Source organism: Thunnus albacares, chromosome 6 (genome assembly GCF_914725855.1).
Source record: "Thunnus albacares chromosome 6, fThuAlb1.1, whole genome shotgun sequence".
Taxonomy (NCBI): domain Eukaryota; kingdom Metazoa; phylum Chordata; class Actinopteri; order Scombriformes; family Scombridae; genus Thunnus; species Thunnus albacares.
In genome coordinates this window covers 16,499,868-16,644,046 of record NC_058111.1, presented here as the reverse complement: position 1 = coordinate 16,644,046, position 144,179 = coordinate 16,499,868, and the positions used below count along the sequence as shown (strand labels likewise).

Below are 144,179 nucleotides of genomic sequence, written 5' to 3'. Positions count from 1 at the left end.
TGTCAAATACTGTTTATATACAGTAAATCTCATACATTAATTGGAAAAGTCTGTAGATATATTGTATAGTTGCTTGTAATTACTTTCAAATAAAGTTTATATAAAGTAATGATTATCAAAATTATGTTTTTGTAAGCCATTTTCACATGATCCTATTTTTTGTACAGTGTAAAACCAATATTTACCAGGAATTTACCGTAAATAGATGAAATAATCACATACAATTAAAGCCTAAAACTCTCAAGACACCATTAATGGGTGTTAAAGGAGGGTAATTTGAATATAATTTTACAGAACTTTTTTGTGTTTTCCATCCAGAAATCTGTGCTTTGATGTGACATTCTTAAGGATAAATTGGATAATTCTATGAATTTACAAAAGAATACTGTATAAAACAAGCCTTCATTTAAATTAAGAAATTTTAAGGTATTTCTCCAATGTTTTTCTTTTTTTGTGCAGATTTATACATTTTTTTAACATTCTAGCAATATTTTATGATAAATTTTTATTTTTATTTTACAATAGTTGGACTGTAAAAATGCAGATAATGTCTACAGTAAATATCTGTATTTAAAAAAAAAATTCTCTGTAGAATAACGAAAGGATTTTTTACTGTTATTTGACGCTAACTGTTTGGCAACTTTTGCTGCCAGACTTTCTACCGTTTCTTTACTATTTATTTTTTCACATTTTTTTTTACATTAAATTTAAAGTTTTGCTGTAAAAAAACAGAAAGTTGCCTTAATTTTACATTCAGTAATAAGATGTGTATTTTTTTGCATTTTTTACATAGGATTCGATGTAATTTAACATTCAAGACCATTAAGTAATTGAATAATCCTGTTAAAAAAACTATAATATTCCATTATTTTAATTTACAGATTACAGCCTTTGTTTTATGGTGAATATTTTTAATAAAAATAATTTACTTACTCACTTAATGTAGCAAAAAAAAAAAAAAAACTGTAAAATAATACAGTAAATTTCTTTGAAATAACTTTTTTTACAGTGTACACAGATTGCAGCTCTTGAATTGATCAAATGTCATCTTTTTTTATCTTTAAATATTTATTTAACATGTGATTTATGTGAATAATACTTTACAATATGATACGCAATAACAAAAAAATGTTACAAAGAAGGAGTAAATTAGCAACTAATTTGAACTGCAGTTTCAAGTTTCTGAATTACTCAGAACCAAGATAGTATGATAAATAGTGAAAGACTACTTAAAAAAAGACTGCTAGATACCATGTTGATTACACAGTGAATAGTAATTAGTTTCCCAATATATGTGAAGGTGAATACTGAACACTTTCTTTATGAGTCCTACCTGATTAACTTACAAAATATGTAATTGATTCAGCTAAATACATAAAGAATAAATTAAGTATCCATTATTTAATTGCTATTAAATTAATCCACCATTAGTTCATATATGACAAAAGCCAAAGATATACAGATCAAAATTACATTAATATTCAAATCCATATCATCTTTCATATTACCAAGTGTAATTCACACTAAATGCTATCCAAACAGGAAACTTAGATATTTTGTGGCCAGCTATACTGTTAGGACTATCATTCTCAAACATAAATTCCTTCTTGCTGTGACCAAAGTCATTTGTAACCTAATAATATTGATATTCCAGCTTTTAAACAATGAGGTGACAACTGGAAAGTAGCCAAACTAAGCAAAATCTAAAGAGTGTGCACTCTAAGCTGTGAAGTATTAAAACTAGTCTACTGATCTGAGGAGAGGTCATTACATCAGCATATAATGTTCAGCATGGATCAGGTTTAATTGTAGTGAAAAGCAAAATGAAACAGAGAGGAGAGTCTTGCTTCAGTGAAGCATTTCAGTAAAATAAAAGCCAGGATGAACTGGCCTTCTCTGTACTTTCCACAATGAGCAGTTCCCTGAGACAGCAGGCTACAACATATTCTCATCTATTGTAAGTGGGACAACATAGGTTTTTTACATTTGCAGATACATGTGGCATTAGGTCAAAGAAAATTGCAGATTATTTACATATGACATGTTAACAGTTTGAAAAGTGTTTCAACTCAGCTGAATATGCTGTAGACATTTGACTGTGCTATGCTGCCTTTTGTATGCCAGTAATGTTTGTGTTATGGATTTTAATAACAGGTTTCCAGTCAACTCTCCACTCTATTAGTGATGTGGCTTACCAGAGAAGATAAAGTAATTTAAAACAAAGAAGAGACACTCAGCGGGATTCAACATGTCAGTCAAGCTTTCAAAGAGGCTGAGCAGCAAAAAGAAAAGTATGTTTCTTTTTTGTTTTATTTTTCAGGGTTATGGCATCATTGAAACATGTTTCATTTAGTGTGAATATGCTGTCAATATTATATTGATATTTTGAAAGTGAGTGAGGGAAGAAATGTCTTAAAGCTCTACACAAAGATTAGTTCTTGTGCTTTATCAACATTATATTACATTTAATATATCGCACTTGATCCAAAGGATGCACTGTATTAATGACTAATGATTTCTGCAAAACAAATAAAAACATTCACACAGGAACACATGGCAAAAAGTACATTCATTCTTACACTTGTGGCAGTAGTATACCATTTGGAAACCTTATACAAGCTAAAAATGGTGTGGTGAATCTGACCTTGCATAGAGAAGAATAACTACCTGGTGACAATTAATGCATCTATTTTTGCCCTGTAGTTTTGATTATGAGGTGGGTAGTGCACAGACAAAACAGTGACACTCTTAGAGCTGCAGCAGCAAACAAAGCCAACACAAGCTCTATAGCCCTAAAAATGTTTCCCCTAAACTTCAGCTGATCCAGGTATAAGTTTACATTTTATTAAAAAGTGAATAGTTTGGCAAACAAAACAAAATATGTGCATCACTACCATGACACCAAATAATGCGGGAATATGTCAAGTTTTGTTGTTGTTGTTGTTGTTGTTGTTGTTGTTGTTGTTGTTGTTGTTGTTGTTGTTTTTATTGCCCCCCCCCCCCCCCCAATAAGCAAGGCAGAAACTAAATGGCTGACCACTACAGAGGTCCTTGTGGATGCTCTGGCATTGGAAACAAATTAGATCCTACAGGCCAGGAGGGATATGCTTGGATAAAATGACAACATTACAGAATTTGTTTAGTCATTGATAATAATTGGGTTAGTGGCAGCAAGTGTAAATTCTTATGTTACTGCCACTACAGGCTGGTCTGTCTAGTTTTAGTAGTCTTACAGGTGTAGCTGAGCTCTGAGCTCAAATGCAATGGCCTGTTAGCAAAGAGGATAATGTGCCTTTTCTGTTATATAAAAGATTAATAACAGCACTTACTGTGAAGTAATGTTCTCTGTTATATACAACAGCTTATATATAACATAAGCAAAAGTAATAATATTATTATATGATACTGCTTTTTTCAAAGACAAAGCCACTTGTTACTTACTAGTCTGGGCAACAGCTGAAAACTACATGGAGTTCAATTTAAAAGTTGATGAGAACTCAATCTAAGTTTTATTTTCACAGAGATACAATGCACATAATGTGCTTTGCAAGTCAAGTTTAATTTTTTTTCTCATTATCAACAAAAACAAAAACAACTTGGATCACTTCATCACTTTGAGTCAAATTGAAGAAATTATTTATGATCATACAAAATGTAGATTTATGCTTAATAGGACAAAACTGTATTATTATGTAAGGTTAAAAATGTTGCTACTTCACAGCCTAAATGATGGCATTTTTGTTTTTTCAAACCAGAACCCCTTAAAGACAATGCCCAGTCAGAGGTTCTACTTAAACTGGGTCTGGAGGAGTTCTGGACCACACCGCTGGACCCAGCATCTATGTTGGACATCAGCACCTGGACTCTGGAGAACCAAGCTCCTCTTGAACCCAAGGATCTACCCAACACTTTCCTCCAACGCCTTTGGCTGCTTAGCCCAGATGCTCGGAGTCCTTGCTGCCAACTTCCATCTGAGGCTCTGGACAGTGCCAACAAATCAGCTGAGGAGATGATCAATGGTTTTGGAGGAGAGAGCCAGTGTGCCATCAACCCCCTTGACCTAGTTACGGCTGTCTTTATGTCTTCCAACACCTTCCTTCAGCAGGAGATGACAGTGCGCATGCTGCAGTGCCAGTTTGCTGTGCCCCTGGTACTTCCAAACATAGATCCAGAAAAACCTAGCCGCTTCCTCCTTTGGCCTTTGAGAGGTGCTGTGAGCCAATGGACGTCTCACTTTCCGTGTACAAACAGGAAGGTCCAAAAGGGGGTTTTGGCAAGCACATGCATGCCCGTGGTTTCCTGTGTGAAGCTTGGTCACTGTGGTGTCTCCAAGTCACAGGTTCTAAACAATGTTATAAGTGGACTCAGATCTCATAGTGAAACATTTCTCCACAGAGGGATGGATGGAGGACAACTTCCCCGGAGACTCTCCAATGGCCTGATAGAGATTGGTTGGTGTCTCCCCACTGGAGAAACTGACAGAGATATATTCCCTGTCCCTGTGGCCATCTGTAACCTACGTGGAGATGCCAGTGTGCATGAGAAATGCCTTAGTCTTCTATGTCAGGCATCTTCAGCTGTGGTTATTTTCTGTGGAAATCTGAGGGAGAAAGAAAAACAACTTCTTGCTTACTGTAAAGATATGGCAAGCAAGGTCATAGTGATTGATGTCTCTGACATGGAGAAAAATGAGAACAGAGTTGTGGGGTTTGTTGATCAGAGCCTTGAAGAGGACATGGGGCTTCCAGAAGGATCAGTCCTGCCAGGAAGAGATCTGAATGAAGAGGAACTCGCTGATAGGCTGTGTGACACCCTAAAATATTTGTTACCAGACAAACTGAAACATGTTACACTTGAAGCAGCAGCAAAATTAGCAGTGGAGCTAGAGCTTAATGTGGATGAAGAGGTGGTCTGTAAAAAGGCAATGGCCACAGTGGAGGAAATGTTGAAAGGTTTAGATGAGGGATCTGCTCTGTTTAGGCAGAAACAGCTGCCTTTGCAGGGGGCTTCATGGAGCAAACTGGCAGAAATAGAGAAAGAGGAGTGTAAACAGAAAAAAGAAGGAAAAGAAATTGACTCTCAACTGCAAAAAGAAAAGAAAGACATCTTGGTCGAGTTGAGCAGCTACAAAATGACCCCAACAATGAAGATTTTCACAGATGCCCTTTTCACAACAGATATAGTGGAGAGGACTTATTTCCTTAGCTGGATGAAACTAAGGCTTTGGATGTTGCAAATGGAAAAACAAAACAGTCCACAAGATCTAGTCACAAATCAGCAGACCAAAGGGAATAATGGCATGCCTGAACAGTCAGATGAGCTTGAAAATGGAGTTCATGACAACTCAGAGTACAGTGATAGTTTCTGCACAGATACGTCATTTGAAGAGGAAGACATTGAAGACCAACCTGTAAACACTGAACTGGAAGTTTCTGAGCAACAGTCTGAGATAGGGCAAGAGTCAAGGCACATTTTGCAGATGTCTACAGAAGAGACCATAGAACCAGAGTCACAACTAAAAGAGCATCTTGAGTCCACACAAGATGCAGTCATAGAACAGCAGTTATCTGAAGAGAAAGAGATTCAGGGTGAAGAGATTCTTGAAAACAACGGAGAACAAATTTCAGATCCAATCTCTGAGGACCAAAACCTTCGTTTAGAGTCTAGAGAAAATGGAACCTTGAGCCCTGAAGGGAAACAGCTGGATGGACCAGAGCTAACACTAGATATGTCACATGTGGCTTCTTCTGCCGAGCAACATATGAGCATAGACGCTTCTTTTGAAGATCAGGTACCCTCATGTTCAGAGCCTTTTGAACTTCATCCGTTCACGCTGGGGCTCGAGCATTTTTTGCGTGAGATGGGGCTCATTTTCGAGCTCACACACATCAGCCCTGGTAGTGGGAGCCACAATGTTCTGCGTCTCCCCAGTTTAGCTGCAGACCTTATTCTCTATGGGATTCCACTTGAACTAATGGATGGAGATGCCTCTAACATCCCCATCCGCTGGTTGGGCTGTGTCTTTGCGGAGCTCAAACGCCGCCTTCCTCAAGAACAGTTCAGGACCCGCATACTAACAAGCCTTGGAGGGCATCATGCAAGAAATGCTGAGGTTCTTTCTGCATTATTTGGGGTGAAATTTCCTGAAGGAGGGAGAAGATCCACCAGAGGGGTGTACATGGTCACTCTCTGCCTACCTGATAACCTCAGAAAGGACATGGAGTGCGATTTTTTGATGTTAATTGATGTAGAAGGTCTCTGCTCAATGCCTCTAGACAACAGAATAAATACCCAGACCTGTGACAATGAGATGGCCACTGTAGCAGCAGGACTTAGTGATGTTTTAATGCAAAACATCTCTTCTCATGCGGGTTCTGAGTTTGAGACTAACTTCACTGTCATAGTCAATGCTCTACTGCGCATCAAAGAATGTGGCTCCATGCCCACTTGCCATGTCTTGGTCCAGGATGAAGGAATAAACAGCATATTACAAGCCTCACAGTTAAGGCGTGTATCTGACATGCTTCAGACTGAGACTGGCGACAGAGGAATTAGCAATGCTGATAACCATTATGCAAAGACCACAAGCTGTATCACCTCTGTCAAAGGGCCTTGGTACAATGCATCCCTAACTGAACCAGTTGATGCACAGTATAATAAGGCTGTGTTGAAGCTTAAGCAAAACCTGTTTGGGGCATTGAAGAAGTGTGCAGCAAAGTCTGAAGCCTCAGGTCTGCCTGAATTTGCAGGCCGTCTGTTTGCTGTTTGGGATGCGGTGAAAGCAAAATCATTCTCCATTGGTCTGCAAAATACTGACATAGCTTTAGCATTCTCCGTATTGTGCACAGAGCTTTCCCAGTGGGAGGATAAATTCCTGGAACACATGGAAAGTTGGCTCATGGGGCCAACAAAGAGAATAATTGACACAAAGGCAAAAGCTTTAGACATTACGATAGAAAATGATCTTCTGAGTGAGTTGAAGGATGAAGCCAGAGAAGAGGTCAAAACAGAGATGGATAAACTCAGGTCAAAAGTAGAGGCCAATTTGATGAAAGATGACCATCTCAAAATGTACATCGAAACATTCAAGCCAATCCTAATGAGCAATATGGATGATCTCCAGGAGCGAGTAACTGAAGAGATAGTACAAAGGTTGGAGACAGTCAACGAGAGCCACTGTTCTTCCACACAGCTGAAAAAATTTGAAACCTCACTGGAAAAGGTGCAGGAGTCGAAGCTACATGCACTACTAGAGAACAGCAAGTCAACCAAACATCTCCTTCAAGATACAGAACTGGAAGAGGAATTTGAGGATGTCTGGAGTAACACACTGTCCAACTTTGACTTCAGGCCTTCTGAAACAGATGACATTACTGCAAGGGTGACAGATATTCTGAGAGAGAATCTCATCAGTCGTGGTCTCCAGAAACACATAAAGAAGCTTGAAGTCACTGGCCAAAATCAGCCCACTAACTTTCAGGTTTATGATGAGCACTTTGGATACCGCAGCAGATTAAAGCACATGTTTGAAGACAACAACAGATTACAGAGGATAGAAGCTCAACAACTAGCATGCAATATCATAGACGAATACAATCAGTTTGTAGCAGATAAATCAAGTTCACCAGCAGATTTCTCTGACAGCTTCATTACAGAAATGCTAGAAAATGTTGAGAAAGCTTTGAAGGAAAAATCTATGGAAATCAGATCAGCTTTTGAAGTGGATCTGAAAATTTATCTCTGTAGCGCTGCATGCCGAGACTTCCAAAAACAACATGACCGCTACGCCAAGGACAGAGATCTTTTGACATGTATCAATACAACCAAGGGTAAGTACTTGGCAGAGTTTATTTACCAGTTGAGGAAGAGAGACCAGTGTCAGAGGTTGGCCCAGGCATTCACTACCATGGTCATCAAACCCACAGTGTTAGATTACATCTATCGACCACTTGGGAAGCGTATCGTGGAGGAGATACAAGGTAAATCCCCACAGTATCTGTCCCAACAGGCATTCCACAAAAGCTTGCTGGAAGAGCTGATAAGGGAAGACAGGTTTGAAAGCTTCATCGAGTACTTGTTTTCCTATGACAGCTTCAGACTGAGGAAGATCCAGGAGACAGTGGTGGCTCACCTGTCTGAATCAACCAATTTAGATAAATGGAGACAACACAGACTTGGAGAAATTGTAGGAAAATTTGCAGCAGCAGTGAGCCAAACGGCAGAAGGCACCAATGGTGTGCTAACTGATACAAAGCCCCTGCTGGAGAGAGTGTGCCTCACTCTGGAGAGAGATGGAGACATAGATGTCACCAGGGCCTCTCTGAATGGACCACTCTTCAGTATCACCACAGAATGGGATCGCTTCATCACATGTTTAATGGAGTTACTGGCTGCAATGCGGTTGGACCTAGCCCAGGAGTTCTCCCAAAATGTGACTATTAACCAACTTCTTCAGTGCCTTCCCATTCAACCTCAAGACTCCATTTTCAACAGAGTAAGAGGATGTGGCAAGCAATGTCCTTTTTGCAAAGCCCCCTGTGAGGTGGAAGAGATTGAGCATGAGGTTCACAGGGTCTTGCTCCACCGGCCCAAGGGTATGTTTCCTTTTGAATCCTCCTCTTTGTTCTGTATCAGCTGCCCTGAAAGCATGACCCAGGCCAATCTGCCTGAGAACATGGACACACAGCATATGTCTGTGGCATGCAGGGACCTCCATGCCCTCGACCCAGACTGGAGCATCTCCCCTGAGGACCCAAGCAACCAGACACCCAATGCTTACTGGAGGTACTGTGTGTTTTGTTTGGATTGAAATATCATCATCTAAGTTTCTCTCACTTAATTTATGCTACATACCAGTATATATATTTTTGCACTCAAATGTTCCTGTATAAAATGAGCTAAATTCTCTTTAATTTGCAGGTATGTGTTGACGCGGTTCAATGAAAGATTTGCAAAGGAATATGAGCAGGAGCCAGCAAAGATTCCTGAGGAGTGGAAGAGGATCACTCAGGAGGAGGCCCTTGACAGTCTGAAAGAGGCCTTCCTCACTTGACAGTGCTGATATAAGGACTGCTCTGTACTATTGTACTATTCTACATGTGATATTTTATTAATCAAATTCAGGTTTTATTTTGGTTTATAAGTCTTTTTACAGGTAATGTTGACATTGTGATGATGATGATGATGATGATGATGATGATGATGATGATGATGGACCGAAAACTAATACTGATATCTGTTTTTTTAATATTTTCACTTTCCTTTTACCATTTTATCTTATTAATACAATTTTCTGTTAAATATGCTCTTAAAATACTATACGTGTTGACTCTTTATTATTTCACTTTCCTCCACTGCTACTCAACATTATTCCAGTATGTATTCATGCATCAAAACCAACACAATGATAATACCTGTGAAAACAGGATAAAAATATTAAATCTGTCATTTAGAAGGGTATGTGAATGTACTGGTATTCAAAGAAGAGCAGAAATATAAAATACTTCAGAATCAATATATCAACTGTCTTGTCTCATTTTTTCCCCACCTTTTATCCAGAAGTTATTTATGTCAACTTCACTTCTGTTTTTGAAATGATTGTCTATATCTGCAACTGGTTTTGGTAGTATTACAGATATACAGCCAACAACGTCACATGTTAACATGAAACAAAGGTGGCAAAATGTGTAAGTGAAAACAAATTTGAGTTAAACATAAACTATAGAAATGTCAAATAACAGAGAGCTACTTAGCAATTCTATAAGTATTTGACCTGAGACTGTCACACCTGTTGAAAGTTTCTCCACATATCATATAAAGGTTTGATAGGGTTTAGGTGTTCTCAAGATTTTCATTTTGAATCTTAATTTTTTTATGTATTTATTCCTTTCTTTATAACAAAGATAAGATCAATTTGCATCACATCTCAAAGGTATGCAGGGGTAAAATGTGGACTCTAAACCACCATCAGACTACAGGTAGGAATAATTCAAAATTTTACAAATGTTTTGTGTGTGTTTCCATAATAAATGTTATACATCATAAAAAAAAATAAAAAAAAAACTTTTCCTCTTAGCAAAGAGAGTCCTGTCCTGTGGAGTTATGCACTGAGATTCTTTCCTTTCCTATGGTATGGTTAAATCCACAAGAGGGCATTGTAAGCTGGAGGAATCCCTCGTAGCTCAACACTGAGTTGTAAGAACAAAGTTCATTGGTTTTAAATATCTATCTACCTGACCTGATCTCCTGTACCTTCTATCTACTCTATCAATCAATTTATTGGACCATCCATCTATCCAGCTCATTTATACAATGATTTATTGCTTTCACAGTTGTGACTTCAGCCTAAACAGTCACAATTCATTCACTAAACATATGTGCTGTTTTGCTTTGATCTCTTAATGTACTATTAGATAATTTCATTGTCATCATAATTTCATGTATGTCATATGTTATATGGTATTCTTGTATTGCTTTTTGTTTATGTACCAAAATAAATCAATATTTGTGTATGTGAAAAGAATGTGCAATATCTATACTACTCTATATGTGCATTTTCTTCTAAAATACTGTATGAATATCATTAACAAACATATTCAATAGTTACTGGTTCAGTATCACATGGAACAGCAAAAAAGTCACTTGCAGTAACTTACAATACAGTGGACAGATCTCTTCAGACGGATCACTGCCTGACAGCAAAGGTCACCTCTTACAGTAAACTTGGATTCTGTACAACCATGTGACCATAAGGATCTCAGGCTACACTGTGCTGTATGTGAAGGTGAGTAAGGGTTTAAAAGCTCAATAGTAGCAGCTATGCGAGGAGCCAGGCCATGCAGTGCTTTAAAAATATGTCAAATGTATTCTTAAATGTGCCAAATGTGGTTCTATGTCCTTATTTTGGGTTTAATGCTTGGCAGCAGAGATTTGCTCAATCTGTAACAGGTCTTAAGTTGCCTCAGAGGACCTTTGAGTCCCAAACCCTATTTCATTAGTAACCTAACATGCCCTCCTTCACATCTCCTCAGCACTTTATAATAATGGGCACTGTATCTCATGCAAAAGGTCAAAAGATGTCTTTATGCCACTTTGTCTTCATGCCACTTGTTTCTTACTTGTACAAGATACAAGTCACATACATTTTGAGTTGTACAAGACTGACATTTTTCAAAGTGCCATCTCCTTCTATTTCTTTTCTGCTAAAATAACTTTATCATGTGTATATTATATGATTCCACCAACATATCAGTAATAACATTATCATTCAATAAATCTTATTCGAACCCATAATTTTCCTCTTTGTTCTTTTATTTGTTGGACACAGATAGACTTACATTCGGTCGATTTCCTGAATAAGATGACTAGGACATTTCAAACAGTATATACTGAAAAACATGAGATGTCTGTTACACACGGAACAGACTAGTGTACTGTTTCACCCACACACACATGTATGCGTGCGGACACACACACACACACACACATACACACTATAAAATCCCATTAGCCTGACACTGACATCCAATCTTAAATTTAATAGAATCAACAAAGAATTCCCACAACTCTAAATTGATTACATACAGTACATTAGGAGAAGATAAAGTCAGGGCCACACTGGTTAGCATCGGGGATGGCTTATTTTAACTGGCAAGATGCTTACTCTTAATCTACACAATAAAATGTTTTTTGGCATGCAAATTATTTCCAAAATAATTTGAACATCCAACTTCCATCACAGTTTTAGATTTATTTCTCCAAGTGAATGACCTCCAGTTCATACTGTGTCTGTTTTGATGAACAATCACAGTATGCGCTAATCTGCCCTGCAGCCAGATGGAGAAAACAAAGCTTTACACGCAACAGCATGCTATGAGCAGCAGATTTATAAACTAGCTTGAGGATAAGTTTATTCCACAGCACTTTGTTACCTAATAATTACAGTAAGTCATATCTATTAAGGTCCATAGGGATGGAGGAACATGACTATAGTATTCAGCTGAGAGGTATTCATTGTTGGCGATATCCTTTTGGCAAAAGGGGCACCTAAGAGAGCTCTCCGCCAGGATTCACGAGGGTACCATCATTCAGAATACAGGCTAAAATACACCAACACCATTCCACCAGCATATCATTAATAACATTATCCTTCAATAAATCTTATTCAAACCCATAATTTTCCTCTTTGTTCTTTTATTTGTTGGACACAGATAGACTTCCATTCCTTTGATTTCCTGATTTACATGACAAGCATGTTTTATACAGTATATACTGAAAAACATGAGAGGTCTGTTACACACATAACAATAGACTAGTGCACAGTTTCATCCACCCACACACACTCACACACACACACACACACACACCTTTACTAGCATAAAATCCCAATACCCGGACACTGACATCCAATCTTAAGTTTAATAAAATCAACAAAGAACTCTCCCATCTCTAAATGGATTACATACAGTACATTAGGAGAAGATAAAATCAGGGCCACAGTGGTTAGCATCAGGGATGACTAATTTTAACTGGCAATACTCATACTCACAATCTTCACAATCAAGACTGTTTTTGTCATAGAAATTACTTAGCAAAATAATTTGAACATCCAACTTCCATCATGGTTTTAGATTTATTTTTCCCAGTGAATGACCTCCAGTTCATACTGTGTCTGTTTTGATGAACAATCACAGTATGTGCTAATCTGCCCTGCAGCCAGATGGAGAAAACAAAGCTTACACACACTAGCATGCTATGAGCAGCAGATTTACAAACCAGGATAAGTTTATTCCACCTAGTTCCCTAATAAATACAGTATGTTATATCTATTATGGTCCATATGGATTAATGCCTGACTGTAATATTCAGCTGAGAGGTATTTATTGTTGGTGATGTCCTTGTGGCAAAAGGGGCAGCTAAGAGAGCTCTCTGCCAGGATTCACAAAGGTACCATCATTCAGAATTCACAAATACAGGCTAAAACACATCCGATGTGTGCTAAGATACACTCATTGTGTGCTTTCACCTGCTTTTAGCAGGTTTTAACAGTGTCACAGTTCAGTTAACAGAGTAAAAAGCAATTTAAATAGTCAATAAAGTATACAGGCAGATAAATGGGGGCTGAGGAGGAGGGCAGGAAGCAGGTCAAACGCAGACAACTGGCAACAGGCTCAGGCAGGTGAGAATAGCTAGAGAACATACTGCATCATGGAATGTCATGTTGATGTTGAAATGATCTGGCCAAGAATAACAGGTGAATATGACAAATGATATTAGTAATCACTGGAAATTTCTCAAATCTGCAAGGACCTGCAGAGACCTTTTAGAATGTGTGTTCATCCGTGTCTGTGTGTGGTTTCATACTGTTGTAAACTGAAAAAGCCCCTGTTCCAAATCCCAATGGACTATCACACAACTGTTGTCGCTAAATTCTTTGAAATGCTGTTTTTACAATGATGTCATTGGATCTCCTTTTAGCTGCAATCATTTCTTGTATTTTGGTCCTAAGCCATTGTAAGATTTATGGACGACCAGCAATACTTTACACTCTGTTCTTTGACACACTGGAAGTAGTACAGAGACCTGACAAATGGTGTGATGTGTTTAGTTTTCTTGGTCTTTGTTCAGACTCTAGCAGCAGCATTCTGGATGAGCTGAAGTTGCCTGAAAGTTTTTTTTTTTTTTTTTTTTTTTTAGATCATTGCAGTAATCTAACCTGCTGGAAATGAAAGCATGGACTGGTTTCTCTAAATCCTGCCTGGACAACAATTGTCTCATTCTTACTATGTTTTTAAGATGGTAGAATTCATACTACAGTGTATTAAATAGGTGGAGCATTGAATGTATTAGATACCCCTTGATATCCCAGCTAAACACCAAGAGCAATGCCTTAGTGCTTTAAACCACACACCAAAAAGGCTGCATATCTTTTCCTTCCCTGCCAACTTAGTAACCTCATGTCAGTGCTGTAGAGGGGGTTGTACACTACCAAATTGGCAAAAGAGGATATGCTGAAAAACACAGGATCATAATAATTCAGTGTGGTTGGAGGAGTGTTTTTTTTCCATCTCAATCAGAGTTTACTTTTAAGAAGACTTATTGTTCCACTAAAAATATTATATATTAGGCAAAATAAGACATGACAAGATAGCCAAAAAACTTGATGGATTGGTGACTAAAGCATGAGAAGAGCTGTGCAATGTCTTTTCATTTTGATGGACTTGCACTGGTCTGCATATCATGGATTTAAAGATGACATGTCAAATTTAGAAACTCAATGAGAAACACAGTTAAAAAATATTACCACAGAATCTAACAAATATAAAATATTAAATTAGAATGAATACTGTTTATAAATGATTATCTGCAGTGTGTTTAAAATCAAACTTCATATATTATATTTTTACCAGGAAAAGAGTGAGAAGTTTGAGCGATTAGATGAACTCCAGACGACAGAAACTCACTGAGGGTTATTTTTGGGTCAACTACAAAGATGGCAAGGGATGACAGGATCAGGCAGCGGTAAGAGAAAGAGAATCTTCGTCCACTGTCTGTGCAGAAACTTGCAGATGAAAGGCACTGCAAACTGCAGGTCAAAATGGTCAACCGTCACAAAGTTCACTCAAATTTCAAAGACAGCTCTCTGTTTTGTTTCTGGGTTTTGTGTCTGGGACTGGCTTGCTACATTGCTGCAAAAGCAAAAAAGAAGAAAAAAGAAGAGGATGAAAAAGAAGAAGGAAAAACATAGCACACAGTTCTACTTTCCAGTCACAAGCAGTGACAGAAGTCAAAGTGGCTGAGCTTTGTAGGGCACTGCTGTTTTTTGTTGTTGTTGTTCGTTGGTTTGTTTTGTCTATTTCAAATGGGAGGCAGTTCTCACTTTGACTTGCAATCTGCAATATTTTTCAGCCACAAATGTCTGCAGATGGGTAAAGCTGAAGCATCACCATGACATACAAGCACACATCTTCTATCAAGTAAACATTTCTATTTATGCATTATTGGCAGCTCCCTTGACTCATTTTACTATTTTATTGCTTCCAACATTCACAGATAATGGAGGCAGTGCTCAGTGTTCACTATGGACCACAAAGCAACATACCTCTCAATGTGTAATCTGACAGTCTGCACTTGATGGCACTGAGAGTGAATCACTTTAAGTGTGAAGACAACAAAGAAAAAAAAAAGTTTTCATAGACATACTATTTGCATTTAGCACCTTTAGACACTGAACAGTTTGCTCAATAGTTAGAAAAAATAGCTGTACATCTAAACTGTCTCATCTCGTTTAAATCTAACAACACAACAGGAACCTCTACAGTATATTAATGCTTTTTTAACTAGTTCATGGGTGGAAATATAGTATCACTGTTTCCCCTGGAGCTCATCTGTGCTGAATCAACACACACGGACTGTGAGTGTTGACCGTACTTCAAAAATAAGTACTGTATTCGCTTTGACACCCTAAATTGGTTCAAATGTAACATCAATATCAGGTCCAATTTCTTTTAAGCTTTTTTTGAAGCTCTGACAGATTTTCACCCCTCACTCTGTGAACCAGCCAACAAGTTACTGTTACCGCATGCTAACTGTGATATAAAGCTTTAACCTTTTAAGTTTGGTGAGTGGGAGTGAACAAACTGACTGTGTAACAATCTGAGAATAGCACCTACCAGTTGATTTTCATACCAAACTGACATGAATGCAAACCTAAAGTGGCCTGAAAGATTGAAAAAACTCAATTCAAAAACACATTGCCCTGGAAAATTGGCAGCAGCAATGTAAAGTATATACAGTTTACATAGTGAACCGGTAACATGCCAAAACTCCTAACATGACAAAATGTTATTGCTTAGTAAGAAACAAATTGACAGACAGTCTGGCATTGCAGCTTATGGCAGTGTGAGTCACCAGTCTATAGGGAATACTGGTGAGGGAGTGGTCTGTCTCAAAATAGATTGAAAAAAAATCACTACAGAGCTCCATGTACCCCAGCTGTCATATAGCCTTTGAGTCATAAATTGACTTTTTCCACATTTCTCTAGCAGTAAGGCATACATTTAAAAGGTTAAAATATGACTAAAATATATGCAGTGTCAAGAGATTTTAAATTGGAAAATGACAGTAATGTGTTTCACAAGGTAGTAACGAAGGTTACGATGTTGTAACCCTAGCTCTATAAGCACAGGTGGAGCCCTCTACTGGACCCTATGGGTAATACTCTCCTCCAATCACGCACAAAATCGTCCACTGAAATTTGCATGTACGAAGCTGGCCAATCAGGAAGCGCCTACCGATTACGTGTGTCTCACACTATATATCGTTGCCTTCGCTATCCAGAACCGCGTCAGCAGAGGGTGAAGGAGCTGTGCTCATAGAACTAGGGTTATAATATCATAATCTTTGTTTCAAGTTTCAAGTTTCAAGTTTATTTTATTTATATAGCACTTTAAAAGCAAACAGGTTCTGCACCAAAGTGCTTCACAAAGACAGGTGTATGTATACATACAAGCATAAAGACAAATACGTGCATAAACAGCCCACTCTCACTCCCAACTTGTCACATATGGACGCTTGGTCGGGATCCTGTGGTGTCACTTTTTAGCGCACTGGGTACCCCTTTAGCGTAATTTTTTAACGTGCAGGGTAGTCCGATAGACTTCTGCTGAGCTCCCACAACGTCTGAAATAGACACTGTGAGACCGGTGATGTCTATATGAGGTGACAAATTTCAGCCTGGTCGCCAGAATAAAACATTGGCATTGTATGTTTCTGCAAACCACAGATAAATTGAATATGTACATTTCAACATCTGTAATACGGAGCATATTAACATTTCAACAATATGTATCATATTGACATTTCACCTCTTAAGTTCTTCTCTACACATTACACGCTGTGCTGTCTCTGTGTTCTGTCTATGATCTGGGAGACTCCAATTTTAGACCCAGTGTGGGGACCTCCTTCGTAAGATAGTTATTCATAAATACTTATTTTAACACTGTAATATCCTAAGATTAAAGTCATTAAGGTCAGCAGAAAGGGCTCCGCCCTGCCAGTGTCTCCCTTGAACCAGAGTCAGGAAGTATTGGAGAACCAACAGCACCGCTTGAATTTTGCGGAGGTTGATGTGTCAGTTTTTCCCTTAAGGCCACACACCACCTATCACTCTCCCCAGGCAGGTGCCCGCCCACCCCATCAGGGACGCATCTGTGAAAGTCGTTAAATAGGAGGACTCTTGACCCAGTCGTGTCCCCACCGCAGGCGCTGTGGAGACTCCCAGTAACGCAGGTCCTCCTGCACTGATGGGGGAATGGTCACCATATGGTGCTTGTGCTGCTTGGGATCCAAGCGCAGGCTGGTGAACCACCTTTGCAGGCATTGCATGTGCAGGAGCCATGAGCCCCAACACCTGCATGATAGTCAAAGCTGGTACCGCTGCTCCCTGCCGCAGTCTGAGAACTACCTGCTGCAGCGCTGCCCATCTGGTCTGACAGACTGACTGAGTTGAGCATGACTCCCAGATACTCCACCTTTTGGCATGGCTAGGGAGCGCTCTTCTTCCAGTTGACAGCAAAATCTAAGTGGGTTAGGTGTAGCATCAACTTGGCTGTGTGGAAAATGGCCCATTTCTTGGACTTGGCCGTAACTCTGAGGTTGTCTAAGCAGAAGGTGACCCTTTCGCCTGGTCATGCAGCTGTTGCAGTGCAGTCCACACACTTGCTGGATGTCACTGGGAGCCAAACGGTAGCCTGTGTACTCAAAGGCTACTTTTATTTTATCAGGTCAATGGCATCCATTCCATCAATACACACTCGTGTCACCACACCTCATAATCTTGCATCAGGAGGCGAGCAACCAGCTGCTTAGCAGCAGTCAGGAAGCTGTGATATCTGCGTCAGCCCTCTTCGCTGCCAAACCGTCTATGAATGGAAGTTTGGCAGTACAGAAAGGGCTCACCGCCACTGGCTGCCCTGTAAATGTAGCAGCAGCAATATTCATGTCATTGTGTTCAGTCCTCCTCATCTCTCGTGGAGATTGATGATGAAGAACACAACATGCATGTACTCCTCTCACTCTGTGTTAAGTGCACATTAGGTTTATTTCTCCCTGATGGAGAGATAATGCACTCTGATGCCTTGCTCTTCACCAAAGAATTGTGAGTGCCGTTCCAAGGCAAACCGGTAACAGCAGCCATAACGATTGGGGGAAGGTTTGTTAATTAGAGCTGCTATATCGAGTGAGGTGTGTTTTCTGACAGGATCATGCTGAACATAATGCTCACGCACTGGCACAGTGCTGTGATGCTTCTGGAAAACTACAGAGAAGTGGCCGGTGTGGAAGGAGCTGAGCTGGCGGGGCGGTCCGTGAACGCACCACTGCCGGCCACTCCGTGAACACAGCAGCAGACATTGTGTAATTGTGCCCAATCCCAATCCCATTTGGAGATCAATGAGGAAGAACATGTCACATATGCACGCCCCTCATTCTGGGATAAGCGTGCATCAGGTGTGTTACTCCCTGATGGAGAGGTAATGCAACCTGATGCCGCACACTCAGCCAGAGACACATGACAAAGTGGTAATGGTGGCCTCAAAGGGGGGCAAGTGTGTTACTCAGTGCCATTACATCAGGTGAGGTGTGTTTTCTGATAGCATCACCTCGAGGATAACATGCACAACTTGGCACAGTGAGCATTTCGCCATCACTGAAGTAAGGATTGTGAATGGAGAGATGCTGCTTATATAGTGTGTGAGACACATGTAATCAGTATGTGCGTCCTGATTGGTTGGCTGTGTATATGCAAATTTCAGTGGGCAATTTTGTGCGTGTGACTGGAGGAGAGTATTACCCATAGAGTCCAGTAGAGGGTGGAGCCCTTGTGAGATGGAACAGCTGCTTTCAACATTACTGGTATGATGACACTTTACTTTTAGTTGATATACAGGTCAGCTGTGGCTACGGGTCCTGTAAATCACAGATCTCCAAGTCAGCCGCTGCAATGCCCAACAACAAACAGCGTCTAGGGCCTGAGCAAACAGAAGCGTTTGAAACCACAATAGTTCTCAAACACCATTTAACTATGTACTGGTCATTTTCTCTGGCAGGTCACTGCTCATTCTGTCCCTTGCTGGCTACAGCACTGATTCGTTGGGCAAAAATGAGAAGCAGGAAGCAGTGTTCCTTTATAGCTGATAAGCGATCACCCGACAAGCAAACATTCCTATTTGGTACAGTCAAACAACACAGAGGCACATTAGAGGTTATCTGTGAAACTCCACTGCTAATTATTCACAAACAATAATATTTTTAGTCTCAAGCAGGAAGATGCATGACGCACGTGCAATTGTGTCAGTTCCGATGCCCCATTATACAAAGATGGTAATGGGGGAAGGAAGAGATACTTGACTTTCAGTGAAACACTTAGAATAATTCTGTAAAACTGGTATTGGCAGAAGCTTGTGTTCTGCTGCATCTGCTCCTTTAGAAATATTTATCAGGATTTCACCTACAGAATTAACTGTTTTTTTTAACCAAGTATGATTACACAACTTGAAAACTATGAGTTATTTTACTGACAGGAGATCTACTGAAAGTGGGCCTGCTATCTAGATTGAAAATTCAATTCATGATGAATAGAGCTACAGTAGAAAACTTTTCTTTTTTTCTTTCAATTAGTGTAGGCTTATATTTCTACTGCACTGCTACAAAATCCACTGTCATGCTCACGACACACACTGGAGAGCACTGTGAATGAATCAGCCATTTTGAGTCATGATTCCCCATTCCTGGGGAAAAAACATTTAAAAACAGATATGAGTGTGAAAGTGTCTTTGAGAGGGCAAGTAAAGACAGGCAATCTATGGATTTTCCCGTCAGTGAGTTGCTTTAATGATAAGGGTGGCATCCAAGCATGAAATCAAGATATAGTACTTTGTCACAGAATATTGCTTTTCTTGTAAAGTTCACTTGTAGCATAAGTTGTGACATTTTTTTTTAAAATCCTCCATTTGCTGTTTTCTCTCTCCTTAGTATCTTTACAAACACACTCACAGTCTTGTTTTTGTCAGGCTTTCTTGCAGGTCCACTTTGTCTTATTATTACCAATCAAGTCTCTTTATCCTGTCTTATTATAATTTAATGTGCTGCATCTTTTTGGTTCATGCTTGTTGCTAAAATCAATAATATTATACTCTGTTTCTACACTACACTAAAAGCACTATCCCTCTGCTTTCACTTCAACCACTAATCCTCTTAACATGGTCACCTCAACTCTGCCTCAGTCTCATCTCTCTCCCTGCTTCCATCTCTACAACGCTCCATTCCTGGAGGGTGGTTCGTGTACATACAGTCATACGGGGGTCAAAGCAAAGATGGGATGTAAGCTTAGTTAATCTGCCATGACTGTTTGTTACTAAAGGTGTCCTTAAGGGTCACTGAATCAAAATTAGAATGTGACATTTAGTGAGACAGACATGCTGTGCTGCTACACCCTCAAAACATCAGAGTTCAGTGGTGATCAAAATCAAGTCTTCAACATACCGTGAAAAACCTTATTTTGCAATATAACTGTATGCAGTAAATACAAAAAAAGCAGCTTCTGTTTTACTAGTGCTAAAACAGCAATTGCACTGTCTCATAGTTGGTCTGTATTAATGGAAAATACAGCACTTAGGTACAATTTTGAGGCACTTGTACTATACTTGAGTATTTCCATTTTATGTTACATTTTTACTGGATTACATTTCAGATGGAAATATTGTACTTTTTACATTCGTACATCACACATATGATAAGCTTATAACATATAGCTATAGCTAACTTTTTTGACTTATGATCCCTTGTCACATTTCAGATGTCTATGAATTGTTAGCATTTTTAAACCAAAGAGACATTTCATCAAAATCCCCTTCAGATGACTGATTGATTTACAATACATAATTGTTTGAACAATTGTATCCATTATTAAGATTAAGGAAAACCCCCATTAATCATACCCTAACCCTTCAGACATATCTTGTGACCTTTACAGCTAGCATATACTCCAACAGAACTGCTTGTCGGACAGTTCAAAAGCTTCACAAACCTCCCCCACACTTTTCCAGTGTTGGATTGGTGTGTGTTTGTCTGACAATTTCTGTACCTCCCTGAAACCAACAATCCGACATTAACACCCATTTATTAACATAATTAGACAGGTGAAAAAGAAGCAAGGGTTTGAACTTCTCTCTCTGGCTCTGATTTTTCACTTGTTACCAAATGGCAACTACCACGGCTTGAGGCTGGAGCTAATGCGAGAGTACTTTAAAGTGCAATGCTAGCAACGGCTGCTTGATGGATCAAAAAAATCCCTGGCTTCAACTGACTACCATTCAAAAAGTGTCAACACAATTTAATGTTAGCCCAAGTGTGCACCGCTCGGTGTTCCCAGTAAGCTTGCATTCGCCTTGGTTCGAGGTAGCTAGGTGTGTTTCCAGAGCATGAAAGGCAACATCCTACAAACCTTATTTGGACTTTTTGCTACAACACCATCTCAGACTTTTTTTCTACAGAGCTGGGAAGTCGCAGACACATATTTTCATGATTAGATATGTCTGCCAAAATCATTACAAACATTTGTAAAGTTCACTCCATACTGACATTCAGAAACTTACATGCACACACATTCACACAGTCTCAGCAAATGAATATACTTCTACAGAAAAAACTTACAGTAATTTCACAGACAGTCAATCAGTCAGTCACACAGATGGCTGTGACACTCTGATAACAAGGTTAAATTCATGTTAACTTATGCCTCAATACCTGAATGTTAAATGCTTACTCATACACCAGTGGAGAACAAAAGCAACCATAATTATTATTCAGTCCAAGGGACAATGAATTACTTTACATAATTCATATATACATATATCAAACATAATGTTATTTGGTTGAAGTGAAAAATGTTGACATTTGATGCTTTTGCACACAAATATTTATATACTTTTTTATACACATTTGATGTTATGTGTTTATTTTTACCATTCATCTTTAAGACCTGCAGCTGAAAATCTCCTGAATACCTCTGCCATTTCAGTCCCTTTTTCTCTGCAAGTTATTCACAGCGACAAGGCAAACCTATAAAACATTCAGTTTTCTTTCGGTCTTGGAAAAAAGGACTGCCACATATATTTCCTCTGAAATATAGCAATCCATATCTACTGCTTTCCCTCTATCTGTGTCTTTTTACTCTGCATTTTGTTTTTTCTAATCTTTTGCTCAGAGCTCTCATGGGTTTGCCAGGATAGTGTGCTCTATTAAGTGGTCAGTCTTGTATTGAATTGGTCCTCCAGTTGAAGTGGTGTGAAATGGTTGGACCTGTGGAGCAGATTTCTGAGCTCAAGTGTCAGATCCTCATCACACGTCCAGCAATAGTCTTTAGGAGCAGCCTTTACCAGAGAGAAAGGGAGAGAGAGAGATGAAGGAATAGCTGAAGGGAGAAATACAGTCTGTGCATTACTTGATGGCGCTTTCATTGTAGCTGCTGTCGATGCGTCAGCAGGGGTTCCATGGAGAGGGCATTACATTACAAAGGGCAATACAAAGATACATTGACAGAGGAGTGACAGTATATGGAATTACAAGTGCTGCCTGATGTGGACAGAAACTGTGAACTGGGCTTGTGGGCTTATCTGACACAATGTAAGTGGAAATCATTATTTTATTTTGTTTTTGAAGACTGGTAATTGACACAGGAGCTGAATGGGTATTTGAGCTGACTTCTTCTTCAGTTGTCTGCACCTCCCTCATTTAGTTATGCATCTGCATTTTGTTTTCTTTGATGGTGCAATAACTGGTATTTTTTTTTTATCTTCCTCCTCCACCCTGGAGACAACCATAGATATAATTCTGCCCTTTTTCCTGACAGTTGCTAATCCTCTCCCTCATTCCTCATTCCAGGTATGAGATAATCTGCAGGCAATCAAAGCTTTCATGCAGCAAATAAAGCAAAATAATAGGTTGTCCTCTCCCCTGAGGGTAAATAATAGATTCCTGCACAGGTCTAAACAGCATGATGCACAGGCTGCATTCAAAAATGTGCCTGTATGTGTATACATGTGAAATGTGAATGTGTGTGGATGACAAAATAAAGAAGAGTAGGTGGGAGGGGGCACGAATATGAGGATTTGAGGGAGAGAGGTTATGTGGGTCCCTTTTCTTTCTCCCTCCCTCTGTCACTTTTCCCCAGTACTGAGTGAGACGCCGTCTTCCTGCCTGACTCCATATCACTGTGGGCAACTATATAAGCTGCAGGAAAGCATTTCTGACCAGAGATTTAAGACCTGTAGCTAGAGAGAAAAGGAGTGACGCAAAAAAAGGTGACAGAGAGGAAAAGAAAATAAGCTAATTTGCTGAACTGAAGAGCCACCACACAGGGATTTTCTCAGAATATCCAATTTTGAACATCTGCACAGGTAAGACACTCACTCTCTATCTGCTGATTCACTGCATGCATTGACATTTACAGATATACACTCACACACACACAAGCACACCAACGACATTTTCCCCCACAAAACTTTGGGGTGTATTTGTGTTTTTCTTCTTCTTATAATTAAGAAGTACAATTTGTTTTAGGACATAAGTTGCATTGTTGTCTAATTAAAAATGTCATTTGCATTCAATTACTATTTTAGGATATTGATTCACAAGTATAATACTCTACAAGGAACATATTATAATGAACATACAGGTGTTTGACAAAATCATGTAACATCTGATGGCAATGGACTTTAATGCTAAAATAACATAATCACACTTACAAACACATCCATAAAGTAGACCAAATTAGGATGAATGCCAATTAGCAGCATTTATCAGCTTTAAAGGAGGTCTGGCAATCAGCACTTTGATATGTGAGTTTTCAAAGGAGCATTAGACCAACAGCAGTGCTCTCAAGAGCCAAAAGCATGTTTGACTCAGCTGCAAATGTCTTATCAGTATTTCCACCAATCAGACTTATTTTTCATCAGTTCTTGTCATCAATTCTGAAACCTGTCAATAAAATACCATAATTCATATGTTGGAAAATGTGCAATAATTTGGTTTTCATATGAAAATACCGTACAGTTATGTATTTTGTCTTAAATTGTATGATTACGGCCATTTTCATGCAAATTTCAAACAATCTTACTTGTATTTAAGTATTTCATATGTATCATATGTTTATATGTCATTGTATATATAACAAGCACATAAAGTATGTACATACATGTATTAGACATATATCATATGGTACTACTCTAATTAATAAGCATGTAATCAAGAGGCATAAAACATAATCATGTACTGTAGGAGGTATACTTTACAATGTGTTTAATTTTTAATTAATACTTTATATTAAATATTTTATGGGAAAGACTGACAGAACATTGTGCAAAATATAGAAAAAACAAAGCTGACAGTGACAAATGGCCGTCAAAGGCTGAAACTAACCAACATGAAACAAATATTGCTCAGTGTGTCCCAGAACATATTTGAGCAGTCCACCCACAGAGATTTACACCCACACCCAGCAGAATATGAGTCATTTGTAAGCTCATTCCTCTTGTGTTTTAAGTTGTTTTAAAGTAATAAAATAACATTTTATTGCTGCATTTGTGTCATGTAATTTGTGCACCCTGCCCAAAGCACGAATACAAAGTTATCTAGATTTTTAAAGCCCATTTTTGCATGTCTTAGCCCAAAAAAAAAACCTGACAATTTTTATGGTCTTCTGTGACATCTTGGGCACTAAGCATCTATGTGCATCCTGTCACCATAGAAAACAGACCAGAGGGGAGGGTGCACTATGCTGGCATTAAAAGCTGAACAACACAGCATTTATAAGCTCCGTTGTTAGAAAAGCACACCGCAAAGACATGCAAGAAGATAACACAGACATCAGGAAAAGGATAAAACTGCTGAAGCTCCTTACATCAATTTGGCTATGAGAACAAGTATGTCAAGTAGGGAAATATTTTTTCCTATCTGTATGGTAACACATGAATGCACACCATAAAAAAAGTTCTTGACCAGTGGGAAATACTTAGGGAGTTGACAAATTCATCTAACTGGCATTCAATGCAACACGGCTAACCTTAAAATCCTGCCTGTTGATTTTTCTATTCCTTGCACTTGTTAAAATGTGTATGTGTGTGTTTGCACATTTTAAATCAGTTTGGGTTGTTCCTTGGCAGAGCCGATGCTATTAGAGAGGCTTCAACTTCTCTTAATGAAAGGGTCAGCTGGAGATAATAACATTTGGCCAGAAACTGCTCATTAGCCCTGTAGACTAGGTCAGACATTCACTGCAGTGGGAAATTTCTATGCACTGACTTTAAAATACCTAAAAAGCATGCAGTGTCTCATTACACAGCAATACAAACCATCTCAGATGATACTATTGAATAACACAAATGTGTTGTTATCTAAAGTTAAATAGAGACCACTGTGGCATTCACAATGACACAAAGATGAGAACAGACCTCCTACACACCAAATTCAAACAATGTCGTACACCATTAAGTCACCTCATCAGAATTGCTCATAGTCTACTTTGACCTCACTTGTGTTTCATATTTGTCCAGCATCTGCCTCCAGCTGAGAATATTGGAGATGCATGACTGATAAAATGCACTCAGTTTAGGAGATGTCAGAGAGAGCAAAAGTTGGGAGAGAGTGGGTTGGATGTAATGTAGGAAAGAGAACAAACAAAATAGGGAGAGAGAGAGAGAGAGAGAGAGAGTCATAGAGAGTCGTCCTTCCTTTTTTGCATTTTGAGGGTTCTCAATTCTCATCACGCCTCACAAATTAGCTGCAGGGTCTGGATGGCTTCCACAAAGACCATGGCAACAGCGTTACTAGGCAAGGGTGGGTATCAAACAGGTTACTAACAGGTTTTGAATTGAGCATGGACAATTTTCTAACATTTCAAACTGATTGCACTGATGTGCTACACATACTGAATCACTGGAGTGGATCCATCTGCTAAGGATTTTATCAACTATCTGAATCATTTATCCATGTGTTGATGGGATGGAAAAACTCTGCTGTACTGCCATTTTTCTCAACACAGATTATATCAAGGGATTCTTTCTTGTGATTTAATTTGAGCATAAGACAATCTCTGTGTTTGTTTCAGTATTGAGAAACTTAGCATTCTGCGGCAGCTTCTTGGGGAGCTTAAATGTAGTCTAATTGGGATCATAACCCCACTTTTAGATAAATTTAAGCTTGCAGGATTGTTATGCTTAACTCCATTCCATTGATGAAAAGTGTCTTTTAGCTGTGTTGGTGATTTTCTTAAACCACGCTGGCAGCATGGCTCTGTGGATGGCAATGTCTGTCTGTCGGTCAGTCCACTACATTGGACCAGACTGAAATATCTCAACAACCATTGGATGGATTACCATGAAATTTTGTACAGACATTCGTGGTTCCCAGAGGATTGGTCCTTACAACAAGCATTACGCTGACTTTTCCTCTTGTGTCAACAACAGGTTAAACTTTTCACTTGTTCTGTGAAACATTTCAACATCCAAGATGTATTGGCACCAGATTTTGTACAGGTATTCATGGTTCCCAGATCATGTCTTCTAATGATTTTGGTGATCCCCTGACTTTTTTTGCAGCCCCATCATGAGGTTGACATTTTTGGTTTGAACTGAAATATCTCAACAACTACAGGATGGATTGCCGTGAAATTTGGTAAAGACATTCATGGTCCCCAGAGGATGAATTGTAAAAACCCCTGAACCCCTGATCTTTAATCTAGCACCGCCATCGGGTAAAAATTTAATAAAAATTTCAATAAAAATGACATTGCCACAAGCCTTGGTTGTACTTTGGGTTTAGAGCTAATAAGCAAATGTTGGCACACTAACATAAACTAAGATAGTGAACATGATACCTGCTAGACATCGGCATGTTTGCATTACCTTTTGAGCATTTTCACATTCTGACACAAGCATTTACCACAAAGTACAGCTGTGGTTAAGTACAGCCTCACAAAGCAGCTAGAAGCACTGTAGACTCTTTGTGTTGTTACTTACATACACAGTAGAAACAGGAAACTGCACAAGTATGACTGTTGGATTTTTTTGTGATAAAGTGTGATAGACCACAAATGTCAATGTATAACCAAAATGAGACTGACAAGCACACAAAAAAATTGAAATAAGAGCATCTGTTTTGCAACTCCATCCCACCCACCCTGGACCTTATGGAGAGGCAGATAGACCATATTAAGGATTTTATGATAGTAATCGCTTGTTTCCAGTAAGAAATATTTTCTGTTTTTGCCTGGTGCATGTTAGCGGCCCAATGTTCCATACTTGCTATGTCTATGAAGTTAAGCAGCCATCTTTGCAAATTGACAGAGTGGGGAGCTTTCCACCTACAGGCTATTAGTCACTTGGCAGCTGTAAGGCCAGCACAGAGCTCCAAGTTTTGAAACTCAATCTTTTACATCCTGCCTCATTGGAATGTGTTTAAGCACATGAATGGATGTTTCTCAAATTTGAAAGCTTTTAGGTGGTGCTATGGACAATTATTAAACAAGGCTGTTTCAGTCCATCCTTGGTTGAAAAATCATGGACTAAATTAATTAGTTTAGATTAGATTAATTCACTAACTAAAGCAAAATTACTGTCAAAACAAACAAAACATAACAAATCAATTCAAGGGAGTTTCCCTGATAGCTCAACCGGTAGTGCGCGTACCACACATCAAAGCTGAATCCTGTTATCTCATCTCTCTCCCCCACCCTTGTCTCTTTCTACTATCACCATCAAATAAAGTGCAAATGTCAAAAAATCATTTTAAAAAAACAAACAGAAACAAAACAATGCAATTGATACGGTCACTTTCCTGAGTAATCAGCAATATTCATGGCTCATAGATATTCAGTGTGCTGTTCCTGAATGTCACTGAGGGAAACAAAGTAAAACAAATCATGTTGTGCCCCTCTGAATATTCCCTCATTTAAAACACAGAGGGAGGCTGCCACAGTCTTTTTGCTGTGATATAAAAGCCATGCCCTGCCTGGCATGCCTGCCCCCTGGAAGATTGTACTCAGAGTCATCTACAAACTATGAGGCAGGTTTCTGTGGTTTTTCATCTGGTATTCTGTAACTATAGGCAGATGAATAATGTGCAGTTTATGGTTCACCCTCCACTAACAAGGAAATGAAAGATTATAACACACTTTCAGGGTTGTCCATGTGCTAGTGGAAAACTGCAACATCTGACAATTGAGAGTTGGCTGCCGAGCAGCACTGCATTCAAGGGCTTACTTCTGAATAGCAAAATCATTTCCCAATCTATACAACTGCCCCTGATTGCACTGCATTGATTGACTTTTCAATTAATATGCAATTTCAACAGTATTTCCATTAAGACCTTACAAAAAATACCCCTTCAAAAAAATCCTTTATGCGAGAGCAAATCTACTTGGCAGCCAGAATAAATTCTGTATATAGGAAACACTAATCTGTGGATAAAGGTCAAGATTACTTTTTTCAAAAGAAAGAAAAAGTTGACATTAAGAAAAAGATTGACATCAGAAAATCTTCTGAAGTGCAGGCTGCGACATTTTCAGTATTAACTGCTGAAGCTAAAAGGCCACACAGTGATGGAGGACAGCTCTGTCTAACCCACCTGCATGACAGTAATCTCTGGTTCGCAGGTGGTAGAGTACAGAAGTGACAAAGACAGAACTAACAAAATGAGAAGAACAGTTAGACCCTACTGCACCGTTGTAGTATGCATAGGAAAGTTTGTTACCTCATTTAGATGCATGAAACTATCAGAGTTGCAGACATTTCTGGGCTACTGGAACTGATGTGAGTCTCCTGCATTGCCAAGCAGAGAGGAAAATCTTTCTGAAAAAACTAATCATCTGGTCATTGGGAGCCAACATCCCTTCCTCTTTTAGGCTAGCCTCTGTTCCACTAGCTTTCATGACTTAATGGGTTTTCTCATTTTGGTTTTAACCATCTCTCTGGAGAGCTGAAGTATATCCCTACAATTTACCTCTGTTTTTGGCTGGCAAACTTTAAAGCAATAGTTCAACATTTTGGAAAACACATTCTGGCAGAGAGTTATAGGAAAAGATCGATACTCGACTTGTATTTGTCGTTCAAAAATAACTTCTACAGCCAGCAGCCGTTTAGCTTAGCTTGGCACAAAGACTGGAAACAGGGGGAAACAGCTAACCTGACTCTGTCAAAAGGTCACAAAATTCAAATACTAGCATCCCTGTAGCTCACTAACAGGTCACATCTTGTTTGTTGAATCCATATGAAAACCAAAGTGTAAAAATAACAATCATAACAATTGTTACCAGACAACCAGTGGAGACTCCATGAAGTTACTGCTCCCAGCCTCTGTTTTGATTGGGTGTTTATCTTCCACCTTGAGGCAACTGAACAAGGGTAAGGAAGATAAAATGGAAACTGAAGAAATTAACTGTATGTACTTGTTTTCTTTTAAGTAATCTGTGTTTTTAAGACAATAGGCACAGAGTGAAAATATTATATAACTGATTCTGGCAATTAAATCAAAATGTAGACTGCTGAAACAATGAACCTTGTCAGATTTTAACCAGCATTAACCAGTATTTCTCACATAACCTAAAATCACATTTTGTTCTGCATGCTGCTTAAAATCAAACCACAGAGCCAGAAGTGTTTTATATTTTTAAATCACTAAGACTAGGGCGATAATGGTCTAATGCTAAAAGTGCTAATCTCACTGAATTATCTTCAACGCATCCTCAAACATTTCTCAAATGTCCTTTAAATCAGTTCTGGCTTGAGGTGTCTGGACATGTCTGTGCTCATCATTTATGTGCTGTAAATTGATTGTGATGACTTGATACAGACATTTTCATTCACAGTAATTATATAGACCACGACCTTTTCAAAATTTAAAGTTGTAAAAAATAAGACTCCACTACTGCCTAATACCACAGAGTTCACAGCAATTTTCCTTCCTCATGATATTTTATGGCTGTGGATTCCGACCTTGTATCTACAGGCTGCACCAATGGGGCCAGAAATAGGATTTAACAGCTATTTGAAAGGAAAATGCACCAGGGTGCATAATGCTCCACTGCATGATATATCACACTACATGCAATAAAATATCCATCATCTTTGATGGCTCTCTGAGCAAAGTAGTAAAATATTATAACATTTCTCATACGAAGTAATTTATTCTCAAAGTCAACTCATTTTTCTTCACACAAATATCTGCTTTTATGTGTGTTCTACAGTAGCTCTTCCCAGTACAGTTTCAGAAATTATCTACAGAAGAGAAACAAGACAGAATAAGCCAGATCACAGTACTACTGTAATGATCATGTCATTTGATTCCAGGAAATTCTTGAGATTCTTGGTTGTATGACCTAACGTCTATGTGGTATTTGTAACTGAAAGTTCCTGTGAGGTCAAAATCATTTAATCATTTTCAGAGCAGTTTATGTTGATTTTCAGATACCTTCCCAGCATATTCACTCATTGCAGTGAGACAAACATTCAACTAGTTCAAGCCAAACATCGTGCAGTATAAAGATGTTTGTCAGATCTCTGCCATTTTTAGTCTGATTACAGTGCTGTTTTCTCTAGATAGCTCTAAAATATGTTAATACTTTTTTTTTGCTGTTGGTATCACTTTTCATCTTCAACTGAAGTCTGTATGAGGAGTTCAGTGCCACAAACAACAAATAGATAGACTCTTTAGCGAAATATGCTGATGTTTGTTAGAAAAAGAAACATTGAGTTAGAGAGGTTCAGAAATTTTTGCTGCCATGTCACTACAATGTAGGTGGATAGAATTTCTTTTGCGGCTCTCACAGCATTGAATACTTACATTTTAAAAATTTCAACCTCAACTTTTCTTTCCAGAACATTTTCAGAGAAATAATCCCTAAATAAACTGCTGCAGTGAACATGTATATCTGCCCTAAAAACAGTAAGTCAGTGAATTCATTTATTTAGTATTTTTTCAACTGGAATAAGAAGTGACATATCAAAGTGTCACTGACCTGACTGAAATCTAAACCAATGTCAGCGACACTTTGATTCAGTCAGTTCCCTATAGAACACATGTAGGTGACAAATATTGATTATCCGTGCCATGCCAGAATATTCCCAAATGTGTGGTTGATTACTTACTTATGACTCCTGCGGATTTAATATTGATCATTCTCTCCCTTTTTTTTAGATTTGCCTCTAGAGAGATGGATATCTTTATGGTTGAGGACTTCACTGTGACCGGTAACACCAGCCATGAAGTAGGACGGGAAAGACTCGAAGGCAGCAAAAGTCAAGGACTCAACCACAGTGACCCTTTAGACATGTTTATAGGTATGGAACTTCTTCTACGTTTCAAGCCTCTCTTCCTGCCCCTCTACTTCATCGTAGTGGTCGTGGCTGGTGTTGGAAACTCCTTCCTGTTGGCTTGCATCTTGGCCGACAAGAAACTCCACAATGCTACCAACTTTTTCATCGGGAACTTAGCGGCTGGAGACCTGCTGATGTGTCTGAGCTGTGTTCCTCTGACCGTGTCTTACGCCTTTGACAGCCATGGCTGGACTTTTGGGAGACCCCTCTGCCACCTGGTCCCTTTGCTGCAATGTGCCACAGTGTTTGCATCAGTGCTTTCTCTCACTGCTATCGCTGTGGACCGCTATATTGTTGTAGGTAAGAGCACAACTTGACATTATTATTACTGATTATGGGTTATTTTTATACTCATGAGAAGCCAATAAGTTTAAAGTGTACACATAGTGGCTTTACCGTGTGAAATAAAGTGCTTTGGTACTTCTATATTTGCTGTCTGTATTTATTTTTCTTCTCCATCTCAGCTCACCCAGTGCGGAGGAGGATCTCTGTGTGGGGTTGTGGTGCAGTGACTCTGGGTGTCTGGCTTTTATCTCTGGCCCTGGCTGCTCCTCCATCGCTCTACACACGCTACCTGGACCTGCGACCCAGTGGCATTGACCTGGTAGTGTGTGAGGAATTCTGGCCAAATAGTGGCAATCTGCGGCTGCTTTACTCCTGCTTCATTCTCATTGCCTCCTACATGATACCGCTGCTGTCTGTCAGCATATCCTACTGTGCCATTACCATCAGCCTGAAACGGTATTCAGTCCCCGGTGAGCCATCCAACAGTCAGCAGTGCTGGAGCCAAAGGAGGAAGAAGACTTTCTCACTGCTAGTGGCCTCAGTGCTCGCCTTTGCCCTGTGCTGGCTGCCCCTGCAGGTGGGTCTTATATTAGATACAAAACTAAAGCCACACTTTTACTCTTTATTTATTTTTTTGTTTGAAGATCTTTATTGAATTTCACAGTAATAAATGTACAAATTCAATATATCAAACAATAAAGTGCAACCAGTGCCAAGTTGCAAACATTCGCATTCCTCATCGCTATTTTTTTTTAAACAAAGTTCTCAATATACAAAACGAATACACACATGAAAAAACTCCCAAAAAACAACATACCGCCCCCACACACACACAATAAATAGATATAAAGTGCTGTGTGAAAAAGTGCAGAGAGTTCAGTGGATATTCAGGTGAGTCTGAATCTTTCCTTGAGTTCATGTTGGTCCCTCAGATCAAAGATCTAGCACCTGCCAAATTTGAGGAAGGTAGGTTTGGGATGGCGATGAAGTTTACATCCTCCTATTGGTACAGTATGTCCTAGTAAGTCATAAACGCAACAGCAGGGAAATGATAAATAGAGTGAAGCTTAAAGCTGGAGTGCGGGACTTTCGTCTTCTGGCAGTGAGAGTAATTACAAAAACACTGTTGACACATGCTTATAAAATAGTTGATAAATTGTTTCAAGCATCACACAACCCCCAAGAAATGACGTGTTTTTTAACATCAGAATTTGATCCATTCAGCCCATTAAAATTTGAAAAATCTAGAAGAGTCATGTGATTAAATTATTTTATTCCCCTTAGCAGAGACCTAACCAGAGGTTAGCCTGCTCAGCCTGCAGAAGTCTGCATTCATGCATTCATCCGGCTACCACAGGAATGTCGAACCCAACATTAGATTAAAAACTCTGGTATTCTGTGAAATACAGCAAGATTTATCTGGCTGTGACAGGTTTAATTAGCATTGTGAACTCATTTGGCAAGGGCTTGAATGTAACGGATGTTCATTTATATGTAAAAGTTCTGCACTGCAGGTTTAACTATCCATGAGATGAAATTAAATTATTAAATTTTACACATCATTAACCAGAGAAGCATCATCTGCAGCAACAAAACCAATATTACGTCCACAATGAACCATACAAAAAACCTAACAGATTAGGATTTCATCATCATACTAATGGAAGAAGAGGGAAACGGTTACATTACAGTAGGGTTGAACAGGCTTGGGTATGAGGTTTTTAAATTCTAAAGTTATCAGTAATGCTTAATTTTACAGGTCTCTTAATTTTTTAGCCTACTAATTTCCTGGAAATTGTCTGAGAAATGTGGTATTGATGGTTAATATTTAAGACATTTTACAGACAGCGTGGTGCAATTTGGTTCAAACTATTTTTAAAAATGGAAAAAAGTGTTAAGTTGGTTAAGTACCCACTCAATATCTTTTTCATATGAATTTCTTAATTTTTAAAAAATATAATCTGTATAAAATTAAAGGACCTGTAAAATTAAGTGTTACCAAGTTATCATATGTAGAATTTTGGTAATAGCGTTTAACCTTATACCAGATAAAATGCAATTTCTGAAATGTATTTGCTGCATGCATTGCTATCCAACTGCAAAGTTGGACATTTTCAACTCTTGCACAGATTCCATGCCATTTCAAGTATTCCCATTGTTGTTGTTTAGGTGCTGAACCTGTTGCTGGACCTTGACCCAGACTTCCACATCATAGGAAAGCGCTACATAAACGTTTTACAAGTCTGCTGTCATTTAGTGGCCATGAGCTCTGCTTGTTACAACCCCTTCATATATGCCTCACTGCACAGCAAGGTACGCATGCACCTGAAAGGCTACCTCTGTCCTTGTCGACAGAGGGGGATGGTGGAGAGATCAATGTCCAGGAGCTGATTTCCGCCTGTGCCAACAACGATACAACCTATTTAGCAACTCATGACATGCAGAGTCCTGTACCTACCCACAAGCAAACACCTGCACCCCTAACACCGATGATAATATCTGATGTGTGTCCAGGAGAAAACAAGGCAACTGCTCAACACTCATTTAAACCAGCTTCACCCATGTTTTTCCAGCATTTTGTGACTTCAAGACATTTGGTCCTCTCTTGTACAGAGTCACCAGAGGCAGTGTTAAAAAAGGCCACTTATGACAAACAAAAGCAAAGGAGTGGATCCAGACCAGACTGTAGCTAAGCATGATGAAGGAAATCAAGTCATCCTCTGGGATCCCTGTGTTTTTCTTGGACGGCCGAGCTGCTGGTATAGACACTAAGCAGATCCTGCAGTTTTAAAACAGCTATCAGGGGCATAAACAGAGCCTCAGGCTGAGGAGGCTCTGTGCTGTAGGTGACTGTTGCTGGAGGCTGAGACCAGGGGTTACCGGGTTGGTTATTCTGAAACAGTAAACACTTCAGGGAGCTGACTGAATGATGAACTCTTCTCGCTGCACACAGATTACAGACAGAAAAAAGATGTGCAAAAGACACAGTGCGATATTTTATGTTGTTACTTGTTCTGAATGTCTGTGCTTCAACATATTATTCTTAGTATCCAACCCAGTCTCACAATCTATGTACAAATAACACAACTTTACACTTTCAAATTGTGTGCATACGCCAAAGTCCGACTTTGCGTGCAGGGGATAACGTCACATTTTTAACCTTTTCACATCTCATTTAATGCTGTTGGTTAGGTTTAGGCACAAAAAAAGTATCATTTACTTGTATATCACCTACCTTATTTTAGATTTATCACATTGTTATGCATCTTGCCTGCTAATTGCAGTGTTATTATTTAGTATATATTTTCTATGATTTAGCTCTTTGTGAGTCATATATGTACATGGATAATTATGTTTGTGTTAGTGCACACACAATGCTGTGTGTACAGTTTGTGTGGACCTGGGTGGAAAAGATAAAGATGTACAGCAGTGGGAGATGAAATATGTGACTTTAAAAACCCTGTTTATAAAAATTAAATCTGTACCAAATTCATAAAGGTGTTATCTGACAAGCAGAGTCCCAGTGCATTGACTCTGTCTGAAAAACAACATTGTCCCAATGATCAACTTAATATTCATAACACATCCTCATAATTAAATGACCACATTGGTCGATTGTACCTGCACTGCAGAGAGACCCATAATAGTGTAATACCACTTTCCATAGCCGTTACAAATCATTTATGTTTTATGGTGTGACAGTGCTGTGGTTAAGGTCTGGTTAGGCTCAGGCACAAAAACCACTTGGTTAGGGTTAGGGAAAGATCATGGTTTGGGTTAAAATTATCACCTGAAATGTAGTTAATACTTCCTTAAAGTTATGCAACCTTAATCGTCATGGCAACAGTAAACAAAACCGTAACGTTGTTACGATTTTTTAACGATTCGAAACATGTCACCCATAAGCATTGCTGTGCTGCCACCACCCCTGCTGAGTTTCCATCAAGTATGATTAATGCTTTCTTTATTTGTCAGAGCCTCGATATCAAGTCGACACTTCTTCTGTTAAGAGACTCACTCCAGAACTGGCTAATGTGATCTGAATTTCATTTAAGCAACATTAATTCTGTTCACTTTGTTATTCAGAGTGTGACAGTTTTCACCAGTGTAGCTTTGGTGCAAGCCCCCCAGCCTATGCTGTTGATGCCAACAGTTACCTTTTAACAATCTGATTATTTTGCTGTCTGTTGCTCAGCAGCTGGGTTGTCCTGGCTTCCACTTTAAGTGAACCTTGAGACTGCATTCAGCTCTATTGAATTAGATGTTTTGTCCTGACACTTTCTCTGAAAGGGTCTGCAAGACAGTTTTGTTCCTTAGAAAGGAGGTTAGATGTTTTAACGGTGATTTTCACCTTGATATGCCTTAATTCCACACACAGTGTCAATCAACAGTTGAAGCCCCTGCAACTTAGTTTGAAATCTTAAAGGTCCCCTTCAGACATGTTTTAAGACATAAAAATACTTTGCTTTGAACAATAATGTGCTTCTGATATGGTTCTTTCCACAAAAAAAGTATAATTATGACATTAAAATCTTTAAAATGGCGTATATTCCTTCTCACTTTATAAATATCAATGACTGAATAAGCAGCAATCAAAGTTTTGGTGAATTTTATTAAGTAAGGTTAGCAGACAAAAACAGATCATTGTTGTCATTAGGACTTTGTGGGTGTCACCTGATCAGATTTGATTGACAGTGCTGGTAACATAAGCAAACAACCCCACTGCTGTCATCACATTTTGATTCAAACATTGCTATTGTTTGTTGCATGAACTTGTGTGATATTCCCCAACTGCAAACTTGTAAGAGGAGCACAGACAAAAACAGAATTACATAAATATATCATGTGAAATAACCAAAACCCTTAAAACTCTCTGCTCTGAGTAAAATGCTGATTGAGAATGGGCTATGGCTTTCAGGGCCTGAAAGAGTTAAAGTGAGATTATCATCTACTGGAATGTCGTTCTTTGAGGAAAAACATAAATTGTGTTGTTTTTCATAAGTTGGGCATCAACTGGGGATTTCATTGTAATGGCCTATATCCATTAAAGGTGCAATATGTAAGAATTACGTAAGAATTTTAGTTTAAAACATTCAAAAATTAACTAAAATTATCAACAGAATGCAAAGAAATAACAAAATGAGACCTTCTTCGACTTTCTCAGTTGCCTATAACAGCCTATGGATTCATTTCTATGCAAAGGACTCTGGAAGGTTTTGCCAGGAAAATCCAAAGGATGTGATGTTTATGCATGCATTGGCAGTGCCTTGCCTCTCTCAGCACCGACAGGGTGCATCACTAGCTAATGTTAGCTTAGAAATGCAGTCCGCTAACATCATGGACAGTTAAGCTAACATTACTGCAAAGTATGTGATATATATTGTGATATTGTGGTTTGAGCTGGATAATGTAAGTGCCATTGCTTGCTCGCGCTGACAGAGTGTGAGCACTCATGTGAGCATGAGCAACAAGATGCTGACTGCAGCTCACTTAACGGCCACAGGTGTCATTAATGAGACGGAATTTGTGATTCTTACATATTGCATCTTTAATACAGAAACAGGTCATGGAATAATGAAATAACATTTGTGTGTCAATAAAGTGAGTAAGCTGCTGTAGCTTTTCGTTTCAATGGTCAGAGCTCATGAAGGGCAAACATGACCAAAGAATAAACATCTTGTGCAGTATATTCAAAGTCAAATGATTGCACTGTTGGAGTTAAAGTCCATTATTACAGTGTCATTCTTCTGTCTCTCACATCATCAGTAAGAAGCAGTCAGAAATCTTGTTAATGTAAGCCTGTCATAAATGCAGAGTGCACTTTTAACAACACAAAACATGGTAAATACAGGATGCAGAATTTTGCCTTGGTTAGAAGACAAAAGATGAGAGCTCTGAAGATTTTCACAGCCACTTCAGTTGTTTGGATAAGGCCGAGAGCTGCTCCAGTTCATTTGTTTTATATTGCAATAAATGGATACAAACTTTCGACTGAGATAAGGGTTAGCGGCTTCTGAGAAAGACTTGTTCATAAAGCTCCTTACAATGATGATTTAGACTTGTTTGTCCCCTGGGCTGCTGTATGAGCTGTGGCAAGTTGTTATAGTGAAGTTAATGGATTGTAAAGGTGTTACATGAAACAAAAGAATATTCACAGTATACTGCCGGCAATTATTTCAAATAACCAGAACCATAAAATTACCACCATGACTGGAAATTGGATATTGTTGCAACAGTGTAAATCCATAGTTCAGATATCATGAAGCACTTCTAGCACTGAATCACAAATATGCTTTCTTTTATTCAAATAAACAAAAAGAAATATCATTTAAACAGTATTTCCCTGTAATTAGTTTTGCTCAGTTTTGATATATATAAGTGGGTTATGGTATTTGGTTACCTAGCATTAATAAACTCTGCTGTTTACTTTGACTGTGTTTTCAGTTATCAAAAAAAATTAATGATGAAAAAATATTGTGGTTGTGTATGTTTCACACAACCACATGTATTGCATGTGTGTGCAAGCACAGTGATGCAACTGAGAACCAGACGTTACATTTAGACAGGTTTAAAATATGTCATGCTGAGTTCTTTTTAGTTCCTGTCTGTGAATTAAAACTGTGGGAAAGTGTTTTGTGTCTTTATTTTGTCCTAATTGATGCCTGAAAACTATTACAAGTGTTTCATGAGCCTATAACCATGCATGAATGTGTGGGTTTGTTGTGTTTGTGCAGCTGATACACATTTTTGTACAAAGAGAGTGTGAAGGTTAAACTTCAGAGTTAGATACTAAGTCTCTGCAAGTTTGTGAGCGACTCTATATAGTAATGGATCGTTTGATGCATTGTTAATATAGAATTAAATATTGATTAGTGCAGCTTTAAATTATATTAAACCTTGTGGTTGTCCAACAGTCAAGAGCAAATGGGCACCATCAGTCATCGTGGAGCCTCTCTTCTTCTCTCTACCTCTTTTTTGTCTCCCTGCTTCTTGCATGTGTGTGTTTAGTCTCTGCAAGTATTTATGCAGGAACTCTCTAGTACCAGTGTAGCCTCGAAGTTGCTCAACATCTTTTGATCTACACAGTCTTCTCTCCAAACTCTTTTACATTCTACCTGAAACTCTTAAATGTATTTGCCTTCAAATGTAATTATTACATGGACTTAATATTGTCATTTTGTTTCTGCATGCTAATTCTTCTACTGTGTTATATATACTGTGCCTGTATATACAGCCTTTTTTGCATGCCTGTCTGTATTGAAAGAGGGATCCCCCCATGTTGGTCCTCCTGAGGTTTCACACTTTCTTAACTGTGAAATGATGTTTTGTTTGTTTGTGGAGTTTTTCCATATCCATATTTAGGGTTAAAGGATAGGGGGAGTACAGATTATAAAGCCCTCTGAGGAAGATTTGTGACTTTGGCCTTTACAAATACGTTATACTTGATCTGACTTGACTATAATTCCCAGCAAACATTTGATGAAGAAAGAAGTAATAATACAAAAACAAATATAATTTTCTATGGGGGAAAATCTATTCATGTAGGTAGAAACATTATATATATATATATATATATATAATATAGCTGCATGTATGACAGTAGTTACAGAACACAGTGAAAATTAATTATCCTGCTTATTGTGTTGCTAATGAAATATCAAATCTAATGATAAACCACTTTGGGTTTGTGGTTCAGAAATGCATTAGGTCTCAGACATATTGAATTTGATTATTGAGACTTGCTGTTTCATTAAAGACACACTTAATAACACACAGAGCAGCGGGAGAGCAGCATTTCAATAGAAATATGAACTGATTAACAGTGATTGCTCATTATGGTGGAGGAAATTAAAAATTATTTTCTATTGAGTGCTGTTTTGTATGATTCACAATACTCAAATGCTAAAATAACACACTCAATGTTAAAATAACAGTTCTATGAATAGCTTGTCTATATAATGCATTTAGACCTGCATTATGAGCCAGAACAGCTAATCAATGAAACCATATTGATTTCCCAAGAAGTCTGGCAGCAGCCTGAGTTGGCTCATTAAGAGCTGCCTCTGGACAAAATGGATCTGTAATATCTTGGGCCTAATGCAGTGGGATGATGGACTGCAGCTTTGGGTCGTTTCTCTACTTGACTGCATTTTAACATTTGCAAATGTTAAAAAATAAAAATGTTAAAATGAGTCATATCGCCTTTTCAGGTGGTGCTTCTTCAAATTGAGTATTTTAAGGTGAAATAATAGAATGAGGGAAGGACATCTTTTGGGAACCTTTCAATAATTCATATAAAAGAGGGTTTTTATCCATCTGTCTCCCTCCTAAAGTGAGCTATGTCTTTGAATTTGATGGGGCAGATAAATCTTCACCAGTCATGGCTTGCCTTTAATCTATTAAGCTACACTGTCCCATCCGTGGGACACTTTAGCCTTGGTGGCATTGTTTTCAGGATCACTTATACTCATTCTGACTTTTTGGTTGTAAAATTTAAAGATTTACTCTTTAAATGAGACCAGGGTCATGAAAATTGTTGAAGAACAGTAGAACAGTCTTATTTTGGGTACATTATTTTCGGGCTTGTACACACACATGGTAAGGTTAAAGGCTGGAATTATTCTGTATTTTTCTTTGTTTCAACAAATCCCATTAGAGGACCGAAAGCAACGATATTAGTTGCTTTTAGTCCTTTAGTTAGTTAGTCCTTTCTGGCTTCCCTAAAGTGTCTGTAGCCCATTTGTTCTTACTGAAGAATAAATCCTTGTGATGTTTTTTTTTTTAAAAAGGCTCAGTATTTTCCAAAAACAGTATTATTTGTTATAGGAACTGTTTTCAGATTTTCAAATTGATTGAAATTGATGAAATTGATTGAAATGAAGCTGACTATTTAAAGCAGCAGGACGGTGTATGTGTGATCTACTCAGTAAAAACTACAGTGCCCCTGTTCATAGTAATGACAGAGAACACGTCACCCAGTGCAATCGTATGGCTCATTTATGTTTTTATTAGTTTTTGGACAACATTGTTGAGAGATGAGCTACATCAGGCTTTGTCTACACATACAATACTAATAGGTGTAATTGGTTTTTGTGTGTTTATGGAATTTGTTGCCAGTAAGAAATATAGAATATCTGTTGAATATAGAATAGCAACAGCTTTATCCTTGAAGTATTTAACGCTGAGCAACAGTGGGCTTGTATACAACCCTGTCTCCTAAAGATTACATTCATATACAACCAATTTGCAAAAGCAAAGAAGAAATGCTGCCAGGATTATGTTCTTATGAACATAATGAAGGAACATTTTTAATGAATTTATCTGCAAAATGTTATGAGCATATTGGCAAATTGTTCACTGGCAACATTTTATAAATTGGTTTCTACAATATCCGCTTTTCATGGACCGGAAAAACAAAATATGGCCAGTAAACATAATCCAGGCAGCAATTACATTTCCACCAAAGCAATATTAGTCATTACATTTTAGTAGTATATGATGTGCAATATGCCGTGAGCAATACACAGATGAAGAGGTCCGCAATATAGTCTTCTAATGGAAGAGAACAGGTTGTACAAGCCTCAGGTTTCATACTGGTTACATGCCAGGCACTCCACTGGTGATATATTGATGTGCACTAGAAAGAGCTGTATTGATGCATTAGAGAGCCACTGTATGAAAAATAGACAAAATATAAAACAAAGCAATAACAGCCTTGATGTGGTCAATTCATTTTCTCCTTCCCTCCCTCCTTTCTTTCTTTGTTTTTCTTCACTTGCCTGTCTGTTTTATTCTATGTAGGCCTATATCATATAGTCTATATCATATATCAAGTATAGTACATTTCTTTTTCCTCATCTTTTCAGATATTGTGGTGTATATAACATTGTACAAAAACATTTTTACACCACTTCAAAAAAAGAATAAAACTCTCTCTCTCTCTCTTTCTCTCTCTCTCTCTCTCTCTCTCTCTCTCTCTCACACACACACACACACACACACACACACACACGCACACACACACACACACACACAGGGTTCTTGATTGCAGCCTGTGCAGCCACTTGGCACGTGCAGCACACAGCTGTGCAGGCAATATGATTACCTTTATGTGTGATGGTAATGGCTAAGTGCTTGGATGTATGGGCTCACCATTTGCTAAGCCCCTTCCCTCCCTATAGAAATGTTAAAATGTTTAAAAGTGCAAAATTGAACATCACATATTTTCTGCATAAACTAAACAGCCTAAAACCTGAGCACCTGTTCAAACCACTGGTTTATTTGGATTTACATTCAACATGCTTCACTGACAGCCAGACATTGAGGACACACGGTCATGCTAATCAATGCATTTTTTTGTCATGCTTTAAAGTTAATGTACTTTCAGCTATACCAGGTTTACACAATCACAGTCACAGTATCCTTGTTTAGATTGGAGGGAAAACGCAAGGGCTCTTCAACTCCAGCAGTGTCCATCCACAAACCAGAAGTGGTTGCAACTGGAGATCTCTTGGGAGAGCAGAACCTGGGACTACAATCCAATTACCGAGCTCAGAGATACTTATTCATCCCTCTCTTTTATGTACAGGATATGAGGGAAGATAAAAACAGACAAATGAGGCAATGTGGTTTCTGATTGTCTGTATACGAAGGGTTGATGGGATGCAAATAATCCTGCTACTCACTCGCTAACACTGAAGATGACATGACATGAGTACAGCGACAGTATTATGCATAATCATATGTATGCACATCCACACACACACGGCATACAAGTACGCAGGTGGATTTTTCCACCCACATATCACACACAGAGCTTGCTTTTCATATCAAATTGCTATTAGGCTTTCCTCTGCTAGATGCAGTAAGAACAAAGTCCTCTGTCTGTGTCCTTTTATACCTCTTAAAGCAGAGTTTCACCTCCTCTTGGACTCCGTTACTGACCAATGCATACAACACAGGGTCCACCACACAGTTCAGACTGGACAGTGCCAGTGTGCATGAGAAGTAGAAATGCATTTTCTGTTCAAACTGGCAGTAACTTCCATCAGGTTTGGTGTTGTCACTCTGGTAGAAGACTAGTGAGCGTGCGAGCAGGAGAATGTGGTATGGAGCGTAGCAAATTGAGAAGATGCCGATTACCCCAAAAGACAGCATTCGGACCTTCCTCTTAGCCTGGGCACTCAGGCCGGGACTTTGGCCTACAGTGGCTAGCACCCTCCAGTAGCTGACAGCCAACACCAGCAGGGGGAGCAGGAAGCCAATGCCCACTCGGAGCAGGTTGAACAAGGCAACAGGCCTCTGCATCGGGTAGGTCTCATAACAACGGTCATTGTCGTTTGCTTCATCAAAGGCATATGTGAGATTGTCATAGTACAGCACCATGATGTGCAGCACCACCACTACAACATAAACAAAGGCGCACTGTACCCAGGCGTAGCGTGATGTGCGGTGGGTTTTGGAGCGGAGCGGGTACGTGACCACCAGGCAGCGGTCCACAGAGATACAGCAGAGTAGGTAGATACTGATGTACATGTTTGAGTAGTAGAAGAAGCCGGCTACACTGCAGCTCAGAACACCTAGCTTCCAGTGATGGTCCTTTTGGTAATAATATATCCAAAGGGGTATGGTGAAGAGGAAAAGCATGTCTGAGAGGGACAGGTTCAGCAGGAAGATACCCAAAACATTTTGCCTCCGCACTTGTTGATAAATGGGACCCAGCGTCAGCACATTGAAGATCAAACCAAAGATAAAAGCCAGGATGTAAACAGTCATCAGGAGGTCACTAATGAAGCTCGCACCAATATCAACACACTCAGTTGAGTTTTGGGTTGTTGCTGTTGATGAGGCATTCATTGTTGCTTCAGTTTGCTGTCACTTTTCTGATTAGAAATTCACCTGCAAGTGTAAAAAAACATGACAAAGTGACACAGGTGACACAAGCTTACTCCTTATAATACCTTAAAATTCATAGTACAGCTTGGACATTTTGTATCCCCCATCCTACTACATGGTTCAATGAGCTCAAGACAAAATCATTTTGTTGTCCTCTCTACAGTTTGGTGTTTGGGTGGAGAGTTGAAGTCTCCCACCTGTAGAGAAGATACAGGCTTAGTCATACTCCCTGACGATAACAGTTTACACCCACGGTAGAAACTGAGAGGCCAAAATCCCCTTCTTGGCCTCATCTGCTCTCTAGTGAGTAAACATGTCAGGCATATTTTCCTTCTAAATCTTCTGGTTTTATGGAAACTGAGAGCATTGAGAAACTAATGCCTTATATCAGATGAATCAGATTTAGAAACCCCCTTGCTTTTTGTTAAATTGTCAAGAAATTGTTGGACTTATTGCACTCTATGGTCTAAATCTGAGTGGCAGGAAGGGGCAGCACAGACTGAACGCGCTAAGGGAGCATTTGCATTTTATTGTAATCAGTGCTTAATATAACTTAAGTCTTATGTATCTGCGCAATGAGAATTTGTGATTCTGTGGGGGGCAAAACAACCCACAGTCTGACTCAAACTGTTAATGCTAATTTAAATGTAATGTATCCTTACAGAGACTGACTGACGTAACGACCACCATCAGAACAGGTGACTTGGGCAACTCCAGACAAGAGGTGGTTAAATATTTACTGTGGCTTAAAGAATGAGTAATGTGAACTTCATGCACTGTGTGAAATAATTAATTAATGCTGTTCTTGATTTATTCTGCAGATGCATGGTCAGACCTGCTCCATCATAAAGCTGTGGGTGTGATTCCTGCCTGTTATGCAGGCACATCCCAGATATTAGTCTGTGTTGCTTCCTGCTCAAAATGTTCTGGACACAAAATGGCACAGAAAGGACAAAAACGACTGCCTGCACATCTAAATGTCATCAGAAAATGGGCAATAATAAAGTCACCATTTTCTCGTTATGTAGATTCCTTGAGTTATTTCCTACAAAAACAACACATGGTTACTATTTTTTATGTAAAATGACAAGCTCACTTTAAGAAAAAGTTTTTATTTGTACGTTATTCTGTCAATTTCCTGTGTCTCTCTAAGATTTAAGCATTAGGAAATTAAACCTGTGCTCTGTGTATATGTAGCTATTTCTGTATCTCAGGGGCATTCTTTGATACTTTTTTTTCCAATGTTTTGTTCTATTGCTTAGGATTGGCCCTGGTGTGTTTATAGGCTCAGGAAGCATATAATGCCATTAACATCTGGCCAGAGATAGGCTGTCCCATCCAAACTCAATAATGGAGAAGCCATTTAGAGTCAATCCATCTTTAGAAAATGATAATGTGTGCCTGTGTAAGTGTGTGTGTGTACAGGTTTGTAGATAAGGGATTTGATTTAATGGATTATTCATAACATATCAGATAATGAACATAGGGAAACTCGAGTGACTGTAGTAACGGAAAGTTGCGCTCACAAACCTGATAGCATTTGTAAAAATTATTCATAGTCTGTCCATTAGTCATCAGTCTGGCTGCTAAGTGATCTTCCCCTCTTACTAACAATGGGCCTATAACTGTAAAGACTTTGTTCTATCTATGTCATATACTTTTATGTCTGCTTTTTATGATCAGTATAGGTTATTACCTCTTTCCTCTATCTAATCATTGTCGATTTTTCACATGTTAAACAATATTTCAATTTATTTTATCACATAATCCCAATGCAGGCCTATATTACACAGCTGATCCAACCTTCAGTCTCTCATTTAATCGATCTGAGCCAACTATATGTCTATTAATATTACAAACTGAACTAAGCCAGGTTGTTATTACATGACCTTGATGCTTTTAAAGAGCAAAACATCAGTGTTTCTGTCAAGAGGTGGAATGTGCTTCACCCTAAATCTCCTTTTTTCCAAACATCCAAATGAAAAAAAAAGTTGTATTTTATCTTTCATAGCTTGCCTCCCTAATACCGAAACTATGTTTCAGGAGATGTCATAGTCCAACGGTACATTCCTGTGAATTTCCCCTTTTTCTTCTTGTTAAGTAGTTCTCTGTTGTACTCTCCAGCCTGTACTGGTAACCACTGCTGGGAGAGCCGCAGAAAAACATTCAACCCTGCAGAGATACAACATTTCTAGCCTAATTATGTTTTCAACGCTGACTCACACAGCCTCAAGCATGCTGTCTTTCCCTGTCAGCAGTCTACTGGAGACGAAAAGAAAACTAGCAAAGCAAGTGAGGTTTCAGAATAAATGAAAACTCTTAACAATCTGCTTGAAAAACATGAAAACATACCTCACATTTTTAACATTTTCACTTTTACTTTTTTTGAGGCGTTTTTTCTTAAGTCTAGTATACTTCCCAGACATCTTACAATCAGAAATGTAAATAGTAATGACCTCACCTGTTGTTTTTGGTAAGAGGTGTGTCTTCCTTGTGAAAGATATCTGTCCAGTGGGTGAAGAGTTACAGAACCATTCCACAGATCAGTCCAGGAGGGTCAGAGGACGAGCTTCAGAAGAGACTCTTTACAGCTGCTGACACAAAGCCAAACCACTACAGTCCCACATGGTGCGCTCAAAAGATCACTACACAGGATAGCTATCAGCCAATGTAAGAAGGTTTGTTTATTCTTTCTTCTCTGTGTACTGTCTGATGCTTTTTCTGGTTGAGATAATTTGCCGTTGACAGCCACAGTTAAAATGTCAGCAAGTAGAGAGTAGAAAGGGATGACTACTAAAAAAAAAGGGGAAGACAGCGTAGGAGGAGGGAGGTTTGGTTCAGCACACGTGCATGGAGGAAGTAGATTTCAGGGGTGGAGAGACACTCGACTGTGATGGAGCAGATATAATATCAATGTTTATACTCCTGAGATGCTGAAATAACTTGAATACTCTTCCAGTGTTGTGCTGTATTTCAAGGAAGTGGGGACTTTGTGGGGAGACAGCCATAAAACATGTCACATACCTCAGTCTTCATTTAACAGTTTTATTTTCACATTGATCCATGTCTTTTCATAATGTAAATGTGCATCACAATGGAGCTTTTTCATTTCTTTTTAAAAACTTTCTCTTCATTATCTCTCTCCCTCTATCTAAAATCCTTTGACTTAGAGTTAGGTTACTTATAATATGACTCACTGCTGAACACAAGAATTCTCGAGGTCAGTGAGCTGAGACTGATTTATATGTCATGAACTTTGCACCAGGCAGCAGTGTGAAACCTGTGGTAATCACTTATAGTATTTTGTTCCGAACTGCAATGTGGCAGTTAGTATCTGTAACGCTTTTTATACCTATGGAAAGAATCTATGACGAAAGCAGTAGTGGATCTGTTCATGTGTTGAGTAAACATTTACACCAGCTGTGAATGTTACGTATTTTCCTATGAGCAAGAATACATACTTGATGCTTGATATCTTTCAGCGAAAGATATAATTGAGAGAGGTAAAGAGGAAGAACAGAAAGAGGAAATGCTTAATAATGTTACCCATTGAGTCCTAAAATAATCTAAAAGGGCCTTTCTGGTCTCACCACCCCTCATCCATCACCTTTTTTCTCTGTCCATATGAGGGTATGTGAGTGTTTAGAGTCTTGTTTTTTAAAGAGTACGGTCTAGACCTGCTCTATGTGAAAAGTGCCTTGAGATGACTTCTGTTGTGATATGGCGCTATATAAATAAAAATTGATTGATTGATTGATTGATTGTTTTTGTGGTGAATTCGATAACAATGTAAAATAAGAGTGCTTGCACAATGTGTTTGTGGGTAGGAATGAAGTAAATAAAGTAAACAATAAATAGCAAAAAAAAGCTTACATTAGAGGTAGAAGGAGGTGCTGTGTCACAGCATATTTATCAAGAACTCTAGTAGCTGAACTCTTTACAGTTCAATGTATGAAAAAGATAGTGCTCTCTTTAAAACTTCATGCCATGTGTAATGTACATATTACTTAAAGGATAGGTTCACGATTTTTCAAGTCTGCCCCACAACAATAGTCAGGTGTTCATATGAACATTGACACATGTTTTTCTTGCTGTCATCATTTCTCCTGTTCATACTGGCTGTTAAGAGATCCCCTCATAATGCACTTTCAATGTAAGTGATGGGGGCCAAAATCCACAGTTGTCCTTTCATACAAAAATATATCTGAAATTTTATTTAGAGCTATATTAAGCTTCAGTCATCCAAATTAGTCAAATCCAGTCAATATATTTCAAAGTCACAGTCTTTTTAGTGTCAAATTCTCTCTTTTTGTTACTATACTTCCACTATAGCTAAATGGGAAAACACTGTCCGTCGAGACACAAAGAGGGATTATTTTTACTAAAAAGACTGTAACTGTGGAAGATATCCACTATTTGACTAACTCAGACGGCTGAAGCCTCATATTAGCTTCAGATAAACTTTTAAATACATTTTTGCTCCATCACTTACATTGTAGGCATATTTGGAGGGGATCTAATGGACAGTGGGAACAGGAGGAATGATTACAGCAAGCAAAACTTGTTTCAATGCTAATATGGGCACCTGACTATTGTGTTAAGACAGACTTGAAACATTGTGAACCTATCCCTTAAATACATTTATGCTTTCTGGAAACAGCATGAATCAAAGTGGATTTTCCCGGAATACTCTAATAGGCGAGCACACAACCCTGGAGCAACTTGTGCAAACTTGTGCACTGAGGGTTTCTACCTACCATATGTGAAGCTAAATCTGTCTTTCACTTTGTCCAGTGATTTGTCCTAAATTAACTTTAAAGCAGCTATAATCAGTATTTTGATATTAACAGTGAATTGGATACAACTACTTGTATGTGAAAAGGGTTGATGCAGATGAGTATTATCGCTGGACTCTGCACTTCCTCTTGATAGCCTGATAGCGTCTTTCAGCTGACTTTTTTCGCCCGCAACGTCAAAAAATCTGTCACTTCTATGTCAACTCTGTGGCTTTTTGTCTTGATGTTTTACCTTAATTCTAATAAAGGACACCATGAGTATGACATGGACAGGAAGCTGAAGCACTTTAAGATGATGGATATACTGAACCTTGCAGATGTTATACTGTATGGAATAATGTCTGCGCTGCATATCTATCATTCTAAAGTGCTCCTGCGTCCTACACAAGTTATTATACTTATGTTGTACAATAAAACTATAATGTAAAACCCCTTTTATATTACCATTATCATCCAAAAACAGTATTATATTGCCATAAAAGTCTTGCTAATTTGATACTACACCACAAACGTGTAACTACATTGCTTTTAAAGACACAAAAAGACACAAATTTATAGCAAGACTGCATTCAGTTTTAAACTGTGATATCACAACCTGGTAGATTACAGTCACCTCACTCTGCTGTGTCTCCCACTCTACAAGGAAAGCTTTCACATTACCAGAGTTATTGTTTTAAAAGCACAACTTGTGGGTGGAAATTCTGTGATTGCTCCAAGTTCAAAGGTCGTGAAGTGCGCATGACATTTTTAAAATGGTGGACTGTGTGAAAGTTACTTTTCACATCTATTCTTTTTCGTTCCCAATGATGTCGATGTTGACGTGTAGTAATAAAATCTTATGCTATTTTTGAAAAGATAACAAGCTCTTTTTGTTTTTTAGCAAGAGCATTCTCACTTAAACCACAGAAATATTGAGACTACTGTGTAAGTGACCTCTCACATCGCAAACCTTGCCACAAGTTTCATTTGAAGGAAGTATATACCTTCACTGCTACACCAGGACTGTTCAGTGACCACACTGATAATTTCCTGAAACACTTAAAACAATCACATACCTGCTGAGAAAACTATTAATCGCTCCAAAGACAGATATAATGAATATAATTGAATTGTAAAATGACACATTAACTTTTCACTAACCAACAGTTAATTGTCTTTCAATGCAAATTAATGTAACGTCTCATAAATTGATTATAAGTACTTAACTGATCTATTCTTTTATATTGTAAATGTGTGTGTTTGTATTTTTGTATAATATATGTTTTGTGTAATATATTTGTATAATTGACCATAATAATAATTAATAGGATGCTGAGGATGATATTAATGTGTCCTCCTATGACTGAAGTATTTCATACTTCCCACTGATTTTTACAAAGTTAGAGCTTAGTTTTTGCCAAGTCAGACTGATGTCCAACAAAATGATTTCTGGTGTACTTGTACTGGTGTGTTTGGTGTAGTTTGTCTGATGGCCGGCATTGCCCTGCAATTTTCTGTAATTTTACAAATTGTTTTACACTGTTGAGTTATCCCCTTTCAAAATGCATTATGCCTGAGTGCAAGGGCAAACAGCAGCAGTTGGTTTAGCCCTTTTAATATGCTTGATGGACAAACTGCATGTCATTGGTTCTGCAGTCAAGACGGCTGATGAGGAGAGTGCAAACAGAATTTGAGATGATGTAATACAATTACAGACTAAAATTTCCAGAGCTAACAATGTTTTTGTTTTGTGGGTTTGCTGAAAGACTTTCAGTTGATGGTTATCAGTGTCTCAGGAAGCAGAATTCGGGTTGAGGTGGTGAGTAAAAACCCTGAAAAACACCTTTCACATGAGTCCACATTCCATATTTGGGAGGTCCTGACTTTTGTCAGTAAATGCAATTAATCTGCTTCCCCTGTAATTTCCCCTCCAACAAAACAGAATGCTTTCACAAAAACTATCAAAATACACAATTCAACAAATGAATTTAATGAACATTGTAGATAGCTGTAGCTGTTGAATTATGTATATATGTATATAATTGAAATGTCAACAAAATTGTGTGTGTGTGTGTGTGTGTGTGTGTGTGTGTCTGTGTGTTTGTGTGTGTGTGTCTTCTTAAGCAGAGCTACAGAACTAAACACTAGATTCCACTGAAACTGACAAGAAAGGGGCACTAGGACGTCTCAGAGGTTTCAATGACAAAACATAAATCATTAAAACTTGAAAACTTTGAAGTTAATCCTTCAATTCTCGGTTTTAATGGATAATTCTGGTGATATTTTATATTTTTCTTTCTGTCAAAAATCTATGAAATAACCAAAACTAATGATGAATTGATCCTAATGTTGTTTGTGTATCCAAAGCCTGATACAATGGGTTGTAACCCTGTTCCATTGACTTCCATTGTTGTCCAAAAACACATTAATGAGTGCTGGTGACATGTTCCTTCATTACCATGAACACAGCCACCTTAGTTTATTTTGAATCAATCCCACATACACTGTCCTGCTGCTGTAAATACTCACTAGAGCACCAATCCACTGTTGAAAATAGTCCCAGACAAATGCACTATTCACTCCTGTTTGAGTAATGTTTGCTGAAAACTACGGTGCCCAGCTGTTTTCAGGAAATTACTTCGTCTTTTTAAAAAAATGAAACTATATATTCTGTGTGCCCTTTTTAAAGATTTAAATCATCAGTATAGGAACCAATGGGCTTGGAGATGAGAGCAAACAATATAGGGAAGTCAAAAGTATGGACGGACTAACACATTGTTGGTTTTGGTCTTTGTTGACGATTGCAAAGATATAAGATATCACCAGCCTAGCACATCAAGCAAGTATCAACTATATGTTTCAGTGAGATCGAACTAGCCTGGTTCCAGACATCTGACAGTTACTCAACAATTTAAATAGAATAAATGATTGATTGAAGTGAAATGAGATGACAGTTCAGTGTGATTATCAGGCTACAACTGAACAAAGCTGTTCTCATTTGTTGTGTGTACTCTTCTTCTTTATGCATATGAAAATGCTGCCATCCATAATGGACATTCAGTTGAACCAGTTGCTATGGCAGTTGAGAGCATACTGTAGGTATATTTTAATTTAATTTTTAATCCCTTAATCTCTTGAGGTCATCACTCAAACCAGACTGAATACATCACTTCTTTCAGAAGGGAATTCAAATTTGAAGTTATCATCCTCTTCTGACAAATTAGATGAATGTTGCTTTTTACTAAATTGGATGAAACCAAATTAAGTCTTCATTGCTGGCGCCTCTCTGAGACTTGTCTCTGTTGCTTACTAAGTGCAGGGTCTCCATTGCTTCTTGCAAGTGCAAAAAAGTTAAACTGAAGAGGTGTAGCTGTTGGTATAGTGACATTTGAAAGGAACAATAGGAGAAAGAGAGAAAGACATTTGGCATCGTTTGGAAATGATGACGATGATGAGGATGTAGTATAGGAGGATCAAGGGTGCACTTTCACCAGAGTAGCTAGCTGAAGTACTCATCACAGACTACAAAACAATTCACTCTCTTTGCCTCTATAACCACAGGGTCCTCTTGAGTGCCACTCAGTCTGTGAGGTATAATATGTGTAAAAAATATCCTTATCCACTGACAGCTGTGAGTAGTTTTGTGTGTGTGTGCTTACATGTATATCTGTAAGTCTGTAATGCATGTATCCATATGTTTCTTGAAAATTTGCATTGGTCCCAGTGTGATTCCACTTAAGCAGAAATTATAGTCGGCATTGCTGGAATAATCTGCTGTTCTTCAGAGAGGGACAAAATTACAGTCTGTCAGACTGTGAATAGAAAATTAATCCAATGCTGCAGTGCAAGTGGTCCTTTTTTTCCTCACATTATTCAAAGTCTTCCACTATAGAAAACCTGAGTGACAGTAATGTCTCTTGCTTCTTAAATATAATGTTTAGAAAAAGCAAACTGTTTGTAAATGACTGTGAATCATCATCACATATCCTTGACCGCTAGATGTTGAACTGTTATGTACAGATGAATAACAAATAAAACATTCAAGGCAAAAAAGGATATTGTTCAAGGTTTGTATTGTCTGTTACAAGGGCTAGGATTATCCTTCAAATATGTTGTACACGGTCTACACATATTTGACGCTACAGTACATAAACTTCAGGTTACACATGTCTATAATAGACTATAATAACTACAGTATGTTTTATAATGTATCTAGATAACTCTACTTCACAGAAACATGCAACATATTGACATGACAGGTGGTCAATAATCAAACTTACTACATACACTCCCCCCCAAAAAATCTAGTTTCACCCCAAGCAACCCAAGCTGTCCATCCATACATTTACATCATAGGGAGAGGTCCGCTCTTGATAAAAGAAGCGTCTGTTTACCTGCTCAGGTGTAAAAATGCTACCCTTATTAACAGTATGCAAATCTTATATATATACGGGCAACTCTGAGGATATGTTATTCACAATTTAAATACACAGCTGGTATCATGAGTGAAAGTGGCTGACTGAGCACAATAGAAGCAGTTTTCACCATTCAACAACAGCCATTGTGTGTAATGTGGCATAATCTGCCAGCTTGCAGATAATACACCACCCGATGCTTAGAGTTCATTTAAACCCACAGTGACATCTTTAGTCACATATTTTTTCTCAGAGTCCATTGCGGCTCAAAACCAGTGGTAATTACTGGAGGATTTGCTGTCGCCGGATCAATACTTCCAGTTTTCACTACAGGATATGAATTTATGGAAATGCATTTGTGAATACAGATGGGTCCAAGCACATTAGTAATTACCAGCAGAGAGGAAGTCTTTTGTCACTTTTAAAGCACTCCATTAATGAGAAGAGATTGAACTGGTCTTTAGACATAAGAGGGACTGTGATTCCAGTCTGTTTAATAAAATGACAAATGTCTTCTTGTTTAGATTTCATTTGAACTTTTAACTGCCCTTAGTTTAGGAAAAACTACCCTGACAAATCTATCTGATTGATTCTGGGCAAATGGTATTTTCTGCCTCACCTTTAAGCACTTTGTGGTGAGAGGAAAAGAACATGCTGTTTTTTATTCATTGTGACAAATTCTGATTTTAAGTTTGACTCCAATTTTAACTTCAAAGCCTCCCCAGGTCAGCCGAACAGAGGATGTGAAATAGAGTCGAGCAGTCTTCATCATTAAAAGAGTTCAACAATTCAAAAGAAGAAAGAAGACCATTAACAGCTGAGGTAAATGATTGCAAGCAAGTTTTTGATGACCTCAGGCTGGAGGAAATTAGATTTATTGCTGTAAAACTGAGTGCTGACACACAGCGGAAGTATCCTGTGAAAGTCTAAACAGATAGACACTATTCTTATTAAAACCATATGACTATTTGCAACTTAATGTCTCTTTCAGGTCCTAGGTCGACCATCACATCCTCCCTCTCCCTATTCCTTTCCTCCTTCCTAAATTAGCTTGAGTCCCTCGTCGTTGTGGTCAGAGGATGCTGACCCTCTCAGTGAGGCCTTGTACATCTGCGTCCTCCCCACCCTCCTCATCGTCAGAGCCTGGTGCAGGAGGAGGCGGCACAAGGTGGGCAGGGTAAGGCAGAGTATGTTCACGGGCAAACATTTGCCAGCGGCTGTCATCACTCTCGTGGGTGATGTAACGCTCGCCAAGTTTAGTCTCCAGCTCTCTCAGGTCCAACCATGTCTGATAGTCCTGAGAAATGAGAAATGAGAAACAGGAATAAACATGGGGATGAAATTTCAGCTTCAGTTTCAGGAGGCTTGAAATTAGATTAAAGTTCAATGGGCTTTTATGTGTTTATAGTGCATCATCCAGTAATCACTTTAGGTTGTACATGATTGAATGTATGGAGTAAGAACTTGAATGACCCTAAACTTATCTGATGATCTGAGGAGCTATTAATGCGTAGGCGTTGTTGCATCAGAAACATCAACAGCAACAACTATGAACTAGTTTAAACTCTCAGAGAAAGCTGGCCTGCTTTTTCACTGCAAACCAGTTTGTTTTGAATGACACATTTAAGAACTGTGCAGTCAATAAAAACAGCATTTTTACAGCTGATCTGTCCTCTTATATCTCAATAAAGTTCCAAAATATCAGCCTCTGCTTGTGTTTATTTTTGCCTTTTCTCTGTAATGGACATAGATTTTATTGAGGTGTTTTCAGAAGTCAAAATTAATGGTGGCAGTTATTGGCAGTCATCATGTCCACTCCCTATACTTTTAATTGGGGCTTAATGGTTGTACTTGAAGTGTGATAAAGTACCCAAGACTTCAAACCATGTATTTATTAATGTATTCTAATCTAAAGTATTGCACAGTGTGAGTGTTTGTGTGTGCATACGAGTAGTTTATATAGGTTACCTGTAAGTATGAGTGGCTGAGACTCTTGTCCACACTGTAGCGTTTCCTCATTTTAACTTGCAGCAGGTTGTTGATCAAGTCAATTGCTAGAAACACAAAAGTATACAGATCATTCTATTACATGAAACTGACTAATTAGATCTTAAGACACCAACAGCATCTGAACAATTCTATTCCGGTTAATACTTCTGGCTAATTTCAATGCAATAAACAGGAACCATGTTTATGAGGATTGCATAATGATGTTGATGAGTTACTGGAAGCCCATTTCTGTAGTAAGTCAACTTATCACAAAATCTATTATAAATATAAAACTTTGAGTTTGTAATGGCTTTTCCTGCTTCACCAGTTTATGTTAAGCTTCTCATTTCTACGTCTTTCTAACAATAAAACTCTTTTGTGTTTACCATCACTGGAGATCTGTTTCCAGGGATTGGGAGGGTACATGAAGGCTGCGTTGTGGATCTGATCATTGATATCTTCATCCTCATTAAATGGGAACGTCCCACTGAGGCTGACATACATTATGACGCCGACAGACCACATGTCCAGTGAGCGGTTGTAACCCTGGTTCAGCAGAACCTCTGGGGCCAGGTAGGCAGGGGTGCCGACTACAGAACGACGGAAAGACTTCTCACCGATGATACGGGCAAAGCCAAAGTCACACAACTTCACCTGAGAGAGGAAGACAGTGAGGAACAGTAGGCAGGGAGTCAGGAAGCATTTGGAGACAGAAATTTGAAAAACAAAAAGCGAAGTGGAGAAATGACAGAGGGCTGAAAATATTGTTATCATTCACCTTTTTTTAAAAAAAAAAAAAAACTAACTAAATTTTCTCTGTATTAAGTTGAACCTCATAGAAGTACATGGTATCCATCATTCTTTATTTCACAGTGAATATAACTGAAACTTTGCTTTTGATTTACAGCTTGATTTACATTTGATTGTTCTTTTCTTTGAAGGCTTTGTTTTTTCTTCTGTAAACATAGGGTTGGTCTGATTTGCCAAAAAGCTCTAGTTTCGTTTCCTCTAAACAAAGCACATTCCCCCAGAAGGAGTGTGGCTTGTCAACATGCAGTTTGGTCCAGTCTGGCTTTTTTGTGTCTCCCTCTTAGAAGTGGGGTCTTCCTGGGTCTTCTATCATGGAGCCCATTTTCATTCAGACAGTGACAGATGGTGCGACTTGAAACTATTGTACCTTGAACTTTAAGATCAGCCTGGATCTGTATTGAAGTTTTCCTTGGTTCTTTCTCGAGCATTCAAGCAATTCTTCTGTTCAATCTCAGGCCAATTTTCCTCTTGCGATCATGTCCAGAGATGTTGGCTACAGTTCAATGGGCCTTAAACTTCTTAATAATATTGGCAACAGCGGTCACAGGAACGTCAAGCTCTTTGGAGATGGTCTTGCAACCTTTACGATGAGTATACTTGGCTATTACCTTTTTTCTAATGTCTAATAATTTTGTCCAGGCTATTTTAGAATGTCTTTGTAGAATAAGCATGAATTCAGTTATTTTTTCACAACTTTTTTTGTTTTGTTCCACTGCAAACCAAACATAGACATGCATTGATAATAAAATATATTTTAATTTCAACACTGTTCAGGGCGAATGGTGCATTATTTTAATAAAATGCAATGGTACCAATAATTTCGTCTCTTTATGTGATGAAACATTGTCTGAGCAACTGCATTTCGAGTGCTTTGCATTGCTCATTACAGGGTGTTAAAACCATAACTGCTGCATATGAAAACAGGTTTAAGTGTGTGTGTGTATGTGTATGTGTGTGCGTGTGTGTGCATCTGTATACCTGAGGGAAAGGATCAGCGGAGGCAAGCAGCACATTCTCAGGTTTCAGATCACAGTGAACGATGTTCTTAAAGTGCAGATGTCTCAGAGCCGCAAGAATCTACGTAAATACACACGCACACAAGTATGCACATGCACAACCACAAAAACAGGATATGGATTAGTCTCGAGGTACTGCAAAACCACATACAAACATACACACTTTCAACACAGGTAATGATGTATTAAAAGTGCGTAGTGACTCCGAGATAGTCAAACCGCAAAAAGCATGCTGCAGAACACTACAGCATCAAGGCGTCATTCTCAGTAATGAGTGACACGCACACACAAGAGCAGATACAAACACAATTTCCATGTGGTAGCTTATATGTGCTTGTGTTATGCTTATATATGATACACAACAAATGCCTTCTTTGCTGGGGAGCATACACACCTGAGTGATGAGGAACTTGGTGAGCCTCTCAGGCAGTCTGCCTTTCTCGCTGGAGAGGATCATCTCCAACATGTCACCGTGGAGCTTCTCCATCACAACAAACACTTTCTCTGGGGTCTCGAACATACACTCCAAGTTCACGATGCCTAGGTGACGTAAACTCTGAGAGAGGGATTAGAGAGGAGGGAGGAATATAGGTGAAGAGGTGGATTATATGGAAATTGTGTTGGAGGAAAGGTGGGGGGAGTGTAAAGGGGGAGCAAGAGAGGAGAGAGTGGTAGAGGGAAAGTATCAGCAGAGACAGAGTGGGAATTTAAAGAGCATATTAAACAATGTGAGAGACAGAACAAACAGCATGATGGAGTATGAGCTAAATGTGAGAAGAAAAACAGACAGAGACAAACAGTGTCAGCAAAAGACAGTAAACCACAGAAGAGGAACGCAAAATAGCAGAGAAGATGGAAAATTGATATTCGCATGAGGAGTACCAGGAACTGAATTAAGGAATAAAGTAACCACTAACAATGACTATGGCTTTGTTTGAGACAGTATTTGCACGTAACAACACAGAGAGGTGCAGGAAGTGGCAATAGAGTAGTACTATCTCCGGGGGGACTTTTTGAGTGGTAAGAACTAAAGTTAAAATGTTCCTGCGGTGGAGATTTAGGTAAACCTAGGGAGTCTCTAAAAATGTTCCTCAGTTTTTGCATAATATCATGTAGTTATATGCTTGGTATTTTGGTTTTTCATAAGCCATGGTGACAAGTAAAACATAAATCTGAGGTTCCATCCTAACACTCCAGCTGTTAGGAAGCACAGCAAATTGGCAGTGGAAAAGCTTTTGCTCCATTTCAGTTCAGTTTTTTTATTTAATTATTTGCTTTATTTCATTTCATTTTTCATTTAGTAAGACATCCATACTCACAAACGTCTTGTTCATGTGTATGGACCTATAGTTTGTACAGGCAAACCATCAAAGCCCAAAAGAAAAGTAGATATGCTGCCAAAATTCTCTTGAAGCTACTTTCACTTTCATATGATTCAGAAAGGGATTCTTTCAAACGTATTTCACTTGAAACCTTGTGAGTATGACAGGCCTGACAAGGTCTGACAAATGAGAACTGTTGAGCTAAAGGGGAAGTCAGTTCTTGTCGTAACAGACCCATAAACAAGTCTAAACAGTTAATAGACGGATTATACCCTTGTCTCCATCTGCTGGTGAAAATATTACTGTATATTAAGCATGAGCCTTAACCAGAGAAAGCTGGTAGTGCAACTTATTTGGCATTAAATTATCAGTAAAGACTTAAAATCCTCACCATACTAATGCCAAAATGCTATTTTCATCATATATTTTGATCATGATATTTGTTCATAGATTATAATGTTTCAAACTTGATGTTTTGAGCCCGTTTAGTAAGTTCACCCCTCTAACTGAAATACAATAAAACAGTATAAAGTGCATAAAGAACTCTAATTTAAGAAATACTTCAGTTTGAACAGCACTGAAAACAGATGTACTGTAGCAGATATAGTGTGTTCTCAAATGGCTAAATTAAATTAGGTTAGATTGGTGTGTTTATTTGTATAGGGACAAGTATATAGCATGAACTTGTGCCACATACCACAGCATTTATAACCTAAACTAGTTTGCAATGCCCGTCCCTAGATGGGCTTTTAAAATACATAAAACTCAACATGTAAAATACACATGACACTGCACAACACTCAACAATACATATACATACATTACAACACGAAAATCATCAACAAAGTGCATACAAAGCAGCAAAAAACACAAACATATCATAAAAGTTTCATAAAAGAACAAGCACCAGATCACTCATGACTACATGATTGATCCCTCCTTAAAAGCTGTTTCAGTTTGAGTTTAAAATGTTCTCAGTCATGATCCATTTTGAGTTCTGTGGGAGTTCCACATGTTGATCCCTGGAATAGAAAAAGCTGTCTGTCCAAGTGAGGATTTAAGGAAGGACACCTTATAATTCCCCAGCGGACACACCTCATGTTACTGAGCCAGGGGCCCTGAGAGGTAACATCACTGAGCACCTGGGCAGCCTGGTTATTTAGGCATTTATAGATGAGTTTAAGGTTAGGATAGTCTAAAAATCGCATTGTTATGAATCATATGCCACAAATGACTAGTTCTTGTTAAATAACACATCACAGGCTACTGTTTGTCTCAACACTACGATATTATCATCCTAGAAACACTAATACATGACATAGACACTGAATCATCTTTTCGTGAGAAGTTATTAGGAACTACCATCAAGCACTTCCTCTTAAAATCTTAGAATCACTATGAACAGGAAAATTGAAATGTTTGTCAGCCTTTTGTTGTGTGTGTGTGTTACATACTCCCCCCCTGCTGGATAGGATATGTATAACATGTGACATTATACTTATGTATTGTGCTCTCTCCCAGGTTGCCCTGATCTGGTGTGATTGAGGGAGGACCTATGAAGGGGGCAGGAATGTGGCTCGCACGCTATCCTTTCCACTTCCCAGCCTTGGCAGCAGCTGTTTGTTCATGTGTTTGTTTTGCTATGTTTTCGCTTTTGCCTTTGTTAGTCTTTGGTTTGTTTGGTGGGTCCAGTAGTCCTGTTTTCACGGCTTTATTTCTGTTAGGTTTAGTTTTCATGTGGATTTAGGTTAGAGGGGAGAGCCCAGATCCAATCGACCCTTTGTGGGTTGGTCTGGGTGTCTTCCCTTCTTTTTGTTCTTTTTGGCCGGCCCATCAGTTTTTGTTAATAGTTGTTGGTTTTTGTTAATAAATTGGTTTGATGATTTTGAATCCTCCTGACTCTTTGATTATGTTGGGCCTTCTGTGGAACAAGCTTTTTTAAAGGTTTGTAACAGTGTGTCAACTTAATTGACAAAACCAATCAATTTCCACTATAAATCAGTATATAACAAGGTAACTCTTTCTTTGTCAGCATCATTATATATGGACAAATGATACTTATTACACCTGCAGAGAAATAAACTAAGTGTGTGTTTACCTGCAGTATGGCCACCTCATTCCTCAGTTGGCTCTCCTGCTTGGTGGGGAAACGAAGCTTGTCGATTACTTTCACAGCTACGTCCCTCCCTGTCTTCCGGTGCTTTCCTGATGAAGAAGGGGGCGTTAATAAAAAATGTGGTTGTGAACTGTCTTTCACATACATGTGGATGTATGTTAGGCCCTGGTATCAAGAATTTATGAAGACAAATCTACAGTCGGGCACAAAAACATGCATAAGTGTAGCTGATACATTCAGGGATTTATGATGTACTTGTGTTGTCTTTTTAAGCTCGTTCTTCATCAGCTTTCAACATCATTGTTTCGCACAATATAAAAGACTTTGGCTCGACTAGGAGAAGTAGAGCAATCTGAGGTTCAAACAGTGTCACTGTGCATAGATCTTCATACCTCCATACACTACTCCAAATTGCCCAGATCCCAGAACTTCATCAGCGAAAATCTGGTACACTGTACCAATGTCCTGTGGGAAAGCAGTAAAATGAATAATCAGCATCATCCTCATTCCACTTTCAATATTTTATTACACATTAAATTAAAAAATTGACAAAAAAATCATACCACATTCTCTTGGATTTGACTGTTGGACACGGAAATGCTGACAGAGGCTTGCCCTGAAAATTGAGCACCAGGTACAATACGCAGGTTATACAGTATTATAGTCAGTGTATCAGTTAATAAACACATCTTGTCAACAACTAATATCTCACATGTACTGTGTCGTGTTTTCTCCAGCACTACAAAAAGGAGAGCTTTGTATGGAGGCAATTCATTACCATAATAATTTGAATTAAATCAGCAACTGAATATAAACTTTTGAAATTTAATCACTACTGAATACTTAATGTTGAAATTTAAATACCACTGAATTTATTGTACTGAAATATTACCATCTTTCTGAAATTATATGGTCTGAATTTCACTTGTGAAATTCTCACTTTCAAGTTTTGCAATTTCAAAAATGTTATTTCCAGTATATATTTATTTTAGGGTTTTCAAGATAGAAAATCCTTGTGCCTAATATTCAGAAATTATGTTCAAGTTGCTCTCTTTCCATAATCCCAATTCAAATCTAAAAATTCAAGTCAAAAACTCAAATACACTTGGTCAAATTCAGACTCTAAAATTCAAGGTATAAAATTCAGATCTGAGCATAATGGACACCAAGGAAAAGCAATCGCACCTGAATGGAAATTCAGACCACATACATTTAGAAAGATGGTTTTCAAAGTCAAATATTTCAGTGCAATAAATGCAGTAGTGATTTAAATATTTGGTAGTGATTAAATGTAAAGTATTATGGCAATGATTTGTCTCCATAACTTTTGTCTTCTTCAGCTTGAGAAAAAATGTGAAAAAAACAACTTGGCAACACTAGCTTACTGGAGGAGTCTGCTCTTTATTTAACCAACGTGTTTCTCAACTCACTGTGAGTTGTGTTCCCCTCAGCTGGTGGTGCATCCTGGAAAATGACTGGCATGAGGGCCTGACGAATGGCACTCTCCCATGCCTTGGCCACTTCGCGGCCGATGCCGCTGTTGGGTGCCACTTGGCTGGGGGAGGGAGGGGTCTGGGGGAGAGTCTGGGGGTTGCTGGAGGGCAGAGAGGGTAGGGTGTTGGGGTCCTCCCCTACAAAGTAGCACATAGTGCCTGTGATGAGCTCAAAGCAGTGGGGATTTGTGCCAGGGGGGACAAGAGTGAAGTTGCTAGCAGGTCGCAGCTCCAAAATTTCAGACAGAGGAATCTCCTGCAAGAAGATGGAGTGATGATGGAGCAATCAAAACAGCTGCACGATTAAAAATAAATGACATGAAAACATAGTTTGTATGTTTTCAGCTAAGCTTACCTTGTAGTATTTGTTGGAGGTGTTGTTCTGGAAAAGGATGATGCACTTACAGTCCAGACGCCAGTAGTGCCTCTTTCTCTGTTGGGGATTGAAGTAGGGTGGGACGTTGAGGGGTAGAATGGGGAGAGGACAGAGGGTGAGGAGTGGAGAGAGGATTGGGGGTAAAGTTCAGAGGTCAACATTGATGCTTTTCAGATTCGGAGTTGACATCCAGAGGAAGAGAGGGAGCGGCCAGATGAGAAGAAGGCTGAGCAGCTGCAAGATGAGAAATAAAGAGAGGGTGGAAACAAAAAAAGAGGGAGAAAAGAGACAAAAGTGAAAGAAAGAAAGAAAGAGAGAAAAGTGTTAGTGCAGTCAGAGAGGAAAAACAAGCAAGAAACAAAAGTAGAGAGACTGAAAAGTTTCTTTGAGGTCAAATATGTTAGGAGAAAGAAAAATCTGAGTGGACTTTTAGCTTGAATTCACCACACATCTCTTGAAAGCTGTTATGTTTTCGGGGAGAGACAGTCTCATCATCAATCTTCAGCTATCACACACACACACACACACACACACACACACACACACACACACACACACACACACACACACACACACACACACACACACACACACATACACACAGAAAAATAATAGAGAAAGGAAGTCATAAAGTGCATGAAAGCAGCGACCAAATGATCAGGGTCGAAACTATCAGGACAAAAAAACATAGTAGAGAAGAGCTGGAGGACAGAGAAAATAGACTAAATGATGGCCAGACTGTGCTTTGTGTGAGATAGTGGGAAGTAAACAAAACAAACTTGCAGCAGTAAATCACAGAAAAATACTGCGAAGAAGAATAGACAACTACACGGCATGTATGTACAAGAAAGCACAGGAATTATGGGTAATGTTTTTACCAGTGTGTCCTTATTACTGTAGTGAACCATCCATCCCTCCTTGATAGCTGTGCTGGATCGACGGGTTGTCTGTCTCACCGACTGTACCACCCTCATTAATGGGATGTAAACACTGGAAGAAGAAGGACAGAATTCAGGCGGTTCTTTGAGTTTCTGTGTGCACCGTTATTTTCTAAGTGGTATTCCAATAACATTCCCTTAGAGACTCGTTTGTAGTGTTGCTCCAAATGTTTTCCTCATACCTCTGGTCTCCGCTGGCTCCATCCTGGTTGTTGTCAGGAGAGAAGGACCCAGGGATACTACAGGCCTCATCTGAGTCATCTATTGAAGATTTGTCCGAGGCATCGTATTCACTGCTGTAGTCCATGGGCACCTCGGGGTCCGCGCTGGGACTCAACATGTCTGGGGCAAAAAAGACAGAAAGAAAGAGTTGAGTGCAACTTGATTCACAGTGCTTGTTGACAATTGCTGTGAATTTTGTTTACTTTATACTGCTATGACTACCATGAAGACTACTATTAGAAAGCTGTAACACAAAAGAAAGACCACTAGAGTACTGGTTTACATGCATCAAAGACCAAGTACTGATAATACTTACCGCAGTTACTTCTGTTGTCTGAGAAAATAAAGAAATTAGTGCCAGTGAGTTCCAGTTTTGTTAGATTATGGGTTATATTACAGTATGTGTGCTTATGAATAATTACCTACGTCTGACAATGGAAACATGCAGATGAAAAATTAATACTTTTACAAAATTCATGCAGGGTTAACAGAGTTTTGAACGCACTTGAAAAAAAAACATATTTTCTCCTACCTCCAATGGTCTCCCCAAGGCAGTCATTAGGAACCTTGTATGCACAACGTTTATGGCAGTTAAACTTGCAGTCTGAGAGGAATAGAACACAATTCATTCAGATGAGATTTCATGTAATCTGATTAATTTAACACATTTACTCACTCCGTCTCTCTCCTCACCTTTGCACTGTAGGCCCTGCCTGAACAGCCCTCGAAGGAGCCTCTTGCAGTACTGGCACACTGTTGGCCGTGTGTACGAGTGGACTGCAAACGTGTGGGGCACCTTCACCTTGCTCATCAAGATCTTGTCCAGATGAACGGGTCGACCCGTGTAGAAGCGCCGGGCGTCACTAGGGGTCCGTGGCTTGCAAGACAGAGAGGAAACAAAGATGAAACTGAATACTTGTTAGGTAAATAAAACAGCTAGGAAGCTATAACTTCCCTTGAACAACAAGGTGAATGACCACCACATCACTAATTGATATATCACTTACATAGCACGTACTGTAACACGATCTGAATATGCAAAAATAATGATTTACTTGACAACAAATAAAGCCAATTCCAATCCTAATTTTATAATTGGCTCTCTAATTTAATGGCCTCTCTTAATCTACATCTTTGTGATTGGTGTACTGTAGATTTAATAGGGGAACTCTATCAGGAATAATGGCGTTCTCCTTGATTGAACTAATCAGTTTATTTAAAATGCTCACCCAAATTACAATGACTTCATACAAGCCCTAGTGGAAGGTAGTCATACAGATATCTTTGGTTTTATTTACTGAGATATCAATTTGAGCAAAAAAATGTTCACAGCCATTGTTGTGGATCCTTAAAAAGCAGGACATTGTTTCTGTAAATAGTTTTTCAAATGGTATTTTAGCTGCTTTAAACAGAACTGATAAATTTCTGTATTGGGGTGGCAGCACAAGTTATTAATATATTGGCATTTAAATTTGGAATTATCTGCATGGGTCACGTGCGGTTTTTATAATTAGGTATACTAACCCCAAAAAGGGGATATATCATACACATTCCCAGGTGTATATTTTCATCCTGAGGCTCTACTAGAATATCTTTGCATGATTTACAGTTCAAAAAACTCCTTATTTAGCTTATACTGACCCTTAGTGCAACCCCTCAGTTCAGCCTCTGTCTGAAACAGGTCGTTTCACCTCCTGTCAATTTAAGCTGCCACTCTGCAGTCTTCCGGCGGCTCCGGAGGCTATGTTAACAGTAGTAGTAGGATTTCACTTCCCCCAAATTGGACCCAAAATATGAGAGTGGACATTGCAAACAATCCGCGGCTATCAAACAGACTGCTGTTTGTGGCCATGCGAGAACAATCTGATGTAATTACAGGATAGAAGTAGAGGTAACAGTGCAAATGAAGCGTTCAGAGCTGCCTGAAGCCTTGGCTTTTGACTTGCAGGCAGCATTTTTACATACGTTTATCTCAAGTTTTGAACCTTTAACCAGTCTCCTTAACTTTAATAGTCTAAACTGACCAGAGTATTGTTTACATAAATACACTTGTACCATTTGAGTGTGTGAGCGGATGAGGCTGGTGTCCTCTGTACAGGTGGAGACCGTCCCGACACTGTACACTGACTCAGTGGTGGAGAGACGCAGGGACTGACTGCTGCTTAGGGAGGTGGTGGACAGACGTCGTTTTCGAGCTCCACTACAGTTGTTTGGAATGCTGAATGCGCAGCGTTTGTGGTAGTTCAGGCCACATCCTGCAGGGGGCAGCATGGATCAAGGAACCGAGGAGCAAGTGATCAACAGAAAGAGAGAGAAACAGAGAGGAGCATATTCAGTGACTGTTAAATGGGAGGAATGCGTGGAATACATCAAATTGTCTCTTCTCATTAACACTTTGTCGCTCCATTTCTCTCACCGTCACACTTGAGCCCTTGTCTGACCAATCCGAACAGCATCTCTCCACAGTGATCGCAGAAGGCCGGGGCCCGGTATGAGTGCACATTTAGAGCATGGGGACGAATCTGGAAATCTTCAAATGTGGCTGCCGCTAGAAGAGATAAAGGGGGTAAGGTGTGGTCACGGAAGGTGTGATATAATAATGCTACTCTACATAGGCAGAACAAAGACTGATTAGATCGATAAGATGAAAACAGGATGGAAAAAAATAAATGGGGTGTTCTTTCAGACAGGGTAACTTTGCAGTTTGAAAAGCAGATTAGGCCAGTGTAAGATATTACCTGTGGAAAATAAGCAGATAAGGACTCATTTTACTTACCAGAGAGCACCACCTCCACCAGATCTCCCTCCTGAATGTCACATGCAGCTTTAACAAGCTGCAGGATGTTGTTGGTGGTTGTGTCATGCTTGAACAGCAAAATCTTGTCATAAATGCCATAGAAGCCGCACTCTGGGAACTGGAAAATACAAAGAGAACATTGCACAGATGCATGTTAGGATGATTAAGTGTAGAAAGGTTGGGCATTTGATTAACATGGTGATTTTCATCATAGACTATTTGTTGATAGGCTAGTTGCTGCCATCTGTTTTAATAAAGGGTTTTACAGTATATACAGTAAACTATCAGCAATAAAAGCTTGAAATTCAGTATTCTGAATGGTGACTGAGTATATGTGCGCTGCCTGTCAGGTGTTCCAGCCAAATCAACAGTTCACTGAGCCTCAGTTAGTGACAGAAAATGCTTCAGTTCAAATAACATCAGAAGTGAGTACATAATCAGAACCAGCCAGCTGTAATGGCAGAAAACAAACCATCTGATGAAATGGAACGGACAAACACACGCACACCCACAGTGGGGATTTTTTTTCTCTTCATCCTGTCACAGTAAGACATGATTAGAAACAAATTCAATAACTTTTTATACTGCGTCATTGTTAAATTGTCAAACTGGATAATATTTCTTTTAGAATGTTTGTTCTGTTTGTGAATTGTTAACATTTTTTCTTGAAGAATGAAATAATTGGCTGGCAATGCACAGAAGGCCTTGTCAAAGTATTTATTTATTTATTTTATTGATTATATATTGGCAAAATAGTATGCAGCTACCTAATATCATTTTACTTATGTTTCATAGGATTTAAAAAATGACCACAAAAGATATTAAAAAGCTTTAACATGTTTCTCTCTTGAAGTAGCTTGTAGGAACATGATTTATATCTAAAACACAAATTTCAAAAATACATTTTGCAAACACAGAGTGTCATTTTGAAAATAATGTTTTTGATTTTGAAATGATTGTTCATGTTCGAAAATATACAAAATATGATAATATATTTCAAATTTCTGGCAAAAAATCAGTCTGTAAGGACACTAACTAGGCTGTCAAATAGAAACAGCAGCAGCCCACCTTTATATATTTATATTCAAGCAGTAAGGCAGTGTTTATTAAAGGTTGATCTTTTACAACTTAAATAAGAAATACATGTTTGCTCCAAACTAGGCTGTAATCAAAACTACACCAAACATCCTAAACAGTCACTTGTTTTGCTGTTTTCATTACAACTAGAGTTGAAACAATTTTCAGTTAATCGTTCAGTCCATCGACAGAAGAAGTCATTGTTCAAGCAAAAATGCTGAACATTCCCTTGTTCCAGCTTCTCGGTTGTTTGTGAGCATTTGCTGCTTTTCTTTGTCTTGTGTGATTATAAACTAATAGTTATATCATGAGATTAGAATAAGATTAACTTTATTATTAACCCAGAGGGAAAGTGGTTTACAGTATGTGCACAAAATTTAACATGCACTATAAAAACATACACACTAAGAAAGAAAGAGAAACAATCAGTGGGCAGAATCAGTTTTGAAGGTTGGTTGAATTAAACAACCGATTGGATGACATCACCTTGAACTTTAAAAATGGTGTCATTTTGTAGACCAAACTAATTAATTGGTGAATCAAGAAATGAATCAGCAGATCATTCAAATAATTGCTAGTTGCAGCCCTAACGACAACATCTTCTATAAGAAACATCACATTAAGTGCAGTGAAGATGGTACATTTAGGGACACAACAGGAATGTTGGCACATGGGAAATCAACCATATGACTTTACTGTATGTCCTTAACTAATTCTATCATGTCTGGATGGAATATATAGCAACCGACAAGCAAGTGTAACCACCGATATCCACAAACAAGAAATGCTGGCTGTCTTCTACAAATCAAGCAACTTAGCCAATATGGAAAGGATGGAAGACAAAAAAGAAACTTTATCTTATCCTACTATCAGTCATATACAAGTACACACACACACCAGGTGTTTCCATGAGGGCCTTCCAAAGATATGAGAGAGTCAGTCAGGAGTCAGCAGAGCGAAGGAGGCTGTCATAGGGAAACCCTGCTCTCCTGAATAGTTAATACTGCCTGGTTCACTTCAGTGGCCACACCACACAGGACACCACAGGTACACAGACGGAGAGAGAAAGAGAGAGAGAGAGAGAGAGAGAGAGAGAGAGAGAGACAGAGAGAGAGAGAGAGAGAGAAGTGTTCACTCATCTTAAAATTAATTTATCTTTTGGTGAGAACACACTGACGGGATGAGGCCAGGAGAAATAAGAAGAGAGAAAAAGGATCAAGATGCCGTCTTTCTCCTTCTTACACACACATAGACAGACATGCATAATCCTCCCTGTTTCTCTTGTTGTTGTTCTTCCCCTGGCGGAGTCAAGATTCACCATCTGGCCCAGCTCTAACAACTTACAGGAAGGGGAACCCTGGTCTCCACCTTGGACCGACACAATGACACACATACACCTCCTCCTCACTTACCAACAGACACACCCTCCTTACAAACAGCAACACACACCCTCTCTTTCCCCCATTTCCCTCCTTTTCTCCTAAACACACACACACACACACACACACACACACACACACACACACACACACACACACACACATAGACTCCCTCTCAGTTTCCCAACAGGCACTCCACATCACCACATCTGAAATCCAGGCCTGGCTTGTACCGCTGCCAAGCTACACAGTGAGTCCACCACGCCCCAGCAGTGGGCTACTGCTTCTGACCACACAGTCAACAATGAGACACAAAAAGCACACAGTGGCCTTTTTTTTTCAAAATGCACAGAACATCCTTAACCTATTTCACAATCGTTATATCCATAAAGAAAATCACAGACAACAGGTTACACCATATAATAAGAAAGTGGAAAACAAATCCTGGCAGTTGTAAAGAGTTGTGAAAGATGTATGAACAAATCAACAGTGCAACCACTGAAATAGTGGTTTTTCTGTTTGTGCAGCTAACCTATTATGCAAAGTTGATTCACAAACTTGACACCACTGCTAATGTTGCAGGTGCTGATTAGACATTAAAATGATTCATTTAAAGGTGCAGTTCACCCAAATTATAATTAGTGATATCTATCCATGTACAGTACATAATTTTGGTTTTATATACCCAGGTTTTCTGCTGACACCCATGTGCAATGCAGCTTATTACATTCATAATACATTCATTCAACAAGTGCATTCAAACTTGGAACAAGCGCTACATGTTATCAAAAATCTGAGGTGTATCCCTTTAGGGTTTTTATGGTTTAGAAATGAGATAGGGGTATTGAAATGTGGTCTGAAAAAGTGTGTTTTTTCAGCCTGCGACAGAGGACGGGAAGATGGGCAGAGACCCAGTTCATTACACCCGCTGTGAGGACAGAACAGAGAGGAGCCTTGGCTGAGATGATCAGTGTCGGAGTCCTTGGAGTGATGGGTCACATCTGTGCGGTTTGAACATGGCTTGGTTAATAGCATTTCAAGAACTGAAATTTGCATGTTCAACAGCATCATTTCTTTCCAGAATCAGAATCCACAGAAGACACTGTCAACAGTTTTCATAGGGACTATTTCTAAGGTATGAAGTAGATCCAGGTCAAACTATCCACATGTCTGTGGACTATTCAGAGTAACATTGCCACTGTTTGTAGAAAGAGATGAATTTTTGCAATCTTTTATTGCTATGATAAACACATATAAAATTCTATTCATCTTCATTGCACGGGGGTGGAAGCAGAAATCTCAGAGATGCATATCTCAAAACCAGGCCAAATAAAACCAAAACTATCTGCACAGCTGGATACCACAAGTGGTAAGTGAGAAAATATGTTTTTTTGCAATTTGGGTGAACCGACGCTGGCCATGGTTCAGTTAGACAATACAGATCCTAATAAGAAGAGACTCCAAACTTCCCCACCTCCAGGCTCCAAAACTGGTCTCTGACAGGAGTGAATCATGTAAAAACTCCATGCATCAGTACCTGGGATTGCCACAAATAAGACCAACTGCTGCCACATGTGATTATAAACACCCACAGTGCCCAGATCAGAGGAGACTCCCAGCTTTGCCCAAATCCACAGACAACCCTCAGCCTAAGTCATTTGTAAGCCCCACAACGCCTTTTGATGCCAGACTCTATGCTATTAACCCCGTACTGTTACCGTTACTGCTTGCTTCTTTCCCTGAGCAACTCAAGAAACAAGGCTAGTCATATTATCCTGCGCCTGCTGTCCAAAGCATACACAATGTGCCGACCACAACTGCAGTTGCCACGTCTTTGCAGACCACAAGACTTTGCAGCTCTTCTGAGGAGCACAATATCCCAACTCCCAAAACCACAGTCTCCTCTGAGAAAATGACCATTTTCTTTTTTTTTCTTCTCTGCCTGTTCCAGTTTTCAGTGAAAGTACAGGGTAGAAAGAGCACAAAAGCCACACATTAGCTTTGTCTGTATGTCAACATGGTGAAAAATGACGTTATTTGTCTTGTAATTATATAACCATCTCAATATGTTTGTGTGTACACTGAATGTTTGACGTTAATGGTTAGTTGTATTGTTGCAAGAGACTCTCTGTGTGGGGTGTGTGTGTGTGTGTGTGTGTGTGTGTGTGTACAGTTTGTAGACAAAGAGCTGGCTGTATTGTCACATGTACTGTAGTATAATATAGTGTGGTTTGCCTGGAGACAGGGCTGTGTCTCCAGTCAGTTTCTTTGGGTTACCAAGGATCAGGTTGCCCTGCGTTGCCTGCACTATTCCTGCAGCTCTTCGGGCCAATGAAGCCATTATGAGTGAAATGAATTATGGACTAGACTTTCTTTACCTCAACCCCCTCCCTTTGTTTCCCATTACTCTTATTTTCCTCTTCATTGCCTTGTTTATCAACCTCTCCTTACTTTGGAGCTATTAACCTTTCCTTATGGCCCATCTTCTTTTTCACTCAGCTTTCCTACTACAATTTTTTTTACTATAATATTTTTTGAGCCACTCGGAAAGGTAACAAGACCAGTAAATAAGAGTAGAGAAGGAACAGAAACATTCTGTCATCTTTTCTGAGCTTAAACAGCCACTAACATAGTGCTCAATGTGGTCCACTCCCTCTCTTGAAAGCTGATGTAATGTGAAAGCCGGCCAGCAGCACTCGTCCTCGCTAATGACTTGACTAACCTACTTTCGTCAAAGGTCAGATGCTGTGTTCTGTTTGGGAGATGGTAATGTTTTTCCGTGGAAGTGTTAGACTGAGCATAGAACATGTGGATCTAAAAATCTACACAGTAGAATGAGTGAAAGAAGATTTTGAAGATTCTTTGTCTCTGTTTCTTTGTCCACCTGAATCCTTTCAGTCCCAACCCAAAAACTTCCATATATATATTGCACATTTTCTTTTTCAGAATAATCAGTGGTACTTGAAAATGAAGACATTTTTTATGTGAATTGTGGGATCAATATTATATTGATTATATACACAGTATGTACATTCTATTAGGACTATGAAGGTTTCAAATATGATAGCCTACAACAGGTCAGTAATCATTAACCAATACATACTGTTCATATTCTGACTTTTCACATTATGGAATGGGTCATTTTTAACCAAATTTTGAACCACAAATGTATTTTGCATCCATAGATATCTTATCAGTCATTAATAAATAGGCTATTAATCCTTCATTAATGTTTCAGAAAGCAGAGAGAGAGATTTCTTTAGGTTTGACACTATTCATTTAAAGAAAAATTGCATTCACACTATATTTTGATCTCATGTTATCTAAAACAAGAAAACATAACATGATTATTTCTATTAATTTATTGAAACTGAAGGATGCAACAACACTTGAATGTTAGTTTTCATTATAACCATTAAAACCATCAATCAACACCCTCTATGTGCAAAAACGTATACCAGCTGCACAAAATTAAATAATTTTGAAATATTTCCATTTTTGTATATACTGAGCCACTTTAGTAAAAGTCATAAAATCGCAGGCTTAAAAAATGTAATTTATGGTGTTTTTATTGCTTTCAAATGTAAAAATGGGTCAAATGTGACCTTTACATGACCCGGTCACATTTTAGTGAACTCTAAGCTATCTATTCCCCAATTAAAGGATATGTTCACAATTTTTCAAGCCTTTTGCTGGCTGTAATCATCCCTCCTGTTCATACTAACCATTAGAAGATCCCCTCAAAATGCATTTACAATGTAAGTGATAGGAGACAAAACCCAGAGTCCTCATTTTAAGCAAAAATGAATCTAGAGGTTTATCTCAAGATAATATGAGGCTTCAGCTGTCTGAGTTTTTCAAATAAAGTGGATATCTCCTACATTTACAGTATTCCTAGTAAAAATGTCCCTCATTATGTTTTGATGTACAGTGTTTTCCTGTTCAGCTGCAGTGGAAGGATTATAACAAGAAAAGGGAATTTAGCCCTAAAAAGATTGTAACTTTGAAAGAAATTGAACTGATTTGACCAATTTGGATGGCTGAAGCCTCACATTGACACACATAAACTTACATACATTTTTGTATGGAACATTGAATGTGCATTATGAAGGGATGAGAACCAGATATATTGAGTGATTGCAACATAGCCTACATAAATCAGTTCATGTGCAACCCCTCCTTAAACAGTGGGTAAAATGCTGGGACTGACAGGATTAACAGTGCTAATGCAGCCCTCATCAGGATCACCCACAGTACTGTGACAAGTGTCACTTTTTGTTGCTGTGGGTCTCAGTGTGCTGTTGCTACTGTCAATAAAGTCAGTAAGGGCAAGTAGCTTAATCCAGGTGGCTCAGTCAGTCATCATTAAAAACACACACTCACACAAAATGGTCTAAACACTCAAAAACAAACAAAACAATTGATATCATTGTGTGTACACCACACACACAAAAATGTCTCTCTCATCATATCGGCGTGATGTCATGGAACAAGGCTTTTGAGAGTGAAATTTGAATACAATGTTTTTGAACTCAAACACACACACATACACACAAACACTGCCACATCGTTGGCTGCCATTTCCTCTCCCCTCTGCTCCTATTCTGTTAGCTTGGTTATCTCCTTATCGACCACCTTAACCCCTCGTCACATGATGCAGCCCACATGCACAGTGTTAGTGATCAAGGTCTTTTGTCTGAAGTGTAACAAGTGTAGACAAACTGCAACCTGCCATATATGAAACAATTACCTAATTCCTCTTTCCTCTTCCAAACAACTTCATGTTCATGCACCCACATGCACATTATAGCAACAATATATTCTTCTTCTTCTTCTGACGTGTTCTGAGAAATGAATGAGTGAATGTTTAATTCATGTGAATACGATCAACACAGAAGGAAGGAAATTCAACTGCAAGACAAGCTTTTTTTTCTCAACACTTCAGCAACAGGTTAGCCTCCCCTCATCAAAGAAGCAATGCTTACACACAAGCACCAACACTGATGTCCAGTTGAGTCGGTTTCGTTTCTCATGCGGGGGGCTCGTCAAATGGCTATAGAGTGCTGGCTCTAAATATAGACCCTCTTTTCTGTATATAAAGATGCTACTTGTGTGAAGAACAAAAAGACTTTTATGTCCTGCTGAGAAAGCCGCTTGCTTCTGCTTTTCATCCTCCCCATCACTTCCCCTCCAACAGCTCAGCATGAGCCACCTTCGACCGCCAAGCCACACAAACACGCAAGCACGCACAATTGGGCTCACACATTCACACACTATCAGATTAATGCAACAGCCTCAATGCCATCTAACCATAGCTTTGCACTTTATAGACATGCAGCAAATGTAGGTCAAGAACAAAGGAGTCAAGATCAAGCCTGTATTTTGTTTAACTGATGGAAATATTATCATAAAAGAGGATTTATGCAACCTCATGGATGTCATTTGCCTTAATAGGAGCTCTCAGCACTTAAACTCCCTTTAAGGTGTGAATTCACATAGAGAGCATGATGTCACTTATTCTCTACTAACAGCTTTGTCAGCTATAAGTAATTCTTGCTTTTGGTTTCTTCAACATCAACATGTTTTCATGTCTTCTTCCCCCCCATCAAGGGAAACTCCACAAGGTCCGTGAACTGACACTGAACATACTTTTTCTGTCCACCTTACAGGTTATATTGTTTAAGTTGTTTTATTTCTATCTCATTAATGGTATGTGTTGTATATAATGTTATTTTCATATATTTATTAAGTAGTAATTATTATTAGTAGCGGTTGTTGTAGTATTATGATTATTATTATGATTATGTTTATTATTATTATTATCAGTGGCGGAATGTAATGCATTTTTTTACTGGGACATTACTATTTGTACTTAAGTAAACTACTCGTACTTCTTCCACCGCTGATTATTATTAGCAGAATTATAATTATATGTTACCTCCCAAACAGAAGAAACTGAGACCCTTAGCATGTGGTTTATAGGTCTTCAAAGATGTTATATATACAATAGTATATTGTGGGTCTGTAAAGGAAGAGTACTGTTGTGTTAAATATGATACAGTTACCACAGTCACACAGGAAGACACACAAATGCTATCATGTGAATACTGTGTAAAAAAACAACCTTATCAGATATGTTAAGATCCAACATGTTCATATAGACCTCCCATGTTTGGCCAACACTGGATTTTCTGATCTGAACTTAAGTTATCACATCTTGGCACAATCATTTTAAAATGGTGATCACCACCACATTCTGTGAAAACTGACTGAATTGTTAAGTTTATGACCCTGGGGCAAGCAAAAGTTCACACTGAGATGAAATGAAACTGATACTCCCACCACTCTTGACTGTTCTATGCAGTTGTTGCTTTTTTTATTTTTTAATAGTACTCAGAAGAACAACTGGGGGAGTGAGATGTTACAGAATGACAGGAGGTGGATTTGTGTTTACACAGTGCAGTATGTTAAGAAACACTGCAGTTCTGCAGAATCAATTGGGCCAAACGCCAAAGATGACAAAACTTGATGAACAGCTGAGAATTGGTGTGGATGAAATACAAGACTGTGTATGACAGCACGCTGAGCTCTGTAAACACTGTGACCTCTATAGCCCTACATGGTCCTCCACACCGATGTGTTTCTGCAACAGAAGCCGGTTATCACAACAGGAACCTGATCCAGCCATTTTATAGTCAAGAGGAAACACGCTGCATCCCTTCAAACAACAGACATTGTTTAAACATCCATGTCTTACTGGGGAACAAATCATACACCCCCCGCATCACGTGTGTGGGTTTTCATGTGCACACATTCTTGAGGACCATGATGATGGGATGTTATGCACCTGCACTGTGTTTGTGTGAATTAATGCACTCACGCCATCTTCATTAGACAATACCCTGATTGTTGGACTAAACTGCCTCTATCCTTGTTAACATGTCAGGCACGGGACTCAGAAAGAATCTCCCCACCTTTCTGAAAGTGATGAGGTCTTTAATGAGGGGTTTCCTTAGCAACGGGCATGTAAAGACGTCAACGATCTGCCCTCATTAGCTCCTGACAACAACTTGGCGCAACGCAGGAATTTTCCTTTTGTGCTGACAGCGTTAGTGATGGAACAAACGTATTACTGGCCTGGCATGCTATTTTTAACCCCAGTGAGGTCACATGCTGACGGAGAGATGGAGCAGACAACAAAAATGCCAGCAATCCCTGCCCTCCCTGTGCCCTCAGTCACCTGTAGAGTTTACTACAGACCATGCCAGCTTTAAGAAGACAAAGAGAGAACATGAATTGTTGTTTTTAAAACACACACATGAAATCACAGGTGTGAGTGACAGCCCTGCGCCAGAATGGCAAGAAACTAAGTAATACCCATGACGTCAGCTAATCACTGGGCTTGGCAGGCACAAAGAAAGAAAACAAAATGTGAATGAATCAACATGGAAAGTGTATACAAAAGGACAGACAAGTGAAAAGCTACATGAGTTAGGTGACATAGTGAAGTATACCACGTATCATGACATCTCAATCCATATTTTATTCAGTCACTTGAATCAGGATTGTCTCTTTGTTGGACTTTTCACAAGCAGCAACACAAACACACCAGCAACCAGAGGCGGCTTTTGCTGCTAAATACTCAACCTGCATACATAAATACACACATATACACACAACACACACATAAGGAGAGAAAGCACCTGTGGTCAGAAGTTCAAAGAGAGTTGAGAGCTGGTACAGCAGGATATATTTTATCAGTGGTAATGACGATAACGCATTCATTATGATCATATCTCATTTAGAAGAGACATTAAAGGCCAAACGCAAAATAGTCTTTCTTCCTTGATTTGATGTGTTTCCTGTTGAAACATGATACATGGGCTGGACAAGAGATGTGGGAGAGATTTTTCAAAAGTGTAAACCAATGAAACATCAGTTGGAGTTTTATTTGATGGTTGACGCTAAAAGTTGGGTCTTCTCAGAAAAAAATGCAGCATATATACAGCTTTCAGTATTCATTTGTTGAAACAAATGCATCAGAGTTATGAGCATGTGACTTTCCCATTCTGGGCCAGCACCTCACTAGAATATGTGTGTTTTCCCTCCATTTTTTTTCTCTTTTTTTCAAGCAGTCTTACATGAAATGCCAGAAAGACGAAATAAATAAGTGAGGATAACAGTCCTGTCGGCCACAGAGATGCACATATGTTTCTGGATTAAAGAAGCTGAAGCTGAATAAAAATGAGCTCTATAGAACAGCATGGAAAGCCAAAAAAAGTAACTGAACATTAAGATTACACACCAGACTGCAAGTCTTTCACAAGCACTGAATGTTGTTTGTGCACACTGCAGCTCTTTATATTGTTAATATTAATAAGGACTGCTGTACTGTACTGTAAACTCAGCCTTTATGTTTTCCCCTGACTCAGGTTTTGTGTGTGTGTGTGAGTTTGTGTGTCTCTTCATGCAGAGCAAAGACATAATCAGGTTTACATTCCTGACCTGCTAGTTTCTACATACCAAAGATAACTGTGTAAACCCAAGAGACTGTGGAGACGCACACACACACACACACACACACACACACACACACACACACACACACACACACACACACACAGAGTCATGTTTCCATCACTTCAGAGAACATTACATTGATTACATTCATTTCCTGGAGACTTATCCTCACCTTAACCATGACCACCACATGCCTAACCTTAACATAACATTAACCCTAAACTTACCTTAACTTTAAACCAAGTCTTCTCCCTAAAATTAATGATTCATTAACTGCACTCCATAAGGAAGGCAAGTCCCCACAATGTGAGGAATACATACCTGGACCACAAACACACACACACACACACACACACAACAAAAAACCCTTTCAAGCATCTGATCCATAAACATACAATCAGCCGAGGTCGAACACACAAACACAAAATGCAACAGTGCCAATGTAGAATGGACATGGATTCATGGACATGGACAACATGGATTCCTGCGCAAAACACAACACACAAACGTGTGTGGAAAAAGAAACACACACAAACAGCCTGGGTTTAATACAGACATGCACATGCTATATTAAAACAAGCATGGTAAATTTTGACATGAGCCCTGCGTGCATTAAAAACCGGTGGTCACAGGTTCACATAAAAACAAATCAAAGACTTATTCTTGCACAAATAAAAATAATCTTTAAGAACAGAGACCATGGAGGTTGAGTGAAGAAAAATATACAGAGACACACGTAACAGCAACAAAACACAGAGAAACCAAACACAGAGCACACAGAAATAGTCCACAGCAGAAATTAGCTGCACACTTTGGAAGGAGAAGAAAAGTGCAAAAATGTTTAATGAAAGCCTGACCCTGTTGCATGCATTATACACCCCTGTGCCTTGTTCACTTTGTGTGTGTGTGTGTGTGTGTGTGTGTCTTAGGCTTAGTCTCAAGCAGCAGCACAGGGACAAAGCGTCTCATTCTGCTCCAAGCATCAAGCAGGACAGAGAGGTAACATGAGAGCCGTGACCAGGCAAGAGAGAGGGGTCTGCGGATAAAGGAGACACGCACTGCTGTTCTGAACCAGCCTTTGTTGGAAGCAGCTCCTGTCTCCATCAACTCCACTCCCCTCATCCTCATCCTCCTCTTCTCTCTTTTCTCTCTCTCTCTCTCTCTCTCTCTCTCTCTCCTAGGCTCGATTTTGGGCAGGTAAGCTGATAGGAACCTTGAATTCAATCGACTCTGTGTGCAACAAACAACTCACTGACTCACTGAACACGAAGAACAGAAAGAGAGCAGGCCTTCATATGAGAACAGAAGTCTGAGTGACACGTAAAGGGATGGAGGCAAAATGAGCAATGAAACAAGTGTGCTGATGCTAAAACTACTTTTTCAGTATACTTCTTTGTGTTTCAACACTAACTTCAACAGCTGGACTGTCCATTCAATATCCCATAGAAACTATCCATCATGTTCATTTGGCCTCATTAAGTAGTAGTAGTAGTGTTTACGTTTTGTTTTATTCATTGCAGTTATGTATTTGTCTTTAAATGATGATTTTGGATTGGTGCTTCAGAGGTCACAGGCTTGTTTCTCACACTGCACTGTTTACTGAAGCTACGAAGGTGAGCATACTTTAAATAGCTGCGCTGCAGGCATGAGTCAGCTGAAAAACAGTTTGTGCAGACATTGTTAGTATTTAAATCCTGGTTGCTGATCAATAAGTGCTGATCCTGGATTGTGTGGTGATATTAGGACATATATTAGGATATTGTATTGTATTGTACAAATCTTAAGTTAGTTTCCAAAAAGTCAAAAAGCCAATAATGACAATTAATTTGCTGTGACAGTCATGTGATATGAGTCAAGTTGGGCATTATACTTTCCTTGCATGACTACTCATGAATTACACTGTGACAATCCAGTTGTAGACTGCCTCTGTATTAACATCAGAAAAAGTCCCTATATGGATGATGACTTCAGATGTAACGGAAGGCTAAAAATAACAATCAAATGAGTAATAATGACAGAAACTGACAAATAGCTACAGTGAACACAGGTGCTTGAGAAGCATGTAGTGAAGTTATGTCTTTTTTTCATTTAAAAATAAAGAATATATTAGAGATATTAATGGAGTTGAGATGGATGGATTTTTTGCACACCAGTGGACACCCCACTGTTTCTCAAATCATCTACTATTTCCTTGCCAGATTGATAGATCTACCCAAATAAGTTCTCCAGAGTGTCCATAAAGTAAACACACACACACACACACACACACACACACACACACACACACACACACACACACAAGGCCATGAGAGTGTTTTCCATGTGCCAAGAGTGCCATGGACACACAAACACATGAAGCTGCATGCTGCGGGCCACAATAGGCCACATTGCTGCACTCTGAGTCATCCCCTCTTCCTTTATGCTTGTTCCCTCTCCTCTCCACATGCTGTTGTTTTCTTTCCCTGTGGCATGGCTTTAGATCCTAATTGAAAGAAAGGGAGAGAGAAAATGCTGGAGGCTATAGACTAACCCCAGTCATATGACAAACATGCGGTTACATTTATGGAGTTTTTGCCTCAGCTAACTAAATTGTAACACTATTTACTCAAAAAGGAAAAAAAAAACAACCCACAAAACTGCACTGCAACTTTTCTGTTTTGCTCTGCAGAAATATTGCACACGTTCATGCACACAGACGTGTGTAGAAGGGCCACCTCCTCTCAGTACTCTCCTTGACTGCAAACTAAATTATACATTTCTATGACACATTTACATGATCATTAAATTCAATAACCTATGATTAACGAGTGAGCGGTTCATTTACATATTTCATTGGGTATGTGATATTCAGGCAAATTAGATATATGTTCATTCATGCTAAATGAATTAAAGAAAGGCCTTTGAATTAGCATTAAGGCATGAAACAGGGGTGAGAGTGTAAGCTGTTTCTTGAACAAACACTCTTATATTGTATGTCATGGAAAAGTGATCATTACATAATGCAAAAATAAAGTAATTATCTTGGTGAATATCCTAGAGCTTCCTCAGATCCCTTGTTGAGAGGTCTAACTAATAGGCTGTCATTTTACAGTTGCTTATTCCACCGTCTAGGCTTCAATATTGATGTCAAGTGTTTATCTACTGAAATAAGACTGTGGTTTTGCCTATTTCCCCTCATAACTAAGTGTCCCCTGCACGTAGACACATATAGGCAATTTGCAACGTGTCTGAGACACACTAACACACACACCCAACCCACCCCGTCAACCCTCACACTGACCCCATTGTCTGCTGCCTTCCCAAGAACACTCTCTCTCACTCACACATGTTTCACACACCAGACGTTAGAACAGCAAATAGTTTCATGCCCTGTAGCGACGTAGCTCTGCTTGTGTTTCTCTATGAGATCAGGCACAATATTTTCTATCTGTGGTGGACAGGCCTCCCTAACTTCTCATTCTCTCCCTGTGTTATGAAAATGTGTTTGTGTTTATTTACCCTTGACCTGCAGTTCTCTACCCTCTGTGAAAGAGTCTTGTGTTGTGCTGTATCTCTGACATGAGAAGAAATTCTCTCTCTCATAACTGGCTGGTACGAACTCTCCACATGGTTACATGCCACCAAATGCCGCTCAGCTCTGCTCAGCAGCTCCAAATTGGATTATGGCACAAAACCGTTTTTACGGATGCTAATCGCTGGATCAGTATCATAAGGTCTCCTTTGCTCAGAACAAGAGAAAGAATGTAGGGAGGTGTGGGAGGCTGAACGGGTACGAAGAACACATAAATGACAAAATTCAGGTAGGCTTTAAAGGACAATTCCACTTTATTACAACTTGGGTCTCATTTTGGTAGTTTTGGTTATAGTTTTTACTAGTAATGAAAACAGTGTAGTCTCCTAAATAAGTGCTAGGATCTAGGAATGCGGCTACAGTGATGTCCAATGGGGCAAGAAACAGACAAGTTGGTGAAACTGTAACTTTATTTGGAAGTAAAACCAAAAGAATGCATGCAAAATGTTTGTAACCAATAAGGGAAAAAAATCTGTGTGGTGTGCCCAAAACCACAGCAACTAAGATAGGTCAAAAGAGAACCAGGAAGAGGAATGTGACTGATGTTTAGTTTGGGTAATAATGACCATTCACCTTCTTTTTCTTCCAAATTAGTTTGTTAAACATGGAGGGTTTCTTGCCCTGTTTTGACCTGACTTGATCATATAAAATTCAGGTTGTAATGAAGCAGAATGATCCTTTAATACACTGGGCGGTGCTATGGATTTGATCTTTTCTGCATTAGATCTCACAAAAGCTCTTTCAGGATCCCAATCTCAGCTGCAGCTCAAGATTCAAACACTTCAAATCTCCATCCATCATCCCACACCTCTCTCACCTACTGATACACATCCCTGTCACTAAGCTCCGGGGGGCAGCGGTGTGTGCTTTGAATAATCAAATGTCCTTGTGCGGACTAAGCTTCCTTCTGCAGCACACACGGTCAGTCATGCAAAACTGTTCCGCTACCATGCAAATCAAGAGAAAGACACGCACACACACACACACACACACACACACACACACACACAGTGATAGAGAAAGAGAGGTTTGGGTAAGCAGAACTGATACATGTCGCTTTGAAAATAGACACCATTTCCTTCAGGGCAGTAAGGTTTTAGTAGATAAAGTTATTATAGACGCTGTGAGATTCAGCATTTATCTAAAGCTACTACATTTGGTCAGCAGCTGCGTTATCTTCACTCAGTCATTAAATGTCATGCGGACTGATAAAGGCATGGTTTGTTCTTTCGCTTGCATGTCCACCTGCCACTGTCTTGCTAATTGACTGGCATTTATTCAGTGACCAACAAAGGTTTGGGTTGATAAGCAAAGCGTATTTGCCCAGTGGGTCTCATACATACAAGATGCTTTTTAATTCTCCAAGCAGCAAGACGAAATCCCCATGACATTAGATAAGTGCAGTGGATGAAAGTGTACCTGTAGGTTTGTAATTCAGACCAAATGAAGTCAGCCCTCTTACCTACAGCGGAACTTTGTTGTTTTCATACAAACAATATGACCTTGTCAGTCACACTGGGCCTTTATCTGGAAAAATCAGGGCCAACTGTTACGTTACTTTACAGTGTTCGTGTATGTGTAGATTACATGTGCAAGAGGGTGAGGTAAACAGGAGGTGGTGTGTATGATCCCATTCCCAGGGCCAAACAGCTTCTCCAGGGAGAGAGATAAAGACACAGCCCTTCCAAAACGGAGGTGGAAACAATGGCCAGGGCAGGGGCTCTCTATCACAGCTGTGTGTGTGTGTGTGTGTGTGTGTGTGTGTGTGTGTCTGGTTTCTGATATTGTTTTTAACCATAAAACTAAGGAACAAAATAAACTTATTTCTCTTTATTTACATCTACAGAGTCTAGTCAGAGAGATTCCTGTTACAAGACATGGACATAATGGGTGCAGGTTGATAATGTTACAGCACTTACTGGCATCCTCCAGCAAGTTAAACTGTGAAATACTAAATATTCAATACAATTTCTGCAATATAAATGTTAATAGCAGCTGGCATCTCATGTATCCACTACTGGATTTGACACAGCTCACTGGCTGTTAAACATGTCATAACTCATCACAGATTAGTCTACAGACATGTTCAACAGTCCGGTAATGTGACCACAGCCAAGACTGACAGGACTCAACAGGTTCTCACTTGTGTTCACGTGCTGACTTACTCACTCACACACACACACACACAAACACATTGTAACACACCCAGTGACGTCCACACAAATCGGTATGCATCTCAGTAATGATGAAATATAACCGTTAAAGAGACACACCTTTTTGGCAAACTAGGCCAAGAGGGAACACAAAACCAAACCTGTGAATACAATATGTTAACTTTTCTGTTCTGTAGCTCATTGTGGTTTTTTCTTTATCTTAAAGCCTGACTTAACCTGTATAATATCCTCTGGAAAACATGAGCTAAGGTCACCACTTGACAAACCGGAATATAGGATTTTTGACTCATCACTTCCTAAAAAGTCTACGTCCTCAAAACTTGTATTTTCCTGGCATCTAAAATGAACATGGCAAGAGTGTGAATTGCCCCATGTTTCTCCACCTGAAGTGTGTTCAAGAGCTGACAGGGGAGGCCATGGTAGTAGGCAGATGAATGCAGTGGGAGCAAAGTTGATGAACAGGAGCAGAGATGCGAAGAGGAAGAGGAGGTAGAGCGTGAGAGGAAGTTGGCGATAAGAAGGGCAAAAGGGACCAGAGATGAGCGGATAAGGAGAGGAAGTACAAAGAGGAGGAAGAGAGGGAAAGGCACGGGAGGAGGAAGAGTAGGAGGTAGTTTCCCCCCGAAAGATAGTCAGAGGAAACGGACGTCATTACCTTTTTATCCCAGGAAACAAAGGTATCTACTGTATTAATAAACAATTAATACAGTAGATAGGGGGAAAGGAAAGGAAAGAAGGGGGGCAGTGAGGCCTGCCCAACAAAAGAGTGAATACAACAGAGCTGCATCATGGTTGGATGGAGACAGACCTCTGGTTTCCAGGCCACACTATTAGTTCTTGTTCCATCAGGAGGAAGGGGTTGGGGCGGCTGGAGGTAGCCCAGCTAAATGGGAGTTTGGCAAGCACTATTGCCAGGTAAAGAGTCAACTAAGGTTTTAGTAAAGCTGGGCTCAGACTGCACAAGTTTTAAAATCCTAACCAATTTTGAAATCGGGCTGCATCACGCACCTTAGGAGAAACTTCACCAATGTTCTTCTCTCTGATCTCAAACATGCACACACTACAAGATTTGAAAATAATAGTGCATCACATACACATATTATGGTGATGGTGAAGCAGATGTAAACAAAATGGAGACTGACATGGTGCAACAATTTGCTATAGTAACACTTTGAAGTGAGAAAAAACAAAAGCAGAAGGCTAAATGAGCCAGGATGAAAAAATGTTTAGGGGACATGGTCAACACAAGTCGACCGCGAGAGCTTGAGGTGAGATTTTAACTGTCAGTTTTAATATCTGTCAACAGTAGTATGCTAGCTAATGGCTAGAATGTTTAACATTGCTAGGCAACACTGACTTCACTCTCTCATTGGCTATTGTGGTCCCATTTGGAAAGTAGTGACGAACAGTAATCATCCAGATTTGAACTATCCAGATTTTAACCCCTCACATTACCAGATAATCAGGGCTGAACATGGGTACCCACAAAGTTCTCAGACAGGAGGAGTGAATCGGGAATAAATCAGCCCAAAAGTCCTGTAGTCTGAGCCTGGCATAAGGTGTGGTAAGTTTGGAGAGTAAATATGTAATCAAAGAAGGACAGAGTGTTGGCCTGAGAGATTAGGGTCAGAACAGGAGACAAGAGCTGTAGAGAGGCCATTAATTTAGGGTTGGTGTTGGAAGTTGAAGCCAGGGAAGAGTGTGCTTCTCCATCTAGAAGTGAATGGAAAAACGTGTCAATGGAACACAAGGAGGGAGCCTGTGAATAAACAGAGCCAGTGACTCACCCTTTCTGGGATGGGAGAGATGACCGTGGGCGGGGGTGTGGGGTACAAAACTGTGTTCACTACCCCTCAAAAACACACCAATGTGGGCATTCATGCATGCACACACAGTCCAACTCATGTGTTGCACTCAGTTGGCTGGACCAGGACAAGCTGTCTATTGTCCAAATTTCCCACCTAAAGCCGCATAGCTCCTAGCAGGGCAGGAGTTTTGTATTTAGGGGATTTTGGGATTGCTGTGTGTGTGTGTGTGTGTGTGTGTGTGTGTGTGTGTGTATGTGTGTGTGTGACTAGTCTAACAAGGGATCAGACTCTGAGTGTCTTATTGTTTGCATAAATGAAGGTACTTTTTCTGTTTTGTTCTCTTGCTTGATTTTAGTTAAAGGACCAGTATGTAAGATTCAGGGAGATGTTTTGGCAGAAATGGAATGTAATATTTATAAGTATATTTAATTAGTGTATAATCCCATGAAAAAAAGAATCACTGTGTTTTTGTTACCTTGGAATGAGCCCTTTATATCTACTTAGGGAGTGGGTCCTCTTGCATGTTTCTACAGTAGTCCAGAACAGACAAACCAAACACTGGCTCTAGAGAGGGCCTTTTGCAAGTTTTGCGGCCACTGTAGGTTCTCCTACACCATTGAATGGGAGAGGTTGAGGGGAGGAGTTATCAGTTGGTTGCAATCTGCCACCTCACCCCTAGATGCCACTAAATCCTGCACATTGGTCCTTTAATGGTGAAATGCCTATTTACTATTTACTATTTACAAAAGATAGACACCAGCCATTATTGTACAACATCCCTTATCCTAAAGTTTTTAACAAAAGACATGACGGACACCAGGCATATGGAGTAATTTGTCTTCTTCATTTGTCTTTCCATTTATGGTGGGCAGCCGTAGTGCAGCGCCCAGGGACCAACTCCAGTTCTGAGGATAGGAGTATCCTAATACCCAAGATTCTTTGAGGATGGGAGGAAACCAGAGCACCCAGAGGAAATACGCAACACACAAACTTCAGCAGTCAGAGTTACTCAGATCAAGTGGATATCTTCCAAACAGTCTTTTCAGTACAGAATTATATCTTTGTGTTTCCTCGTTGAGCTGCAGTGGAAGTAAAGTAACAAAAAGAAGGAAATTGTTACTAAAACAACTGTAAATTTGATAGATAACATCATGATTCGACTCATTTGGATGGCTGAAGCCTCATATTAGTTTGAAATGAACTTAATATATTTTTGCATGGAAGGAGGCTTGTGGATTTTGTCCTCCATCACTTACATTGAAAGCACATTAGGAAAGGGTCCTCTAATGGTCAGTATGAACAGGAGGAATTATCACAGCAAGCAAAACCTGTTTCAGTGTCCATTTGGGCACCTGAATATTGTTTTAAGACACACTTGAAAAACTGTGAACGTCTCCTTTAAACAATCAGACTGTATGCTTAAATACACCTGCGGTTAAACCAACCTCTGTTAAAATAACAGGTTGTTTCACTGAAGGAGGCAAAAAAACATAAAAAAAATAATCTATTTTCTTTTGCTGACAATGTTTTTCTTAATTAGATGCTGCAGAGCAGGAAACACAAACTGGTACCATACAGTATGTATATTTAGAATTCTGCTGAGCAATCAACATTCCTTTGGTTGTCTAAAAATATAGAAAAAGTTATGTCTAGATGGGTGTTATGTAAGGAGCTCTGCGGCATTGTGGCCACAATACCCTCTTATAATATTACCTATGGCTGTTTATTAATTATCTTTAGTGTGACCTTACTGCAGTGTCAGACTGGCCATTATTTTCTTGACTCCTGCTTTCCCACTTCCTGCCTTGCATCTGACTCCTTTCCTGACAGCAGCATGTCCATGCACACACGCACACACGCGCACACACACACACACACACACACACACACACACACACACACACACACACACACACACACACACACACACACGCACGCACGCACGCACGCACACACACACACACACACACACACGCACACGCACGCACACACACACACACACAGAGGAATGACCCCACAATCGAGAAAGTTTTTATATTTCTGCTGGGGTTTTCCCAGGGCTCCAAATTGCCAGTCCACCTTTTGTGATACTGACTAAAAAGCACCAATTAACTCACTCAAAAATACTTGATGTGTAAGTCATCCATCTCAAGCTTCATTACACATTCACAATCCTCCACATAACAATTTTGTTCTCTTTACAGCCATGGCAGTGACATCCTCATTTCAACATCATGGTGACATACAGGAGTTGATGTCCTCATTAGTCATCTAAAAGACAGCAGCTTCACTGCCATTCTTTGTACTGAATGCAATTAGGTCTATTCCTCTTACAAATGTTCAAACTGATCGACCAAATCTAAATTTAGAAGTATCTTAGCTCTCACTGGGTAACCATAGTGACCTTATAAGCCTTCCAGCAATAGTGTGTCCTTGTTGCGTGTCTTTTATTAGATATTTCACGGTTTTGGTTCAATGGGATTGTAATGTACTTCAAATGCAAAGCTGTGAATCTCTGCTCTTGATTTATAAACTAATGATCCAACTGAGCAGGGGTTTTAGCAAGAAAAGGGATTATGTCCTCTCAAGTGAAAGGTTTTCACTATGAAGCAGCCACAGTGTTGAGTCAGAGAGGTAACTGGTTGGTCTAAATGCATTTCTGGACATTATGTGCTGCTTTTTTAAGAGCATTACAAAGGGGACCAGACAAGAAACCAGTGAGGGTTCCACTTTTTATGAATACAAAAAAGAAACCTCCCCTGCAATACAAAGATAAGTTGGATTAGTCTGAGAAAACACAAAGGAAGAAAAGAGGATGAAGGCAGGCAGAGGCATAACAGAGGAAAACAACAACTTTAACTTGTTCAAACCATACCTGTTCCCATCGTATAGAAACACAGTGGGAAGAACTGTCAAACTACAGATCCCCTCTGTCTCAGCTCTGCAGAGCAGTAAAGCGTGTTGTTATGATCCAGCATCAGATTCGAAGCACAGCTGAATTAGTCTTTCTCACCCAATTTACCCAACTACAGAACCACTTATATGAGGGAAGAGAACAAATATTGCTGTGCACAAAAACAGATTAGCAGAGTGGGTAAGCTGGCTTGAGGCAGCTACCAGTATTTCCTGGAAGATTCGCGATTGTGGAGTGTTTTACAAAGCTGCTGTGAGCAGGCTGTGGAAAATCTGCTAATCTAATCACCTGCCAGGCTAATTGGCAGATAAAAACACATGACTGGCTCAAACTACCACCTCAACGTAATGTTTTCTATTGTATGCATATAGTCTAAGTAGTATATAGTCATTATGAAAATTTCCTAACCCCAAACAGTTTAAATGTATCATTGCTGGCAGTTCTCAAATAAAGACCATATTTCCCATAACACTCACTACTTCCTGTTGCAAAGAGGATGTCACTACTTCTCCCCCCTCCTCAACCCTCTCAACCCTCTGTTTTGATGTTTTCTCTTGTGGTTTCATACAAAAGGTAAGAAGTTATTATTCCCATAAGTCTTTTACCCCTCCTGTACTTTTTTTTGTTTGTTTTGTAATGTGAACCAGCAGCATACAATGTTAAAACACAGTGAAGAGGCTGCAGATCCTTGTGCTAGAAATTCCAGATCAATTGTGATCATTACTTCATAAAGTTAAAACGCTGAATGCGACATTTTAAACATTTTAAATACAATTGTGTCTTGTGGACAAGTTCTAAATGTAATGTTGCTGCTGTGGACACAAATCTCAACTAACAAAAACAGTAAAAACATTGTCAATGTATTAAAAATTTAAAGCCAAGCAGTTAAAGGCCTTTAAAGATTGGGTAATACAAAGCTATAACTTAAAAAAGATCAGTGACGGCTAAAAGACAAAGAAAAAAGAAAGTAAGAAGATTGGCCTAATGTGACCTGTTCTTATGGCATGAAATGCAAAACATCAGATGTTGCAGAGAGGAGAAGTGAAAGGGGCCTTTTGCCATGGCAAAGGAAGGTCATAGGCAGAGAACTTTGCTGTTTACAGATAGAGGTATGCTGAGATTATATTAATGCTGATCACACTAGATCTGAAATCCAAGTTTGCTCATGCCTGTTCAATAACTGGCTTCACTCTTGCACTGATGTTAAACAGGGTTACGGAGCTCCTCAACAATTGATATTGATTTCCTTTTGTTAAACTGGATGTTGAGACATGTTTGTTTTTTATTACTAATACGGTGAAATGCAATAAAGTAAAATATCATGTAAAATACTACAATTATTGACCCTCATTTCCTATGTTTACACTGTTTCATATACAGCACGCAAGCAGCGTCGTGAGTGAACAGCTAGATGAAACTGAATGTGTCCTGGTTTCAAACAATCTAAGTCGATCAAACATCCCACTCCCAGTCTGCTGTGCTGGATATGGCATAACAAAGCCTAATTGAACATAGTGTTCTCTTCCAACAGTGTGAGGGGAAAAGGCTAATTGCTGTAATTAGAGCGGAGCAAAATTGTGACATTTTGTACTGTTCCTCAGAGTCTGTCACAGCTGTCTATTGAAACACTTTGTCTGCTTGCATGATTAAATTCTTTCATTTACCTATGAGAGTAGTGGAGTGTAAACAAAGTTTTTTTTTTTTGTGGGAGACACAAAACTAGAGAAGCTTACAACCCAAACTAGTCATCTAACACAGAGATATGTGAGTGTTGTATGAAGACCTTACACATAAACAGTTTTCCACCTGGAGAGAGCATACACCCAGTTTTACCTGGCGTGCCACCCTCTCCAGCTTGCACGCACACACCACACACACATTTCCTACCTTGGTGTCAACAATGGAGCAGGCAATTTGTTTCACATAAGCCAGGTCAGCAGTCTGAGGCATGAAGACAGATTCTCTTGTCAGGCCAATCTGGATGATGAAGGACACCCCCGCTGGAGAAGGAGGCACTGTGGGCATCACAGCCCCACCAGGAGCCTGCCCTGGTGTCAGGTCCATCACAGGAAAACCACCCTGAGCGGGCATAGAGGGCACAGTGATGGGTGTCCCCTGCTGCATCACAGCTGAGCCTGGCAGTGAGGAACCCCCCGGAGGAAAAAAGACCTGGGCCATGGGCCCTGAGGGCATACAGGGGCTAGCGTTTGCCATCCAGAGGTCCTGGCTGTTGACTGCCTGAAGCTCTCAACATACACACTCACAAACACACGCCCAGGTGCAGTCTCAGAAAACCCACGCTCATTCAAACTGTCTCAGGGGAGGAGAGAGGGGTACACACACTGAAACATACACACACACACACTGAGCAGAGTCCCGGTTCCTCTGTGTGCTGTGTCCACCCCCTCCCAGAGGATCAAGGAAGAAATCCTTATCCAGGAAGCGGTGGCTTTTCCTCCTTTCAGCCCTACTTTTGCGCTCTCTCGTTGTCAGACTTCTTTTATAGTCCAAGCATGACAAGCATAAGCAATGTGTGTGAGAGGACCCATAAAAGAAAGACACACTCCTACTGCTTTTCCTCCTCCACTTTCTTCCCTCATTCACCTCTCTCTTGTCCAAAGAAGTTGTTCTGCAGGGGAGAAAGTCCAAACTTGATTGTGAAACTCCCGGGCGTGGGAGAGAAGAAACAAAAACAATGCCAAAGTTTGTTGTGCTCTCCTCCAGGCTGAGTTACAAAATGGCCCCCTTCAACAGGAAACTGAGGAGAGCAAGAGACTGCACTCCTTTTACGAGTCTTGCCCTGTTTCAGTTTCAGCCCCAGTTCAGTATTTTTTGTGAAAAAAAAAAACAGACACAGAGAGCTGTCTGAGGGTACCTCCCTCTCCTCCTCCCTCCTGCCCTCTCTTCTATGATCTCACTCCTGCCAAGGAGGAAGTGAAATGACTGACACGGTTCAAAGCCAATAGACTTTCAAACAGCTTGGTGATGTCAAAGGCTGTTTAACTCCCTACTCCCAGGCTTCTCCCTCCTCCCTTTCCTCCTGCTCATTCCCTGCCTTGGTTTGGGGTTATTGGTCTTGTTTGCTCCCTCCCTGAGTTGCAGTAAGATCCTCTTACATTGCCTGAGGGGGCAGCTCTACGCTCAAAAGCCCTCCCATTTCTTCCTCATCTCCCCTCTCACTGCATTAGCCTCTTTCTGTCCTTCTGTGAAGCTATATTTCCTGCCTTGTTTTTCCTCTGCAACACCTTTTTTCTTTGCTTTTTTCAATCACACCACTCCCAAACTGCAAAAAGAAGATACCACCCATTGTAGAGTTGTTTTCATGCAAAGTTACTTGCAGCTCTCATTAAAACGGAAAAAGTTTCAAGGCTTGCAAGTTTCAAGGAGGGGTGGGACTCAGCATGTATGCTTAAAATTAGGCTTGGCTACCACAATCATCAGCATGACAGTGACTCACCAGTAATCTCATTTTACATATAGAAAACAAGCTGCCTCAACAAGGAAGATGAAAAATAATGACTTTATACCTTTCTGTGTGCCAGAATTTTCTACAATTGAACACAAAGAAAATTGAAATATTTGTTTTTGGCCCCAGAGAAGATAGAAGTCAGCTCTCATCTTGAATCCATGACACTAAAACCTACAAATAAAGCCAGAAATCTTGGTGTAGTTACAGACTCAGAAGTAAATTTCAGAAGCCACATTAAGACAATTACAAAATCAGCCACCTTAAAACTGAAACACATAGCAACAATTAAAGGATTTCTGTCTAAACAAGATACAGAAAAACTAGTTCATGCTTTCATTTTCAGCGGGCTAGACTAATGTAATGGTGTCTTCCCGTCTTAGTAAAACCTGCAGCTCATCCAGAATGCTGCTGTCAGAGCCCTCTCCAACACCAAGAAAATGGAGCACATTACACCAGTGCACAGTCAAAGGATAGATTTTAAAATCCTATTACTTGTCTATAAAGCATTAAATGTTCCCAGGCCTAATACATTTCTGATTTAATTGTACATTACAAAGCATCCAGACCCCTCAGGTCATCTGGGACAGGTTTACTCAGTTTTCCTAGGATCAAAACTAAGCAAGATGAGGCAAGTTTTAGTTTCTATGCTCCCCAACTGTGGAACAAGCTTTCTGATTACCTGACATCTGCTAAAACTGTCAGCTCATTGAAATCAGGGCTTAAAACATGATTGTTTACTGCGGCTTTCTAATAAATTATACATGTAACTTCTTTTTAGTCTTTAACCATTTATTTGCTAGTTTCTGCTTTTTGTTTGCAATTTTAATGTCCTCTTATTTTCAGTGTATTTCTACGTCCCTGTAAAGCACTTTGAATTGTCTTGTGTCTGAATGATGCTATATAAATAAACTTGCCTTGCCTTTTTTAAATACTTTCTTTAATCATGATAATCTCTTTTGAGGGTAATGCTGAAACTTACTACCAACATGTTTCTCATCATCTCTGACTCACTTTTTTCCCAGGGCAGTTATATCATACTACCCATCATCTCCAATTCATTAACACAAATTAACCACAGGCAACTGACTCTGCTGAAATTGTGCTGTGACAAGAGACCTCCAAAGTAATAACTCAGCCTTACTTTGCAAATAATGTTTGCTTTGTTTCTACTTTTCACCACAAGAGGGCAACGTTAAGTCTTATAATTGGACATGGACATTAAATAATGTTTTGGGTGGATTTTTTGCAATTTTACCAGGAAAATTGCTCTTATTAAAAATAGATGACATAATCAGTTAAATATGAATATAACAATCAGGTGTAGTGAGATTATATCACTGTATGCTCCATTAAGTGGGAAAGAAACTATCAAGATGTACTTTTGAAATAACCAAAACCTGGTATAACACATACCAGATATGTGTCAATGTAGGTTGAAAAATAAAACAATGTTGGTAATTTAAACAATCCTAAGATCAATGGTCAAAAAATACTTACTTGGTATCCATGTGTTTAAATTATACATTATTCATAAAGTGAACATTGCATGATGTAGTGGTTATTTTTGTGGGGAAAAATCCTCTAAAATATAGATAACTTACTTTACTTGAGTGCAGAGTCGGCCACAGGGCAGCACAGCTGAAGCTGGTAGGTTGGGTAAGTTATCATTGAATCCTTGATACAGCCAGACTTTCAGACAATTTCTCATTTACTAGTCGCAGTTATGAAATGTGATTTTGAATTGCATTGAAAAGGGGCACATCATAGCAAGTATGTATGTGTGATATTAAGCATAAAGGTTCATTCCTGACCTTGAAAAGAGCAGTTTGACAAAAATAACTTAAATAATTAATGTCAACTGACCAAACTCCATCTGCTAAGGAAGGTGAGATATTGTTGAAAGCTCTGTTCTGTTTTGTTTTGTACGGCTTTATGATGTCTTCTTTCGCTCTGGAGGAGCTCTGTCAAATTGAGAAAATAGCCCTGATTATTCCAGCTTTGGTTTGATACTAAATTATGAAAGCCTGTGCCGTTTAGCTGTCATTTAGGGTTTAACAAAAGATGCTACTGAGTTGCATTATAGTAAATGTAGGATCCTGCTTTTTTGGAGCTTGGCTTCATGGAAGTGAAATACTAAATTTGCTCGTGTGCTCCTTTAAAAGTAGTATTCTGAGGACTTTTTTTTTTTTTATCTCGGACTAGAAGGCAAGAAATACAACACAAAACACAACTCTCAATTCACTGTACAAAATCTTCATTTTTTGTTTTTTTCTTTCTTAATGACATACAACAGGGGACCCGTAAAACAAAAGGAGAAAGTCATTTGATACAAGCTAGAATGCAGTTCAAAAATATATAATAAAACAAAATTAATAAAAAGCAGGTCTCTTATCCCTTGTAGTTAGAGGAAATTGTTTGAATACAGCTTAATATGATGTACAAAATATCACACAGTGATAAATTGCTAATAAAAAAATAAAAACACAAAAAATGAGTCCTTTACCTTGGCCTCTGACTGGTAACAGATTTTTTTTTTGTTTGTTTTTCTTAATTTTTCAGGTTTTTTAATCATTTTGCTTTTTTACAAGTTATACATTGCCATTATCAATCACAAGCAATTTCTATGCCTAGCAAGGAAGAATGATTCACTTATGATACTACAGTATTCTTACATCTTAATAATCATATTCATAATCAAACAATGAAAAGAAATGCAAGAAAAAAAACAAGGAAATGATGGACATTTACAGCACGTAATGGCATCTCTAGTCATCATGTACAACCTCTGATTTGATTTCTTTCTTTTTTTGATGTGTCATACTGATTTGTCTCAGAGTGGGGACGTAGTAGCTCAGAGTGAAAAAAAGCATCAGTTGGCCATCAGTAACTCTCACTAGCAAATAACTGTGAGCCACAGCATGTCCCACGCTTACAGTTCCTCCAGATTAAATAAGTAATACCTGCAAAACATTATTTCTGCACCATGTCTGTAACCAGCGCATCCAATATCAGATGTCGTGGAGCAAAAAGTAGTTAAATGCGACAACAGGACGTTATGCCCAGCAGCAGTACAATAATGTGTTTCTACCTGGTTGCATGGTATCATCTAGTCTAATTCCAGACAGACAACAATCCTCCACCCTGTATGAGAAAAAACTCTGAATGCTAGTGCCCCCAGTGATTAGGAAAGGAGTGCTTACCTCTAGGCTACTTTGAACACCTCAATCTGACCTCTGACTCCTTGTATGACCCTGTAATCTTTAAAGAGGTGGAGGGTGCCCCTTAACCAACTGATTTAACACCAGATTTTATCAGTCTTCTCAAGGTAATAAGATAAAATTACCTGTCAAGTAACTGGAAGTCAGGTCAGCTGTTAAGGGACGACAATAAACATGTGTCCTACAGTTTCCACAATGTGGCACGCAAAGAAAGACGGGTGCAAGGTGTTTACAAAATTATAAATATACTCCTGCACTACTGTAGTCCATGACTTGCCACTCTTTTCTCTAAAGGAATCATGTTACCACTACAACTATCCAATGTCTGGGTTACGTTCAGAATAGCAGTTGCTGAGTCACATCTGATCCCCACACATCTTAGATCAATAGATTTTTTTTTTTCCTATCTGAAATGACAAAAGTGACTGAAATTAAAAAGAACTTAATTCTTTTTTTTCTCTCTCTCTATCTTCCTCCCCTGGAGCCACTTCTCCCAGCATGCCTCTTTGGACACATGAGGCCAGCTTCACACCGTTAGCTCTCCGGGTAACGTGCTACTGTGCAACTGATGCACGTCATATAACAAGAGGGAACCTCACCTGGACACACAACTGAAGGTGATGTCAAGCTTTTTTTTTAAGAAAAAAAAAAAAAAAAAAAAGCTTGAATAAATAACAACGAGCCAGGACCGAGCACCGCCTACAAACTGGTGCTGACTTGAAGATGAAATGAAAAAGCAGCTCTCTTCTGAGGAAGCTATTTCAGCCCAGGTGGCCCTCACTGTAATATAACTAAGATCAGCTCTGTACACTCCTCAAGCTTGAAACGATAAAGGCCGACATTATTCACATCCCTCTGATGAGAAACATACAACAGTGAGTGTTAATAATGAAATGTGACCACACAGTATCTCAGTACAAGTTCATGAAATGATTCAATGATGAAATGTCATTTAAAAAGTTGATTCACTCAATGTAGGTCTCTCTTCCTCACACTCACACACACACACGAAACAGGTCCCTGATTCTGACTCAAGACTAACAAGGTCTTTCATAGCACCGTGATTTAACTAGTGCATATACAAACACACGCGCACACACTCACACACACACACAGACACACACACTTTCTGTACAGTAAAAAGCAGCAAATGACACCATCGTCAAGCATCATTTGCTGAGAGCATACAGACTGGCCTCACACCCCTTCTGGTCTACAGACTGTAACTGTGCTCTCATGATATCTATCTTTAGCTAGTTAATGTGGTGTGAGAGCATCAGCCTGCAGAATCGAGTTCAAACTGTACATCTGTAGAAATGGATCATGATGATAATATTCCCTCCCATTTGTAGGAATATGTTTTATCTTGTACAGCAGAGTGACATTTAATGTCACGCACACACAAATAGAGGCAGAATCATGGGGACACGAAAATACTCAGACGTACATTGAGACTTGGCGAAAAAGTTGAAATTAAAGCTATTTGTTCAACACTGGTTAGCGTCTATCTAGTGCCTCCTCACACACGACTAGGTTTAACATTCTCCAACCTCCAAATACGACACCACACACACTCTCTATGGAGTCTTTGGAATGTAATACATTGATTTCCCGCTGCAGAGGTCGGTCAGGTGTTGCCTGCTGACACTGGGAACGCTTACTGTTTTAAGTCATGCCTACATACGTATGTTAGCCACAAGAAATTTAACATTTGTTAACCATTAAAAAAAGATCTCAAATGAAATGTGGTGGTGCATTTGTGCGTTGCGTGAGCTGTGCAGTGAGTGTTTCCTTGGTGGTTCTTCTTACAACACAAATTGCGTGAGTAGTGTCAGCAGTTCAAGCACACAAACACACACACACAGTGCTTTGTAACAATCACTGGCAGATTGAAAAAAAAAAAAAAAAAAACGCAGAACAGAATATTGTAGTGTAGAAAAAGTGTTACTCCAAACATGATTATTTGAAAACAGAGCAGCTAGGATTTTAAAGTTATAAAAAAGCGGTGTGATTAGTATTACAAGAAGTCACTGAGGCATCATAAAACGGTGAGGAATTGAGGGGAGGTGACGTCCTGTGGCAATGACCCAGCCAGTGGGGTGCAGGACAAGAGTGTGTGTGTGTGTGTGTGTTTGTGTGTGTGTGTGTGTGTGTGTGTGTGAGAGAGCGCAGGTGAAATTTGTCCACTGTAGTCTTCAGTCTCTTTTGGCCCGGTTGTGGTTGTGGGACTCTAAAGGCAGAAAAAGACAAACAACATTAGACTAACACCTGCGTGGAATTGCTCTTTTCACTAATGTAAAAGGCAAAAGACATTGTCTATCATGCAATTAAAAATATATCTAATGTGGGGATTTAAAAATAAACGAATCCTTGATCTAATCATAAACTGCAATAAGAAAAAACAAGGTTTTTTTTCTCCAATATACCAAGCTTCATACCCTTCAAAATATCATTTTAGAGAAATGTTTTTATAGTAAGGTGATCCAAAAAAGGAAGGAATTTAGGATTTCTAAATTGTCCAATTTAAGCCCAAGACTGTTCAAATATGATATTCAGTTAAAAATGGAGAATCAACCTTTTTACCCAAAAATAGGTCAAGATTAAATATTGTGTTTAGTTTTTTTTAAAGGGTATAATGGAGGAGAGTTGTGCAGCTTGTTCACTTGTATCAAAGCTCACACTCACTTGCACCTCTTTGTGTGCATTGCCAGATTTCAAAGTAACTGTAAACTCCAGCCCCTCTGTGCTTCACCCTTCTGTTTGTCCCTTCTCACCAGAATGACGGCAGTGCTGTCAGACAAAGATCTTGGCAAGTGCATCTGCGCCGGCGCTGGCGATGAAGGGCTGGGAAGAGTGGAAGGCCACGTCATGAATGGCCTCGTCGTGCTTCTTCCTGTGGGCCGTGATCTCCTGCACGCACGTCCTGTTGTCGAGCATCCATAGGCGCACTGAGCAGTCGTGACCTGCAGGGGGGCAAAAAAAAAAAAAAAAAAAAAAAAGCCACACCACGGTTATGAGGGGCAAAGATCACTATGTACTGCATTTGCTTTAGACTGCAATATTGGGCAATTAGGCATTATTAGGATCGTAAAAAGGGCTTCTGATTGCTTTATTATATCTAGAATTTGAACCTTCCTTTGTTTGGTTTGATTATGTTGAGTAGTATAAATGATAAATGTGCAGCTGATGTGGTGTGTGGTCTGCTTTTATAGTTTAAGCCCATAAAAAATGTTTCAATTGTGTTTTGTTAATTCCGTCTACTTGATTCTTTAAAATGGCAATTAACTATGAATCAGAGCCTAAGAAAATACCCACTGGTATACAAATTATAATTATTATAATAATAATGAAAAAGCTACAACAAAAGCAGCTGAACTGCAGGTCAGTGTGCAGAGAAGTGAGAATAAGATTTATAGTGTGTGGTATTTTGAATTCAGCCAACATTCTCCTTGTCCTCGGAGTACCCAAATTCTAAGAACTTCAGATCTCCATTGTTTAATTGAAATAATAAAGCTGAGTGGTACTCACTGCCAGAGATGAGGTAAGTGCCTTTGGGGTCTGTAGTAAGACAGGTGACCGCATCCAGGTGGGCCACCATTGAGTGGACAACTTTACCTGTAAAAACACACAAAACAAGCTTATTTAGATGTATTCACATCCCAGAAAAAGTAGAGAAACTGTACAGAGAACCTCCTCTTTCAGATACCTGTCTTGTTGTCTATGAAGCGGATGGTGCGGTTCTCGTGTGCAGTGATGGAGACGGGCTCAGATGGGTGGCTGACCACGCGGTTAATTAGTTCACTGCCTGCAAAGGTAGAAAAATAACTTATTTTAATGTCACATGTTTAATTTATTTATCTGCTCTTAGGTGATATTACTCACACGCACTACTACATACCGTCCTTGGTCTGTGTCTCTAGTGCTGTGACGCTCTGCTCTGTGTTGAGGTCGTAGAGCAGCGTCTCACCACCATCAAATGACACCACCACCTGGTTGGGATCAGAGGCCACAAAGGCCACCGAGGTGGGCGTGCCGTGCTCTGGGACAACGAGACAAGATAAAGATGTGTCATGTGTGTACAGTTACAGAGCCTGAATGCAAATGTACACACTCAACATGTGTGGCTACCTCTCTCCTTATTGAAGACAGACAAGCAGGGAGACGAGTTCTGGGGGTCCCAGAGGCGAATGGTGCCATCGGCTGAGCATGAGGCAAGACGATGGTGCACCGCAGAGTAAGTCAGACCCCACACGCTGTCCTCATGGCCTGCCAGCACACTGCTCTCAATGCCGGGATCTACATGAAGACACACACACAAACATCAAATATAAATAGAGATAAAGACAACTGGAAAATAGAATATCATTATTACTCACTGACAATAAAATAATATAGTTCAGACTGACTGACCATAGTTGTCGTAAGGATCCACGTTGAGGTCTGGCATCTTCCAACACCTGACAGTTCCATCCAGACCTCCGCTGTAGCAGGATTCTCCATCCTCACCCATTGTCAGTGACAGAACAGCACCACTACACAAAAAGACAAATGGATCAGAGATTACACTGTATCTGTGTATGTCAGTGACAGGTTTGAGCATTAGTTGTTTGTGTGTATGCTTCAGACTCAACTCACCTGTGCGCTCTAAATGTGTAGATGGGCTCAACATCTAACGCTGCGTTCCTGTGGAGGAACACAATCTTTTAAATTTGCTGCTTAGCTTTACGTCTTTGCTTCTATCTCACGTTCACATCTGCACTACTGCTGTTTGTAAAGCGTTTGGAGTTGCATGTTATGCATATACAATAAATTAAGTCCTTGTTTTTCCATTTCCTTCAAGGTGATTCTTACTTTTTGGAGTGCATGGCCTTGTTGAGGTTCCACAGTTTTAGTGTTCCATCCTCTGAGGCTGTGAGCAGCACCGCTTGGCTGGGGTGAAAGGTCAATGCGCGGATGGCGTCGAAGTGGCTGCGTAGTGTGAATCGAGGGTTCCATGTCTTCTTAAACTCCTCCCTGTTATCCTGCATCTGACAGCACACACATTTACAAAGATCACACATCCGACATATTCTGAGTGTGCTCATGAAGGTTGAGTTATATCCTGTGTACTGAAGTGAAAAAAAGTGTAATTACATCCATGGAGAGATCGTTGTCGTTGGCAACAGTGAGATCAGCCAATTCACCCAGGTTCATGTCTCCTCCTCCAACGGCATCCATAATGAAGACATCAGAGGAGAAACCCAGGGCGCCACCTGCAGGTTTGGAGGCGGAAAAGCACAAGAGTCACTTCTGCAATTTCACAAAACGTCACAGCTCCTATAAATACAAGCTGGGATAACAGTAAAATATAGCAATGAATCTTAGATCTCCATGGCAAAAGTCCATGCAACCTGTTTCCTTACTCCCACACTGTGTACCAGAGGAAACGTTTATAGTTGTGTACCCCCGCACGCTTTTAAACAAGACTGCATCTAAATTTGAGATTTAATGTCTAAGCTACAATCATGTGTGGGATTCAAGGGAGACAGTGCAGAGTCTGGTTTTCTATGGGGCATATTTGGTTGGGAAGTCTTACCTTCCCCGGAGCGAGCCTGTCCCGATACAGAGGGGGGCGGGATAGGTTTAGGGGGGAAGTCCGACATCATGCCTTGTAACTTGTTCCTGCGGTTCTCTGAACCCGGCAAGAGGAAAGAGACACAACACATCCAGTCATGCAGAGAGGTGGAGGAAGGGCGGAGAGGCCAACAGATGGACAAATGAGACAGACAAATGTAGAAAGTGGCAAAAAGATAGACTTCACTCTTAATACATGACACACAGAACTTTAAAAGACTCTTTTTGTGAGAGGATGAAATCAATAAAAGTGCAGGACTACAGTGTAAATATGACTCAAAGAATGAAATGTGGACATATAAAAAGAGAAGGCAGCATGCGTGATAACCTTTGAAATGACCCCGGACCACAGAGAATATGTCTACAGATAGAGATGACAGCTACACAACGCTAAAGAGTCACAGACTGACAAGCTCGTGAAACAGGACAGAGAGACAGGTGGTTGGGAAAAGAGGTTGGTTTTATTGACAAGAAGAGATGCCAAGACACAATGAGAAGTAAAAGATAAAAAGGTGAGCAAGGGGGGCAGGAAAAGACAGATACACTGGTGGCAGTGATTCTGGCAGTGCTGGTGCTGATGGTGTTGCTATGGCAACAGCGTACCTAACTCCCGTCCGTCCCCAGAGATCCGGGCCTCTCCCGCCCCCTCCCCATCCTCCCCCGAGCCCAGGAAGTCAAATTCACTGAGGGCATCTTCTGAGTCATCTTCATCCTCCTCGTCCTCGGGGTCCAGGTCTGTGGTCATAGGCTCTGAACCCATCTGGACACAGAGCGACAGAGAGAAACACAGACACAGAGAAAAGCAAGGTTACTTTCAGAGGTCATAACTATAAATCAGTGTGTTGATTGACAAACATTTTGTCAATCAATCTTTATTTTCTTCCTGATTTCATGTCGAATCATCAATCGCACCTTTACACGAGACTTCTTGTTCTTTCGAGGTCCATCGATGCAGTCGGTGGCCATGCCTTGGAAGTCATCTTCTTCGTCGCTGTCGTCTTCATCATCATCCTCGCAGCCATGCAGGAAGGGAATCTTATCGAGCACTGAGCCACCCAAACGTTCCTTAGAGCTTTCCTTGCCCGCATTCCTACAAATAGACACATACTTTAGTTTCTCCAGTCCACATTAAAGTATAAGGACAAAAAGTTTATTTAGGACACCTTATAGTGTGAGGCAGCATGACCTGAATTATACTATTTGTTGATATATTCTTAAAATTTTGGCATTAAAAATCTACATTACATTATAGCCATGGTTTTGGTAATGTTATCTGAATACATTTTTACAAGTACAAGAACTCTATTAAAAATTTAGATAACTTTAACAACTTGTAAATCTAACAGAAGGTTTCATCATCCAGTTTTATGACTTTTCTACAGGAAATACACATATAATTTTGATAAAACTACCCAAAGGTTACTATATTTCTACTCTCAGGTTTCATCTTCAGGTGGCAATATGATGTATGTTTCCAATAACAGGCACGTAAACATGCTTCCAAATATAGATTTCACTATTTTTGAAATCTTACCATGTCGACATGATGGAGGATGCCCTCCGTTTTACACATCTTTTCTGCATCTTGTTCTGTTGGCTATTGAGATTAGGATGTGCTATTGTTTCACTGTCTTCACATTTCTGCTTGTACAGACAAATGCACATGGCTGCAACTCACAAAGCAGCCTCGCCCAGGAATGTTCAGCAATGATGTTATTAATGATCAAAAGCTGAGTGGTAAAATTCTATGGGTGTACTATTGTTTACAAAGGTACACCTTTAATACGCCATTTTCAAATTCCCCACAAAATACTGATAATAAAATCAAGGTACGTCAATCTTTTGTTTCTCCCACAGACAGTGACATGTTTTTTCTTGTGCTGCACAACATGGGTGTTGGCTGTGTCATCACTTCCTTTCTGTGGAGTAACAGTATTTGTGCATGTGTGTGTGTGTGTGTCAGAGAGAGAGAGAGAGAGAGCATCTGATTGCACAGTCTCACCTCTTGATTTGTTCCTCTATCTGTCTGACCAACAAGGACTCTCCACCTGCCCGGGGCTCAGGCTCAGGGGAGGCTTCAGATGGTGGAGGCCCGTTGGACTCGGGGCTGCTCCGCCCGAGCAGAGAGCGCACACGCTTTGAACGCATGTCCAGGATGGTGTCTGAATAGCCCACTTCCTCAAGATATCTACATTCACAGGGAAATGCACATAAATAAATATGCACCCATATAAATTGCTCCTTCTAGTTGATTACATTTTTAATACCAATGATAAGCAATTTTAATACTGATAGAGCACATTAGTATGGCACTGAGATAAAAGGAGCTGATGACGGAGGAGGCTTACTTGCGTAGTAGCTGACGTCCCTCCTTCCAGGACATCTGATTGGCTGGCTCAGAGTCTGACTCAGCGGGCCCATTGGGAACTAAAGAAAATAAGATTGGTCAATAGTAATGCAACAGCAAGGCATGAGCAGAAAAGGTAAAAAACTTGCTCTAACAGTACAGCCACAGGAAAAAATCCAACAGCAGTAATTCTACATTATTTCCAAATAGCAGGGAGTATAAGGGGCTTGGGTGAACAACATACGTTGCTCTGCCTCTGTCTCTGGTTTCTTGTCTCCTGGACTCTGGTCGTTTCCTGTCTTCAGCTTTTGGTGCTTAGACCTGCAATCCCACAACAGACCACACGAGGGAACCATTATAGGCAAATACAAGAGAAATCTTTGACTATCAAATCAATATTCCTAAAGCATGTAAAACATTAGGCTGAATGGATAACAGACATAAGGAGACAGAGACAGAAGGAGGTAATTTCCTGGCGTTTTGTCTTACCTCTCTTGTTTTAGGGCGTACTCCAGCATTTTGATCCGCCTTACCAGGTCCTGTTTCATATTCTCCTGCCCTTTCCTCTCACCCTGTAGGAACGCCACCTGAGCCTGAAAACACACACACATACAAATGGTAAGCAACACACAAAGTACTTTCAGAAAGGCATACCGGAACCACTCAGCCATATATGTTCGCCAAATCAATTTACACTGACACCCTAACTGCAGTGGAATGGATTTTAAAAAAAGCGTGCTGTCTCAATTAAGGCAAGTGAGTAAAGCATTTGATATCAACAGACATCACAAGCAGAGACCGTGAACGCAAAGGAGAAAAGTCTGATGTGACAAGCATAACAAACATGACTTCCGAGAACCCAGAGGAATACATGTAAGTAGAGGGTTGTGGAACAGGGCTCTTATTTTTAACTTCTCCTAACCAAGGCCTCACTGTGCATCTGCAGAAGAGGAAAAACAAGACACGGACCGGCCAAATTCAAATACCTACATTTAAGACACATCCTTCCTTTACGTGCTTCCTCTCTCATTTTCCATCCGTTTCCTTCCTCACTGAACTGATAGAATTTTGAACCTTGAGAAAGAACAGCCCCTTCATTGATTTGTCAAACAATTAAAGGGTTTTGTAGGAAGAAAAAAAAAAAGTGATAATGAGAGATCGCAGAGTGACAACACTGTCAGGTTTTGATGAGGACTATCTTTAGGCAACGTCTTCCCCTGGGTAAGCCATCTTATGGTAAGACTTGTCTTGACAGAGACATGAAAAGGCTGTGGGACTAGATGAAAAATTTACAGCACTCATATTTACAACAAAGGCTTAAAGCATCTGTGTTTTACACAAGATGATGCTTCACAGTGGGCAGTTTTGGGGCAAAACAGTGGTCCACACATGGCAACAAACATCCTGCCCTCTACTGGATGGAGGAAAAAATGCCCCAGTAAAAAAAATAAAAATAAAAAAACATTAATTCAAGTTAGAAGTAAAATAATGTGGCTTATCCCCATTTAGGCAACTCTCATGGTTTGCATGCAGGTGACTGCAGGCATAACAGTTCTGTATTTTCACTCTCTCCCTCTCTTTCTCTCTCTGTGCCAAGTGGTGCTGGAGCATTAATACTGCTTGTTTTACAGTCCATTTCTCCTCTGCACACCCTGTCTGTGTCCACAAGTCTGCCCCCACACGCATACGCAGTTCTGTAAAACTAGAACAGTCTAAAAACACTATCTCATGGGGCAGGCACTCGGTCTACTTGAGAGGGTAGTCAATCACCCAGGAAAGCGCACACACATAGACACAGTCACGTAACCAGCTAGGAGGGCTGGTGGATAATCTGCCAAGCAAACCTTGCTGCTGCTGCTGCTGAGTAATCCTGATTAATGCAATGTGATTTTATACGCTTATCTGAGAATTTTGGAGATAATTGTTCAAGCGAGCATGTCAACACTGCAAGCTTGATCTAAGGTTGTGAAATACAGATAACTTTATATAGTTTATACTTGGCATAACCAATGAGGAGCAGTTTAGTTCTTGCAGATGATATAAGAACCTTAAAATAAGTAAAATAACTAAATAATTAACTGAGTTTATGTGTAAGGAGCACTGAAAGGATGGGTAGAAAAGTACTGAATTCATTTAACAAGTTAGGAAGACTAGTGAAACAGTAGAAAATTGGCTTGCTCTTGAATAAATAACAATGCAACTATATATAATTTGGTTGATTAAAGTAGCTGACATAAAGTTAGTCGCAACCGCTGCTAAGCTAAGCTAACCATCTCCAGCTGCACACAAGTAGCAATTGTGAAGTTGTAGCTTAGTTTTGTAATGGCGGAGACAATACTGTGTTTGTACATTTCAAACAAGCTGAAACACTTGTTCCAGTCTGACATGATCAAATGTGAACATGCTAAAATACAGCACAGCAGTGTCATAGTGTGCATTCAGATATCAGAAAACAGCAAGTACATTATATACTGGCTTATATAAATGGTTGAAAAACAGATGGAACACAGATAAAAATGAAAAAAACACACATTTTCAGAACTAAATAGCTACATTATCTTATATCAATATGTGTAACATTCAAGCTTGACCTTGCCTCCACAATAATGATGATAAAATGTGAACTGTTCTGATACAGTGGTCTGCTGAGGGTCAAGAAGAGGACATAAACTTGGGTAAAACCAATCATATTCAAAAGAGGGGCAAAGGTGGACTATGAGGTCTTCTGCACATGATCGAACAAATCTTTAACACAATGTACTGACCAAATTAACAGCATGTCACAGTATTATGAATAGTGATGGGGACTCTTAAAAAAGTTTAAAAAAGCCAAATAAACTCAACAGTCAGTGACTACAAATCTTTTTACTGAACCAAAGACATTTATTTGACCCAGCAAAGTGCTTTGTAATTTCCACCTCCAAGTGGAATGTGTCTACTAACTTCACCCTTAAGGGGCAGGGCACGCACTTCTACTCCTACTCACACACAGACGAGCTACAACCTGCTCACACAAACAGATAACCATCACACCCCTGTGTGCCAGTGTCATGCTGTGTTGCTAGACGGACAGGTTCCCACTGGTGTCTGAAACCTCGAATCTCTGACACGGCTATGTCAGCTAAGAGAGAAGCAAGGCTGCATGCATACACACACAAATATCCACATGACAATGGGAACACACTGTGTTTGTTGCTCTAGGTCATTTCTAGTCAGATATTTACCCTTTCTTTGGTTCTAACCTTGTTTTACTTGTTCCTCCTTTCTACACTATTTCTTTTTGGAAGTGGTAGGGTTAAGGGTTCAAATGGTAAAATATGATGTTTGAGTACATTAATAACCAAAGCACACAATGGTTTTCTTAGGAGCAAGAACAAATGTAGCTCTGAATCTATCAGCTGGTGGGACATCCTTACACTAAAAGCTCTATGAAGGTGTATACAAGACTTTTCCAGAGTCAGACTGGCCATCACGAGCACTGGGAGAAATCCTGGTGGGACGGTTGCTATGTGGGCCGCTTGAGCACTATGTGGGCTGCTTCAGCAGCCCATTATACAAAAACAAGAGCGAGAGAGATGCATCCCCAAGAGTGAATGCCCCACCCCCCCAGTCTGTGTGTTAAAAAGTCCAGGGATGTTTTTTTGTCCCTGTCCGACCCTGGACATTTCTGAGTACACTGCGTTTCATCAGACTACAGCAATGAGATGAGGAGACGTCACATTTGTACTGTTTTCAGCTTCTGTTGATCTTTGTTATTCTGCCCTTTCCCTGGTTCAGATTGGGACGTGCTTGTTTTTACTCATGTGTGGGATCTGGGCTGGCAAAAGTGAGACTGGGCGGTCCATTCATCAGCTAAAAGAGAGTATGTGTTCTTATTGAGAGACTGATACTTACGAAGGGCAACAATAGATGAGATGCCTCTAACAGTTCCCAAAATACATCACTAGAAAAATCACACCTCAGTAAAATATCATTCATAATTAAAACCAGCCTAAGTTGAGGAGTGACAAAGGGAATTATGTTGGTCTTTGAGTGTCACTTAATACAGCCCTGCTAACAATGACTCTGCGGCTATTTTCTTTGTATTATGTTGGTAAACTAACAAAGCCTAAAGTACAAAGAAACCTTGTTGCAAGCAAACCTGTTGTGCCATCTGATCTCTCCTTCCTGTGGGTGGATTTCCCTCCATGTGGCCTACCGCTGCTGACCTTTCCAGAGTTTGTTGAAGCATGGAGAGCTGACACATTTAGCCTTCTACGTTAGTCTCTCTCTGCTAGCTGCAGAACAGGGTCAAGGGCAGCTTTCCTCCTCTGCTGGCCACCCTCCATCTCCTCATCCCTTCATACCCGAGATAGAATCCATGAGCCAACAAGTAGAGCAATGAACTTTTCTGGGACAGGGTGCTTTGATGGAGTGTGTTTGAGTGTGTTGAGTGTGTGTGTGTGTGTCTGTGTGTAGCATTTAGTCCCACATAAGAGTTGGGCTTGCTGCGCAAGTTAGAAAAGAAGATGCTTGATAAGCATGAGGAAGAAAAAAGAATTGTATGTCATGAATGTGTTTAAATGAAAGAGGAAAACTCTAATTGTGAGCTTTTCAAGATTCAGAGGAATGAAGCTGAGAGACACAACAACAAAAAGAAAATGGTCTATAGAAAAGTAGAAAGAAAAAGATAAAATACTTAAAAAACACTTAATACCAGCAGCACTGTAAGTCTGCGTGGGTGGGAGGCACGCACTGTAATAATGCATTACATATGGATGTCATATGTGTGTCATGGCTGAGAGCGCAAAGCTATTAATTAGAGATGTGTACCCAGGGGCCCTCTGAGCCACAGGAAGTGATGTCATCTGGGTCACCAGTAATCTATTCTACACAACTACTGACACTGTTAATAAAATTAAATAGCTTAAAATGAAAATAATACAAAGAGGGGCAGGTAGAGGTCTGCCCTGTTCCCTGTGGAGTAAGTATAGTGACTTGGTCTGTTTGTCTATTAAATTTTAATGAAGATCAGGCAAAAACAAGCTAATGACAACACGGCTGATGAAAGACAGTACAGCACTGGTGCAAGTTGATGAAATACAAAGGGAAAAGCTTCTTGTGTGTCTGAAGGAGAGAAGTACAAGGCCACTGCCACCTGTCCCCTGTGCTGCTGCCCAGTGGTCATGCTGGGACGTCCCACCTGACCCTGAGCAGGGAGGGCCTTCATTCCTGGCCTGTCACTGGAGACACAGCACCACAGGTGGCTTTTCACACCGAAAACACATTCACAGCCAGCACATGTGTGACATGCTAGGCTACAATCATGGACATTCCAACAAAATGTCACACAGTTATACGATGGTAGTGTTAGCTCCCTGTCAAATATTGGTGCCAATGATGTCTAAGATTTTGCGAGTAGCTCTCATAACTAGCTTTAAAAGTCGTGGATGCTTTAAATGTCATGTGTAGTTGACATGTGAGCAGACACATGTACAGAATGCTGTTAACGGTACAGGACATGGCTTGGGGCCATGCTAACCGGCATGTTGAGAGCTCTGTGAGCATGCTGGCAACAAAAGCCAGAGGGCTGTGGCCTGTGGGTGTTTAAATGTAAGCTAGGTCATTTTTTTCAGTCTGGCACTCCAGTGATCCTCTCTTTCTCTCAGTACAGGACGTGGTGCTAATTGTACCCGTGAAACCAGACCATGTGCAACAACTACGCACACACAAAACAAAGTTCCACACCGAGCTCTAATGGCATGTTGGACATGGCGTTGGCCTGTTTCTGACTTCCACTCCCACTCCTCTATACATGCGCCCATAAAAGCAGCGAGCACAGCCACTTTGTTATTGTTCATCCATATTTTATGACGCTCCTATTTATAACTGCATAGGTTTGAATTGAAGGGAAAGTGAGAGGCAGAGTGACAGAGGAGAGGCAATGATATGTTTTTTTCTGTGGTTTTGTCAAACTGGTGAACTCCATAAGATAGGTCATAGGCTTAATTACAAGCAAACTGTGGTCACAAGAGGAAGACCACATATGGATTTAGGAATGAAGAGATGAACCATACTTCAACCCAAACGCAGAGCGAAAACATCTTCGTATGTGTGTATGTTTTTCTAACCTTTTCTTAATCCTGGAACAATCTGATGAGTAAGCACAATCCTGTCTAGCAATGTTCTGCCTCACACAGTTGCACACATGCATGCAAGAGAGTTGCACAGTGCAACCTCTGTCTTCTGTTGAATAACTGGGGCTATTAGGGGATTCATGCCTTGCTCAAGGACTTTTCTATGGCAGTTACACACACGTTCACAAAGGGTTTTCTTGCTATTTCACAGATTCTGATAATGGTCCGTCATGGACAGTCAAAAAAGTGTGAATGATGCTTAAAAATACAACTTCGTAACATATCATCAGTCAACTTCATGTACCACACCACTGACTAATCCATCTGTGGGACAAACCCTCAATCAAAACACCAACATTTTGATTTCCTGACAAACACACATTTGACTATAGACCACTATCTGTCAAGATTATGTACTAATGAATTCCATTGGACGGGATTTTAGCTGTAATGTGATGTGATTCAGTGCAAAAACTTCTGTCTGCGGTGTGCATGAAGAGAGTGCAACCTACCTTCAAAGGTCACCCTGATCACGTTCTCACATTGTGCCAATTGTTTTGTGAATAAAATAACAGTAACATCAAACTAATTTTAATTTTAGTTTGGAATCTCCTCAAGTGAGCACCCCGGTTTTGACAACTGAGGGCACCAATTGCTGACACTTCTCAGATGTAGTGATTTCAAAGGGAACTCACAGCTGTGTGTCTGACACTGCCATCATCTTCTAGCCACGACAGCACAGCCACAGATTACTTATGATTTGTCCCTATGGGGTATGGAAACTGGATAATTGTATATTAACAAACTATGTTTCCAGGTAAGCCATAAATACAGTCCACCTTGAAAGGAATCTGGTTCAGGCATGTCTTTGATATGTACCTACATTGATATCAGACAGACACTGCAAGGTAGCCACACCTCAACTCTGTTTACCTACCTTTTTTATTTGTATGATAACTTGCTTGCTTTTGCAAGATATCATAAACCTTTATCATCTAATTCCATGGTATGTATATCACTGAATGGATTGTAATTGATTGTGGATAATGGCTATTTACAAACGAAAAGACGTACATTAATAGTTACTGAAAATACTGTTTATTTTATGTTTATAAGCTACTGGTGGTTGTTTGGCTTTTGGTGATCAGCACCTGGAGGTCATACAGCTCCTATATTTGAATTGATTGTCTAGTAATAATAGACCCTGGTCAGTACAATATGATATGGTGTAACGTTAGCCCGTTAGCATTTTGTCATTCTGAATCTGATAGACTACAGGGCACTGTCACAAAGCACCACTAAAGAAGCTACTACAATGTCCGTCCTGGCCTTTATCCGGCGTTAGCGTTGCAAACGCAGGCTAAATAATAAACACATTTACCCTGAGTTCGTCTCTCTCAGCCTCCCAGCGGTATTTCTCGGCCTGGAAACGTCCCCACTCGTACTGGATGAAGTGCAGGATCCCAGGAAGCGTCATACCCGAGTCCCCGTCCTGTAGCTCCCGAGACTGCGACGATCCGGGCATGGCCCCGGCTGCTGCTGCTGCCGCCGCTGCTGCCATCGGCCCGGTCGCCGCAGCTGATATCGACTGGCCCGGTGCTGCTTTGGGCCCGTTTGGGTTGCGCCCCGCTCCGCTGCTGCCGCCTCCGGAGTTCGGGTTTGGTCCTCCGCCGGATCTGTCCGCCTCCATTTTAACCGTTCAACCTTTCGCCAGGATAAGAAGATGGAAACGGGCAGAGTGTACGAACAATAATAATAATAAAAAAAGTACCCCGTTCCCTTCTTCCAGCCCAGGAGCACTTCACTATAACCTACCCTCCTTTCTTCCTTTTCTCACGCGCACAGAGCAAAATTACTATTCAGTTGGTAAAATACTACACTTCCGCTTTCAAACCTTCAAGACAAAACGCCGTCAAAATCATTATTTCTAACAGCGTGGCCTCATTAAGCAGAACATAACATAAACTTATTGCAGCAACACAAAAATACGGCTATTAAATGGCTATCGGACAAAACCGGTGGTGGAAGGTAACTAAGTACATTTGCTCAAATACTGTACTTGAATACAAGTACTTGTACTTTACTTGAGTATTTCTATTTGATGCTACTTTATACTTCCACTCCACTACATTTCAGAGGGAAATATTGTACTTTCTACTCCTCTACTACTCTACTACATTTATTTGACATCTTTAAGCTCCTAACCATTTTTCTCCTTGTCATGTTTCAGATGTAGTTGTAAGCAGTCCCACTAAAGAGACGTTTCATCCTCACGTGGTTTCATTTCAATAAATGTTCAAGTGATCCAATATTTCACCAAAAATCAAAAGAATAGAGAAAAATTCCAAAAATTGAAAACAGATTTGTGCAACAGAATTTTGTTTTTTCTTCTTTACTCCCCCATTTATCATCTCACGACCCCTCAGATTTATCTGGTGACCCTTTGGACGGTCCCAACCTCTAGGTTGGAAACCACTGATGCTTCAGTATTATTATTGTACTGTATTAAATGTATATAATATATCAGTCACGGGGGTGAGTTTCTGCAAAACAAGTACATTTTCATTTAATACTTAAAGAAAATTTAACTTATAATACTTCTGTACTTTACTTAAGTAGGGTTTTAAATGCAGAAATTTTACTTGTAATGGACTAGTTTTACATTGAAGTATTACTACTTTTACTTAAGTAAAGGTTCTGAGTACATTCTGCACAAAGCCAGTGTTTACATAAAAGGCTGCGACTCTTATTTTGTAAATCCCAGATCGGTTTCCTCCTCTCTGTGTTTGCTGAAGGAAATGCCCAATGTGGGTGACAAATAAAGGGCCATGTTTTCTGTAATACACAATGAACATGTCGCAAGGGGAGTTCATTTCCTGCCATTTTGTGAGCAAGGAATTTTTGAGATCCATGAAGTTAGACATAATTATCCGCAACACTGTTTCCGGTTTTAATTTTCATTGAAAAATATTCACAGGACCGGTCAAGGACAAGGACAAAACTATACAGCAGTGGTTCTCAAAGTGGGGTCTGGCGACCCCCAGGAGTCCTTGAGGGGGGTTCCACTTGTCCCGAGCAAAAAGGGGAATAAATTATTTCCACTATAATTCCATCTAGAAGTAACACAATAACAGAATGTATGATTATTTTGGTCATGGGTTTCATACACTTTTTGTAATGAAACATCTAAAGGCAAAAATCTTATCAGATGGGGGACCCTGGGACAACTCTTATCAAATGGGGGTCTGTGGTTTAATTCTTGTCAGTTTGGGGGTCTTTGATGTGAAAAAGTTTGAGAACCACTGCTCTACTGTAGCTGCTACATCTGCTTTTGGGGATTCATATGTTTATTAAACTAGAGTCAAATTCCTTGTATGTTTACAGTTGGTGAATACAGTCGATTCTGATTTAAAGCAGGCCCCTCAGCATGACAAAATCATAGTTTTGTTGGAGGCAAATAATCAATTAGACTTGAATAAAATGAACTTGGCCAAATTAAGCAAAGCACCATTAATGGCACTGACACCAATATCAGCTGACCTTCTGAAGTGAGGGAATCAACTTAAAAATAATAAACCATCTGACCTATTCTTCATCTTTCACATTATACCACTGATGGGAAAATATGGAAGACAGAACAGGAAAATGAACTTTGGAAAGTAGAAATCTGCAACACAATGCTATTTTTGTGACATATAGATCTATGATATAATCATGTTTATTTTCTCTTTCAACAAATGGTCTAATTGGACGGAGGAACGGTTGTAAGTATTAGAGCTATCAAATATATACTGTATATATAAATACAAAATATACAAAATAAATTATATATTGCAAAGAAGTGGTAGAATATCAGATGGACAGTTGCTGGTTGAAGATATCAACTTTTTTATGTTCACTAAAAGTAGAAACACAAGTGAGGCACTAGTGGTTTTCCTGAGATAAAATAGATCATATCCACTTCATTGTCTTTGTTATTTCCTCTGTGTACAAGTGTGTGTTTTGGTCATATTTGTGATCATTTGGTTTAGAAAAATGTTGACATTCACAATTTACAATAACAGAGGGACATTAAAGGACAGGTTCACAATTTTTCAAGTCTGTATTAAAACAACAGTCAGGTGCAAATGAACACTAAAAGAGGTTTTCCTCACTGCAATCTTTCCTCCTGTTCATGATGATTATTAAAAGATCCCTTTCAAATGTATTTTCAATGTAAGTGATGGAGGCCAAAATCCACAGTGTGTCCACACAGTCATTTTGTGCAAAAATGTATTTAAAAGTTTATCTGAAGCTTATATGAGGCTTCAGCAGCCTGAGTTAGTCATTTCAAGTGGATATCTGCCACATCCACAGTCTTTTTAGCATCAAATTCCCTCTTTGTGTTTCTTTGTGGCACTAAAAATACTAACATTGAAAGATATCTTCTTCATTTGACTAATTTGGATGACTGAAGCTTCATATAAGCTTCAGATAACCTTTTAAATACATTTTTGCACAGAGGGAGAATTGTGGATATTGGCCCCTATCACTTACATTTGAAAGTGCATTATGAAGGGATCTTGAAATGGCTAGTATGAAGAGGATGAATAATTATGTCAAGAAAAACTTATTTCTATGTTCATTTGGGCTCCTGACTGTTTAATTTCGGAGCTGGCGCTTTTATTGTGAAGCATTCCAGCCGGAAGCGTTTTCGTTGTTGCTGATGGCAACACGGTGTTAGCAACAACCAGCGTGTTAGCTTAACGGTTAATCAGTGCAGTGGGGTTTCATGGTTTAGCTTGTGCTAACTTACATATTCATACAACATTCCGATGTGATTTGTATACATTGAGTTCTGGGAGACTCGACTTCAACTACATCTGCACTAATATTAGCTTACAATGCAGATTCATTTCGGGGTTTTCTGCCCTCGGTTCAGTCAGGTTTGCTCCACTGCTGCAAGAGCTGGCTGAGATGAAGCACCATGAAAACCAGATATAGTGCAGGTTAGTGGGCTTAACGTTGCTAACGCTTTGGGTAACATTTTGGTGCTGATGCATGATGTGATGGGTTGCTTTCGGCAAATAATTCTCTTGTAAAGTAAAATAAACGCTACATCCAAATTAACGTGAGTCAGTTTTTAACGACTGATAATGTAGCAAGCCTCCTACAAAGTGCAGAAGATGAAATATGCAGTTTTGACATGCTTAAACACTAACGTTATGGGCGAGTGATAAATGGATGCCTTGCAATGGAGCTATAGCTAACCTCATTTTACATTTTAACGAAGTTGCAATGATTAGATTAGGTCAATTAATTCCACAGCTATTTCAAATGACATTCTGAAGTAGCGTGGGAGTGTGTCTTTTAATAAGGAAGCTTGATCCTTAATTATGCTGTCTGTGTGCACAAAAATACAGCTGCTGCACTGGAAATTTTGTTTTGCTGATATTTTTTCCCTGTCTTTTACAGCTTGGACTGAATCCCATTCCTTGAATACTATACAAATGGGGACCTAAAAACTACTGAACTGAAATTTACATTCTCTTACTGAGACAAACTGGAAAGTAAACACTGGTTGCCATGCGTATCAGTTTTTGCCAGGGTTTGTTAACCGGAGCCATCATCCTCAACCTCCTCATTCTCTACTATGTGTCCCGGGCCCAGCAGCAGATGATGGAGAAGAGGAAGGAACTTGGCAGGGGCACCAGGAGGGCTTCCCTACCGGCCTCCGGTCTTGGGGGAGGCCTAGGGGGACTCATTGGGCCTGGAGGCGAGCCTGGAGTGGTCGGGGTGGAGGGACACAGTCGTGGCCCACGTGTGACTTTGCTTCTCAGGGAGTTTGAAAACTTTGAGAATTATGTTGGAGATGTGGCTAATTCCTTCCTCAGACAGAGACCTGAGCTTCCTTTCCTGGCTGTAGCTGACACTTCTCCTTACCCACCCCTGGTGCTTCCAGATGGAGCTCGGCTTTTGGTGCTCTCCCCAAGCCCGGACCAGCCGCCTCAAGCTCACAGGCCGGAGTTTCACGTCCAGACAGAGTTTGTGCTGCTTGTGCCTGATGGAGTGGAGTTGGAGCAACCCCGGGCTATCGAGAGGCTGATCAGGGAGCTGGAAGGTGAGGGTGGGGGGCCTGTGAGGCTGGTAGCTGCACCCGTGCTGGCTCGGTCTGCTGTGCAGTGTCTCCACCTGCGGGTGAACCTCAGAGAGTGGACAGCTACCTACTCACCGGCTGCGTCTGGGAGCAGTGGGAGTGTGTGCACGGCTTTACAAGGAGATGCAGTGGTCCTCATCCGCACAGAGGATCTTTTTAACCTCTCTGTACCTCTGGGCCGACCCCTTTTCTCTTCACTCTTCGTCCAGACTGCCCTGAGAGGCTGGAAGGTCAAGCTGCTGGAGAGCCCCTGTTTCTCCGCAAACCATCGGCCCCTCTTCAGCTCAGCTCACAACCAGTGGAAAGCTGACACTCGACTGAAGGAGGCCACTGGGAAGCTCATGAGGAGCTTTGGCCTGAAGCGTCTTCTGCTTCCTGAAGGGAAGGAGCAGTGGTATGGCTGCAGTAAGGAGACACCTCGCTGCTTTGGCACTGTGCAGGATGACACCCCAGACTACCTCTATCTGGATCGCTGGACACCACCCTGTTGTCTGCGAGCACTAAGAGAAACTACCAAGTATGTCATCAATATCTTGGAAAGCTCTGGTGTGCGCTACTGGCTAGAGGGGGGAACTCTGCTGGGTGCTGTCCGCCATCAGGACATCATCCCCTGGGACTATGATGTGGACCTGGGTATCTACCTGGAGGATGTACCCAACTGTGATCACCTGAAGAACCTGGACTCAGGCTCTCTGGTGGATGCTAACGGCTATGTCTGGGAACGTGCAGTGGAAGGAGACTTCTACAGAGTCCAGTACAGCGAGGCCAACCACCTGCACGTTGACCTGTGGCCATTCTACCCACGTAATGGCATCATGACCAAGGACACATGGACAGAGCACAAACAAGATGTGGAGTTCCCAGAACACTTCCTGCAGCCACTTGTGCCCATGACCTTTGCCGGCATCACTGCCTACGGCCCCAATAACCACCGCGCCTTCTTGGAGCTCAAGTTTGGAGAGGGGGTCATTGAGAACCCCCAATACCCCAACCCTGCCAAGAAAAGACTGGACAGAAGCAAATTATAAGAGGATAAAGAATGACTCTCAAGCCCTTTTTTTCTGTTGAATTGTATTTGTTTACTGAACAATATTGAAAATCTGTTTAAATAGCCGAAAAGATGACACCTGGAAACTGATATGGTGCCAAAATGACTGCATTTGCTGTTAGATTTACCATAACTATATGAGCAGACAGCAGTATAATTACATGCCTGGTTGCAGTTTTCTCTATTATCAGTATTTGGGGATGAAGTCTTAACATCAGACTGACTTGCTACTAATTCTTAGAGTGGTGAGATTTTGTTTGCAGTGGGCATTAAAATAAACTTAAATCAAAGCACTAGTGCTGTGACATCAGGCATACTTCTTGGGTTTACTACATGGTGTACTAAATCTGTATGTGTTGTACAATACAGTATAAATATGACTGTTGTAAAGATGATAAATACTTTTAAATCATATTTATATTGGTTTCTTGTTGAAAGCTACAGTGTACATTATCTTAAGCAGGATTTAAGATATTGTACCAAATTATACATGTTAAAAAAGCGGTTTTGCCTTTACAGGTTTTTTGTGGATTTTTTTTTGACTCTGTTGCCTTGTTTTGCACTAATTATTTGAATTTCCAGATTTGCACAGTTTATGAATGAATGTTACTGTATATCAGTGCCATTTGGTACCCAACAGCTGTAGTGTGGTGAGTACATTTTCATGTGGTGAAATGAGAAACACATTGTCATTGATGCTGTTATTGTTGGCTGTTGGAGAAGAGGAAAAGTTGCTATATAAGGCCTTAGTACTCAACTAAAACGTTCCCTGAATTTGTTCATGAATAATAACCTTTAGCTCAATTATGTGTGTTACTACTGAGCACCCATCATGTATTGACTGAAATGGAAATTTCAATATCAATGATTCAAAGAAAACATTTTAAAAGAGATGTTACAAAAAAACAAAAACACCAGCTCCTCTGGGTACGACATGTTTCCTGTAGTGTTGTTACTTATGTGTGATGTGTCAAGAAGTCACGCCATTTCATGAAATGGTAAAATAAAGGACTTGTAACAGTTTCATGTCTTCATTTTATGAATTTGTTTTTAGGATTGTTACATGATATCTACAATAGTGGTTGCAATTCCTCTTCTTGAACACTAGGTGACACAATACACCTAACTATTTAAGGCCTTTGTAATTCCCAAGCCTTTAAACTACTACCTTGTTGACAAGATGTATGGGAGTTCTCCAGCCATATGGCCGGAGCCCTGGAGGTGGAGGAATTTATGACAGGACAAACAGGAATGTAACATCAAAGGAATGCAGCTCACTTGTTCGACATGGGCTAGTCCAGTGATGTAAGCTTCCTCATTCTACTCAAACAGAAATGACCGCACTTATTGCTGTGCACCTATTGAAACTGCACATGCTGTATCGTATTCCTTGAGTTGTGCTTACATTCCTTTTTATTTACTAGTGGATAAACAGCATTGTTCATATATGGTCTGGTATTCAGACAATCATACACACCACTGAGGAGCTATGTGTGGTTATTTTTGGACATAAAAACAGAAAAGGAGCTCAATGCATTTTAAATATGTCTCCCATCTTGCATGGTTCTGTATAGCATGGCGCCTGGAGGTGTAACATGATACACCGTTGCTATGGAGGTCTTATTCATCCACAACTGTAATTTGCTGACTGCAGTGCACTAAGTAAGCCTCATAATCAAAGGGAAAGAGCTTAGAGACACAGCCGAATAATAAAAAAAGGCATTTATTGTTTAAAATCTATAGACAGTAGATTCATACTGTAACTGGGAAATTTCTTTGACACATTGTCCCACTGCAATGAAATCGCTACGACTGCCATGTGCATACACAAAACACAAATACAATAATCCAACCAGACAGATATCCATATGGTGAAAGATCTCAAAGGAATGATAACATCTTTACAACCGTGCACCAAAAAAGCTTTAAACAGAATCAAAATGGCTGTTGGAGAGGCTCTGATTAATGTTTTAGCTCTCTAGTGTCATAAAACTGTAGAAAAATGATGAGACCTTAGGTCTGTTATGATATCATAGATGACCATGGAAAATACAGCAAAAGATTGTTGACTTGAATTTAGTGAAAAGATTTTCTTGATAAATTCAGTTTAACATAAGTAGCACATACTCCAGTAATTTGGTAGAGCTTCAAACAGTTAAAGAAGAAAAACATTCAATAGTGCAACTTTACAGTTAATCATCATTATATATATACACTCATATATATATAAAAATGATAAGCAGTATATCTCTTTCCTGTACAGCCAATAAAATTCATTCATTCTTCAGTACTGAAGCTTCCCAAATGCCCACTGTAAAAACTGCATGAGAAAAATCACCAAATGGAAACACCTTGCACACAGATTAGACTAACCCACAAGTTAGAAATAAGACCAAGAAAAGGCGAACTTAATGATAAAAAAAGTGTTCACCAAACCATTACAAGAGGACTTGAAGATGGCGAAAGAAAAGTCAATTTAGAGTTACTAAAATGTGAGAACATTGGCTAAAAAATTCTTTGGATTTTGATTAGAGAAATAAATATGAATTAAACAAGTAATTATCTGAGGCAGTAACAATGATATACAAGGAGGGCTAAAGCAAATAAAACAAGTATTTAATGTTTGTGACCAATATAGCCAAAACATAAATAGGTTTAAGGGTGACTTGCATGTCAACAGTCAAAATGAACTTCTGACAATGTAGAGGCATCCTTGTACACGCACACACACACCATACTTTTTACAACAGACAAATTGTCCTTCTTGTCACAGACTGTGCTTTCAAACCCATTTGTGCCTTTTTGAGGTGCTGGAAGCTACAAAGAGCAACAGCATGAGTTGAATGTGGGCTATAATAAAAAAAAAAAAACACATCTCCCTGGAAATGTCATTAAGAGTTCTCCTTCCTGTTTGCTGAGTCGATGTGGATTTTTTGGTCTCAGAGTATTAAAGAACCGCTGAAGGACAGTCTTCAAGCATTAGTTAAACCTGAGGTTATGTTGCCTGCCACAGTACTGAGGTCCATCTGAAGAGGCAGAAACACTCAGAGGTCAATGTGTGTGCGTCCATGCATGTTGACATACTGAGTCCTTGAGTAAAAGGTTTCTTCATTCAGCTTTGGGACATAATTGAGGATATGATTTAATTTGGTGTGCTTTCGGAGTATAAATATAATTCAGAGAACAGGTTTTACATGTGTATTGCTCTTTCTCACTATGAGAAAGGCGTTGTACCTAACCACTGGCATGAAATAACTGCAGACACAATAACACTAATAAAAGCCTTCAGCCACCACCAAAAAAAAAAAAAAAAAAAACTATAAAAACACATTTGTGTATTTTTTCACACATCATCACAGCCATTTTCACAGACTTTTTGCAATATAGTTGTGTTCATATACATATAGTTTAAATAAAAAATTGGATAAAATATGTATGAAAGAGCCTGTAACCATGTATGATAAAATACACAAGTAATGTATCTTCATATAAAAAGCATAAATTGATATGTCTTACAACATGTATGATATTTCTTGATTATTTTCCTGCTCCAGAAGATTGAAATGTGACAAAAATTGAATTGAATTTACAAAAAGGGTGATGGTAACAAAAACATTTTGAATGTAATGGATTCCAGATGAAGACTATAAAAGACTTTTGTAAGGCTAACACAGACTGGGTGCAGCAAGCTGTGCTGTATGGTGGTCCTCATCAAATTTTAAAGTCGAAATTTTCCACTAGGAAGTTGCTGTCAAAACCAAGTGATAAATACCAGTGGTTTACTCATGTGTGCTTTAAGTAAATGAGTAAATGAGATGATACAAAGTGTTAACAGCGAACTAATGGGTAGATATTTGCATTTCTTCATAAATTAATGTAACATATCTACTGTTAATGACCTTATATCTGTTATTACCTCTATTGACATCTTGCAGGAGTTCACTGACCCAATATATATTACTGTGGCAGAACTTTATATTGGTCATGTGATCATCCTACTAGTGACTGATGACTAACTGGTATATACAACTTGGTCAGATGATAAATTCTGACTTTAAAATGAATGAGGAGTGACCAAAATGTCTAGAGTCTACACAGTAGCCAGACTAATGAACAACACTGTCCCTAAAAAAAAAAAAAGAAAAAAAAAAAAAAAAAAAAAAAAGGATTTTGAATTTCTGCCATGATGTTTTAGCTTTTCGCCCAGACAGACGTTGATATCAACAGGGGGCTTTTCTTTGCATTGTAGTGTGCATGTCCATCCTCTCTTCACACACTCTTTTCTTCAAGGCAGAAAAAAAAGGAAAAGGGGCCCAGAACCTCAGGTTTCAGCTCAGGGGAGTGTCAGATATATGAGGATTTCACTGGTGATGTCAGCAGCTGGATTACATAGCAGACTCTTTTTCACTGGAGAGCACAGCGTTAGCACCTTCCGCGTTGTCCCTCCCGCCTCGTTTCTCAATGAGTGGTGAGTGCTCGGGTGCCGCGGTTGACTGCTCTCCCAGCCTGACTTCGCTCAGGTCCGCTCCTTCCTCCTGCTTGGCTGTACGGTCCACAAAGAACTGCAAGAGTCCGGCTCCAAAGGCATCGCCCTCCACGTTCAGCACTGTGCAGGTACGGTCGCTAAAGAAAAACAGAATGGACCACAAGCAATTTTAAGACTATGATATTTCACAAAGTACCTGAGAAAGCAATTAAGGCATTACGTGAGAACACAAATTGGGAAAGTTATGGGTTTGAATTTAATTATGTGGAGAATGTTGCATATGGTTGTCTTGCTTTATTTCCACATATAATAGAAAGTTTGTGTACTCACACAAGCCAGTCAACAGCCAGGATGAGAGAGATGTCATTGGTGGGCAATCCGATTGCCTCCAGAATGATAGCTAGAGTCAACACACCACCAGCAGGGATACCTGCTGCTCCAACACTGGATGCTGTAGCTGTCACACTAACACATTCAGGGGGAAGATGACACAATTAGATACAGACAGAGCAAATGAGATTATGCACAGAATTTTTACAAACAGTAAATGTACAAAAAATGGAAGATTATTTGACATTAGCCTAGAATACAAAGATAGCCTGTATACAGTCAGGCACAGGTTTTAATCCAGTTGTGTAAGTGCAGACTTACAGGATGGTAATGACTTGGATAAAGTTGAGATGAGTTTCGTTCAGCTGAGCAATGAAAACAGCAGCCACACACTGAAAGAGAGCAGCTCCGTCCATGTTGACCGTCGCTCCAATGGGCAGGATAAAGCGGCTGATGTGCTTTGATACGCCATTATTTTCCTCCACACACTTCATCATCAGGGGCAGGGTGGCAGAGCTGAGAAAGAAGTGAATAGGGGTTGTGAGTGTCTGGAGGTGAAAGGTGTGAGCATGTGTGTTTGTAGAAAGAGGAAAGTATGTGTGTGTGTGTGAGTGTTTCAGAACAGGAGACCCTCAGTATTTGATATTTAACTACCACAGAAGGCAAACAAGTGTGGGTGAGTAGGAGAGTCCGAGAAGAAGTTCATTACCTGGAGCTTGTTCCAAAGGCTGTTGCCAGAGCTGTGAATATCCCCCAGAGGAAGGTGTATGGGTTCTTTCTTGTAATGATGAAGTAGATGCCAGGGAGCACAATAAAGCCATGAATGGCATGTCCAATCATACAGCAGGCTATATATTTCCCCAGGCTGGCAAACAGTGTGCCAACGTCCTCCATCTCAACGATCTTACCAGCTACAAGGAACATGATACCAAGAGGGGCATACCTGTAGAGAGACGGGAAGTGCAGGAAAGAGAAAGAGAGGGTACAATGCTGTAGATCATTGTGGTTTTGGAACATATAAAAAAAAGCCTATCATGCGATAGCCTATCAAACCTCTCCAGAAAAATGCAGGTCTTTCTTACCACATGATCCAGGACACCAGCACCATGGTAGCCTCATTGAAGGAGTTGAAGAACTTGATCAGGATCTCTCCTTCCTCTCCCAGCTTCCTCAAAGCCACACCGAACACAATGGCAAACACTACCAGACCAAGAATATTCATGCCGTCCTGGTCTGTTCCAAACGGCACCTAAACATGCAGAAACACATAAAAAAACACAGTCAGGACACATAAAGAAACACAACCAGATAGTATGACATGTTATGTGGTGCATTTATGGTCTAGTTTATGTGGACAACGAGGTCTGTCTTTCACCTTCTCCACTGTGATGCTGAGGTTTCCATCTGTGCCATTCTTGGTAACCAGCTTGTAGCTAGTTGCATACTGCAATGGAAAGAAAGTTAGTCATTGTATCTAAATCTTCCTTTATACAATGTAAAATCATCATAATTATGTAAAAAATACAAAAATCAAGATGCAAAACTAACCGATTGAAAGGCAGCAGACACCAGGTTGGAGGGAAAGATGTTTCTGTGGAAAGAGAAAAATAGAATTCAGTTCATGTGCTCCATATGCACCAGATGCTTTTGGGAAAATCCAATGTAAAAGTTGCATCTACAATTGAAGGGCAAGAAATGACATGTTTGGGAACTTAACAGACCACAATATCATTGCTTAAATATGAATCTTGATGTTCTTTCTTTCTCTGCACACACAACAACATAAAGCAGCCACTTATTTGGATGGACACTCAAAGAAAGGAAATATTTTTTTTACAAGACAAACACCTTGTCAAGCCATAAACCGGCTTCCTTTGAGATTGTAAATGTTTCTGATGAAGTCTGGACTGTTGCAGAGAATTTAACTACACACAGTTTCTGTCGCCGGTGGTGTTGCAGAAAGAGCAGCTTTGCCCTCTGGACGTCAGTGATAGCTCAAACAGACAGAATCACAAGGTTGATCATGTGGAAATAGCTAAGAGAATTTAACTATTAATCCCTTTTTTTCCTACTCTGCCCCCATTGGTGTTTTGTTATTCATTCAACAAGTACACACGCACAAAAGGTACATAGGTCCAACTCAATAATAATTCTCCCAGGAACTCATGAAACCCATGTGTTCCCGATACCCCTGTGCTCTGCTGTTGGTAATGGATTTAGAGTAATAAGGCATTAACTTCACGAGCTCTTTCTAGCCATTCATTCCCTTTCATTGGAGACTATAGAGCATCAGGATTAAACATCATGTGACTGTGTGACAGGGCAGCATGCAACTGGATTCTGGCTGTGCTGCATAGGGCAAAAGACAAAAAAGGCTGCCAGGCTTTCCAGCAAATGTTAGGATTTATTATTTGGATATCAAAATGTATTCATGTCACTCAAATCATTTCAGCTAACTGGTATGACCCAACTTTTTTTTTTAGGATTATTTCAGTGTCTATAACGCCTGGATGCACGTCATTTTGTGGTGTGCACTCCATTTCACTCTGAAATAGCATCGAGTTAATATACAAAGCTGCAACCTGAAAGCATCCTCTTCCTCTGAGTAATTTAAACGGTTGTACTTTATCTTTTACCCCAACTGAGAGTCTTGTTAGAAGGAGACGTCAAGCCCTTTGAGAGGAACTTGTGATTTTTGACTACATAAATAAACTTTACTTGACTCAGCTTAACCAGCAACAATGAATAGAATGGTATGACAACAATTGGCACACACGGTACTATCGAATGCCATTAAGTGGGTGTGTTTCCTGCATGACAGACTACTGATTGTGGAAAACTGCTCTGACGTCTTCCTGGCATCTTGATATACCACCCAGATTTGGCAGTGAGTCTACAATTAATCGTAAATAGTTTTTAGTTTCCTACCAAAGAACCACAAGTCAAGGTGATTTCCAGGACAGAAGAATGGACGTATGATGGACTTAAAAACTTGCTCCAACTCTGTTCACAGTGAGCCAATAATAATATTAGCAAGTTTTAGGTGGAGTATGGTAGCAACATTCCACAGCATTTTAATACATTACGCCTCCATTTCATTTTTGTTTAGTTACCTGTTAAAGAGCTGGAAAAACATGTTTGTTGTCAGCAACACAAACAAGATATTCTTTCAAATCTAAAAGCTCAGGTACAAGAAAAAAAACCCCACCCTAAGATACTCCAACACTGTTAAATGTATGATTTAATAAACAGTCTTTGATTCTTGAGGGGACACCATATTTTACTGGTGATGTTTTAGATAGCTGAAAAATAATCCAACTTGATTGTAGCTGTGCTGGGAATATACCTTACTGTACATTATCTAGACTATGTTAAGCCTGTATGCACAGGATGACAAAAATACAAAAAACAAAGGATAAAAATCAATAAAAACAGAAGACAAACTGTGAACCTGTTCTTCGAAATAGTTTTTTTACCAGGTTATCCTAGTTTACTGGCAAGGCAAATAGTGTTTGTGGTCAATAAATCCACAGTTGGTGCTAGCAATGAATGATACCATATGTTGTAGAGTGGGAAAACAAACATAAGGCAGGAGAGAAGAAATGTCAACAAGGATGTGTAGGAGTGGCCCCAGTAAGAGTTGTATTCATGAGGCAAACATATCACATGTATCCATAAGCTGGCATGTGGTCTTTTTCTATAAGCATGCATGCATGCGTGTGTGTGTGTGTGTGTGTGTGGACAATGACTGATAAGCATTAAACAGAGTGTGTGTCTGTGAACAATGGCCAGGCCATGTTTTACGCTTTGATGAACAGCTCTTCAGTCACAGTCCGCCATTGTCTTTGTTGTCAAAACTAACCAGGACACCAACTGAGAGGGTTCGCTCTAATAAGAGGCACGGGTTTTGCCTGCTGTCGTATTAACATAATGTGTAAATGAGTGTGTGCGTGCTTGTATGTGTGTTGGCAGCATGTGTCCTACACGGGACAAACATTACTGTCCTTTTTTCCCCCCATAACAGCAGCCAGCTACAGTAGATAAATCTGGACATGGGTGCTGATATGTTGCATTCAGGAACATCAGTTAAAAGTAAACCTGTTCTTTGATGAAAATCTGTGCAAAACCCTGTTTTATTCCAGGAATTAAACATAAACAGAGTCAGACAAAACACGAAATATCTCATCTGAGCTGTGTAAACCAGATAATTGTGTTGCAACTTGTTGATACTGTTATATAAAGGGCCACTGATAAAAATCAGGATAACAATGCTAATCTGCAAATGGATAAGTTTTGCCCTGTTACTCGTGCATGTCTAATCAGGATCTGAGCAGCATGAAGTTTTTTAGGAGGTGTTGCCAGGGCTAGGTCACACTGCTGGAGGAGGGAAAAGGGGGGACAGAGGGTGGAAAATTCTGGCTTTTACTAGTCCACAATTCCATAATTCATGGAACACTGAGCTCTCCAAAGAATGTTCGAACTAACCAGCCAAAATTATGCAATAGAGTCGCACATGTTGTTTGGGCTGCATGTGAGCCGAGGTTTTATGTTAATGTGAAACACGAATGTAGGTTTGAAAACACATCTCAGTATTGGTCCGTCTAATGTGGACAAATACAACATATCTGTGTACTAATCATGAGGATAAAAAAAAAACAGATGAGAAGCACATTATTTCTTACAGTAGGTCTACTTTTAGAAGCCGCCAAAGATGATGAGCATGGATTCAACTATTCACAGCAAACTCAAGGGAGACCATGTTTATACTGAATAGAGTCTGGTTTCTTAACTTTGTAAGGGAAAATATTCTTGGCCTCTTCAGCTCACACAAATAGCATTTGATCTACTGTGTGGCAACATGTTTACAAGAGGAGGAGGTTCAATATAGTTTGACTTATTGGTACACTAATTTACTTTATTGCTGTTTACCCAGGGTAAAACAGGGCAGGTTAAAATTCTGTAGTACTGCAATAAACATTTATTTTCGTTAATGTGCTGATTGTTTTCTCAATTATTGTTAGTCTGTAATGTTCAAACAAATTACAGTTTCACAGAGCCCAAGGTGATGTCTTCAAAAACCAAAAATATAAAAATATTCTGATATAATAGAGGCAAAAAGCAAAGCAAAGTAAATCCTCTCATTTAAGAAGCTCGTGAAACCTCGTGAAACCTGTGTTGTGTAAGGCATGTTACTTAAAATTACATGTATGATAATGTGTCAGGAGATTGTTGGCGTCACTATATCCTGTTTGTTCCCTTTATTGGATGATGAGGCTGACACATGCCTCGTGAATGTGACATTGATAAAAAAAGACATAGTGTAGGCTACTGACTACCAACCAGACAAGTTTGGAGGAGTGTAGTCAAGAATGGCTACACTGTGGCTTCAAAGTGCAAAAAAGGTCAACAAGTTTAAATGCTGCAAGGCAAAGGGCACAGAGCCAGCTTTCTGACCACAGACATTTTTACACCACTTTTCTCAAGTGTGCACATTAGATATTTAGCCTTCGTTTTAAAAAAATAATGCTCTCACTAAAAACTACGGCCAAAATCATTAGTCTCATGTTGTAATGGAAACGGATATCCTCTAAACGCATCATAAAATGCGCTCTTTTTTTATACAGGGGTTGCACAGACAGGAAGAGTTACGCTGTTACAGAAAGCTTTCCTACACGTGTTGTTCCGACACGAAGTTGCGTGAATTATGGAAAGAAAAATGTGACACAAAACCTAATTATTAACGGTGTTTTGTGATTCTGAAATGAACACTGCGAAAGGGCCGTGGTCGCCTGTTTAAACAGTCTGGGAGTTAATCCCCAGTATGAGACGCAGATGAGCTGATGCAACTGCGTCCTGTCATTACTGCAGCACACTAGAGGGGAGGTAAACTGAGCTACACGTGTAACTTGACTGGTTACATTTATTTCCCTATGGAGGCATTGAAACCTGAGACTGGACAGAAGGAAAAGATGGTCCTTAAACATAAAGATGACTGTTATGTAACAAAGTTTGACACCGACAATTACATTTCCATCCATCATAGTTAACGTACTTTCTAAACTTGTGTGCGCTCAGCAGGCAGAAGTAGGGGAGGGGGGTTTACTCACCTAACCAAATCTAAGAAGGAGTCTATCACTTCTTTAGATGCAGGTACGTCGCTATCCATGCCTGACAACTTCGGTTTGGATAATGACCCCGACCCTGGGTTTAGAATGAAAGCCATCACAACACCGATGGATGAAGCAATCAAGGTGGTGACCAGGAAGAAGAGCATAGCCCAGCCGCCAAGTTTGCCCAGGGCTTTGGGGTCGATGCTGGCCGCCCCGGACACCAGGCTGCACACAACCAGGGGGATGATAATCATCTTCAGCAGCCGGATGAGAATCTCACCGGGGAAACCGATGTAGAGGATCTGGGTTCTGGTCAGCGCCACGTTGCGCACACCAAGCCCGATGAAAACACCGATGATGACCCCCGCCACGGTGAGAATCACCAGCAGGTTGGCTTTGACTATCCTCTTCACCCGCTCGGACCCCGTCTCCGAGCTGCTCCTCTTGCTGACGGTCAATCCGTTGGCCAGCGGCTCGTCGAGGTGCGCCTCGCCGTTGGACGCCTTTCCTTCCATGTCTATCTTCTCGGCCATTGTGCGCGTTTAAAGTTCCTCTAAAATTTCAAATATTTGCCTCAACAACTAGCGTTACTGTTGTGTTAGTATTTGTTAAATAATACCGGCAAAACCGCCACTTTTCTCCACGTTAATGGGTGATGCCTCTCTGTCCCACGCCTCGCCACGCCGCTTCTTATATCTGAGTAGTCGCATCAGACAAGGGCAACCCCCACCCTGTGACGTACGGGCGTGTTTCACTGATTGGCGCGTTTACGACAGCTGACACAAACAATAAAATCCCATGAAATTTATGAACGACTAGTTGAAAACTGTAATACCATAAGGCTCGTTCCTTGTAACTACGTGTATTTATATTGTATCTTAGGTTGCATTTATTTGAGAATGTTATGTTTATTGTATTCAGTTAAACATGTCTTTTGATGTTTGGTACAGACTTAAATTATTCAAAGATCTCTCTGTGCGCAAGTGCTCTAACATTGGCTGGATCATTATGAAAACCGGAAAGGAGTTAGAGAAGGAAACGTTTTTGTGGCAGATGTTATTTGTAAGGCTTAGGAGAGGAGGGAGGCCGAATTCTTTGTTTGTGATGTTGCATCATGTGGGAACAGGTTGTCTTCTAACAAATGTTGTTGCACCACCGCAACTATTTTTGGTTTCTGAAAGTACACGTGGGCATGACACAGAAACAACCACTACTGCAAAACTTTTCTGAAACTTAATGGTTGTGGTAATGATTATCACTGAATTTAACTTTTGGCCATGATTTCAGTTTTTGTTTTCTTTCTTCAAATCAAATACAGTTTTATAAATTCACATTCATACTTTATACTTTTATCCGTCACTACAAAGGCATGTTGCACGGCCTCATTCATCTCCTCAGCCAATGATCATGCATTTTTCTCACTATATGGTGCAAGAGTTGTAGAGTACTAGGACAGCAGATGTTCTGGGTGAAATTACTGATAAAATAAGATAGAATAATATACAGTAGTTTGAGGTCTTGCAGACAAAATCAGAGTTTTGGCTCTCAGCAAGCCTATGGGGGTTAGTAACATCTTTATCTTTAGAGTAAGCACAGTACCAGTCAAAAGTTTGGACCCACCTTCCCATTCCCTTGAATGAGAAAGTGTGTCCAAACTTTTGACTGGTACTGTATATACAACTGTATACAGTATATATACAATATATAGCAAAATCTTAAAATTTAACAAATTCGGTGTCATGGCTCTGCATTTATCCAATGACTGGCTGTTATGTTTATCCAAGGTGGGTTGAATCGGGTTGGACTCAGTTGAAGATACTTGAAGATACATTTCGCCTCCCTTGAAGCCCCTTGGATGAGAGGTGAAACGCCTTCAAGTATCTTCAACTGAGTCCAGTTGCTCTCAATTTAACCCTCCTTGGATAATCATGACTTGGATGACTGAGAACCTTCACAAACAGCTCTGCATTTAATTACATATTTCACTTGCAAATTTGACACTATTTATTTATATAGAAAATACCTTCAAAATCACACAATCTTATGATCTGATGTTATCTAGAACCAAAGAACATAAAAGCCACAATTAATTCTATGAATTTATTGAAAGTGAAAGATGCAACAACATTTTTAAATCGACTTTTTGCTATATCATTATAACCATTAGAACCATCTATCAACGCTGCCGGAAACCACATGGCCTCCTTTTCTGTCAGTTCTACACAGTCAACTCTGCATTGAGTGTATTAGTCACAACGCCACGTGTCGAGTTCATTTTTTGCTCGATGATCACCAACCTGAAACTATTGCACCATGCAGTGAGAAGTACATCTGCATCAAAATTCCCTTGAGCAAAGGTATGAAAATCAGGAAGCTGAATGAGAATTTAGATTTTTTTTTTTTTAACTGAGGGAAATGATCTTGTGAAAACTTCAAAAAAATCAAAACAAATGCAGTTTCATGCATTTAATTTCATATTTCACTTGCAAGTTAAATTTGAACAATATTATTGAGCAAATCCACTAATTTAAATGCAAAAGCTGGGGTTTGGCATATTCAAAATTGCGCAGTTCTGCAGGAATATCTGCTGACACATAACTCTTCACAGAACATTAGCTTAGGAGCAGAGGTAAAGGCTTTGCCGGGACAGCTGCGGAGACTGCCACTGGACTTTGATATGACCTCCCTCCTCTGTGTGTTTATTTATTCTCCTCCGAAGTACCAGTTCAACAAACAATACCATCATTGTTGTAGTTTTAACATCAAAGGGTAATGCACATGGAACCACAAGCCTAGCAATAACATTAATCTATCATCTGGCTTGTTAAAATGACAAAGAATGATCATTGAGGGCTTGCCTTTGCATATGTCTTACTCAATCATTTCGATGATGAAAGAATGACAGGGAAAAATGACAAGCATCCTTCTTGTCTTATTATATTTGTTCAAGGGGGAGTGGTGGCAAAAAAAGAGAATGAAAGTAATGAGTAAGAGTGAAAGTTTGAGATGGGAAAAGTCAAAAAGTGAATTTCTATGAATGTCGGTTTCTTGGCCGTCACCCTGTGGCCTTTGGCAAGGTGTGTGTCAATCTGTAACGAGAGACAGACTCTCATTGTCATGGATACTGAGGCCTACAGTCTAATAGCTTAAAATTTGTGCACAGGGGTCCAAGAAAGGCTGGGGTTAGCTTACACTCAAACAACAGTCCAGGCTCTTCTTAAACAGGGTCCCCACTGGTAGAAATTTATGGGAAAAGCACCTTTAACACCAAAGAATGCCCACAGGACCAAATCTCAGGCTGGTAGGAAGCTGTCCGCTCAGTGCTCAGCTTGTTATCTCAGGCTTGTTCATTGTTCCCTCTCACTGTGTGAATGATTGGAGGAATCGCTGTGATTCTGTGAAGTAGTGCATTACTCTGTGAGAAAGGACAACTTCAATGGCTAAACCCGCAGGCATATGAGAGCCGAGAGTTTTTCTAGAGTAGGCCCCATCTATGAAAACACACACACAAACACTGCGCACATGCTGCACACACACACACACACACACACACACACACACACACACACACACACTACAGATACTGTGAAGATTAGTTTTTGATGTTATTTAACACTCTAAATTTTGTCAGGTTTTTTAATACAGACCTCATACAACAAGAGGAAAACAGTACATAAAGATATCTTCAATCGATGACAATGACAACGTGAAGCATGCTATATACAATAACACCAGTTGCCATGGTAACGGCCTAAATATTTACCATGAACATTGTGCCTCAGTCATATTGAGCACAATATAAGGATACAATAGGAAAAACACCTGTGTAATGCAATTTAATACTATACCCTTGTGATAAATATTCCCTTTGTGAAGTTCAAAATGCCTACTTTCTGTTGAGTTTGTGTCAGAGTCGTGTTGATTTTATTTTTTCTCAGAATTCTATCAATGTTTCTGATATATTTAATGTCAGCTGAATTCAGGTTTAGTTTATGCACCGAAATAGAAACCAGGGTTAAAATTAAAAAGCATACATTTCTCCAAAGTTGTTCCCCTTTTCTAAAACTACAGCTTTCTATAGTTGAACAGTGAAGCATTTTAACAGGTGAGGTTACTGCTTGAGGATCCACCTGAACAAAGGCACGTAGCTCAAGCAGGGAAGGAGATACTTCCATCATGTGACCTCCGAAATTGGGACGTGCAAAAGCGTTGTCGGACAACAAAAACGCAGCTGTCTCAGGTATCGTGAGAACAACAGATGAGAGACGGGGAGACTGATAATAAAGAAATTAGAAAGGTGGTGACAGAAAGGGAACTTAATACCCCATCTTAATGTGCCAGTTCAGCAACTCCCTGCCCTTTGATTTTGTTTTTACTCTGGCTACGCAGCAGGATCAATGTACAAAAAAGGCTTTCACTGACTGCATGCTGCATTTTCACTCATGAGGGGCAATGAGTTTCACAAGAATGCTACAAGAAAATACGCTTCCACAGAAGATAAAGATCATAAGAATGTTTGTCCAAAAAACTGTGCGGTGCGGATGAGAGAAAGTGCTGAGTCATGATGAAAAGACATGACTGAATGTTTGTCTGGGAGGACTGTAGGGAAGAGGAGAGGAATATTTGGAAACTATTAATACTGTTATTCATTTACTTATTTTTTTGCTGAGATCATCAGTGGAAAATTCCATAAATCACATATTCGAAGAGATTTTTTTCTAAGTTTAAGAACAACTGTGTCACTGTGCCATAGGTGTACAAAATTCACTCTAAAGCAGATGCAGATCATTCTTCACCATAATGTTTTCAACTAACATGTTTAATGCAGCAAGTTAAACTTAAATTGGTAAGAAATAACTTTTTCTGTTATATGTTAATGTAATTAAAGTATTGATTTTAAATTCACATCCAAATGCTTGCTCTTTTATTTGTTACTTTTTTTTATTCTTGTATTGCCTACAGCAGGTTGGGATTGAGAGCCATAGTTATCCCTGTAGCACAGAAGTGACAGGATGCCCCCTAAATCCTGTCTGATCTCGCAGAGCCTTATGTGAGCAGGAGGGGCCTCCCGAAATTATTTACGCATTTACACTGTGTAATCAGACTCACATGCCTTGCCTACAAACATGCTCCTGTGTTTACTGTCTTTGATTGACTGTTCAGATGAGCTAGTCATTTGGGCATAGTTACTTCTTTATTATCTCAATTACTTACAATCTTTTCTCCAAGTATTAATTCGCATGTGTTACTATTGTAATATACAGTAGATCAGAAAGTGTAGCTAATTTATGTATTCAAGATTATCATTATAGACACAGAGATATGTCCATAATGAGACTTTATAGATTATTAAGAACTGTATTGGTTTATTGGTTTATATATATAGTTTGTGTAATTTTAGATAATTATGGTGGTATACTGTTGGGTAATATCAAATGTTTTTACGATGTATAATGATAGATTGTCAGATTATTGTTGAAGTATGTGATGCAAGACACATTTCTGCAATTCACTGTGACTTATATGTGGGGAAAGAATAACATAACCTTAACGAGTAAGACCTCCCACATACTGTCTAATCACTCACCTTATTTGAACTATGTTTCAGACATTAGACCATTAAAAAAGCTTTTAAATTTACAACCAATGCCCATTAGCCAGTTCACCCTGTTGAACAGGAGCATCCTGTCTACAGCTGTGATTTCAAGTCTCTTTATGGGACAAATAATTACGGAAACTGCTCACTGTCTGCAAGCAATTTTACAATTATGTCTATATTAGGAGCACAACTGCTTAAGTATGTAATCTGTATGTTGTGCTGTCACATTTTAACAGCATCTGTTCACCCCTTATAGAACAAGTTACTTGCAAAGCCTCATATAGCTGCACATCTTTTTTTATCCTCTCCACACCCCTTAACATATTCTCTCTCACACGACCCTCCCCCATTCACACACATACCAACCTGCGTATTCACTTGATATATATTTATAGAATAATTATATATCATAATAATAATGCATATTTGAAGAGAAACTTGTTTAAACTGCACCATGTGTTGAAAAGATGTTTTTTGTGTGTGTCCCACTTCTTTTAGCTTTGAATATTTAACTATTTGGGTTGCTTTTGCTCCAAAGTTCAGTTCAAGGAACATGTATTCTGTGAAATGCTGACTATGTTTTGGACTTGTAAGTGATGTATTTTAAGTGTGTCTGCCAATTCTGGTTAATATCAGTTATCTGTTAAATTTAGTAGATTGTGCCTGCCAACACTCTATATATACAGTATGCTCACACACATAAAAGTAATGTGATTTAGAAGACTGTGATTTTACATTCTTTCATCTTCATTCATCTTTATATTAATTATCATGCCTCTTTTCTTGGCTCCTTTCTTCATTTAATAAAGATAAAGGAGCACTGAGCGCAAAGGGAAATTATTCTTCCTATCTGCTGCCTCTCTTCACAGTTAGTCATTCGATCTCCCTGCATACACTCTCCATCTGTAATAGGTAGACTGAGCTACCTAGTGGAGGTCATACTGTAGCTGTCTGTTCAGGCCAGGCTGGTCAAAACACACCCTGTCACTGCCTCTGGAAACAGAAGCCTATCAGCATTCCCTCTGTGCCACGGTCAGAAGAAGAGGACAATAAACAATACAAGTGGGTCCATGTGCACGCATTGTGTAAACGTGTACACGAACGTGTTTGTGTCACTGTGTGTGTATTTGTGTAGTTGAATAAATGAGCTGCATTAGGCTGAGGTCAATCAATAACACAGAGAGGAGAGCAATGTGTTTGGTCTTGTTTTCCTGTTCAGTGTAGGGTCTTTGCTTTACTGCATGGACAGAGTTAAGTCTTATAAAAATATTTTACTGCTTTTAATTGTCATTCTTGCTTTAATTCAGCCAAATCAGGGATGATAATTTAAATGTATTCGAATGGATAATCTAATGATTTGCTCCTGCTCTTCTCCCTCCCAGTGAGTATCCCTTTGGTCACCCTAAAGGTCAGACACAAGGATAAAAAGCAAAATCGATTTCTAACATTCCTCACAAGGATGCACAAGGATGACTGAAGGATGCAGACATTGCATCAATCCCAGCTCGGGTATCATCATCAGTGCCAGTGAAGCACGGGGAGTCCATACATTGTTACTGTCAAGAAAAAATTCACTTACATATTTCTCCATCCAGTCAGGCAAGTTTGCATTAGTACTGTCACACCCTGCAACACCACAGGCTTTGCACATTCATTTGATTTAGTAAAGCTGTTCTTGGCAGCCAGTTACAGTCCGGTATTGTGACAACTCAAAATAATTTTAACCATGTTTTTGTTTATGTCTTAGGGTTTAGATAGTTCTGCTGTGTATTTAAGCACTAAAGTGTAGATAGCTTACCTCTGCAATAACACATTTAGCTGCCAGAGTACAACTAACCATTGGCCAGAAGTTCACAGGGAGCTGAGGTAATGTCAGAGAGCAGACAGATGAATGTGTTTGAGATGTCAGGGTAGGGAAGGCAGGCGACCTGTATACTAAAAACACGAGCAGAACACAATCTTCCACGGGACATCTGAAGGGAACATTCAGGCCTGGGCTGTACAAACCAGACTGAGCCAGTGCTCTGATTTGCTGAGATCAACACGCCCTTCTCACCACGCCTCCCCCTCCCCCCTTTACCAGGCTCCTTTACCCACACTTCAGCTCTGGAGTCACACGATACTGTATAGCATGGAGGAGCTCAGAATCTCTTCTTTTCACCAGCCCACTCTCACTCTGTCAGTCTCTCATTTTCTACCTCCTACACCGTTCTTGTTCACTGGCTTTCTTTGTGATTGGGCTCAAAGAATGAAAAAGAAGGGAAAAGACGTGATTGCTCTGTTTCTCATGCAACTTTTTTTGCTTCTTTTTAAGTCTAACGTGTCAAGGCAGTCTGTTCTAAGACAGTTCAAACTCTGTGCATGTATTTGTCATTTGTGATGAAACAGTCAACAATTACAACCTTTGCTAATGTTGCCACGGACGTTAAAATATTGAAATATCTAAAAAATTCCAGTAACAACCAGTATTTCATTGCTCTCTACACGTGCAGCGTGCACATGCTCCGACATGTCATGAATAGCATAAATGGAACACACAGAATTCTGTTCCCTGCGGTCCCTGCAGTCCCTGCTTCGGTTTAACCATAAATGTGGGGGCTACTAGAGGACAACTAAAATATTTTGGCCTGGTGGGATAAGACTTTGCCTCCACCTGATCAAATCATAATATCACAGTCTCAATGGTTTACCCATTCCAGACAAAACCACTGAGAGTACTTCCATTGCTGGCTGGTTTGAGGATGTTACTGTTGTAGTTGCCTTAATCTTTGTATTGACCTAAATTGAACTATAAAAACATACAGTAGCCATGACAAAAATTAAGCATTGCTGATATAAAAAATGCATTTAGTGCACAAAATTTACAATCAAATAAGTTGACCTATGGGAACAATGCATATTCACCATTTTCAGTTATTCAGCTCTCCTGTAGCTTGTACAGATGTGCAGAGATCCCAGTATTTGTATTTGTATCTGTAATTGTTGAGGCAGCAAAATAATTTGTATTTGTATCTGTATTCGAATAAAAGTGGAAAGAGGCTTATAAATCCTGTTTTTATTTTTATTATGCTTTTAATTTTAGAAAATTAAAATGTTACAATAAGTGTTCATGAATAAACTACCTTACAAAGGAGGCCCTCACTCCGGGTCTCAAACTGGAGTCTCCCAGATCATAGACGACTGCGGTGACTACTGAGCTAAAACTCTACTCATCACCTCATTGCAGGCAGACCTCTACCTATGTATACACCCATAACACAGAGACAGCACAGCATGTGATGTGTGGGGAAGAACTTCAAAGGCAATTCTTGCGTTGCACTTTTCATTTATTGCCTATTTTTTACAACCTAACTTTGTGGAAAGTAGAAGGGGAACAACAGGTTGTGGAGAGTCCCTTAGGAGTGCTTCACTTGTGTCAGGAGCTCAGCTTTATATCTGGCGAACACCCCCAACTCCGGGAGTGATGTTCAAATAAGGAAATGTGCATCATGTAGCAGGTGGATGTGACTCCCTTTGTTGAGACCTGCTGACAGACGTAACAGCGGAGCAGAGGAGAGAGACTGAGATAGCGAAGTAACTGACCTGCGCGCTGGTATTTGACACAGGGTTTTTTTTCTTCCCTAAAACAAACAATTTTTAAAATGTTTGTATGAAACAAATATTTGTAAAAAAAAAAAAAAAAAAAAAACACTATTTGTGCTTTGCAAAATAACGTTTTTGTATTCGGGCACACCCCTAGTACCTAGTAGCTTGCCAACTGTCATTTCCTGATGTGATACAGATGCTAGAAAAAACATCCCAGGAGGAGTGAGGTGAAACCATCTGCACTGTAGTATGAATGACAGGTTAGGTTCATTGAGTGCAGTTTACTAAAAGGCAAGTCTGAAGTCTTTCTATACTATTTATTAACTCATCTAATCAGAAAAATGTAGTTATATACATTTTAGAAATATAATAAATTGGTAACAAATTGGCCATGGTTTTATGGATGGGTTATGCTAGACATCAATTGCTATGAAAAACATCTCCTCACATCACAAAGCAAACCATGTGTACATGTATTGTTTATGTGTGCCTACTTATTTATGTGTATATCTTTACATGTCCATGGAGAAACATGCATGTGAGTATGTAATGTGTGTTTTCATAGTCCTGTGTACATTACAAGTGGCTGGCTGAGACTGGTCCACTCCAGAGTAGAGGTCACTCAGGTGTATGTGGAAGTTTACACAAGGTATGAAAGAGAGTTTTGAGGTGTGGTCACCTTGTTTACTGTTCTTCTCACATGCTGCTGTGTTTGGCTGGGCTGATGTCCTTCACATGGCCTTGACAAAAGTATTGTCCCGACACTCTACAAATGGAAACACTGAAAGGGTACCAGCCAGGTCAGCCTGTAGTATTGGAGCCAGAATGGAGGACTGCCCAAAATAAGCCAAATTAAATTTGTCAAAAGGAAAAAACTGGTTTAATAAATGTTGACTAACAAGGAAGTTATTCAGAGGCAAAGAACCCCTCATGCAAAGTAAAACTATAACCTACTTTTCCCTCGTAAAAGAGATGGACCGAGGTAAAAATGTCAGTGCTTCCATGGCAATGATGTCATCACCATCTTGTGGGAACCCTGCTGGCTGCAGGGTAGAGGCTCCATGTTGCTATAACAACCACAGATTCTGTCGGTCTGTTGACAACATTGTCTTACCTCTTCTCCTTCTCTCCTTGACTCTCTAACAATTGGAATATTTTTCACATATTTGCTCATTCCACTCTTAATCCTCCAGTACATCCACAGATACTTTTCCCATACATACCGCCACCATTTTAGTCCCACGGTATCGAGCATGGAAGGCTGTAAAATCATATCATGTTGGCAACTGCTGAGTCAGTTTAATATAATTTCAGTAGTCAGTGCTATTAAAGGATTCTGCTCTATAATGAAAACACAGTCAGGGATCTTTATGCTAACATGAAAGCTGACATTGGCTCGTGCTTGTTTTCACTGGGACTTTGGTGTTCTGGAGAGTAGAGCCAGCATTTAAAATGAAAAAAAAATCTCTTAATCTCCACTCCCTCAATCTCCAGATCCACAACTACATTTCCCTTCCTTTCTTCCCTCCCTTGCTCTCACAGTGCACATGGCAGCCTAATCCCCTTACTGTAGCCGATAATGCCTGTTGGCCCTGGCTGTTAGCTGCAAAAGCAGATTGGATGAAGTGCAGTCTTGTCATGTTGGTTAGATAAACTACTCCTGCTCCTACTGACACAGTTTCCTGCTGTCAACCGACAAACGTGTCCCTGCTTGATCGGAAAAGGTGATATGTAAATGCTGCTCCCCAGCCTTTGGGTTTAATAGCCACTGTGCAGGTAGCTATTGTGTCTGCGTTATCCTCTTCCTCTGCCCTAGTTTCTCACTTCTCTAATCCTCCTCTTTGGTCTAGGCCTGGCTCACACAGCAAACTGCCGCCACCTAATTAAACACCAGCTTGGCTTAGGAGGAACCATAAACCGAAGGAACCAACACTTAGGCAGGTACATGTCATGAATTTGGGTGGGTTTTTTATGCAGTAGTCTGCCCATTCCACAATAATATTTAGATAATAACCTTTCTACTCACCAGGAAGCACAATTTACAATATAACAACTCTTCTATTAACAATTTTATAGATGCAAAAGTGTGTCAGCAATTTAAGAAAATTGTAACCATTGATCACACTTAGACCTACTCCAGATGAAAATGAATTTAGAAAGGCTGAATTTGGCATAGATTTTTGCAGTGTAAACAAGATGGGCAACCAAACTTTCTTCTTTTTTTTGATGTAATTGCAATCAGAATCTGCTTCCGTGGTGACTTCCTCTATCTGATGTAGACAACACTAATCTGATACACGTGGAGTTGTAATGAGTTTACAGGTATTTGGCTGCTACGCCACATTCAACAACTGTCTGGGAACACACCCATTTTGATTTATTTCAGAGTATCCTGGTGGCTTTACTGTACTGCTCGGCTGATATTGCACTCTTTCAGAAGTCGGCGCACATGTGACATTACTATCTCCCGTTGCTTTTTTGTAAACCAGACCTGAAAGAATCTTTGCCGAGGGGGCTCACACAGACAGACGCCAGCAGAAGCAGAGCTTGTGGGGCCCAGTGGAGGACCGTGCAGAGGTCAGACAGAGGGGTCAGTCCGTCTAAGCCTCCCCCTGTGTTGGAGATGCCCCTGGGATAGGTGTTCAGACACACCCCATCCCGTGAGAACAGGCACACTGCACAGCTCCCCTGGGACACAGAGATGCACACTGATGTATAAAGTCTGCCTAGCCAAACATCCTTAACAATAGCAGTTATTCTACACATACATGCACACACAGACACATACAGACAGATATCTGCACAGATATGCTTTCACAAGTGTAATAGGTGAAGATGTCCTCCTACATGCATATAAGCACACACAAACATGGAAATTATATACAAAGAGCGCAATACTGTGAATAAAGGTTAAAAAACATCTATACATATTCATAACAACATATGCACATGCACATGCAAATACAATCAATACAAGCAGACATAGTGTGTGTGCGCTCCACACATGGGGATATGTGAGAAGACAGTATATTGATTTGACTATAGCAGATACACACCCCAAGAGGGTGGAGCCGACCATCAGAAATACAGTACTCTTCTTCACTTAATCTTAGGTATGCTGAGCATGAGATTCATCACCATGGAAACTACAGATGTGACCTTAGAGTAGAGGACATATTTAAGGCACTACTGTATATTCTGAACACACAAAAAATGATCTTGCTATATCTGCATTAGCAGGGAAGAAATAAACACTTTATATCAACATTTTTTGTCCTTTAATTTACTGTTGATTTGTTAATCTCTCTATTTCCTCTACAGGAAAGTATGATTACAATATTGTTTGGTTGGGAAGAGAAACAAGAGACACCTATATTTACATGTTCTGTGGCCAAAAGGACACAGTGTTCCTTTGGAACACAGAAACAAAACAAAACAAAACAAAAAAACAGCACAATTTTAATGTCAATTGACACTGATGATGAAAATGAAACTATGAATACCGAAAAAAGGATTCAATTGAAGGGAAAACAGCTGAAATAACAGAAAACCTCATATTATTGTCTATCATTTCTGTTATGGATACATCCTTTGACTAAAAAAACCCATGGTTCTGCTGTCAATTGACACTGATGTCTCAAAACGAAACCATGAATACTGAATATAAAAGGAATTCATTGAAGGGAAAATAACTGAAATAACAGAATGTCTCATATTATTACACATGGAAACACCCTTTGACAAAAAGCGAAAGTCTTGTCAGGTCCTCACATGTTGTGAACATGTACAATCACAGTATATGCAATATGCACTGAGTGATCGCCTGACAAGGAGACATTGATTCGACTGATAATGGTTCCACACTTCACGGAGATGGTAATATTTTCCAGAAATACAAATGATGAGCAGTTGCCCAGCCTGTCATTATGTATCTTTTAACTACCACAGAAAATACATGGAGGTTAAATTTATGCTGCATCACAGTAAAAAAATGACCATCCTTAAAGTGGCAAAACACTGGTGAATACTCCATTACAAAATTGTAGATTTGTAGCTTGGGTTGGAGTGAATCTAATCTCACCTGTGAAAAAGCATTTTTGTCTGTTACTAACTACATCTTTTCCTCACCCTCAGTTACCTGTGGCATCCCCTGCTGTGAATGCTTTGCCCTGTCATGATTTTCAATTTCATATGCTCCCCTATTGGACACTTTATATACAGACACAGTCTTTCCTTTCATTGCAATGCTACAACCGTACAGCACAGATTCACCTCTCTGTTCAACTTTATGATTTCAACAAAGTTGCTCTTCTGCACAGGAATCATTTAAAATGGTAGATGTCTAATAATCTCATTCTATTACACTCTGATAACCCTGAGCTGTGAAGCAACAGCAATAGTTCTGTTGCCCCTCTGAACAAGTTTGCAACTAAATAAAAACATCTGTAAGAAACCTTGGTGTGATCTTTAAGCCTGATAATCAATTACAAAGAAATGCATGAACTAACTGGAACACAACGCTTACAGTGCTATTCTGGCAACTGCTTAAAAGACCGGAAAGGAGAGAGCAAATTAAAGGCAGTAGAGTAGAATATTATACTTCATAAGCTTGAAAATAGGTTGATTGCATACATGAGGTGGACTCAATATAAGTACAATATGTACAATCATGTGATGGAAACTAGTTGTACAATAAATGCTACATTTGTGAAGCTCAAAAGCTCTTACAAATTTTGTAAAGACAATGAAGATGTCAGAGAATCAGTTTTTTGAGTTTGTGGTAGTGTCCTATTATTATGAATGTGATAAAAAAAATATGTTTTTGTACTATATTGTATTCAACATTTCAGCAAGGACAATCTCTTTTCCAATCTATTATGTGTTTTTTACACATATTTGAGAGGTCCTGCTCCTGAATAAGCATGACATGTGACTTTTTTCAAACTACTTTGAAGCACCCAGGCTCCATCTTTTACAGGAAAAATGTCATATTGTTATTCTGTTACAAAGAGAACCCAGTGTTCCTTGGCACAAATGTCAGGCCTCTGGGGTTTGGCTTCAACTGCCACCGGTGTGACATTAAGTTTCACTTTAAGACATCACTTTTGTCTTAAAGTTTCACTTTAAGACATCACTGATGTCTTTAACAGCTACATCAAGACACATAGAAACAAATTAGAATGAGGAGAAAGAAAGGTCAAGAGTAGGCAAACCCACATAGCAATTTGTTTCAACTAAAGATGTGACAATGTGATCAGATAAATTACAGCTTATCCTCAGGTAAAGATGGACTGAGGCACACCAGCTGAGGCATGCTATGGCTGCTTTCAAGATGACATTTGTGTGTGTGTGGGGGGGGGGGTGTGTGAGCAATGTCAACTTATGAGAACTTCTGGTGGCCTTTGGTAACCCACATAAACAAGAATCATGAAAGTTAAGTTGAAGCCAGACATCCAGTTAACTGAATAAATGGCTGCTTTCAAAATGGGTGGGCGGGTGTGTAAACAGTGTCATCTTATGAAACTTTTGGTAACCCACAGTTAAAACTGACATAAAGGGGCTGAACAGAAAATGTGACTGCCAACATCCCCATTGCGGCAGGGTGTGTGGTGGTACAGTACATCATAACCAACAATAACCATTTTTGCAGGACCCTCTCATTAAAAACCTCTTTAAACAGGTGTGCAGCTTCTTCTCTCTCATTGGTTTGGTAGTTAATGGTAAAACATGTAAACATTGGATACAACTCCCATCGTCAAGTTTCCTTGGTTTGGAGGTATATGATATAAAAATGAAAAGGTGCTGACCTCTAATTTAAGCTAATATGGAATTAGCAAACCACTATGAACAAGCCATTTCTTTAAACTATTAACGATCCTTTCAATTCATGTTACTGTAGACTTTGATTACGGATTGCTTTGAAAATTAGGCCACCAAAAACTGTCAAAAACTGGTTTAATTTACTGCTATTAGTGGCGTTTACAACCCGAGACTTTGGAACACAATATCATAGGAACTGTGTGTTTTAAGGTGGATTTTCACTTTTGACTTTTTCCAAATCAAAAACAATCCTAAATTTCTGTATATCCCATCAAATTTTACATTTTGTTGTTTTTCATGTTTATCCACCTGTGCTAAATTCTAAGGTCAGAGGAGGGAGGGGAAAAGAAAGGAGACTGCAAGAGGACAAAATTATTCATTTACTGCATAAGACATAAATCAATGTCTGAGCCACAGCTTGACATCCACACCTGCACACACAGAAGGCGTCTTCAGTGCTGTCGAATACCATTCCTACGGTTTTTGCTTTGATGCTTTAATACAGAAGCTACTTCCTCAATAAAGACAAGAATGCCCACTCATTGTTTAGAATCAATCACACACACAAACACACACAAACACACACACAAACCTAAAAAATCTGGTTTAAGACAAGAAGACAGGGACAACCTAACAAACAGTACAACAAAATCTTTACAATTTCAACTCAGAATCAGAATCAGATTTATTGGCCAAGTATGTTAACACACACAAGGGATTTGGTTCCAGCTGTTGGTGTCTCACACGCAATACAGACAATATACAGACAATGTGTGTATTATTTACAGACAATACACAATACAAAGCACTATACAGATTATGTAAAAGACAAACAATATACATAAAGTGCAAGTGTGTGTGGTATTGCAAACAACAAATAATGTGCATCATGTATGGGAATGAAATTGTGATGTATGATTTTTTGTACAATACAATATCTGTAGACGTGAAGCTGGGTGTAATAACTATCTGAAGAAACAAGAGTAGCTATGGCACAGCAGATGATACTGGTCAGCTATTTATGAGAGTAAAGGAATGAGGAAAGAAACTTCTCTTGTGTCTGGTAGTTTTGGTATACAGGGTTTGCTGGAGGGGAGGAATTGAAAAAGTTGCATTCAGGGTGTGAGAAATCTCTAATGATTTTCCCTGCCTGTTTCCTGGTTCTTGAAGAGTGCAAGTCCTGGAGGATGGGCAGGGGATTACCAATGATTCTTTTCAGCTGTCCTTACTGTTCACTGTAGTCTGTTCCTGTCCTGTTTAGTGGCTGGTCCGAACCAGACCGTAATGGATCTACACAGGACGGATTCAATGAATGTGGTGTAGAACTGGTGCAACAGCTCCTGTGGCAGACCATACTCCTCATTTGCTGTAGAAAGTACATCCTCTGCTAAGCCTTTTTGAAGATGGAGTTGATATTGGTTTCCCACTTCAGGTTTTGAGAAATGGTAGTTCCCAGAAACTTGAAGGTTTCCAAGGTTGACACAGGGCTTTTGGATATTGTGAGGGGGAGTAGTGCTGAGGGGTGTCTCCTAAAGTTCACTGACATCTCCACAGTCTTGAGTGTGTTCAGCTCCAAGTTGTTCTGACTGCACCAGCTGTTAACCTCCTGCTGATATGCAGACTCGTCGCCATCTTAGATGAGTCCAGTGATTCAGTCTTTTCCCATCTTGTGTTATAATTACTTCTTAAAATTCCCCCCAAATTAGCTGTGGGATATAATTTACTACTGAGACATAAAAGAAACATAACGCACATGCACATAATCAGTCTCTAACCCATCACTGCAATCCAGAGTGGCTTATTGCAAAGGCAGTGCAGCATCTAGGTATCACACCAGATGTGAGGATCCAAACAGCACTTCTACGGGCCAAGCAAAGGTACATAGATCAAACAAATACAACATTGTACACATGCAGGGCAGGTAAAATGAAGACTTAATTGTGTACTCACTAAGGATGGCAGGGAAATTGCAAACTTTCTGTTTGTGTCCTCACTGATAGCTTTGTCACAACCTTCAGTTTTAACTGTTTACTCACTACTGAGAGAAACTTTTCTATTAAACTGACTTGCATTATAACTCAAAAGCCGTGTCAATTATTCTACAGTAGCAGCATACATGAATGAATGATCAGTATCATCTACCTAAAGTCATAGTTTAGTAGGTTGGAGTTTGAAACCTTGAAAGGTTTTTATATAGTGAATATTGGACCGGCTTTATAGATTAAACTTCTTTTCTTCCTCACAAAACCCAAATATTGGTCAGTGGCAAAAATTTACCCAACTATATTTACTAGCACCATGTTGACCTCTGGAAATCAGTGGAAAAACATCTACTAAGTTCAAAACTTCTCAAAAATCAACTCGACTTAATCCTGTTGGTGGTGGAACAAAAGACCTTCTTGGATATTTGCTTGCCTTGCATATTTGAGTATCTACTATGCAATGTTGATCATGATTGGGAATTCCTGTTGTGTTGTTGTCATGACATGGCCAAAAAAAAGTATTAAAATTCAGTTGATAAGCAACCCTGGTACAAAAAATATTTGTTGATGCTTGAAGTGGTTCAGACCAAAATATGAGTTGACATTGGACTGATTGTGGTGCTCAAGGGATTGTTGTATTCAACTTAAAATATATACCTTACTGCAATTTCCTAAACCAAACTATATCTTTTTTTTTTTACATTAGGCATCTCAGCACCAACAGTTGGTTTCCTTTTTAGCCATTTCAACATTATTTATTTTGACACTGGAACCAAAAGCTACTTCTATCTTAGATTAAACAGTTTAGGAAATGGCCAAATGACTAGAAAACATGCAAAACCTGCGAAAACTTGACATATTTAAACTTAACAAAAAGGAAGGACAAATTATTTATGGGATTGTTGAGAGTTTTAAGCAACTGTTTGAAATAACCATATCACAAGAAAATGCTTATGAGCCAAAAGAAGACATTTTGAAACTCACTACAGAGAAAGGAAAAA

At 39.6% G+C, this 144,179-nt stretch overlaps 7 protein-coding genes across 10 annotated transcripts; 3 read left to right on the top strand and 4 right to left on the bottom strand.

Moving 5' to 3' along the window:
* The first annotated feature begins 2,248 nt into the window (after nt 1-2,248).
* Nucleotides 2,249-9,196, top strand: si:dkey-202l22.6 (interferon-induced very large GTPase 1). The gene is made up of 3 exons (XM_044354885.1): nt 2,249-2,291; nt 3,756-8,784; nt 8,920-9,196. Exons 1-3 carry the CDS (start codon nt 2,249-2,251, stop codon nt 9,050-9,052), a joined length of 5,205 nt encoding a protein of 1,734 aa, XP_044210820.1. The 3' UTR covers nt 9,053-9,196.
* A 22,032-nt stretch (nt 9,197-31,228) lies between these two features.
* On the top strand, nt 31,229-35,406 carry si:dkey-202l22.3 (7 transmembrane receptor domain-containing protein). The gene is made up of 3 exons (XM_044354470.1): nt 31,229-31,727; nt 31,892-32,289; nt 33,882-35,406. Exons 1-3 carry the CDS (start codon nt 31,265-31,267, stop codon nt 34,101-34,103), a joined length of 1,083 nt encoding a protein of 360 aa, XP_044210405.1. The 5' UTR covers nt 31,229-31,264; the 3' UTR covers nt 34,104-35,406.
* Nucleotides 35,407-41,255: 5,849 nt separating this feature from the next.
* Nucleotides 41,256-47,264, bottom strand: gpr184 (G protein-coupled receptor 184). The gene is made up of 2 exons (XM_044355177.1): nt 46,069-47,264; nt 41,256-43,610 (listed from the first exon to the last, which is right to left on the bottom strand). Exon 2 carries the CDS (start codon nt 43,566-43,568, stop codon nt 42,537-42,539), a length of 1,032 nt encoding a protein of 343 aa, XP_044211112.1. The 5' UTR covers nt 43,569-43,610; nt 46,069-47,264; the 3' UTR covers nt 41,256-42,536.
* Nucleotides 47,265-52,438: 5,174 nt separating this feature from the next.
* prkd2 (protein kinase D2) lies at nt 52,439-90,214 on the bottom strand. Of its 2 annotated transcripts, XM_044354054.1 has the most exons (19): nt 89,207-90,214; nt 65,856-65,994; nt 65,496-65,627; nt 65,135-65,334; nt 63,773-63,956; nt 63,612-63,683; nt 63,396-63,413; nt 63,040-63,199; nt 62,798-62,909; nt 61,899-61,976; nt 61,481-61,799; nt 60,614-60,666; nt 60,443-60,515; nt 60,033-60,139; nt 57,007-57,168; nt 56,575-56,673; nt 55,173-55,440; nt 54,766-54,851; nt 52,439-54,094 (listed from the first exon to the last, which is right to left on the bottom strand). In XM_044354054.1, the coding sequence occupies exons 1-19, from the start codon at nt 89,531-89,533 to the stop codon at nt 53,870-53,872; spliced, it is 2,814 nt and encodes a 937-aa protein (XP_044209989.1). In that variant the 5' UTR covers nt 89,534-90,214; the 3' UTR covers nt 52,439-53,869. The 2 variants fall into 2 exon arrangements, with proteins under 2 accessions (XP_044209989.1, XP_044209990.1); XM_044354055.1 differs by lacking the exon at nt 63,396-63,413.
* Nucleotides 90,215-93,025: 2,811 nt separating this feature from the next.
* strn4 (striatin, calmodulin binding protein 4) lies at nt 93,026-109,950 on the bottom strand. 2 transcript variants are annotated; one of them, XM_044353678.1, is made up of 18 exons: nt 109,464-109,950; nt 102,456-102,559; nt 102,211-102,287; nt 101,968-102,046; nt 101,622-101,807; nt 100,532-100,709; nt 100,223-100,379; nt 99,582-99,677; nt 99,140-99,258; nt 98,858-99,033; nt 98,642-98,689; nt 98,417-98,538; nt 98,135-98,302; nt 97,905-98,045; nt 97,713-97,811; nt 97,535-97,621; nt 96,781-96,969; nt 93,026-96,236 (listed from the first exon to the last, which is right to left on the bottom strand). In XM_044353678.1, exons 1-17 carry the CDS (start codon nt 109,770-109,772, stop codon nt 96,800-96,802), a joined length of 2,316 nt encoding a protein of 771 aa, XP_044209613.1. In that variant the 5' UTR covers nt 109,773-109,950; the 3' UTR covers nt 93,026-96,236; nt 96,781-96,799. The 2 variants fall into 2 exon arrangements, with proteins under 2 accessions (XP_044209613.1, XP_044209614.1); XM_044353679.1 differs by lacking the exon at nt 109,464-109,950 and adding an exon at nt 106,108-106,290.
* Nucleotides 109,951-112,769: 2,819 nt separating this feature from the next.
* LOC122983555 (fukutin related protein) lies at nt 112,770-118,561 on the top strand. Of its 2 annotated transcripts, none has more exons than XM_044353360.1 (2): nt 112,770-113,070; nt 113,537-118,561. In XM_044353360.1, exon 2 carries the CDS (start codon nt 113,648-113,650, stop codon nt 115,244-115,246), a length of 1,599 nt encoding a protein of 532 aa, XP_044209295.1. In that variant the 5' UTR covers nt 112,770-113,070; nt 113,537-113,647; the 3' UTR covers nt 115,247-118,561. The 2 variants fall into 2 exon arrangements, with proteins under 2 accessions (XP_044209295.1, XP_044209296.1); XM_044353361.1 differs by lacking the exon at nt 112,770-113,070 and adding an exon at nt 113,078-113,192.
* Nucleotides 116,974-126,884, bottom strand: slc1a5 (solute carrier family 1 member 5). The gene is made up of 8 exons (XM_044353359.1): nt 126,190-126,884; nt 121,631-121,673; nt 121,458-121,526; nt 121,165-121,331; nt 120,792-121,025; nt 120,404-120,598; nt 120,083-120,217; nt 116,974-119,889 (listed from the first exon to the last, which is right to left on the bottom strand). The coding sequence occupies exons 1-8, from the start codon at nt 126,723-126,725 to the stop codon at nt 119,652-119,654; spliced, it is 1,617 nt and encodes a 538-aa protein (XP_044209294.1). The 5' UTR covers nt 126,726-126,884; the 3' UTR covers nt 116,974-119,651.
* Nucleotides 126,885-144,179: the final 17,295 nt, after the last annotated feature.

Coding starts and splice junctions, on each gene's coding strand:
- si:dkey-202l22.6 (XM_044354885.1), top strand. CDS start 2,249: ATGTCAGTCAAGCTTTCAAAGAGGCTGAGCAGCAAAAAGAAAA. Junction 2,292..3,755: donor GCTGAGCAGCAAAAAGAAAA/GTATGTTTCTTT, acceptor TTTTCAAACCAG/AACCCCTTAAAGACAATGCC. Junction 8,785..8,919: donor ACACCCAATGCTTACTGGAG/GTACTGTGTGTT, acceptor TTTAATTTGCAG/GTATGTGTTGACGCGGTTCA.
- si:dkey-202l22.3 (XM_044354470.1), top strand. CDS start 31,265: ATGGATATCTTTATGGTTGAGGACTTCACTGTGACCGGTAACACCAGC. Junction 31,728..31,891: donor GGACCGCTATATTGTTGTAG/GTAAGAGCACAA, acceptor TCTCCATCTCAG/CTCACCCAGTGCGGAGGAGG. Junction 32,290..33,881: donor TGTGCTGGCTGCCCCTGCAG/GTGGGTCTTATA, acceptor GTTGTTGTTTAG/GTGCTGAACCTGTTGCTGGA.
- gpr184 (XM_044355177.1), bottom strand. CDS start 43,568: ATGAATGCCTCATCAACAGCAACAACCCAAAACTCAACTGAGTGTGTT.
- prkd2 (XM_044354054.1), bottom strand. CDS start 89,533: ATGGCAAACGCTAGCCCCTGTATGCCCTCAGGGCCCATGGCCCAGGTC. Junction 65,335..65,495: donor ACAAGGGCTCAAGTGTGACG/GTGAGAGAAATG, acceptor TGCCCCCTGCAG/GATGTGGCCTGAACTACCAC. Junction 60,140..60,442: donor ATTTGGAGTAGTGTATGGAG/GTATGAAGATCT, acceptor CTTCTTCATCAG/GAAAGCACCGGAAGACAGGG.
- strn4 (XM_044353678.1), bottom strand. CDS start 109,772: ATGGAGGCGGACAGATCCGGCGGAGGACCAAACCCGAACTCCGGAGGC. Junction 99,259..99,581: donor ACAGGCTCGCTCCGGGGAAG/GTAAGACTTCCC, acceptor CCAAACCTGCAG/GTGGCGCCCTGGGTTTCTCC. Junction 97,812..97,904: donor AGAGACACAGACCAAGGACG/GTATGTAGTAGT, acceptor CTACCTTTGCAG/GCAGTGAACTAATTAACCGC.
- LOC122983555 (XM_044353360.1), top strand. CDS start 113,648: ATGCGTATCAGTTTTTGCCAGGGTTTGTTAACCGGAGCCATCATCCTC.
- slc1a5 (XM_044353359.1), bottom strand. CDS start 126,725: ATGGCCGAGAAGATAGACATGGAAGGAAAGGCGTCCAACGGCGAGGCG. Junction 121,674..126,189: donor TCCTTCTTAGATTTGGTTAG/GTGAGTAAACCC, acceptor CTCTTTCCACAG/AAACATCTTTCCCTCCAACC. Junction 120,599..120,791: donor GCCTTTGGAACAAGCTCCAG/GTAATGAACTTC, acceptor CTTCTTTCTCAG/CTCTGCCACCCTGCCCCTGA.